The 127497-nt window shown below is 32.2% G+C and overlaps 2 protein-coding genes and 4 long non-coding RNA genes across 10 annotated transcripts; all 6 read right to left on the bottom strand.

The window, feature by feature from the left end:
- Window positions 1-914: 914 nt before the first annotated feature.
- Window positions 915-13915, bottom strand: LOC139491027 (olfactory receptor 2M4-like). Its single transcript, XM_071278286.1, has 2 exons — window positions 13840-13915; window positions 915-2084 (listed from the first exon to the last, which is right to left on the bottom strand). Exon 2 carries the CDS (start codon window positions 2004-2006, stop codon window positions 1002-1004), a length of 1005 nt encoding a protein of 334 aa, XP_071134387.1. The 5' UTR covers window positions 2007-2084; window positions 13840-13915; the 3' UTR covers window positions 915-1001.
- Window positions 13916-33577: 19662 nt separating this feature from the next.
- LOC139491021 (TPR and ankyrin repeat-containing protein 1-like) lies at window positions 33578-100599 on the bottom strand. Its single transcript, XM_071278273.1, has 30 exons — window positions 100500-100599; window positions 99232-99326; window positions 98151-98398; window positions 97716-97875; window positions 94757-95104; window positions 93347-93616; window positions 91691-91941; window positions 90708-90864; window positions 90233-90391; window positions 89522-89737; window positions 88548-88814; window positions 81843-82279; window positions 81063-81234; window positions 77425-77739; window positions 76890-77165; window positions 60452-60820; window positions 59911-60171; window positions 58222-58377; window positions 54868-55478; window positions 53588-53725; window positions 52279-53185; window positions 50451-51553; window positions 48638-49051; window positions 47840-47933; window positions 46648-46866; window positions 45771-46096; window positions 42413-42577; window positions 41224-41470; window positions 36688-39815; window positions 33578-34604 (listed from the first exon to the last, which is right to left on the bottom strand). Exons 2-30 carry the CDS (start codon window positions 99275-99277, stop codon window positions 34446-34448), a joined length of 11619 nt encoding a protein of 3872 aa, XP_071134374.1. The 5' UTR covers window positions 99278-99326; window positions 100500-100599; the 3' UTR covers window positions 33578-34445.
- Window positions 100600-107292: 6693 nt separating this feature from the next.
- Window positions 107293-115533, bottom strand: LOC139490760 (uncharacterized). The gene is made up of 10 exons (XR_011656398.1): window positions 115009-115533; window positions 114574-114652; window positions 113930-114010; window positions 112806-112884; window positions 112162-112242; window positions 111501-111579; window positions 110857-110937; window positions 109733-109811; window positions 109089-109169; window positions 107293-107401 (listed from the first exon to the last, which is right to left on the bottom strand). It is a non-coding gene; the product is annotated as an uncharacterized lncRNA (long non-coding RNA).
- A 136-nt stretch (window positions 115534-115669) lies between these two features.
- On the bottom strand, window positions 115670-119076 carry LOC139490766 (uncharacterized). 4 transcript variants are annotated; one of them, XR_011656402.1, is made up of 4 exons: window positions 118545-119076; window positions 118110-118188; window positions 117466-117546; window positions 115670-115778 (listed from the first exon to the last, which is right to left on the bottom strand). It is a non-coding gene; the product is annotated as an uncharacterized lncRNA (long non-coding RNA). The 4 variants fall into 4 exon arrangements; XR_011656400.1 differs by lacking the exon at window positions 118545-119076 and having other exon boundaries at window positions 118110-118516; XR_011656404.1 differs by lacking the exons at window positions 117466-117546; window positions 118110-118188; window positions 118545-119076 and adding exons at window positions 116342-116420; window positions 116777-117299.
- Window positions 119077-119205: 129 nt separating this feature from the next.
- Window positions 119206-120866, bottom strand: LOC139490775 (uncharacterized). Of its 2 annotated transcripts, XR_011656407.1 has the most exons (3): window positions 120313-120846; window positions 119878-119956; window positions 119206-119314 (listed from the first exon to the last, which is right to left on the bottom strand). It is a non-coding gene; the product is annotated as an uncharacterized lncRNA (long non-coding RNA). The 2 variants fall into 2 exon arrangements; XR_011656405.1 differs by having other exon boundaries at window positions 119878-120866.
- A 3650-nt stretch (window positions 120867-124516) lies between these two features.
- On the bottom strand, window positions 124517-125228 carry LOC139490792 (uncharacterized). The gene is made up of 2 exons (XR_011656415.1): window positions 125189-125228; window positions 124517-124625 (listed from the first exon to the last, which is right to left on the bottom strand). It is a non-coding gene; the product is annotated as an uncharacterized lncRNA (long non-coding RNA).
- Window positions 125229-127497: the final 2269 nt, after the last annotated feature.

Raw genomic sequence — 127497 nt, 5'->3', positions numbered from 1 at the left:
ATGAATACCTACTTTACATCCTGTCGATACATTCATTTATGTGTAGGGGAAATTCGTGTAAATACGGACGGCGCCTAATTGCGGACGGAATATGAAGTCCCCGTCTTGTATTTGATTTTATTAATTCATAATGAAATAAATAAAATTGTAGTGAATGTATTTTCTTTTTTTTTTTTAACTATATGGTTATTCTTACGTATTCTTAGAATGGTAGTTAATACCTTAAGTCCTTTTGTATTTTTTTTCTGGGAATTTGTCAATCTGATTGATCAAGCTTTTTCCATTTTTTTTATAATGGTTTATTATTGAGTGATGTTCTTCCATAAAACATTAGAAACATGTTTTATCCCGTCACAATATATATTTCTTTGTCCCTAGTGAGGAGCCTGTAATTCAGTGATAGCCCTATGGTAAAGTTGTCTCATTAGCAATGACACTACATGTTATTTATAATTAATTTCGAGTACAATTAGATGATACTTTTCACGAACACAGACAATTTAACAGAGAATTCGTCCATTGATGTGTTATCGTAGAAATGATACGGAATCACATATTTGTATTTTGTTCAATGTTTTCTATTTATTTTTTTAAATCTGAATATTTTTTGTTTTAAAAGTCATTAACTGTCAATTTATATTTACTGATTAGACCCAAACTCTCAAATTAGAATTATAAGACTATTATAACATATTAAAGCGTTTATCCAAAAAGAAAGACTTTAACTGTACCTCGGCAAATTTTGAACTCCAAAAGTATATAATAACCAATACGGCGACGAATCACCCACACACAAGGCATTAGCATATTTTTAAACTTGACCAGTTGAATAAAATGTTTATGCCATGTGTGTAAGTGATCCGTCACCGTATGGGATATTAGAAAGTTGACACAATAAATGATTAAACAGTTGGTTTGTTTCTTATTTTTTTATTGGCACTTGTAAATGGTATCCATTTTTAGACAGCAGTGTCAGCGACATTACAATCTACTTCGGATAGTTATACTTTATTTGATATAGCATAAACAGAATCAACGTCTATTGTCGATAAACTTCGTTGATTTTTTACATTTCTCCTTATCGTACTTTGCGGATTTCCATCCAAGAATGTCCCGTAAAGCAATGTCCTCTGTTTTATTTTTCGATCTCTGTACTCTTTCCTGCAACAACACAGATAAATCGCCATGTTTATTCTACACTCTTTGAATCGAAACACGTAAATAAGAGCATCTAAAAGAATTATAGAAGTGTAAATAAGAGATATGGTAGATATAGCGTTTTGGATCTTTAAAACTGGCTTCAAAAAGAATATAAAAACATAACACGTGTGTAGTATCAGATGCGGTGATACAATGATAAGAATTTTTGCAATGGATCGTAATTCTCTACGTTTGATTTCGGATGAGTAAACTTTTCCTAGTGATACTATTTTGGCATACATCCGACTGTATGTGAAAGTTATTATAAAAATACAAACTACCCTTAGCACCACTAACAACCATGGGAATACTTCTTTTTGTGACATTCGCAGTTCACAACCAATATCATCTGTATATGCAAACTCTGAATATAACGCTATTACAGCTATAATTGCACCGAGAGCCCAGAATACGCAACATACAGTTGCAAGAACTCGTTTGTTTACAATCTGAGTATATGTCATTGGACGAAAAACGCTTGTATATCTATCGATTGCGATTGCAGAAACCAGTAGTGCAGACACATTTAAAACACAAGTGGTGAACAGAACATCCAACATACACGTAATTTTTTTATCGATCATATGAAATCTGAATTGCGCTCGAACGAATCCCCATAGTCCAGCTATGATATCGATAATGCATAAATTCGACACTAGAATTTTCACTGATTTTTGAACATTTTTGCATTTTGAAATAAGAAACATAGCAAATGCATGTTCAAGAACTATAAACAGCGATCCGAACATTTCCACCAATGATCCAGTTATAGTCCTAATTTCTTCCACATCTGTATTATTAATCATTTCTGTGGAGTTCAACAACTTTTACTTGAACCGCAGAGTATAACCATTTCCTTTCATCTTAATAGTATGTCAATGAACCTAAAACAAATTGAAAAGAAAATAGCTTGTTAATGACCAGATAAAGGAATTCCCTGTAAAACAAAGACAAGCATATAATTATCCTCTGCGTGATATGATAATTTTTATTCATTGTTTATTAAATCCTTCATATACAGTACTACCACTACAGCTTGTTAAACTATAGCTGAATCAAACTTGACCTCGTATTTGTTCCATATGTCTCTATTGTCATTGTTCATGCAATGTTACCAGAAATAATTTGTTATTAATGGTTCAAATGCGGAGGAAGGAAGACAGATATTTTCCCATGGAAACTACCGTTATCTTTATAGTTTTCCGGTATTTTTTACCGTTTACGATATATTTTTAGTATACGCAATTTGTCGTGAATAAGCACACAAGTACCGACGTGAATATCTGTCTAAAAGAATGTAACTCAATATAACGCTATATGTCGAACTGGTTACAGAATTGCATGTCTTTAAAAGTATTTTAAACAATCGACTTTCTTTATAATCACGAATGTAAGTTGTTATGTTCATATCGTAAATAAAACACATTTTCAAAGAACTTCCTTCGTTTATTACCATAAAGGATTTATAAGACAGTGACTACTTCATCTTTAATTCAATAGATAAACAACCTTTGAGGTATTGCTCCCAGATTCCCTTGATGTATTGTTAAAAATTCAATAAAACATATCTAGTAACTGCATTATATGGGTTTCCTTCGTAAGTAAGAGTTATCAATGCAATTATCTTGATAATTTTTTAATCGTTTTGATGTTTAGAAATATATTAAGCAAATAATAACACAGCACACTTTCTTTGTAGGTAAAATATCAATGGCTCTATCTTCTGTACCAACAAGAAGATGGACAGTAACTTTGAAGTATTACTTTAATATTCCTGATTGTGACATTTTGGCTGAAAGTGGATTCTCATGGCGGGTAATTTATGCATAACTGAAACCGTTCAACCTGTCGAAGCAAATAGAAAATATTCTGAAGATCATTTTTTTTATAGTTGTTTTAACCCCCGAATAAGAAATTGTAAAACATTTGGTTTAAAGTTACTACTTACAAGAAAGCTTTTGAACCAACAGTTTTAAACGATAAAGTTAAAATCATCCTTTGAACACTATGGGATAACTGTTTCACAGATGACAACGGATATATTCAAATTATTGTAAACACCAATCACGCCCTCATATCCTCAAATGTGATCTACCGAATTAAATTAAAGTTAAAGTCTAAATTATAAATGTTATGAGTTTTGAATTGTTATTGTCTTAATTTTTTGTTTTTTTTTTACCATAGAGTGGTCAGTTGATTTTAGACATACGAGTTTGAATAATCGTGTGGTATCTTTTCGACTATCTTTTGCATGACAATTAAAAACGACTTTTATTGAAGAATACACAACAGTAATTAAAAAAAAAACATGTTTTATAGCTATATATCTACTTAACTAAACGCATCGGTCAACATGTTCAACTTCTGACATTAATTTGTTTTCAATAAAATTGAAAAACAATGAATCTACTTCAGCACCGTTTTCCGATGATTTTTTCATAATTTTAATTACGTTGTTTTGTTCAGATTTAAACCAAAACTGCATGGAACGACGAAAAATAATGGGTGAAAAGGTGCATTTATTTTTTACTTAGTTACTTAGTTTTTTTATTTTTATATTATGGCTTTTTTTTTAATGATTTGGCATTTACTTGTTACAAAGAGTGGCACTAAAAGATTGTCCTTTCTCACTCTATCAACAATTAAAATGAGATTAAATAAGTTTCATTTTGAATCGGGTTCAGTTACTACTTATTTATAACTTAAATTACACATCATATTTTGTTTTATTCATATTTCTTATCAATGCTCTATTATGTTTTTAATGTTTTTACATTTGCTATTGCGTTTGTTCGTTTGTTACAGCATCCCAGTGTCAGTGTTATCGAAGTACTAGATCAATTCTAACTTTGTCATAGCTCATGTTTCATCCCATAGCCCCCAGCTACTGGGTTTGATACGCACCAGGGGATTTTACTTTTGAACTATCTAAACGAGACCTTCGATAAACAAAAATAAGACAACAACTAAATGAAACATTAAAGCAGAAAAATAAATTATTCACAATAAGAGAGGCTTACCCTGTCGACGCACGTGGTTTCATTTTAGTTGTTCTCTAACGTGCTGGTCTATTTATATCTATGATGTTTCATATTAGGTCGTTGTACTATCTTTACATTTTACATGTAGAAGGTTGGATAAAATAAATGATTTTATCTATGAAAATTTGTATTTCAGGTTATAAGATAAGACTTTGTAGTACATGTAATTATCGCAATATTTTCAAATTGACCTTTTTTATTTCATTTATGTTAATGTCATACAATTTGTTTTTCAATAAGACTGTCATGTCTTTAATTCTAAGATATTGGATATTTCCAGTTTTAAGATTTAGACTATTTTGCGATATGAATAAAACCTTTAAAAAGCTAAATACGTCATTAAACAATAAGCTCAGTAGAGATACTAGGATTGAAATTATAAAAGCCAGATGCGCATTTTTCAAAAACAAATCTCATCAAAGAAGGGCAAAAGATACCAGAGGAACAGTCAAACCCATAAATCGAAAGATACCAGAGGAACAGTCAAACCCATAAATCGAAAATAAACTAACAACGCCATTCGATCATTTAATAGTGTAACAACGAAAACGTACATACTATGTGATTGCAATAAAGTGTACTCAGAGGTTCTCACTATTTATCATCGTTTTATAGTGAACAATCAAAGAGGTTGTCACTATGTTATAGTGTACCAGCCAAAAGATTATCACCATATTATTGTATAATAGCGTTCCAATCAATATATTTAACTATATCAACGTACTATGTAATTGTATGATAGTGACAAAAAAAGAGGTCACACTATGTGACAGTATTACTGTATATCAACATGAGATGTTCGTATTATAGCGTACCAACCAAGATGTTTTCAGTTGTGATTGTATATTAGTATGCCATCACGAGTTTCTCAATGTGATCGTATTTAGTATACTAAGCAAGTGTTTCTCATTATCTATCACAGTGTTTCAATTTGTGATCGTATTATAGTGTATCAACCAAGATTTTATCACTATGTTTTCGTATCATTCTGTACCAACGAAAATGATCGTATTATTGTGTACTAATCAAGATGTTATCATTTTGTATGACTACCGTATGATAGTATAGCAAGGGAGATATTTTCAATTTTTAGTCTTATTATAGTGAATCAACCAAAGCATTCTTATTATGTATCCGTACGATAGTTTACCCACGAAGAGGTTTTCAATTTGTGATCATATTAAGGTATACCATCCAAAAAATAATCACACAGTATCCATATGATAGTGTATCAACGTTTTCAATAATATGTACCCATCAAGAGTTTCTTAGCGTGAACATAATTTATTTTAATTATGTAATCGATTATAGTGTACCAAATAAGAGTTGATTCTATTTGATAATGAACAAATCAAGAAGTTCTCACTAGGTGTGTGTATGAAGTTATTCATTCCGAACAAGAGATACCCACTATATGATGTTGTTATGGTGTAGCAACCAAAACGCTCCACTGTGTGATCTTTTTATCTTGTACCAAACAAGATTTTCATTCTTTGAGAATAGACTACAGTGTACCAAACAATAGGTCCTCGCTATCCGATTGTTTTATAGTCTACCAAGAAATTCGAATTATCTCATAGTTGTAGTTTTATATTGTACCAATATGTGGACAGTTCTCATTGTTATTTGAATGTACAAATATATCAAAGATATTCAAGAACCACTAGAGATAAAAATAACATTTACATTTTTTTTTCTGTCCGATTATATTTAAATAATATATAAACAGACAAGTTAGGAAAGGTATGTTAATTAATCATGTAAATGCTGCTCCTACTTGGGTTTTTTTTCTAATGGTTTACCAAAATGTTTAATCAATCAACTGAATTGTATATAAGTAATAAACAAAAACCTAAAATTACAAATGTCTTGATTAAAGACCAAATAAAGGCAACAGTAGAATACTTCTGTTCGACAGTCATACATCGATTTAGAGAAAACAAATCAGGGATACAAACTAAAACCGAGGGAAACACATGAACTATAAGAGGAATACGACAAAAACAACAGAAACACTTAAGTGCAACAAAAAGTTAATACATTTATTATTTTATTCAAGTAAGAGTTAATGTCCTTGCTTGAAAAATTGAAATACATTGAAAAATCTTTTAAGTGCAGCCAATTTATATAAAATTTTCTAATATTACAACTATTGCAAACTTAAATTTGAGGTGAAAGGAATTTTTAAACTGACATAATATATACAGTAATGGAAAATTCCAAAAAAGAACATGCAAAAAACCTTTGAAACATACGCGTCACACAAAAGTTTTTTTTAATTTAGAAAGGAAACACATATGTCATGCATTGGTTTCTACGGAAGCGTATTTGCGACCCACATTTTTTTTCTTCCTATGTTTGCGTTATAACGCAAACCTTTGCGATATAACGGAAACCTTTACGTTATAACGCAAACCTTTTGCGTTATAACGCAAACATTTGCGAAATAACACACACCTTTGCGTTATAACGCAAAACTTTTGCGTTATAACGGAAACATTTGCGAAATAACACAAACCTTTGCGTTATAACGCAAATATCTTGATTTCAATTATTCATTAAGTTTTGTATGTCCGTTTGTCATTCATTTCTGATGTGATTTACTAGTAGATAAAAAAAGAAACATACATACAAGGCCAAATCATTATAATAAATATGCATAAGAATAATGGAATACTTGAAGTGCAATTATACATAAATTGAGACTGATTTGTGCATCAGAAAAGTATATAATTTAACAAGAAAATAGATATAGTTTAGTATATAGTCATATTTAAATTGAAAGATCAAAAATAATGTCATACAATTGTGAAACCTCCAAGTCAAATAGACAAAATGATCTTTCTGCTTTAAAATGAATTATTAAGGAAACATTTGTTTTAAATCTCAGAATATGATCAAGATTCTTTGATAGAAAGTCATTGAATTTTCATTTCAATATAATGAAGTATTTTTAAGATGCTTGGGTAGCAATTTGAATAGAGAGAACATAATTTTATTAATAAAACATCTTCATTCTATACATTTATTGCCAAAGGGTAGCTTGTTTGAATCTAACCTACTTTACACAGTTCTCAAACGAGAGCTTACTTTGGAAGTATATTTATATTCGGTTATAGCTATATTAGCAGGGTTGATTTTTTTTCTTAGGTATAACCTCAATTTACTCAATTTTCTTTGTAATATATATACTAGTAGTAACCATGGTAACATGGATATCGTTTTTGGGGGCCTTTATAGTTTGTTGTTCAGTGTGAGCCAATGCCCCGTGTTGAAGACCGTACTTTGGCCTATGATGGTTTACTTTTACGAATAGTGACTTATATGGAGAGTTTTCTTATTGGCACTCATACCACATCTTCTTATATTATTCTGCTCATTATTATTCAAGCATTTTACTTTGCAATGACTACAAAGGTGATAATTTTTAATATATACAACCTCCTCCATTAATAACTACTGTTTCCTTTAAAGGGGCACTAGCTGTCAAATTTATTGTAACCGATTTGACTCAAATTCTTATATTTGGTTTATAACAATGTAAAACATTTATCCAAACTATCAAAAGTCTAAAATAAACAGTTTACAGAGCATGGGGTAGATAATATATAGGTTCGTTTCGTGTGTATTTTAGTCCAGACGCCATCTAATTAACTATCGATTTGACCTCAGATGACCATATAAGCGATGTAAACAAAAATAAAGATACGAATAGATTAAACCAACACGTGCAATTGCATTTTTATAGGTCTGTTTGATTTTATTTTATAGATTAAAAATAGATGTTTCTCATTGTTTTTAACCATATAAGAATGATTTTATGTGCATCGAATTAGTAATCAAATGATTTACCGTAGTTTCGCTTTCATTGTTGACATTCTTTTTCTTTAAATAACCAGTACACGTACAATGCATGCGTTGTCAATCTCTAGCTAGGGGTTAACTTGAAGTTCACATGAATACCGGTTAGAATGATGATGACGTTTTCACTTGCAAGTGAATCAGTCAAAAATTATGTTTAATCGCTTATTTCAACGAAATTAAAGGAAATTGATTGCTAAAAGCAAATTATTATTTCATTATTCCAATTTGATTAATGATTGATCTAAAAAAAATCATACTTTATTTTTTTATATATATCGTAGCTAGTGCCCCTTTAAATCTTAAATAAGAAATAAGATAAAACAAATGTTTGCGTTATAGCGTTATAACGCAAACATAGGAAGAAAAATAAAAAAAATGTGTGGCGCTAATACGCTTCTGTATTTCATTAACATAGATCTTTTTCGTAAAGTTCAGATCTTAATCTTGAGAGTAAACATTGGTTTGAAATTTTTTAAAAACTACTCCAAAGGAAAACAACCATGCAAATTCTAAAAACTTAATAATTATCGATGTAAATCGACCTTCTTTTTTTTTTATTTTCCATTACAAGACGTGATCTTTAAGAATATTGATTCAAATAAATAGGTTAGCAATAGAATGTGAACTTAATGAGTCACGAGGTTTACCACAATTTACCAAACGGATGCATTCAACGTCTACACTATTACGATAGCCCATACTCCATAATTATTGTTTCAGATACTAGATGTATTAGTATCAAATAAGATAATCATAAGCAACCTAATCGACAATCTTAATTGTTTTAATCGAGATCGATAGAGATCGATCGATTTATATGCTAGGTTGGTTTGTTGTTTTAAGTTACATTCACTTGATTTATAGACAGAGTCATTCCTATGTTCAGGACAACCTATCGTGTAATTAGTTATAACAAATTTCATGATCATACATTTTACAAAAATTTATAACATGTAATTAAACACTTTGAAAATCATCAAACAATTTCGATTTTCAAATTAAATTTGTATATCAAAAACGGAATTGTATTTATGAATCTTTAGAGCACTATTGAGTTCAATAAAATTTTATTTGATGGACGAAGACAAATTATCCTATACTAATGGGTTTTTTTAATAGGAGAAATGAAATATACAAAATGAGAATAATGGATGACGCAGGACATGAATTAGAGTTTATAGTAGTTTAATTGTTTAGATTTTAAATTCTCATAAATCCATTAACTAGAATCACACCAAGGTTACAAACCTTTCAAAAGAAGACCAAAAGGCATACACTTTTATATATCATATGAAATTAATCAGACCTAAAATAATTTAATTGCACGAGTCTGGTTTCTATTTATATCTATATCTATGCTTATATGGCAATAAATCAAATATGAGAATTTGAGTCAAATCGGTGAACATGAATTTGATAGCTAACGTCCCTTTAAAAGGACTAACTTTTCCATAGTTTTAGACATGAGACAGTCAACATGAGATTGTCTGTTATAATCATACGTATAACCTGCACACTAGCCTTAGATAATCACTCATCTAAACAAGTTGTCTATGAATACAACTTAGAGTACAACATATTATTCAATGATAACATATTCCCCTCAGTGACAACTAAACAGATACGATACAATAGATCGCAACCACCTAAGGGGAGTTACCGACTTCAGGCATACACATCAATATGTTTTGGTTTTTGACTAGTGTTTTTTTGCGATAATTGCAATATCAAAGTATACTGAGAAAAATCGATAGCTTTCGGACAATCTACCCAAAAAGGAAGGAATTCACAGTACTTATTAAAGCAGATGAACTCAATGTCAATAAACGATTCCCTAATTAAAAAAATATCGGTATAACATTTCTTACTACCAGATTTCAAAACATCGGTATAACATTTCTTACTACCAGATTTGACATGCTTTGTCGTTGGACACGGTAAAATAGTTACTGTACGCGTTATAATCATACAAATGCTGATTATATTTTAGCTGATAGGCATATAATTATTCAGTCATATGCTTTCATTTGGCATGCAAACAAATTATGCCACATGGGAGCGAACCTATCCCTATGAATGCAATCCAATAGAATTATAAGTTACGTGTACTACAAAAGATAATGTTTTTACGAAGAGCGCAAATTTTATTCATTTTAAAACAAGTAATGAATACTATATCTTAGAACATAGCTAATTAATATAATATCATTAACGGTGTACTTTTTTATACGCATTTCTAAAATCACTGTTTTCACACTGATATCTAAAATATTTGAAAACAAATTAATGTAAAAACATTTACGTAAAGTAAAGCCGAAACAGATAACAATGAATAATCATTTTATTACATACATGAACAATGTGATGAAATGATTGAAATTTGATGAATATTTTACGAGCCATTGGCCTTAAAATCGAAATCGTCATATAATAATTTAAGCTATATAACGTATTCGTATAATCAATTTGAGGTGAAACAAAATTGGAATACAACTATTTCTTATTTCAAAACACATTTGTAGAATCAGAATGATCATTAGGTTTTGCAAGAAGCATGGTAATATCATACTAACATGTCTTCAAGCTCACACTCGTAGCAAACGGGATTCAGACAACCCCTGAAAACAAACAAAATACTGCGAAAGTCAATATAACCGTTTAATCCCTATTACAGACATCCTTGCTACGGACTTGATTCAGTATAAAACATTAAATCTGACTTCATGTTAACTCAATTTCGAACCAATCAACTGATAACGACAAATAAGGCTGGTTAAATGATTCAAATGTGTAATTAACTAACAACGAATAAATAATGCGAAAGTGTGTAAAGGATGTGGAAACTCGTATAGATCTTGTTGATTAAAGACTACCAACAAGTGTTCTGGATTGGCCACAACATACCTCTGTACAAAGCAGTTGTACCGTTATTACTGTTCTTTAAATGGATAATGTTGATGTCAACTTATACAAAATTTACTAGTTTCAATTGTGCTGCAAATACAAAACGTTCTACAATTCCACAGTCAGTTATGTGTACAAATCAATTTGGACATGCAAGACTCTCTTCAGTAACCGGAAAACAAAAATCGATCATCTTTCAAAAACTGTCAGAAGAATGCACAATTTTCTTGAAACAATTTTGAAAGGGTTATCTAATTGACATTTCAAGTGAAAACATCGAGACGTGCAAATTCTCAAGAAATCGGTTATAAAAAAAAGATCATTAAAACATAAATTTATTGCCGGATGCGTACTGATAAAAAAAAAGTACGATAAGAGTACCCGGGAAAATTCACCGAATGCCTGCAGAAAAAAAAACCTTACACTCCTAACCAATTAAGATCGGAGTCTAACGCAAAGTTGGAACTTATATCATAAATATTTAAACTAATTAAATCTAGTAAGACAACCCTACAATATTGCGTTATCATTATTGCAGGGGTTGTCCGGCCCACCCCTGTAATGACCAGCAAGGAGTTATGCACTTCTTATTCTCATTAATTTATCCAGATAGAAAATGCATAAAGTGTTGCGTTTAATTTTGAGTCAATTTTGTAGATTCTCATTACAATTTACGAAACAGGTTCTAAATCGATTTTCCATAATGTACAAATAGAATTTCAACTTTTTTCGAAGGAATAAAATTAAAACAAACCTTTTAGTTTATTTAAATTTTGATGATTTTAGCAGTATATTCAAATACAAACATGTTCATTATGCTCATGATAATGTTTTTTTTAACCAGGAGGCAGATTGTATTTTAATAAAGATTAAAATCTTATACAAGTATTCTAATATTATTTAAAACAAGTGGTCGATCATATATAACCTTATACTTGTATTCTTATATGATCTTATTCAAATATTCTAATATATACTTTTACTAATATTCTAACATAATTTTATTCTATTATTGTAATATTATTTTAAAATTCTATTTTTTTTTAAATTCCATTATTGATAGTTATTTAATTATTGATAGTTTATTTAATTAGTGATAGTTTATTCAATTATTGATAGTTCAAGTATTGAAATTAAATAAAACATCTAATTTTTTTATTCTTGTCTTTCATGTTTGCTAATGTGCATTGTTTTTATGTCCTTTGGTGATTCTTTAATACATTTGACGTGGCTCTGTACTTATATATCCGGTTATTGTGCTATTGTAAATTTTAGTTTTTTTGTCTTTCAATTTTGCTAATGTACTTTGTCTTTTTTCCTATTTGTGCTTATTTGTTACATATGTGTTTGTTTTTTAGTGATTAAGTTTATAACACAATGTTGATTGCTGTACCCCTGTTTTTGACATTTAAACCTTTTATGTCTGTTTGTTTATTTCACACATCGTTGTCAATATAATGGATTTTGATGCGACTGTCATACAAGTGTGATTTTTGGCAAGCTTTTAAACCAGGTTTAATCCACAATTTTGTACATAAGAAAAATGCCTGTATCAAGCCATGTATTTGACAATTGTTATCTATTCGATTGATGTGTTTGAGCTTTTACTTTTTGCCATTTGATAGGGGACTTTGCGTTTTGAATTTTCCTCGGAGTTCAGTATTTTTGTGATTTTACTTTTTCTATGTAAGGATATTTCATATCTGTATTAAGAATACAATCCCAAATTGAATGGGAGGAACAACACGATTAGTGAAGTTTAAAGTACATTTATTATTTGTTAATGTTTTTAGTGCGATTTTTAAGGATGCACTTCAAAAATACTTTTAATTTTCCGGACACGCGATTGTATTTTTTTTTATTGTCCTCATCACAGGCACTTGTCTCAGAATTTTTTTTCCCTATATACCTTAATATAACAAGGTATATAGGAATTTTTTTTTCTGAGACAAGTGCCTGTGGTCCTCATTTATTATTTGTTAATGTTTAAGTGTAATTTCTAAGAATGCACTTCAACAATACGTTCAACTCCCAGACACGTTTATAACACCATATATGTTTGTAACAAGTATTAAGTTCAGCATCAACAGAAATCAAGTGATAGCAATAAAATTCCCATTTTTCTCTGTATATCCTACCTGTTATCTATTTGTGTCCAATTTTTATAAATTGTTATAAGTTATGAGTGCCTATTTGAAACCACCGATCTGGAGTACATAGAGTAAACCCCAAAGCCGGAGTGTCTAGAGTAGACCATTAGATCGGAAAATCTGTTGTTAAGTCACGATCTAGAGTCTAGAGTAATCAATCAGAATGCAGTGTCTGATGGTAAACAACCGACATGAAGAGATTTAAGAAAACCACCGACCTCGAGTCATTGATGTTAACAACTCACCTGCATTGCTTCGGTAAAATAACCGAACTATAACAAACACGCTACTGACAAACTGTTATTTAACCATCAAATATCGAATAAAGATTATCTACCTAAATTACAAAAGGCTGTAAACTATTATTTAATAACCAGTAACATCAGCAACATAGTTCATATAATAGAAGTGACTGTTATTGAATCTGTATAAATTATTCTTCTAATCATTTTAATAGAATGAATATGTGTATTATTAATTGTTTACATAATTAAGTTTTAAAAGAATTGAGTTTGTTAAAAAAAAAAGTCAAGCTGAGTATTATTTACATTTACTGTGATGAATATCTTTAAAATATTTATTAAATATGTATTTTTTTTATAAAAGATAATTTTTATTTTGATGTAAAACCAACATATAACAATTATCTACAAATAAACATCATAGTTAAACGTACTTACGTATACATACTTATCTATTACGTCCACAAATCACAAAATGATTCAAATTGTCCTTTTCCATGTATAAATACAGTTAATAGGAAATGAATCGGCTAATGGCCTAACGATTAATAGAATGTAACCTCATCACACTCATATATTTACATGTACGCCTACTAATTACTAAATATTTTTCTGTTATTTTTTTCCCATATTTTGTATTAATTTTGTTTTTGTTGAATTTTTCTTTTTCAGGCTAAAGCTATAAACAGATTATGTATCATATAATTATACGAAATTCAGTCAGAGATATCGGTTAAATGAAAATGGAAATAAGTCTTTATCAATCTTAGGTGTACAAATTGCTATTCTCTATTTACCTCCAACTGAACGCTCAAAATGCTAAATATTTAAAAAGAAAAAAAACAAAAAACAAAAAAAAACCAGCCAATTGTGTATAAGTACCGAAACTTATGAGAGGCTAACATAAGTGACGAATACACATAAGGCCAACTTTTCACGAAGATGCTGGCACTCTAGTGTCTTAGGTTTGTAAATGTAAATGATATTCTTAGGTTTCAAATGGTTAGAGAAATATTTGGTTATTTGAAGAAAAAATAGAAATATAAAAAACCTGACATGCTGTTATTTGTCTCTTTGTACACGAAAACTCGTTGGTTCATATCAACGACATTTCACAGATATAAATTATAAGTAGATATTTATCTTTGAACTGTATGAACATAATGCGTAAGCATTTGTAATGGCCATGCCCTCTACTACGACGCATATTGTAAAAAGATTTACTTGAATGAACAAAACACATAACGTCACGGTACCCAAATTGCACCTATTTAGCTAAAATACCAGCGGAAATCTTTCCAGAGACTAAACAATTTGTATCTTTATGATTTTATACTATGCACGTCTTTCAACATAGGTAAAAATATTTAGATATACATAAAACGTTCACAGTATTCATCAACAGATGAAGTGTTAACTGAAAAAGTAAAATGTACGGCAACGTCACAATACGACGTCACAAAAAAGTCATCTTTTTAAAATTATCAAAAACAAAATGTTGAAGATGCGAATTTAAGCATGGATGCAATTTGGGTACTCCTCATTACAGAATTATTGATGATTAGGAGGTCAGTTCAGACCAATTTTTCTATGATTCCACATGAATCCAAAATTAAATTGGCGAGACCATACAGTAAATAATGATATATCTACAAAATAAACACATAATTAAAACTTCTGTCTGAATCATAAATAAACGTAGGTTACACAACTGTCAAAATAGGTCAGTGTAAACATATCTATTTATAGTGAATTGGAGAAACAAGTTTTGCAATATATATTAATTCCTGTCCACTTTGCGGGTGCGAGTTCTGCCTTGTAGCGGCATTAACTTATTCTTTTTTCGAAATCTACAAGGGTGTCTTTTACGTGCAAGAGATATGGCTCTCTCTTAAAACGGGTCGGCCATTTATCGTCCCTTTCCGACGGACTATCATCGTCTCCTCAAGACCATACTCGCAAAATGTGTCAAGGGAGAGCCGAAAATTCACTCAAAATAGGTGCAATTTAGGTACCCTCACGTTATATGTACATTTGATCCCTCTAAGAGGTGTCTCCAACTCCCTACGCAATCCAGAAGACATCTCCTCTATTGTCGGATGGAGTACTCAATTCGAGGTAATTTGAATGATGTTTATTCTTTATCAAATAAGCATTGTCGTACAAAACCTGATGGTAAGGGTGTTTTCACCTCAGAAGCTAAGAAAACCTTTAAATAGACTTATTAAGAAGGGATATAGTTGTAATACTGTTGTCAGGTCATTAAAGATTGCATATTTTGGCGTTAATATTGATTCACTTATAGGGTCTTTGCATCGGAACTAAACACATTTATTTAAAAACCAGTTATTAGCATGACACGGGTTATGTTCTTCTCATATATGTTATGATGGTATGATACTAAACCCCTCACGGGAAGGATTGTGCCTGATATTCATATGATGAAGACATAATCTTTCAATCAGTTTAATTGAAGTCTGGAGCTGGCATGTCAGTTAACTGCTAGTAGTCTGATGTTAATTATGTATTATTGTCATTTTGTTTATTTTCTTTGGTTACATCTTCTGACATCAGACTCGGACTTCTCTTGAACTGAATTGTAATGTGTGTATTGTTATGCGTTTACTTTTCTGCATTGGCTAGAGGTATAGGGGGAGGGTTGAGATCTCATAAACATGTTTAACCCATTTCTGCGCCTGTCCCAAGTCAGGAGCCTCTGGCCTTTGTTAGTCTTGTATTATTTTAACTTTTAGTTTCTTGTGTACAATTTGGAGTTTAGTATGGCGTTCATTATCACTGAACTAGTATATATATTTGTTAAGGGGCCAGCTGAAGGACGTCTCCGGGTGTGGGAATTTCTCGCTGCATTGAAGACCTGTTGATGACCTTCTGCTGTTGTCTGCTCTATGGTCGGGTTGTTGTCTCTTTGACACATTCCCCATTTCCATTCTCAATTTTATTTAAGTGATAAACGATGCATTAGGGCGACATTAATTTACTTATGTTCAAAACGTGCTATTCGAAATTTCAGGCATGGTCCCAGTCATACATTATAAAAGTCGGATGTCAAAAACTCATGTCATATCCTCAAAAATCTAACAATTATCAAAAGTCATCTCTTAGAACACTGAGAAAATTATCATAACAAACCACATATGTTTGCTATTTAGTATCGATTTTTCAATTTTAACATATAGAAATTATATCAAAATGACAGGTTTATTTGTTGTGGTTCGTGTGAAATATCCTTTTAACTTTATAATTAAAAAACAGGAAATTAGCCCTCTAAATTACAATGTTGTGACGGAATATCATATTTCTCAGGCAAATATTGTATTTTTAAGGTTCAAACCTTTTCACACATAGGAAATGTTTGACTTTTTGTAATGTATGCTCTCAAAAGCCGTCACATTATTATATTCATTCTATTAAATGTTTCGGTATAATGTATGAATCAGTGACGATATTTGTCCTCTTAATTGATAGAACAGGATGGATGCAAAGTCAGCTTTTAACTTGCATCCTCATCATATCTGATTAGCTTACAGGGTCATTGATTATATAGCTACAAAGATAAAGATATAACGTACATCTTTCAAAAACACCAAGAAAAATTGCAGAAAAGAGGAATCAATAATTCACCGATTTTAAAATGCTAAAGGAATTTAAATGAGTTTTGTGTTATCGTACACAATCAAAGGATTTGGTTTCGCTGAATCGATTTATGACTATTGGACTGTGGTATACTACTGTTACTTTTATTTATTACTGTTTTACATGTCTTAAATTAATGAGACAGAAAATACAAAAAAATGTTGTTGTTTTTTTAAATTAAGCAGTGTAATCAAATTGAACTTTACAAATCCGACAATGTTTTACAGGGTTAAGTTAAATTACTCAACCCAGAAAATACGAAAAAATTAAATTGATACCAGTATATATATCTAACCAAATTGAATCATTAAAAAACGGATGTTTGTCAATAAATATAATAATATAAATCTACAGTGCTTCTCGTAGAAGAATATAAAAACATGTGTCTATTTGACTGCTATTGCAAAGCAGAAACACATAGGTTCTCCCAAGTGACCATTGCAAAACCAGAAATAGATTATCGTTGCTGTGTTTTGGTCCATACAGAGCGAAAAATTATTCAAGGTGAGGAAAACGAGGTCGGTAAAATATGACTGAATGTTCTGAGGATATCATAATTTTTTAAATAATCACATGTACATGTATTAAAAGATAAGGGCGATATAATGTCTTTTTTCTTATTAAGCAAGAATCTTGCAATCTGATTCGCTAATTGTCCGTGTGTAAATAACAACCCATCCATTTAGCAAACTAGAACCTTTTCTCTATGCTGTTAATCTTAATGTATGTCATAATGACATCAGTAGTGTGCTTTGTCGTCCGAACGTGTTGATATTGTATTTGTCAGATGTATTTATATATTTTGCCATAACATTTTTACTTTTATTACCTTTTTTCTTAATTTCACGTAATTCTAGGACTACAATTGACTCTTGGTGAACCAACTCCATTACTTTAAATGCTTTCATAATTTCATGACAGTTCCAGTAGCATACTAACCTTAAAAGTGAGGCTTTATATGAGTAGCTTCGTACTTTATTTTGCCTTTTTAACTTTTTTGGATTCGAGCGTCACTGATGAGTCTTTTGTAGACGAAACGCGAGTCTGGCGTATATACTAAATTTAGTCCTGGTATCTATGATGAGTTTATATTCAAATAAATTTGCACATTTTTCAAAGGTCATTTGATTAAATAAGAAAACTTCTATCTGATAATATCGTGCTGTAGTGCAGTTTAGATTAAATGGTTTTTGCAGTAATGACAATTTTTCGATCCATTTATAAAACAAAATTACCGGTTTCAGTATGTAATGTTATTAATTAGATAAGATATATGAACGGGTTATTTTTAAGTGGCTATACCAGTTCTTTATAATTAGTTTTAAAGATAATTATTGTCTTTATATACAACATGTACAGCCAAGATTCAAACGATCATATTCTTTGATTTGCGTAATTATTACCAAATATGGTTAACTGCTAGTTCAGCAGGAAAAATTAAGATCAGTCAATGTCATTAAAAAATGCAAATGGTCTATAATGGTTTGTTAATTTGAACATTGAAATGGAACTTAAAATGACGAGTTCATTAGTTTTAACTTCAAATCGTCGATGTGTTTGTTTATATTTTCTAATACACTTTTTAATGCATAAAGCAGTGAAAGAAACCATTTTTTCGTATTCCTTTATTTAAACTGAATTAAGTAAATCTTATACATATATTTATTCTTTTTGATACTTTAAGAACGAAAGGTAATTATTTTCGTTTTATTTTTGTAAAGGCATTACATTAACAGCTGTATACTACTGTTGCTTTAATTACATTTCAGCTGATTTGAAAGCTGTCAGATATGATAAATAACGAAATACCATTGATGCAACTCTAAATCACTAGTTTTATCAGGAATCCTATGAATATTATTTCCTGTAACTTAGTTTTTTTCCGTTTTAAAGACATTTGGTTTTTGTCCATTTTTTGTTGACAACATATATTCTGTTGACATAAACAAACTCTGTATGCTGATTGCGACAATTTTAACAAGTTTTAAGATTGCTGATTAATTAAGGATAAAACCAAAAATTCAAAAGTTTTCCCTGTTGAGATGAGTCAACATTTTGATCCTCTTTAAAGTATCAGATATTTGTTCTTAAACTAAACGTGTATAGCTTTTGCGGACATACACGGTCATTGTAAGAAAAAATCTTAAAAGAGGTATTCACAATATATGATGATTTGTTATCTAGTTGCAATCTGATAAAAACGTTATCAACGATAGGTGATTAAAAAGAGGCATAGTAGTTTACCAATGTTCTAATAGTTGGAAAGTCAAATACAATACAAAGTTTGTCACCAATGATATAAATTTAACGGTACCAATTTGACTGCAGAAAAAATGCAATCGACAGTTAATGTCTTTTGATGTGTCGTTTGATGTGCTTGATTTTGCCATTTGATTAAAGACTTTCCGTTTTAAATTTTCCTCGGCGTTCGGTATTTTTGTGATTTTACTTTGTGTGTACATTCTGTCGGTGCATCTTCGGAATTTTCAAGGTTTGAGTTTGAATGTCCCTATGGTATTTGTTGGCTCTTTCAGAACAATTTGCAATTACACATGATAATTTACCCTAAAGAGCAGAATTTAATTGGATAATTTCTATTAAAAAATACTTCCATCAATTTTAGTCATCAGGATGTATTTTTCATTGTGTAATCTTATATGTTTATTTTTTATCTCACTGAAAGAGGAAAAAGAAAGGGAATAACGCAATCAAAATAAATGTATTTGCCATAGATATGAGAACATGTGGTATGATTGCCAATAAGACAACTCTCGATCCAAGTCACAATTTATAAAAGTAAACCGTTAAAGGTCAAAGTACGGTAATCAACACAGAACCGTGACTCACAACGAACAGCAAGCCATAAAGGGCCCAAACATAAGTACTGTAAAACTATTCAAACGTCAATAGTTTTCGAATTAACAATATATTCATAAGTAAACTCCCCAGAACATCAATTTTATTAAACATATCTTATACTTATTCTGAATATAATCATAGTGTTTTATTCCCCTATATTTATTTCAAGCAGCAGGTGCGTCTGTGTTAGCATAATGATTAGATAAAATTATTATATATATGGCATTTTGTAAACTACTAGCTCATATATTATGTAGGAGTGCTAATATCAAGGTTCAAAATCTAGCTATAGTGCTTTGTGTTTGAAACAAGAACCTACATAGTTACTCAACACGCCATAGAACGTGAATATTTACTCATTCATTCTTGTGAATAAGAAAAGATATAGTGTAAACCTTTAAGACAATGGTTGAACCAAAAGTTCCTATATACAGCTGCGAAGATTTTGAACATAAAAGTAACTATATTGTGTTCTTGAACTGCAGATTATGTCACTCTCTCATAACTCACAGCTTATATCTATCTTATATATTATATCTTATATATGAACTAACAATCATCGAAGCAAGTGACAATTCATTATACATATTTAAGACAAATACCAAGACGTCATCTGTAATGTAAAAACTTCCAACATTTTCTCGAATGAAATTCATCCAATTCAATTACTGTATTTTTTTATTTTCGTGTAGAATATATTTTTTAGACCAGACCTGATTGCGAGGTTTAATTTCCCCGTAGATTACATTTTTCTGACTGAACCTATTGCAAAGTTTTATTTTTGTGTTTGCTTGTATTTAAATTGATTCTAATTTTGCAGAAATATGAAATTTACGCGTGATGTTATTTTTGCGGTTTCATTTGAAATAGCGTAAATCACGCCTTGTCTTATATATATCTCTTTAGTACTCTGACTAACCCAAACGTCGCTGATAATCGTTGTTCTTGTTAAGACTTGGATATAAGGATGTCGCAAGTTATTCATACTAAAACTTTTAAAATTGCTAGTTTTATTTTTTTGACAGTGATTTTTCTTTGGACCCTTGTTATAAGATGTCGTTGTAAAGTGGCGTCTCAAACATTAAGTAAGGATTTCTCTCCATACTTAAAACATGGGTATCTATTATTTAAGATGCATTTTCAAGAGGCAATCGGTATTTCAATGGGTGCTAATTGTGCGACCCTTCTTGCCGACCTGTTGTTGTACTCGTCTAATGCAGAATTCATTTAGAACCTTCTAAGACAAAAAGAAAACGCTCATTGCGAATTCTTTAAATTTACTTTCAGTTAATATTGATGATGTCCTATCACTGAATAATAATTATTATTCATACTTCAGTCGTCAGTATATATCCTGGTGAAATTGAAATTAAGGATACTACAAATACTAGAAGAACGGTTTCATACCTTCATCTTTTCCTCTATATTGACACAGATGAACGACTTCACACTAAAATCTATGACAAACGAAATTATTTCAACTTCCAAATTATTTACTCTCATTTTTTCAGCAGTAACACACATCTGCTCCGTCGTGTGGTGTTAACAAATCTCAATTGATGCGTTATGCTCGTGCATGTCTACCTTATACAAACTCCATATACATGATTGTGTTCCTTACGCAGAAACTGCCCAAACAGAGTTATGAAGAGGAAAGATTACATATGACATTCCGTAAAGTTTATGGACATCAACAAGAATTGTATTTAACATGACCTATTCTTCAATATGACTGGTTTGCCGAGCGTGAATTCGAATTGCTATACGACATGTCTCGGTATTTATATATCCAACATTCGTGTATTTAGTTATGAATATATTGTGTGGGTTCGATTGGATATTGTGACCGTCTTATAGTTTGTGGTTTGAATTCTGTATTTTTGATACATTTTACAACTTGTCTTATGTGTCAGTATAGTTGAGTTAAATTTCATTTCACATTGATAAAATACTGTGTCAGTCCAAATAGTTATGACATCGTTACGTTACAGCATTCATTTAAAATAGCCTGTCGATCAGAATCATGATCATTATTTGGACTAGTATTGTTTAAATAATTGGGATTTTTGGGATCTGGTTCCATACAATGTATGAATTTCAAGATTATATATACGTCACAAAAATACGACACTGTTTGTTTTTCCCTGTGTTATCGTTAATAGAAGATGTTCGTTGTAATTTTTCGGTTAACATTTTGTAATGTACTATTTATTTTATTTATATATGCTTTCTATTTGCTAAGTGTTTTTGCGTTTATTTGCATTCCTGTATTCCTGTCACGTAGTGTTGCCATTTGAGCGATATTTTTTTTAACATTGCCATATAAGCGGGAGGTTTAGCTAGCCATAAAACAAGGTTCATTAGCACTGGCAGTTGTTATCAAATAGTCCGTTTCTATGTATATTAGCATTTGTTTTTGTTGCTTGCACTTCAGTGTTTCTGTTATTTAGTTGTTTTCCCCTTATAGTTGATGTGTTTCCCTCAGTTTTAGTTTGTAGTCCAGATTAGTTTGGGAATGTAGAGACTACCATATGGAGTTTTCTAAATGTTCTCTATCTTGTTTGAATAAGGTGACGTTGCATCTAGCCTACAAGTTTCATGTTCATATAAAAAAAACTCTTTGAAATGTTCTTTTAATCTTTCATGTGACTCAAAGACTTATTGACCAAGGTTCTTATGAATATACTCTTGTTGATTAATCATAGTGTCTGGTGAATTTCGGGTTACAATATAACTGCCAATAAATTAAATACAGATAGAACCAGTTTATGTCCGAATTACTTGCAAATGAAAAAAAAAGTACTAAAACTATTAACACAAAAATAAAATACCTAGAGTACTTGCACAAAAAAGGGTAAAGCTTTCAAACGTCAAACGAAGTGATGCAATTCGAATCAATGTGCTCTGCATAAATGATAAGTCGGCAAATGCATGAGTCACACCAGGGACTGAAATGTTTCTTTACGGGTGGAAATAGTGGAACATGAGTTAGTTCCTGTGTTGGTTTTTTTGGGGTTTTTTTGCCGAGTTTGTGTTAATCAATAAAGATAACAGTAGTATAACGCTATTCGAAAGTCATAAATCGATTGAGAATAAATAAATCCGGGTTACACACTAAAACTGAGGGAAACACATCAAATATAAGAGAAAAACAACGAAACAACAGAAACGCTTAAGTGCAACAAAAAAAAACGACAATGTAACACACACAGAAACGAACTATAAAGTAACAGTTGTCATTTTCCTGCCTTGATAAATGACATTTTAAGAAAAAAATGGTGGGTTGAATCTGGTTTTGTGGCCAGCCAAACCTCCCTCTTTTAAGGCAATGTTAAAAATAACACTAAAATGACATCATTACATGACAGGATTACAATACAAATAAATGGAAGAACATACAGGACAGAGACATACACAAATAAACAATACGATAGAACATTTCGACATGCTAATCGTTATCAAAGGTACCTCCACGTTTATAATTGAATACGCCAGACGCACCAGTTACGCCCAGGTCAAATGTCAATGTTTTTTATTTTGTGCAGTGTTTCTTGGACTCGTTTGTGCCGTTCGTCTTTTTGAACATAGCCTTGTATGTTATTATTCGACTTACACCTGTGGTTGTGCATTAGTTTCAAGGATTACAAACGGTCCAGGGTCTACTACTAAAAAACCTCCATAACATATGTATGTACACCATAAAAGGTCATACATGAATGGTATGGTATAGATAAAGAAAATGAAAACTACACGTTATCAGTTTCATGAGACCTAATCACTTTTATCGATTTACTTTCATCAGGAACACTTAATGCATAAAGTTTGAAAGCCAATGATGTATAAGAACCGACACATTTTTAAAAAGAGCTATATTTCCGAGAAAAAAAATGACCTAAAAAAATCCTAAATCATGTACATCAATAGTCACTTTGACTGAGGGAGTTGAAATCTTAGTTTATAATAATTCCTTGAATTGTTAACGGACATTGTTGGAAAGTTGTGTTATAATAAATCATGTCAGTTCCGAAGTACAATAACTGACTACTGAGATGGTGATAACTTCCGAAACTGATACTACACCTGCAGAGGTATTGACCCAGTGCTATAAAAAATTAAAAACCACACGTTCTAAATTTCATGCGTCCGAAACGCTTATCATCGGGAACCTGAGTTTTGTTAAGAGTACTTATTTAACATTTAAGTAATATTAGTGATAAAATGTTGTTATGTGAATATATTCCTTGTGTATATACTAATGTGTCTACTGAGGGAACACCTCAATGAAACATGTCAACTGTCTTTTTATGTTTGCAGTAAGATCAGAGGGGTTCAGGGGGAAATATGGTATGCAGCAAAGATTAACTCTTTTGAAATTAAAATAGTGAACAAAAACAAATTCAAACGGACCTTATGGTATTAATACTGATTTTGTTATCAGTAAATAAAATTCAAACTAAATATTATTGTTATTTATTTCATATCGGTTAAGAATAAGCTTCTCTTATTAGATAAAAAGGGACCACATGACATTCCTTATTCTTCAGTAATAAATTCCATCGGTCATTAACAGAACAAAACGGACCAGAAAACCGGTCGTTAACGGATTTTTACATGATAATGACCGGTGGGGCGTGGTTTCCGTTTGTTAATGACCATTGGGGCGTGGTTTCCGTCTGTTAATGACCGTTGGGGCGTGGAATCTCTGTTTAGAGAGATGTCTCTTTAGTACATATACACATTCATGAATCTACAATCTGTCGATACATGTATCTTGGCATTGCACAAGGTCATGATTTTCTCTGACTGTTTTTCATGTCTTTACACTAAACCTATTGGATGATGGTTGTGTACTGATTGATGATTTAGTCTTATTATAAGATGCATGATTTTTTTTTATAGGTTGTTAGTGTCTTTGAACTAGCTGTCTGTAACTGTGAGAACTCTCAGATTAGTACTTAGTGGTTTTTTGGTCGTTGGGATATACAAGTATCTGGTCAAGTCCACTCTGTGTTTTATGTTAGATTTATTTTTTCTATTTGTATCCATCTGATGAGTTAAGCCTTTTTCAACTGATTTTTATAGTTCGTTCTAATGTTGTACTGTTAAGCCACTGTCCCAGATTAGGAGAGGATTGGGATCCCGCTAACAGTTTAAACCCAGTCACATTATGTATGTATGTCAGAAGCCTGTAATTCAGTGTTTGTCGTTAAGAAGTTTTATATAATTTTTTTTTGTACAATCTTGTGCATAAATTTGGTCATTAGTTTTCTCGTTTGATTTTTTTTACATTTGTCATTTCGGGACCGTTTGTAGCTGACTATGCAGTATGGGCTTTGCTCATTGTTGAAGGCTGTACGGTTGCATATAGTTGTTAATTTATGTGTCATTTTGGTCTCTTGTGTAAATGTCTCATTGCCAATCATATATACCACATCTTCTTTTTTATACTTATTCCGATGTAAACTTTAAATGCGAATATACCGAGATGATTTCATATACATGCAACTACTCTGTAAATATATTTTTCTAATTCTTACTACAAATTGTGACTTGGATCGAAAGTTGTCTCATTGACACTCATACTACATCTTCTTATATCTAGATATATCACTTTCCTGACATGCTTATTATTTATGTTATTTCGCTAATTCTTACTAGAAATAAATTCAAAACCTCACAGGTATAAAACAAAAATGTCGCTAAAGGTTAAGCACAGGAAAACGTACAAATTCGCTTATAAAACAATATATTCAGTAGATTGCGGTAAAAAGCCTGCATACGTAACTTTTACATATCTGTAAGAAGCTTTAACTGTGTTTTTAATTATCTGTTTATTGTTGCTAATTCGACAGAAATATTGTCATTTCGATAATAAATGGATGGACTGTTAGGCTTAATTCTTGCATGATATTAGAATTTTATGTGAATATCCTCTTATACTAGATTGTCATGTGAATATCCTCTTATACTAGATTGTCATGTGAATATCCTCTTATATTAGATATACCTTAATACAGACTTCAAGATTAAGACGATGTGTCCTGTAAAAGAAATGCATTTTCTAATATGTGCATGGTATCAGTACCTGTTTAAACCATTCATTAAACATTACTATTTAATCGCTTAACAATAAAGAAGCGGCAGTTTTTCTTTTTTTTATTTATCAAAAAATGATGATTATAAATAACAAGAGGCTCTCGAGAGCCTGAATCACTCACCTTGATTTTTTGGCATTTGTCTTTCGTTTAAGAGTTTAAGTGTCCAATTTCATTGCAGTTTGTTTTTTGTTGTTTACAGTTTATCTTTATGATTAATAATATTCAAGATGATAACCAAAAACTGCAAAATTTCCTTAAAATTACCAATTCAGTGGCAGCAACCCAAAAAATGGGTTGTTAGATTCATCTGAAAATTTCAGGGCTGTTAGAACTTGACCTAATGAACACTTTTATCCAATGTCAGATTTGAATGCTTTGGTTTCTGAGATATACATGTAAGCCAAAACCTGCATTTTACCCCTATGTTCTATTTTCAGCCATCTTTTTTGGAAGAAACAGAAAATAAAACACAAACTTCATTCAAGATACCCTAAGGATCATTCAGCTTAAATTTGGTTGGAATCGGTTCAGTAGTTTTAGAGGAGAAGATTTTTTGAAGTTGGAAAACATGATAAACAAATTGTGTAAAATTGTCCTTAAAGGGCAATAACTCTTTAAGGGGTCAATTGACAATTTTGGTCATATATTTTATTTGTAGATTTTTACTTTGTTGAACATATTTGCTGTTTACAGTTTATCATTATCATTAATAATTTTCAAGATAATAACCAAAAACTGCAAAATGTCCTTAAAATTACCAATTTAGTAGCAGCAACCCAACAATGGGTTATTAGATTCATCTGAAAATTTCAAGGTTCATACAACTTTACATTATGAACACTTTCACCCCGTGTCAGATTAGCTCTAACTGCTTTGGTTTTTGAAATATAAGCCAAAAACTGCATTTTACCCCTAGGTTCTATTTTTAGCCATGGCTGCCATGTTTTTTTGACGAAACAGAAAATAAAACAAACTTTATTCTAGACACCCTAAGGATCACTCAGCTTAAGTTTGGTTGGAATTGGTTCAGTAGTTTCAGAGAAGAAGATGTTTGAAATAGTTTACACCAGACGGACGCCAAGTGATGGCTAAAGCTCACAGTTCCTTTGGAACGGTGAGCTACTAAAAATGAATAGTTTGAATTTTGAAATGATATTTATTTCATTGCAAACACATCTTTTTATTTGATGACGATTTAAATTAAATTGGTATCCGGTAATTGTATCTTTCACTTTATAAACTAACGAATGCTTTGCGATATATTTTGCAAATATTCATCCAAAAAAAATTTGTAGATAAAAAAAAAAAACACCAGATTATAGCTAATCTAAATATGCAGAGATGTACTATTTGACTTACCTGAAACAGTTATGAGTAAATCCAGCAATGTAGTGGTACTGTCTTTATTCTTCAAAAGCACATTAAATTTTAAACTTAACCTCGACAATTATGAGTGACTGTTTCAGGTACATCCTTTAAAATTTATTACTTAATTAGTGTAAGGAGCGTAAACAAAGCTCCTAGTAAATGTGTCGAGACGTGCCAAGATCACACCTCCTAAAAAATAAAAATACACATTACACCTGCCCCTTATATGAGATTAACTAATTGGAAAATTGATTTCAAATTGAAGGAAAATTGTTGTCCCTCTTTTAGCTTAAACATGGAAGCTAAACGTATAGTTTAAATGCTTCATAAACATTAGATATACGGTTTAAAAATTCCCTGTTTGAAAAATAAAAAAGGTCACTTTTGTGTGAGCAGATTTTGAAGGAAATAAATCTGGAAAAACCCCCACCTTAACTGCGTTTTTTGCAAAAAAACATGCTAAATCTCCTGATTTTTATAAATATATTGTATAATTTTGCAGTTTGTCATATTTGTGTGTGAAGTGAATCCAGTAGAATTATTTGGCTATTTGTTTATAACACTCTACAATTCATCATAGGTTGATGACGAAGCAAGCAGTTATAGTCTTTTACGACAGTTTTTAAAAATGCAATGATAATAGATTCGATACCATCACATTGTAGTACCATTCATTAGCTATTCATTAAAGCAAAGTCTATAATCCCTAAATATTAAGAACTAACGAGACAATAACGAGACAATATGTTAATAGTGATTGGGACTATTATGCTATTAATAGTTAGTATAATAGTCCCAGATAGTGGGTACCCCGAATATGTATTTTATAGATTTTTCTTCGATGTCTCGGACGGATTTTTTTCCGCCTTCAGAATGCTTAACCACAAAAAATGATATAATTCTAGTGTAATACTTTTTAGCTATTCATTAAAGCAGGGTATTTAATCCCTAGCCATTTAGAACAGTCGAGCCAACGTGTTGGAAAGTGGGTATTCCAATGCGTATTTTTTAGATTTTTTTTTTTCAGTGTCTCGCACGAATTTGTTAGGCCTTAATGAATGGTTACCATAGAAATTCGATACAGTACTATTGTAGTTCCATTCATTAGCTATTCGTTATTAAAGCAGAGTATATAACCCCTAGCCACAAAGAACTGCCGAGAATATATGTCGGAAAGTGGGTTACCCCCCCCCCCCCCCCCCCCCCATATTGCGAAACAGGAAAAGTTATCATTGGACAATGACCCATAATAATGAGATGAAGGTCAATCACAGGTATGATACCTGTCAGACAGACATATACACCTTGATACAAATTTAACACCACTGCCAACACCTCTGGATTACGATCCTGTCTCACATTTTGCTACAAAATTTGCAGGAGGGACAATAATAACAAATTATAAATAAACTCAAATACTAAAAACGATGAATTATTAAACCAACAAGTGTGCACACACTGAAATGTCTTGCACGCTTCACTGATTCATGTTGAAAGTCTGAAATACACAGCTTTTTATCTAAATTTCACATAAACTTAACATGATCAAATATCCATGTAAATGAAGTAAATGTCATATAAATCAAAACATACAAACATGTACATCTTACAATCATAGTATAAACCGAACATAGTTAGCATATTTCTTATAGTATTCGAGAAACAGACATGATTAATACAAGTGTACACGCTGAAATTATGTATCGCCTGCTTTACTGGTCATTGATTTTATGTTGATAGTCCTTAACATAAAGCTTACTGCAAGTTTCACATTAACTTAAATTGATTCGAGAAAATGAGGTCAAGGTAAGATAAACCAAGCAATAAGAACAATCATTCCATACACTGAATAAAGTTGACCCATTGCTTATAGTATACAAGAACAGACCAAACCATGAAAAATTTATATTGATCAATGAACAATGAAAATAAGGTCAAGGTCACATGAACCGACCTTCCAGACAGATATGTTGACCTTACACTCATTCAATGGATCAAACATAATGTTGACAACTTGACATAGCGCCATAAAGTATCTAAGAAACAGACTTAAACAAGAAGTTAACCATGAAAATGAGACCAATGTCATATGATACCTATCAGACAAATATACATTTTACAATCATTCCATACACCAAATATGGTTACCTATATTGATTATTATAGTTTAAGAAAAACAGACCAAAGCATAAAAACTTATCAGTGAGAAATGAACTGTGACAATTGGGTCAAGGTAAAAATAAACTGCTAGACAAATGTTTCCATACACCAAATATTTTTGACTAATTGCATATAGTATTTAAAACAAGAGTGCACACGCTGAAATGTCTCGCCTTCTTTACTTACCATTGCTTTTATGTTGATAGTTCTAAATAGAAAGCTTTACTACAACTTTCAAATACACTGCACATGATCCAAGAAATTAGGTCAAAAGTCTAGGTATTATACCTTCTGAAATATTAAGCTTTTAAGAAGTTAGTTCAGCCACCGTCACCGCTGGCAGATAACTTTCCTCGTGTTAAGCTTTCTTTGACAGAAATCACAGGTGTACTTACTTCTAAAATATAAAGCTTTAATTTTAAGTAGTATGTTATTGCCCCTAAAGCCAGATCACTTTACCCATCTCCAGCTTTCTGCGATAGAAGTCACAGGCTCGACACTAATTGAACAGTGCCAAATGAACCACAAAAATGAGGTCAAAGTCAGATGAACCCTGACAGACAACATGTAGTCTAATCATTTTGGGAGTCATTATTTATGTCTTAAAGCAGTTTTCACCATGAGATACAAAATTTACGCCAGGCTTATTCCAATTTAGGCTTAGTTTAACACTGGTTTTTTTTATGCCAGACACATCCATGAATTTATGTTGCCTTGATCTAGACTCAATATTGGTTATTCCACCCAAATTTTGATGCAATAAGGGATACTCCACGTACAACTTTTTGCACATGTGTGTTCCATTTTCTTCCATTTAGTAGTGGTGAATTAGACTGACAATATTCATCCCTGAACTCCTAGTTGTTTTCAAGTTTGAGAGCAAAATCAGTTTTAGTGCACATACAAAGGCATGGCTAAGTTGAACTGAGTTATTTTTATGCCACCCACAACTAAAAGTTGGGGAGCATATTGTTTTACACCTGTTCGTCTGTCCTTCCATCCCATTATGGGTATATAGTTATTCTGGATAACTCCTTCTACAGTTTGAATGCTAGGAAATTGCACTTTGTTGGCTGTTTGTACATATATTGAATGTATGCATGTGGTCAGGATTTTGATTTTTATTACTATTTGCTCTTAAATGGGAGATAGTTTAACTTTGTCATTTTTTGGAGTGTTTACTTGTATAAGAGGTTCTCCTACAGTGAACCATATACCTAGTATGTGCTCCCATGCTCAACTTTGTGTATTTTAAAATATAACTTTGCCTCTGTGGGGGCAGCATCATTTGTGTCTCCCAGACACAATAATATCTCAAAGAAAATCTCACATTGACTTTGTAATAATACAGTTACTTCAGAGTGGAGTGAGGGGCATCACTTTGTCTAGTTTTACCATACTTTCAATATACAGTTTTCTTTTATTCACTTTCCACACCTCCAAGTATTGATAAATAATAATAAACAGCTGCGCCATGAGCGCATGATACGCCCGACGTCTTGTGTGGAAGTTTTATGAAATAATCATAAATAGTTTCTGAGGAAGTTTTAAGCAATAACCATTTATTGTTTTTGAGACACGGCGGGACATGTGAAACCCCCCCTCCTGTTTTTTTTTTTATAAATATCACTAAAATAAAATTTTGAATCAAACCAAAAAGTATACAGATCTTAAAATTAGTATAACAAAGAAGTGTGTACAGTTTCAAGCAATAATCATAAATTGTTTTTGAGATACGGCGCGACATGTAAAAAAAACCCTCCTCTTTTTTACAAAATACTCAATAACTCAAAAATAAAATTTTGAGTCATCACCAAAAAGTATACAGATCTTTAGATTAATATAACAAAGAAGTGTGTAAAGTTTTAAGCAATAATCATAAATCGTTTTTGAGATACGGCACAACATGTAAAAAACCCCTCTCCCTTTTTTACAAAATACTCAATAACTCAAAAATGAAATTTTGAATCATCACCAAAAAGTATACAGATCTTTAGATTAATATAACAAAGAGGTGTGTAAAGTTTTAAGCAATAATCATAAATCGTTTTTGAGATACGGTGCGACATGTAAAAAAAACCCTCCCCCTTTTTTACAAAATACTCAAAAACTCAAAAATGAAATTTTGAATCATCATCAAAAAGTATACAGATATTAAGATTAATATAACTAAAAAGTGTGTAAAGTTTTAAGCAATAATCAAGAAAAGTTTTTGAGATACGGTGCGACATGTGAAAAAAAACACACCCCTGTTTTAGTTACAAAGTGCCGTAACTCAAAAAGTTTAAATCTTATTTTCACCAAAAAGTATACAGATCATTTGACCATCATAAGAAACAACTATATTAAGTTTCATGAAATTTGGATAAGTCGTTCTCAAGTTACGGTGTGACATGTTTACGCCGGACAGACGGACGGACGGACGGACAGACAGACAGACGGACGGACGGACGGACACCGGACATTTGTATACCATAATACGTCCCGTCAAAATTTTGACGGGCGTATAAAAATAAAACAATTTTCTAAGAAACAATTTATTTGAAAATTAAACAAAATTAACAAAAACAACCTTAGAAACATTTGTACAAAATGTTCTCAAAAACATATAAGAAAAAAATTATCAGCAAAACCATATATTTACATTAGTCATTTGTAGTGAGATATAATTCATATAATATTGTATTCTATACAGAGAGTGGAATATCAAAATTATAAAATTATTAACAAACTGAACTTATGAAATTATTTCAATATTTCACAAAGACGGGGTTTGAAAAGTCAATACAAACTAATAGGTAACCTGAAATCTGTAATTACCTGATTTTGCTTTACAAAAGTCTAAAAAAAAAAAAAGGTTACAGAATGGCTTAGATATGTTCAGGATTATTACCTTTTGAAAATGTGAGGACCATGAGTAAACAAATGTTGAATAGCTTATCATCACATGGCTTAGGGATGGAAATGTAATTATCTGATTTCAAATGGCTAAATTAAGCAAAAAATAGATTCCAAGCTATAATTTAGAAGTCAAGGATTGCCGTACACAAATTAAGTCCCATAATTATATGTTATTACAAAGCAATGCTTATCTTACTATATAAACGGTCAAAGTATAAATTTCTGATGATTTCTACCTTTTAAAATACACAAATGAGTTCATTTTAAACAAAAACAATTTTATTAACTAAAATATTTGTTTATGTTTATTTTCTCATTTTCTTTACATGTGACAACCTTATGAGACCATAATAGAAGATATTTAAATCACTGGGAATTTAATTTACAGTGGAATTATGTGTGTTAGGCTTTAATACTGTACTCGGCCGTGTATAGTATGCAGTTATGTATAGTCAGCACCCCTTTTTTATCACCTCAAAATAAAAAAAATAATTAGGATTCACTGGTATTCACAAAGCTTTCGATATAATAAGTATATTGTCATTATTCCATAATACAATGTTGGTACACAATAAATTAACATTGTCAGTAAAACTGAAATTTATTTGTATAAATGTACAAACATTTAGAAGGAGGACAAAAGTATGGCACTCAAAACTTTTCTCCTGTTATGTAGCAATCATCTTACAATATACATTTATTGTTTTTATCCTGCAATTAAACCATAATTGACAGGTATTTTTTTTTAAATCTGAAATTGTCTACTTAGGTTTTATATAGAAATCAACATAGTTCAACACAATCTGCAGAGGACCCCAAAAAGAACAATAAAGTTAAAATTACCGTTTGCTCACAACTTAAGTTAGACATTGAAACAAGTCTTCATTTGAAAATCTGTCATTTGCACAATAGTTGGCTGACTGCAGGATAAGTAAATTTACCAAGAATTTATTGACATCTGAATAGACCCAAGACCAAAATGTAATTTATATATTGAAAAAAACAGGGGTTACATAGTTCAAATACTAATTTTTCAAACAATTTTACAATTACAAGCTTGCTACATAATAACACTCATTTTATTCGCAAAGAGATACATATTTGAGCAAACTTTATATGACAATATATAATATTCCTTTTTCCCCAAACTTTTGAAATACCACACTAAGAAAATGGCATTCAATTTTATTTAAACTACAAAATGTAATTATTACATGTATTTCTTTAAATTTTCTAACCAATAAAACAAAATTCTAAACATTGTTATTTTTATAATACAAAAGGTTGCAAACAATCATATAATATATAAAGATATTGGTATTTTAAAGGCAGTTGCTTTGAATTATAAAATTTGGATGTATTTTCAGTGGTCAAACTAATGCTGCAAAAGGTATAATGATACTACATGAGACAGAGTGGTCCTAACATGTGATACAGTTCACATTTTGGTTGTGTAAGCATTACTTTCCTTGATTTTGCATTTTCTTCATTGAAAAAACCCCATCCCCATTAAAATATGTCAATCTGTTTCATTAAATCAAAAACGATAAGTAGGTGGTCAAGTAATCTTATTTTATTGTAAAGACTGTGAATATACCTATGAATTATTTTACCAAAAATGTAAGCAAGGTTTTTAAATAATCAAAATACAAGGCTAAACATGGATGTTTTCATATCCTTTTCATTTAGGGGAAATTGTGACTTCTCACCAATCCTTATTAACAATGATCAAACAAAATAGTTTGAATCCATCAAAAATGTGAAAATAATTAACTTATTTTTTTTATAGGAACTCAAATATATTCCATATCAAAATGAATAAATGTGAATATAAATCATTCCATATTTCAAGATTTCATTCACTAAATAACAATTTGAAAATTCCATCAAAGTTAACAGAATGTGTAACATCTTTATCAAATATAAATGAAATATCAAAATAAAAGGCAAGCTTGCTTTACAGGACGGTGTTTATAAATCTTTTGATCCGATTCGTAAGATGATTTATTTTCCACGTCTTTTTCCTGCCTGTTTGTACTTGCTATTGTAATACTCTTTGATCTTTGGTTCATCGACCACTGGCTCCAAATCTTCATAGTAGTCAGTATCATCGTAATTGTCTTCATGTCCATATTGCTGAACAGGGGTCTTCTTTGTAGAGATCTAGAAAAACAAAAGTCGAAACCTTAGAACAAGCTTGCATTGATTTGGGATGATGTTGTTCCTGTGATTTTTTTGGCTCATGTTTGATTTCTTACTTTCATTTTTGTGTTGTTTTATTACTAGCATATATTAATATTTTAAATAGCAAACAAATAAAACAAGAGTGCACACTCTGAAATGTCTTGCCATCTTTACTTATATAACCATTGATATTATGTTGATACATTTAGAATTTTATTTTGAATCGCTCACCTTAATTTTTTTGGTTAAATCTCTCATCAATGATTATTTTGGCTTTTCAATTTATTTAAATGTTCTTTGAATCGTCATATTTTCTTCAAAAAGCAAAAAAAAAAAATCATTTTCTCCTATATTCTATTTTAGCCATAGGAGCTATGTTTCTTGACATACAAGGAAATAAAATATAAAATTTATACTAGACACTCTGAAACTCATTTAGCCTAAGTTTGGCTGAAATTGATACAGCAGTTTCAAAGGAGAAGATTTTTTAAAGTAAGTCAACATGATGAACAAATTGTGAAAAAAAGTCTTTAAAGGGCAATAACTCCTTAACCCTTTCCTCCATAATGACGCCTTTTGACGCCACCCCCTTTACTCGATAATGACGCCTTTTGACGCCTGTGCAGTACTTCAGTTGAAATGCTCTGACTACGAAATGTCTGGATCAGACTTAGAAAAAATTGTATCCAATATGAAAAGGATATCCATGAGAATATCTGAATTGAATTTCGTTGATGAAATATTTGTTTTCACAATGCATCAATACTTTAAACCTGATGATTTTTTTTTTATTGAAAAAATCCTATGCGAATCTAGTATGTAAAAAATAAAAATCCATGGAGGAAAGGGTTAAGGGGTCAATTGACAATTTTGGTCAAATTGACTTATTTGTAGATCTTACTTTGCTAAACATTTTTGCTATTAACAGTTTATCTGTATCTATAATAATATTCAAGAAACCTGAAAAACCAGTTACCCAATTCAGCTGAAAATTTCAGGACAGGTAGACCTTAATAATACTTTAACTTCTTGTCTTATTTGCTCTAAATGCTGGAGTTTTTGAGATATAAGCCAAAAACTGCATTTTTCCCTGTGTTCTAATTTTTGCCATGAAGGCCATGTTTTTTTACGAAATAGAAAATAAAACACAAACTTTATTTTATGCACCCTACTGATCATTCAGTTGAAGTTTGGTTGAATTTGGTTGAGTAGTTTTAGAGGAGAAGATTTTTTAAAGTTAGCAAATATGATGAACAAATTGTGAAAAATTGTCATTAAAGGACAATAACCCCTCAAGGGGTCAATTGACAATTTTGGTCATATAAACTTATTTGTAGATCTTACTTTGCTGATCATTTTTGCTGTTTACAGTTTATCTTTATCTATAATAATATTCAAGATAATGACCAAAAACTGCAAAATTTCCTTAAAATTACCAATTAATTGGCAGCAATCCAACAATGGGTTTTTTGATTCATCTGAAAATTTCAGGGCTGATAGATCTTGACCTAATGAACATTTTTACCCCATGTCAGATTTTCTCTAAATGCTTTCGCTTTTGAGATATAAGCCAAAAACTGCATTTTACCCCCATGTTCTATTTTTAGCCATGGCGGCCATGTTTTTTTCACAAAATGGAAAATAAAACAATCTTTATTCTAGATACCCTAAGGATCATTCAGCTTAAGTTTGGTTGTAATTGGTTCAGTAGTTTCAGAGGAGAAGATCTTTGAAATAGTTTACGATGACGACGGACGCCAAGTGATGGCAAAAGCTCACGTTTCCTTTTAGGAAAGGTGAGCTAAAAATATGTCATTGTTTAAAAATCCAGAGCCACAACTCCATGACAAATCACACAAGTTAAAATCATCAAAATCAAATCTAACCTCCTTTTTGTCTTTAGAATCAACATCAAATGGCTCTCAACTTATCAAATAAAAATAATTTAATTTTTTTTTTTAATCAATTCCAAGACTTATGTCATGATGAGCAACATATTGAAATTACTTCTGGCCTATTTTAAATCATTTTCATATGTGATCATAAGCAATATTATAATTACCTTTGATTGTAGTACGTATTTCTCCAAAACATAATCATAAATCAGCCTTCCATGTCCAATCATCTCTTTTACCATTTGATGAAGATGTTGGTCTCGCCAGTCTCTATTTTCCAAAATGTACTTAATTTGTTTAACAACAGTGTCGTATGATCTTGTTGTATGAGCGATTTCCAATGTATTGTCTGGATAAAGGTTCTTTATTTTGGGAGATTTGAGTTCATACTTTTCTATGAAGACTTTCATTCTATCAACATCTTTCCTTAGGTAGTTATTGTAAGAGTTCTGAAAGAGTTTGAACTCTTGCTGTTTGCTTAAATGACTTTCTGATCTCTCATGTTTTTGTAATAGAGTCAATCCACAATGATTTTCTGCTCTTTCTACATTTTCTTGTGATGTAGTTGCTGCTTGTTTTTCAGGTTCCCCAACAAAGCTTTTAATTCCACTAAACAGTTTGTGAAGAATGTTACCAGATGAAGTAGGAGAAGTAGGCTGATTGACAGAGTGTGCTAGACTGGGATATTCATTTTCTTCTAAGTCTTGTTCAGGTTCGATGTTTCTTTCTTCTGATTTGAAATACACTCCGCAAATACCACAAATTTTATCATTTACAATGATATCTCTGAAAATGTCAGTTGATCTAGATTTTTCCTCTTTTACCTGTTCTTTTTCACAAAGTTCCCTTAGGATCTGACAATTGTCTAGGAATTTGACATGTTTAAGGAAGTTGTGAATAATTTGAGCTGATTTTTTCTTCTTTAGTTGCTCTTCATATTCCTTGTGTTCTGCTCTTATTCTTTCTTTTTCTTCAGCGGATGTGGCAGTTTCTTCGTCATCAAAATTAGTTTGGCTAGCGATGAAAGTGTTTGGATTGACAAGGACCTCTTCAGTTTTTGTAAGGAAGAAGGAGTTGTTGAAAATTGACACATCAATGTCTGTATCATCTAATTCAATACCATGTCTACGACTCTGCCTTGACTGCCACCAGCAATGTAACAGTTTTTCCTCTCTCTGAACAAGTAAGGCTTTGAGACAAACCACAACATCAGATATGCCTTTTGCTGACTGTACACCTCTTACTGCTTGTGCTAACCTTTCTGGGCAATGCTCTGGTAGCCTAATTCTGCATATTTCTCCTATAACATGTGTTTCTGAGTCTGTATATACCATTCCCCCCATGTTACAGATAAAGACCAAACTTGCCACAAGCACCCTTTCTGCAATTGTTATACTCTCAATTCTTTCCTTTGAATATTCAAATTGCCTAGTAACATCCTCTTCTTCAATGTCATCCAATGGTTGATGATCTTTCATGCTTTCTGTCAATCTACGAAATGCTAATCGAATGATGTTTATTTTCCTGTCTGTACCTGCCAAAATACCCACAAGTCTCTCTGTTCTGTTTCTAATCAGATCCTGTTCAATAACATGATTATATCTATTGATAGCTTCAAAGGTAGGAACTCCCTGTTCACCAAGGAAACTGGCATCCACAAAATTAACAATGGAAAGGTATGATGCTGGAATGACGAAGGACATATGTTCTCTGGTTGTAAATTTACATTCCAAACAAAAAGCTGTTACTGAAAAGAACTCAATCCACAACATCAGATTATTTAGATCTGGTAACATTGGTGTGTGATTCTTTCTTCTCTCTAACTGGATGAATTTGGAAAACTGTCTTAAGGCAAACTCAGGATTATTGTTTGTGCTTGAAAGGTATTCATAAGCCTCAAGAAATCTTCGCACCAAGCAGTGGACTAAATCCTTTTCTAAGAGAAATCCTAACTCTTCTAAGTATCTTGTGGATATGTGTTCATTTCTATACTCAGAAAGGAGGTCCTGCTCAAATTTCTTTAAGATGTTGTGAAGAGGTATTGTTGAAATGTTAAAGAATTTGATAATAAAGATCATATTCATGAAAAGCTCTACATTTTTCTCTCTCATTTTATTGTTTTTGTCTCTGACTCTGTCATAATTTGTTCCCAACATTCTCTCAAGCTGATCTCTTACATGATAGTACCTCTTTTGCCCTATCATTTTCTTCAAACGCAATGCTTCACTACTTGTTGATATGGTAATACCTTCTTTCTGACTGAATCTTGTGTATATACTGTTCAATAGAAGCTTACAGGACATGTAATCATTTTCTTTGGGATTAAGGAATGTTTCTTGTAGCCTCTTGAGCTCATCAGGCATTGCGGAAATTCTTTTTGCCCCAGATTGAACATAACTTTCCATTTCAACAAAAAGTATATCTAGCTCAATCAACTTTCTAAAGTTGGAATCTGACAGCTGGTTGTGTTGTCCTCTGGAACATGGTGTTTGACACTGGTCCTTAATACCAATACTAAACAGTGAACATTCTCCCAACATCTTGTGTTGTCTTTCAAACTCTAAGCACAATAGTTTGTACCAATGTTTTCCTTTGGTCAATAAATACTGTGCAATACTAAATCTGGCCTTCTGGTGTGAAATTTCAATTCTCACAAATTTTTCATTAATGTTTGTACCTTGGGATTTCAATACTCCAAGAATTCTTGGCTTCAATGTAGGGTTATATATCAATTCTGTGTTAGTTTTACTTTCCAAACCGTAAAATCTAAGTATCTGATCTAGCCTCTGCTTGTCCTCCAAGCCTGGTATAATCATGACTTTCAGGACACCATATAAATTTTCCATGCCTTTGACAACCTGGAACAAATTTTTCCGGTCAGTGAGGTTGGAGTTGTTTACCATCCAATTCATACATTCCAGCTGAGCAACTTCATTTCTGTATGGCTTGGCTTTATTGAAGGCTCCCCAGGAAAGATTTATACGAGTCGTGTCATGTGTCAGTTGACCAAATAAAAGACTAGCTTCTCCTGCTCCATTCTGGGGATCTCCAAACTTGTAACAATTTTTATCTTGCAAATTTTTGAACAGGTCGAAAGCTTCTTTCACTTTTTCAACAACTTCATCTTTCTTGTCAGAAATTGCACTTCCATCTAACTGAATGCTTGTCTGAATTTGTGCTTCTACAACCAAACAGTAACCAATCCAATCCTTTCTACCTAAATCTCTAGCCAATAGCAGTGCCTGATCTATCTGTCCTTGGTCTATATATAATTGGGCAGCCTCATTTTCTTGTCCTAAAATAGAAAATAATAGTAGACAAAAGGAAAAGGCAGTAAAAAAGTTTCATCATATAAGTTGAGAAAAACTCACTTGACCCTTTGCGTTGGGTGAGCTTAAAAGTGGGTTTATACCTATGACAGTGATTATAGATATAGGAAGATGTGGTGTGAGTTCCAATGAGACAACTCTCCATCCAAATAACAATTTATAATAGTAAAATTGAGAATGGAAATGGGGAATGTGTCAAAGAGACAACAACCCAACCAAATAAAAAACAACAGCAGAGGGTCACCAACAGGTCTTCAATGTAGCGAGAAATTCCCGCACCCGGAGGCGTCCCTCAGCTGGCCCCTAAACAAATATATAGTAGTCCAGTGATAATGAACGCCATACTAATTTCCAAATTGTACACAAGAAACTAAAATTAAAATAATACAAGACTAACAAAGGCCAGAGGCTCCTGACTTGGGACAGGCGCAAAAATGCGGCGGGGTTAAACATGTTTGTGAGATCTCAACCCCCCCCCTATACCTCTAACCAATGTAGAAAAGTAAACGCATAACAATAAGTACATTAAAATTCAGTTCAAGAGAAGTCCGAGTCTGATGTCAGAAGATGTAACGAAAGAAAATAAACAAAATGACAATAATACATAAATAACAACAGACTACTAGCAGTTAACTGACATGCCAGCTCCAGACTTCAATTAAACTGACTGAAAGATTATGATTTCATCATATGAACATCAAGTAAACCATTATAGGTCAATGTACAGCCTTTAACACAGAGCCTTGGCTACCACTGAACAACAAGCTATAAAGGGCCCCAAAATTACTAGTGTAAAACCATTCAAACAGAAAAACTAATGGTCTAATCTATATACATGATATAAAAAACGAGAAACGAGAAACATGTATAAATTAAATAAACAAACAACAACTACTGTACATCAGATTCCTGACTTAGGTCAGGTGCAAACATTTGCAGCGTATTGCTCTATGCACATCTTTTGGCAGTGTTTTACAACTGTTTCAAGTTTCATCATGAAACATCCAGCAATTAATCTTTTTTTTATAAATTTTGTTGTGTTAATGCCTTCAATAGCTTGCTATGTGGTATGGGTTTGGTAATTGTTGCTAAACTGTACAGCAACAATAGTTACTTACATATATGGCATTTGGCATCTGGTAGATAGTTGTCTCATTGGCAATGATATCAAATCTCCCTTTTAAATTAAGGTGGAATTGCCATTACAAGGCCTCTGGACATAACAACAAACAGACAGCTTATTCCTATAAACTCCCAAAGTTGTGTTGGTGGTTGGTATATAAAAATAAATATATGTTAGACTAAAAGCAGTATCGAACAGCATGACATTTGGAAATCTTTTGCACTGTAAAATTAAAAGCATCAAATGATTACCATTATCTCTGAGAATTTTCGCTGCATGTGACATGTATTCATTCTGATGGTTGTGATGCTTCCTCAAGAAGTCCACTCTGTCCTGGATACTGGACAATCTATTCAATGATGCTAACATCTTTCCAACATTTTTAGCAGTATGGTACATCCCAGCAGACATGTAAGCTAGTTGTTCCTCTGTGTGTTCTTTACGTGGAGCATGCTCCTTCAAATGTTGTGGTAGAACTTTGCCTTTCTCTTCAAATTCCTGTAGTAAAATAACAAAAAATCTTATTTAGTAATGCAACTTTATAGGAAAATTCACCAATCTATCACAAACAGTTCCTATCAAACTAACTAAAGCAGAAAACTTAATAATTGTGGAGGCTGGCACTGTCACCATTGTCACTGGAAAAGCAACACTTATTTCTTTCCTTCTATGTTAACATATTTTATGTTTCATAACATTGTGTTAAATTCAAAAAGATAAGTTAAGGAGGCTCGAGGGTATAAAAATTTCAGAAAAAATTAAACATTTGTTTTTCACTACAAATTTTATTTATTACCTTTTGTAGTTGTTACTTTATCATATGGTACAAAAATCAATCAAAACAATAAATTCGTGTTGGCCCCAGATGACATTTAAAATGTATACATCATTCAAAAAGTTCCAAATTATCTCCCTTTGGTGGGAAAATGCCCTTTTTTTGCTTTAAAATTGAAATATCTTTTTTAACTCATCGGTGACATATATTTTTTAATATAATTTCAATATAAGCTGTACTTAAACTAAATTATTGTAAAATTTGAGCGATTTCTGTAATAAATTTCTTTTTTTATTTCGATATTACCTATATTTCTCCTATTACTTCAACCACCTTTACAAAAATGTATGCTTCTTTCGAAGGGAGATTGTGAGAGCAAATGAACGGTGACCCCACTTTTTTATTTTATTTTTCTATTAACTATAAGATAAAGTTCATTTATAGAAAAATATAGAGAAATCCTTTATAAATGATTTAGACCCGCGAACCCCCTTAAATAGATCTGTCATTAACACCTGGGAACCGAATTTAAAATATAGTCTAAGGGGGATAACTTTTGAATGGTAAATGTCAATCAATCTAAAATCAAAGGACTGTGTTTTTTTCCATAACATTGTGTTAAGGTTGAAAATATACTTTTAATAAATTTTTTCCAATATGCATACCTTTTTCTGAATTCTGAATCTTTTGAGAGTATCAAATGCCATGTCATACATTTCCTGTTCGTACAAAGTATCTATAGCTTTGTCAAAGAATCCCAATCTCTCATAACATGCACTGCTTTCTATTGGACGTCTCAACTTTCTGTATGTTTCTGCTGCTTTTTCAAGCTAAAAAATAAAATTATATTTCACCAACTAGTAATATTGATGTAATTGTTGGTTCACTGTCTTAATCATGATATTTATTCAAATGCCTCCCCAAGTCTTCTACAACAACATACAATCTAATGATCTATGGAATTGTACATTTTAGCTGTATCAGGAACATATATAGCATGAATTTCTGCCACCCATGTTTTTTCTTTACCAATTTGTTTTCTTCCAAAATGACAGGGACTGCGCTGTGCGATTTTTTTTATTTCATCTGGTGACAAAATACGGCTGCTGGCGATATTTCTGGCGCCAACATTTTCTCAAGTTACAGGTAATCCATTTATCGGATTGGTCATTAATGATCATCCACATTAATTAATTCAAATGGAAATGGTCAATGGGCATTTTGTCTATTTCATTTGTTTAAATTGTTTTCATGATAATATTATAGCCTGACACAGCTTCTATATATCCTTCCATGAAAAATAAAAAGTAATCCTTTTGAAGTATAAATTTTACCATTTGAAATCGTATGTTTGACATCGTTAATTTATTGAAATATTTATATCAAACGCAGTTGATTAGTTGTAACAGAAAATCCACATCATTGGTTTGAAAAATGATGTAACTTTGACCTCTGTAGCAGAGTTGAAAAAATTAATGGGTCACAATATATTTCAGATTGTCTGTTGTTTTGATGACAAAGATTATTTTATTTTTTTAAATTGATCTTTAAAACTAGTTTTAATCCAGAAGAAAATAAAAACATTGCTTGACTGTACCTTAAATTGAATATCTATATCCAAATTTAATTAATTAAAGCTGTAATCGATGATCACAAATTGAATGCTTTGTTTACAATTGTTGAAAGCCATGTGCTTTTTGGCGGGAAAATTTCGGGAAACCCTCTCAACAGGAAACAGTTACATTTCATTGTTATTTATAGACAGTAAGAATTTCATTTTGATTGACTGCTAAGAATTATTCATGAAAAATCATAATTTCTTGGAGTGAAACTGATAATACTTTAATACTCTTCATCTAGGGGTGTGTAAAGTAGAAACTAGAGGCTCTTAAGAGCCTGTGTCGCTCACCTGATTCTATTTGGGATTTTGAAATAATATTAAAAAAATGTAAAACATTGTAACAGATACTTATAATGATGTTTTAGGCCAAATTTGGTTTAATATTGTTATGTTTGGTTTCATTTTATTCAGTAGTTTTCTTAAAGAAGACATTTGTATGTATTTCCTTTAGGGTACCATGTTAAACTAAGTCCCCTGTCTGGCAGCCATCTTGGATAATGGATCGGCTACAAAGTAACAAAACTTAGTCAGCACCTCATAAAGAACATTCATGCCATGTTTTGATTTCATTCCATTCAGTACTTTTCTAAAAGAAGACATTTGTATGTATTTCCCATAGGGTCCCATGTTAAACTAAGTCACCCGGCTGGAGGCCATCTTGGATGATGGATCGGCTACAAAGTTACAACCTTGGTCAACATATCATAAGAAACATTCATGCTATGTTTGGTTTCATTCCATTCAGTGGTTCTCTAAAAGAAGACATTTGTATGTATTTCCCATAGGGTCCTATGTTAAACTAAGTCCCCCGCTTGCGGCCATCTTGGATGATGAATAGGCTACAAAGTAACAACACTTGGTCAGCACCTCATAAGGAACATTCATGCCATGTTTGGTTTCATTCCATTCAGTGGTTCTCTAAAAGAAGACATTTGTATGTATTTCCCATAGGGTCCTATGTTAAACTAAGTCCCCTGCTGGCGGCCATCTTGGATGATGGATCGGCTACAAAGTAACAACACTTGGACAGCACCGCACAAGGAACATTCATGTAATGTTTGGTTTTATTCCATTCAGTGCTTCTCTAGAAGAAGTTCAAAATGTAAAAAGTTTACGACGACGATGGACGCCAAGTGTTGAAAAACGCTCACTTGGCCCTACGGGCCAGGTGAGCTAAAAAGGGGGAGGGGGGCTTAATTTTTTTTTTTTTCATATGGTTAAATAGATTTTAATTCTGAAACACTCAATGTGGTTAACAATTCCTTTATTATTTCCATCATAGTCAGAAACAAGCTACATGTATAAGGTATTTCAAAAATATAGTATTGCCTTTAAATAAAAACATTCTAGACTATTTATAAATTCTATTGGGCCTTGGAAAAAACTTTTGGGATATAAGCTGGCCTCTTATTTTGTTTTCTTCATTCAATTACCCATTTTTTCCTATTCTTTATATTTTAATTCAGACATTTTCTCTATTCTGTAGCATATACAGACCATAAGCTAATTTATATTCTTTTACATATGAAATACTGACAAAAGAAAATAAAGTACACATGTTGTTTTGTTGTATGTATATAAGATAAACGGACAGAAAGTCACAGGACAAAAAGTCACAGGACATAAAGTCACAAATTTGATAGGAAAAAAAATCACAAATAATTGTTTGACCGTTGTTGAATATATAAGAGAAAGATCTTAAAATATTTTCTTTTTATTAGATATATTTATATAAACCCTATGCAATAACTTACTTAGTATTACATGTTAAATGATGTAAAGTGCACTGGCTGAGTGCATACATTTTTTTAATTAAACATAGTTTAAATTTTTGTAGAAAAAATAAAGACTCTAGCTGGTTCTAAAGTTTGCTCCAAGTTTTCAAAACTGGCGACAAAATATAGAAGCTGGCAATTTTTCTGGCTCCAACTTTTTGGGAGCCAGAGCAGCTCCCGAATGAGTAAGATTATCATAAGAAACATTTATGTATTGAACTACATTGACCCATTCACTCATAGTTTTGGTCAATTATATTAGCATCAGCTTTATACCCAAAAGGATAATTAATTTCCACACATTTGAAAAATCTTTGTAAAATATTTTGTAGCCAACCATCTTTCTGTGTAAAACTATTGCTCACAGTGAAATATTTATGATAAGACCTCATAAGGAAAGTATTTTGACAATGTTTGTTGGCACCAGCTAACATGTTAAATCCCACTACATTCTGTGTTGTTAAGTCTCGTGTGGAGAGTTGTGTTTATTGGCAATCATACCACATCTTCTTATTTTCGAATGAACTACCTAGAGACATTTCAAATTCTCTCCCCACTTCCAGTTGTTCATACAGGACTTTTAAAAATAGCAGTTAGCAAAGTTTATAATAATGTTTATGCTCATACCTGACCCATTTTCTCATATAAATGAGCTAGAAGTTCCCTCTCTCTGGCATTCTGTAAGCACTTGGCAGCCAAAACCGGAAGGTTGACCTCTAAATACTGTTCTGCAGCTAACATAAACTCCTCTCTCATTTTTGCAGGGTTATCCTTTATTCTGGAGGCTTTCAGTGCCCTCTGATGAGACATTGCCACTTTCTCCATCAAAGGTTCACCTCCTTGTCGATAGCATTTAGCTGCTACTTCATACAAGTTATGTTTCATGAAGTCTTGTGCTCTTTTTAACCATTCTTCTGGGGTAGATTCTTCAGCAAACATTCCATTTGTGGATACTATAAGAATTATATCAAAAAGATTATCCCTTCAAACCTTGTAAAGCAATAACTGAGTTATGCCAATTTAATATGCATTTCATCTTTTAAAGATAAATTATGTTAACCATTATTAGGGATAAATAGGTATTTGCCATGTAACTATTTGTTCAGGTTGGTTAATCAGCAAGAAGGACCTAAAAATATAAAGTTCTGTCTAAAATAGTTTGCCTACAATGTGAAAATAATCATAAATTAATGTGGCAATCATTTTTATCATAGTGTAAAGTAATATTTTTCAACCTACCACAATTATAAATTAGCAGGCAATTAGCAGTTCTTAAAAGACCATTCTTTCCCTTATGGTGACAAGCAGTTACATAAAACTGAAGTCCAGTAAAGTTGCTTCTAGCATTTTCAAGCAAGTTGCTGACAGGTGAAAACTTCATTTGGCATATGTTTCTTAAACTTCAAGTCACACATACAATGCCATTTTGTTGTAAGTGAAGCATAAACTACAATCCTTGAATACTTACTTTTAATTTAAATGAAACAAAGATATTGAAACTTACAATTTTGTACATCATCACTACTGATGGCCTTGACAAGATGACGAGCTTTGAAATACTCAAACATCGGTGCTCTTTTATCCATATCTTCGTCAAAGATCCATACATTCACCCTAGCCCTTGTTACTGCTGTGTAAAGATGCTTAAGTTCAGAGTTCAACACTTTATGTTGGTTAGGGTCAAAAGTCAATGCTCTTGGTCTGTCCTTTTGTTGTAAAATTTCTACAAGAATATTTCTATATGAAAAATACATGCAACAGTTTTTGTGAATACTTAAAAGTATACCGATTCCATACACAACCTTTGGGGAATGAGTTTTAATGAGTGAACACTTTTTTGCAGGCAAGAGAAATAATTGACCTAAACCCCAAATTTAATATGAACACTATGCAAAAGTTCAAAAGTATATCGACTATGATTGAGGGGGCAGGTCAAATAATGATGAGATAAACAAATGCTTTACAAGTGCATACCTTATATCCATGTTTCTAGTATTTAAAAATGTCAGAAAACATTTTCTGAAATGTAAATCTCAGTTTTAAAACTGCTCTCACAAACATGTTTAACACTGCCACATTTTTTTGTCTGAAGTCAGGAGTTACAAAACCTTTCAGAGTTTTGGTCCATAAAGCTCATCTGTTTAATTTTCTTTTGCCTTTTTGATATTTTTGAAACATGTTTGCATCATTAATAAGTCTTTTGAAGAAGTAGAAGAAACATATGTCAGGCATACAAAATTTGAATCCTGGTTTCTTAGTGATAAGGTCTATTTAGAACGTTAGTTAGTGTTTGAATTGTTTAATATTTTTCATGACACAGCTTTTAAATTAACTATACAGTATAGGTTTTTCTCATTGTCTACGCCCATACAGTGACATATTGCTTTTAACTTCATCATTTAAACTTGGATGTAAAGTTGTCTCACTGGCAATATTACCACATCTCCTTATTTCTTTATTAAATTATAAATCTGATTTCAAAAACAAAGCAAACCGCACAACCGCAAAATTTGTACTTCACTGTTTGATTTCATGTATAATATTGTCCTGAAGACGTTGGCGAAACATGTCGACCACAATAAATTAATCACCATGCGGTAATTGATGGGTGTTGTTGTCTTTAATTACGTTTATTTAAAAACAAAAGTTTAAACCCGAGAGAGAGCTTCAATCTATAGTTAACATTTACTACTCACCAGTACTTACTGTGACCAAACTCTCTGTTCCTGTTTTCACACTGTTACAAAGTCTCTCCAAGAAATCAGTAACAACTCTCCATTCTTTTGAAGCCTGCAATAAACACATTACAACTGCTACTTGAGTTGGGTCTCTGGTGGAGGGTTATCTTATAAATTACTGTTAAAAACTTTTACAATTATTTAAGTTTTATAAAAAATCTGGCAGGAATGTGTACATGTGAGTGCATCAACAAGATCAGACAGAGGGATTTACAGATGCCCTGTATTCCTATGTTACCAGCAACGTTTCAGACAAACAAAAGGAAAAGACGGTTATTCCTTGTCTAGCCTGCCAAATTTGTTATTTAAGGAATGACTGTAATATTTTTTCTGTCTATGAAGAAATAACATAAAAAATTTGGTGCACACTGAATAATGTGCGTAGCGGGTTATTTAACAGTGTGCACCACATTTTTTATGTTATTTCGAATAGACAGAAATAATATTACAGTCATTTCTTAAAATTTAATTCTAAATTCCATTTTAAACCGTAGAAATCCATGAAAAAACGTTGATGACGTCACGGTCACATGACTAAATTATGTCTATGGGCTGATAACAAAATAACGTCAGCCAATCAGAAGACATGTAAGATCCAAAATTAAATTATATCTGAATAAGATGCTGAGTATCAAAAGTCAAATAACATGCAACAAACTCTGCATGTGAGAAACAATGGATGAATGGTGGCCAATCAACCTATTTGCTTTAAATCTTTTGTCCAGTATTATAATAATAAAGAAATAACTGCCATACCTGTGAATCCTTGAAAAAGTTGTAGAGCAAAATATCATCAAACTCCAGACCTTTGGCTTCATATATTGTCAATATCAGACCACACTGAAGTTCTTCTGGGACATTCTCTCTTGCTGCATCATTTACAACCAAGATGGCCTGATGAGCTCCAAACTCGATGTGAGAGGTCTTACGTTTGTTTCCTCTGAGTAACAGCGCCAAGTCACTAAAGCTACAAGACTCTAACAAGACTGGTTGTGGTCCATGAAAGAGTCCTTGATCTTTGTTCAATCTGTCAAAGGATTCTGGGAAAAATTCAACCATTACATCAAGAATACTAGAAGCAAGGGAGAGAATTCCTGCATGTGAACGATAATTGTGAGTCAGCTGGTATACTTGCTTAGGAATTGCTACTCCAGATGTTTTACCCATGGCCTGAAAAATAAACCCATAAATTTAAACAAATATCATAAATATATATCTTTTTAAAGATTTTTCTTTCATAGTAATACTGAAACTTATACAGTGACTGTTCTTAATTTAGGTTATTCATGTTGGTCAGTGGGTTTAATTTTCTTGAACTCTTTTTATTTTGCTGAAAACTAGGTACAGAAACCCTAAACACATTTGTGTTTCATTTTGGTTTAATCACTAACAAGTATTGCGTTTATCCCATTTATAATTGTATAAAACAGAGTAATAAATGCTTCACTGAGCATCTGAGCGCAGCCTGATACGACCCCAGAGGTTCAATCTTGAACACTTGTGGCAAATTTGGACACAATATTAAAGCTTGATTTTGTCTGAATTTGGATTGTGATCAAATTTTTGACATAACATAGGTTTCTGACACAAAATAAATGTCAAATAATACAAATCCATTGTAGAATACTGTGTAATTAAAGATTCTTCTTGAAAATTTTAGAAAAAATTGAAATTTGAAAAATTTTGAGAAAAAAAATTTGAAATTTGAAAATCTTTTTATTTCAAAATTTTGAAAAAAAAATTTGAACCCCTTAAAAAATTTGGAACCCCCAAACTTTTTGAATCCCCCTTGAAGCAATAACCCAACACTCAAACCCAGCCTTTCCTTTGTAGTATGGAACCATGTAGTACGATTTCAGAGAGATCCATATTCTTAAAATCAAGTTATTGTCCAGAAACTACAAAAATGCTTGTTTTTGGCCCCTAATTCCCACATGAATTGAGCAATTACCCCCAAACTCAATCCTAGCCTTCCTTTAGTGATATGGAACCTTGTGGTACAATGTAAAAAGTAAAATCACAAAAATACTGAACTTAGAGGTAAATCAATTCGGAAAGTCCATAATCACATGGCAAAATCAAATAACAAAACGCATCAAAAACGAATTGACAAGAACTGTCATATTCCTGACTTGGTACAGGAGAGAGAGATCCATACACTTACACACAAGTTATTATCCAGAAACTACAAAAATGCTAGTTTTTGGTCCCTTTTTGGCCCTTAATACCTAAACTGTTGGCACCATAACCCCCAAAATGAATTCAAACCTTCTACCTGTGGTATTAAACATTGTGGTACAATTTCAGAGCAATTGAAATACTTATACACAAGTTAAAATCCTGAAAGAAGAAAAATGCTTGTTTTGGTCCCTTTTGGGCCTGTAATTCCAAAACGGTTGGGACCATCATCCCCAAAATCAATCCCTACCTTCCTTTTGTGGTATTGAACCTTCTTATTAAATTTCATAGAGATCCATTCACTTAAACTAAAGTTATTGTCCGGATCGACATCAAACCATTATACAATCCAAAAATTTTGTTTGCGGTCGTATAAAAAACTGTTACATACCTGTAATGAATGACTGGCATAGAAGAAGAGAGATTTGAGATCACTGAATCTGAAGGAAATTCCTCTCATGATGCCCTGAGCTGTATCTCCAGTCAGAAACATATCATTGGGATTCTGACACAATCTCAAAAGTAAACAAAGCTCAGCCTGCGTGAAATCTTGAGTTTCGTCAACAAATATCTGATGGATAACCCAGTTCATATCATGCTGTTTACACACACGCTGATACACGTTGCGAACAAGATCTGTCTCGTCAAACAAGAATTTTTGTTTTCTAGCATGTTCATAGCGTTTGAACAAAGTGTAGATATGTTCTCTTTCTCCTGAAAAGTTTGGTGCTCTTTTTCTTCCAAGGTAAAAGTATTCTTCTTTCTCTAGGTATCCTGTTGGTTTGGATAAAGCTTCATATGAACCTTTTATAAATGACATTATTTCTGTCCACACAAGAGAAGGATGATATTTCTTTCCAATACCTTTATTCATGTGCGGCCATATCGATTCAGCAAACAATTCATATGTCATTTCTCTTCGAGGAGGTATTCTCTTCCTGTTAAGACGATCTTGGTTTAGATTATCTTGATCATCTTCCAATATTTCTTCTTCTTCATCATCATCACTATCACTTTCTTCATCAGAATCTTCTTGAAGAAGTGGAAGAATACTAAGGGGTCCATCTCCATCTGTCCATCCCTGAATATCAACCTTCAAACTACCATCCTCTGTACGATCAAAGAAGTAAGGTTCATCTATTGATGCATCTAGCATCAGCAATAACTGCCGAGAAGTAACGAATAAAGGAAACTGGTAATCATTCAAATCTTGAAACCGATTGGGCAAATTTTGATTTTCTGCTTCTAAATGATTTTTAGCTAGATCACACGCATGCATAAGTTCCCTGAAGTTTTTCTGGACTTCATTACATAATACAGCATTTTTGGTGATGAAGACTTGATGTAAATGGTCATACTTCTGTCCATTTGCATCATCGATTTCTTCAGCCTCATTTTCAATATCTGTTGCTGCAGTAGCTCCCTCTTGACTTCCTCCAGATATTTGTCTGTCCAGAGGTACATTTTCTTCCTCCATCAACACATCATCAACTTCTGAAATTCATAAATGATGTAAAATAATTATTTCAGTTTTGGGTAAAATACTTCTACATGAATGAAAGTCTTGAAAAGAAATTCCAGTAAATACTTTCCTTCTTTTTCAAAAATTTTCAGGCTAAAAACTCCAATCAACTTTTTCTGTATCAATGAACATTCTGTTTAAATTTCATAAATAAAGGTCAACTATTAGATGTTATGGCTTGGAACTTACAGTGAAAATGATATGGAGGAAATTAAATGGAAAAGATGAAAAGAGAAATCACACAAAGACAGAAACCATGTATATAAAATTTGAAAAGGGTTTCCTCAAACCATGTGTCTCACCTGCAATTGCATTGTAAAGTGATATATTGACTGCTAAAAACCAAAGTTCATTTATCAGTTAAACAAAAATAAAAAAACGTCATTAAAATGGAAACTTATGTATCAACATGTTTTTTTAAGAAAAATTTATGTACTTCTATTTACATGATTTAGAGATTTGATGATTTAAAGACAAATTCACAAATGTCTTTTTGATTAATTTATGTGTTTTCTATACAAATGTTAATATATTTAGGAAGAATTCAATCAGTAATATTTCAGACATCAAAGAGATAAAGTGTTTATTGTTTTCATTTACAAGTATCAAGTATAATTCATAGAGCAAAAGTTGTATGCAAAATTAAATCAAACTCTGTGACATAGCCCATTTTCTTGTCCTTGACCTTAATCTATACCTTCTGGGTCCTCTTCCTCCTCTTCTTGGATCCTTTGCTCTTTGTAGATATCACCTCTGGGTAACAGTGGAGCATCAGCCTCCTTAGCTTTTGTCCAGTACCATAAAAACCTACTCCATAATCTATACAGGCAGCAGGTTGTCTTTCCTGTACCACTACGACCTAACAAAAGGATAGGTGCATTTGACTGGAGATTAATGATGGCATGTTCTAAGTCTGTCACACGGAATGGAAAGTCAACTTTGATTTCAATGTTCTGTAAAATATGGGATATAAGATTGGAAGAGAAAGAATAAAACTTAAGAATGTGATATTCTGTCTCGTTTGCACTAGCTGGTGGAAAGTACTGCTTGACTTCCTCCAAGACACTCTTTTCAATGTCTGTCTCAGCATAAATTCTAGGAACTCTTTTCTTTTTATTAGAATACTGTTCATGTTTGACACCCTTCAGCTTTTTCTGTATGATACAAGACTCACCTCTCGTGTGAGATTTTACAATTCTTTGAACAGAACTGTATATTTTGTCATGGTCAAAGACTATGTCCCATACTCTAATAATTTCTGAGTAAATTTTTCCACCTTTAACTGGACGATCTGACAATTGTTCCTCGTTGCATTCTAGAATTCTTTCTGCTGACTCACTCAATCTTGGAGAAAATGCTATAGCTAGTTCCCATATAATTCTACCTCCTTTGGTGATCTTGGCTTCATATAGCCGTAGTGTTTCAGGAACGTGATGGAGCTTCTTGCACAAAATTTGAGTCCATTCTCCAGCTGCCAAATGCTGAATCTTACAAACAATCCTTTGTTTTAATTCTGGGAGAACATGTTTGTCCCTCAAGGCTTTCCATACATCAGCAGTACATTCCACTTCCCATTCTAAATTTTCAAACACTTGTGGATCAAACTGTAAAATAGATTTCATTTAATATGTTTGTTTGATTGATTGATTGATGAAGCTTTATTTTTATAGATGTATACATAAGACAAAGTGCAAATATAAGCTCTAGAGAGCTTTTAAAAATAGTTATCCTGTTCAATCTTAATAATGATTTACTTTAGTCAATTGGGTATAAGATTGTCCATTTCTATACATTTTTACTGCATTTCAGGTTTCAAGCAATTTCAGTAAATGGACTAGCCCATACATGTGCATTCATCAAAATATTACCTGTCTCTCTCTAAAGTAGGAGCAAACATGTGTCCATCAAAATATAACTTGTGTCTCGAAGTAAGAACATACATGTGTTCATCAAAATATTACCTGTGTCTTAAGTAGGAACAAACAATGAAAAATAATTGGTTTTACCTGGAACTGTTCTTCTATACTCTCCTCTTCATCATCATCTAAGTCCTGTTCTATTTCCTGTCGCAATGGTTCTGGTTCCTGGTTTACTTTTGGTTCTACAGTAACTTGTCCTTGATCTGTGCCCTGTAGTGTGAGTATCTTGGGGAAAAAAGGGATATAAAACTGAAGCTTGCAAATCTAATTTGTTCAAAAAATTATACAGGCAAACAACAGCAAAAGAAAAGTAGTAGATTATGTCTTAAAATTTTTCGGATGTTTTCGGATGTTTTAAGAATATGGTAACTAATATACTTTATTTATTGCCAACATGCATTATATCTAAATTGTACAGCAAAATATCTGTTGGTGATATCTGTAACCAAATAACAAACATGACAATAAGGGTCCTGCTGAATGGAACCTGTATAAATTAAACTAAATGTTATAAAGATCATGTATGGCTCATCTGGACCTTTGTCCTTTGTCCTGTGTCCCAGAAATTTTGTAGTACAAAAACTGGTACAAATACAGCTGATATTTAAAGACACTAAACAGTTATTGTCTTTATCCTGCAATTAGTTCTATATATTGTTTGTGTTTTAAAAGACACAAAAACTAACATATTTAGCATTTATTTTCTATTTGTAATCCCTTGAGGCCCGCTTAGTTATATCAAAATCACACATTACGCTGAAGACGGGTTCGTAAAAAAGAATCTCGAATGGTCAACCTTAATACATTGCTCAAGGTGAATATTTATCTATTTTAACATAACAACTAATTTCAACAGTAAAAACAAATTGCAAAACATTCTCAAATTTGAAACAGAAGTGTACGAGTTGTCCTACGCTTCAGACTTGACATTCACTAAACATGCATGCTGAAATTGACATGGTTGATTTTGTAACACAATCATACACGTTCAAGTTTAAAATCGACAATTGTCGTCGTCATTGGAATGCAACTGGAATACACATTCTGAGGTCACACAGGTTCAAACAATACTCAGTCTGGCAGTGGGCAGAGCTTTAAAGCAATATCTGTATAGTATATAGCGATATCTGTAGGGTTTATCTTTATAGTTGGACACCCAATTGCAGGATAAAAGAAAGTAAGGGTTCTACAGAGATCCCCTGTCCTTAAAATTTCATTTAACACGAATTTAATCTGAATATTTTTTTTTTGACAAAGCTATGTGTAGGATCTATTTTTGTTTAGAATATGTACGGTAATACTTTCTTGTATGCTCTTTGTGCCTCTGCCCAATAAAGGGTTATACCTCATACAACTGCTTGATTTACCTGAGATTCTGCTTTATCTTTTTTGGACTTTTTACTGGTTTTCTCTAAATTATCAGCTCTACTGGAGTATTTACTGTAAGCCACATCATCCAGTTCATAAATCAGCTGCTCGATTTTCCTTCTCAAAGCCTCTTTTCTTAACGGTGCTCTGATGACAGGTTTTTCTACAATAGTATGCACTTCCTCTGCTCTTTCAAATTGCAGAAGATCTTCTGCTTCAGCCTCTATAATTCCTCCATTTTGTTCTAATGGTTGGTTTTCTACCTTGGTTTTGGCAGACTTTTTTTGCTGTCCAGTTGCTTTCGGTTTTTTGGATGAAATTTTGGTTTGTCCACCAACAGATGCCAATCTAAAGAACTGAAGCCTACGGTCATTCTTAGCATTCAAATAATGAATTGGGAGTTTGCCTTCATTGTTCTTGACATTTGATGAGATTTTCTTGTCACAGAGAAGTTCTGTTGCCTTTTGTACAGTAGAATTGTACTTCATTTTAGCAACCAGATGGTACAGACTGTCTCCATTTTTATCCTGCTCATTGGGATCTAACATGTGGTATTTTTCTGGATCTTTTTCAAACATTTCCAAAAACAGGTTGAAAATTGAGAAATTCCCTGTAAATAAAACAAAATAAATGTATTATGTTGATGAATAGCAAGGCATATATAAATATACAAATTACTTCAGCCTTTCATGATTATGTTTGGCTTAGCACAAATTGTGACATAAAAGGTGTTTCTGAATGATGAGTGCATGCCACAAGTTTGTCAATTATTTGCCAGTCATCTGTGATTTTATCCACTCTATAAAGGTTCTCCTTATTTATTAACTAAAACAGTCATTATTTTAATTATATGTGTAAGACTCAGATCGACGTCCAGCCTCTAATCGACGTCCATTCCTCAAATCGACGTCCGTTCCTTAAATCGACGTCCAAATCTGACGTCACATTCTCAAATCGAAGTCCAATATTTTTATACTCTAATCAGACGTAATGTATTGCCAAAACGTCATCCGATTGATTGTAGTCGTCTTTAATTCATGTTCAATATCAATAAATAATAAATTACTGGACTTGATTTACACTTATACGTATACATGTTTTGTAGGGTTCTTATGACAACTAAGTTTTCAAACATTTATACATACTTTCCATATACATTTCTTCAAACTGTTACCTGAGGACATACATGCTCCCTTGATGAAGGCGTAACCTTGAACCATAATGGTTTACTTTTATAAATTGTTATTTGGATGGGGAGTTGTCTCATTGTCACTGATACCTCATCTTCCTATATCTACATTAATGTTTATCTTGATAAAAAGATAATACAATTGATCCACATTATAGTGTGTGATTCCTATTCATAATAATAAATTACATGCATGTGAATGTATGGCAATTAGTAAGCAACCCAACGACAAAGAAAACCAAACTTCTAGAATCTTCATTCAGTCTTCAACAATAGACAAGAAATTGTTAAGATGCACAGCCAATTGTTTTGAGAATATTATAATTCGGACTCTGTAAGGTTTTTTTTCAAACAGATTTCTTGAAATTTACACGGGGAATGAAACGTAAACGCAAGGAATTGGCATTATGTTTTGCTGTTACACCACTGTGTTAGATTAAATGCGGTGCTCACTCACATGTTTAACCCCGACATATTCTGTATGGGCCTGCAGTGCATTGGTTTTTCGATGGTTTATGTCTGTCATATTTGTTTTTCAGATTTTTTTTATATATAGAAGACCATTAATTTTCTAATTTGAATTGTTTAACATTATTTATGTTATGGCCTTTAATAGCCTTTGTTGTATGGGTTTTTATCATTGTTAAAAGCCATATGGTTAATAATTGCTCACTTTCATTTTATTTGAAATCTTGAGTATAGTTTCAAAATTCTCTCTACAAATCATACCAATCTCTAAAATTTATATAAAAATTGATATCACAACCTTTTTACATCATTAGTCTAGTATGTATTAATTTGGAAGAAAAAAAACAACACACATTTCTTTTTAAATAGATTTTATTTGTCTCACATAATTAATATGTTTAAAGGTTTAAATGTTTCAGCTGCCGTCGGTTCACTTCTGTTTTAAAGTTTGTGTCCAAAACGGACATTGATTAGAGAAGCTTAAGATCGGACGTCGATTAGAGAATGCCAAAAAAAAAAGGACATCGATTAGATAAACATAAAATTGGCCGTCGATTTGGAATGTTATTTCATTGTGACGTCAGATTTGGACATCGATTTGAGGAATGGATGTCGATTAGAGACCGGACGTTGATCTGAGTCTTACATATGTATGAAAAGAAATGAATTTGAACCCAACCCACCAACATAAAAATAAACATAAACAAAATAATAATGCTAACTTATGACACCCCCACCATAAGTTTCAGGTAAACAGGAAGTTAAAGCCACATCCCATAAGATATAGCATGCTCACATGAAGCTTGATACCACATTTTAGAAAGCTTTGATTTGTACTTCTTAGAAATTGTCTTAGGAGTACAAAGATATAGCAGTTTCTCTAATTCTTCGTCAATTTATCCCTTTCTGCACCCATTGTATAAAAAAAATTTAATCAACGCGTGGTTCCTTTGATCTCAGCACTTCATTGGTTAAAATCCGATTATGACGTCGAATTTTCTTGCTCTCCTCTGAAATTCCTATTGTGACGGCATGAAAAAAGGCGACAATGCCTGATGACATCACATAGAAAGAATACATCTTTTTGCAGATCATTCGAAAAGAAAGAATAAGTTTGCCTGCATAATGTTAGAAAATCATTAGAGAAATGGATTCCACCACCAAATCTCGTGTAATACGATATTCATCCACTCTCGACAGTTAAATTTTACATATCTAAAACGCTTGGGCAAGCCTCGCGTTTTAAATTTGAAAATTTAACTGTCTCAAGTGGATAAATATTGTATTACACTCGATGCAGTGGTAGAATCAATATATAACCCTTCCTTGCAACAGGAGTATAATTAAGTTATACAACAGTTCTAGATCTTCACCTGTAGCCATATACATGTAAATCTATAAGTTCGTTGCTTTGGATGAAGCTGTATAAATTGGAGTGTCTCCCTACCTTTCTCCCTTTTTATTACTATAGATAATGCTGCATGGATGGGAGTGTCTTCCTGATTGACAGACATCTATCCTCTTACTTAACTCTATCCCTTTCTATTGCAATAGATAATGCAGCATGGATGGGTGTGTCTCCCTGGTTGACAGACATCTCATCACCATCCCTACCCTTATTCCTTTATATTGCTGTAAATAAGCAACATGTATGGGTGTGTCACCCTGTTTTGCAGACGTCTATCACCTTACTTACCTCTATCCCTTTCTATTGCTATAGATAATGCAGCATGAATGGGTGTGTCTCCCTGATTGACAGACAAATGTGATGGACAGGCTCCATGGCTAAATAAAGTCTCAAGTACTTTAAATTGTTCCTCTTGTACAGCTGCTTGTATACATCTCTTGCCCTCTAAATAATGAAATTTAGAAAAATTATAACCATTTAACATATCTTTTTTCGTGTATTTTGCATATTAATTATAACATGCCATTCCAAATAAATATCATATAAGTTTTTTTTAAATAATGCAAGATAAAATTTATTGAAAATGTTTTATATTTGACATCTTGTAGTATTATATATTGTTTTATGTACAACTGGATCATATCTATGAAAATATCTATGAAAAAATCTTAAAACAGTTTGGCATTTAAATGCAAAGAGTTTCACAGAACCTTTGAAAAATAAACAAATAGACAAAATTCAAGCAAAGCGATTGTGAATACTGAGTGGATAAAGAATTGTACATTTTTTAAAAGTTGAAGGTGTGGTAAGGGCCTTATTTTGTCTCCATGATTAGAGTCAATATTTCAAGACAGAAAGTTTTCAAATCGACGAATAAACTTGCAAGAATGTAATATATATGACAACCATCACACATTAAGATATTAAAATAATTAGAGAGCATTTTTGGTTTTTCTTTTCACTGGAAAAAGTGTTTTGGGCAACACTTGCTTTCTGTAAGTTAGAGGAACCAAAAAGTTTTTACAATAATACTAGTTTGGCTAAAATTCTGACACATCTTGCTTATGATGCTCTTTAAAGAGGGTCACATTCAAATTTGGACATCAAGTCTTTGCTGAAAGTCTCATTGTATGACATCTTTTTTTCTGATTCTTACGAAGTTTTATTAGGAATGATATCACACAATGTTTTGTTTTAGGTGAATTTACTGGGCCAAATTAACCCCTAAATGTACCTAGTCCTTCAATCTATTTTCATTGTTCAATAGATTCACATGACTAGTACATGGATATTTCAATATATGAAAGAACAATGTCCTTTGAACATCTAAGGACTGCCATTTGATGGATATTTTCCTTTTGATTTTTTTATTAAAAGGGATAAGACACAGATGATGCCACTGCTTACATATCATATAAAGATATAAAGAAACATAACTGAAGAACAATGAAAGTGATGCTACCCAAATTTATACTTGATCTGAGTTTTGTGGTGACAAGCATTGTGTATATGTTTTTAGAACATTTGATTGAGGTAAACTTGAGTTTGAGAATGGAAAAGAATTTTTCAATTTAAATGGACATAATTCTAGATCTAGAACCGTAAAAGTGATGCCAACAAAATTCAAACTTGATCTGTTTTTTTGTGTGTGGAAATAAGCATTGTTTATAAAATTCATAACATTTGGTTGAGGAAAACAAAAGTTACAGGATGGAAACAAACTTTGGGGCGTACAGACATACGGAGGGACAGACTAGTGTAAAACTTAATGCCCCCTCCTCTGCAACAGGGGCATACAAATAAGATTATGTCTACAAATGGTTAAAATTAGTGTGACTGTCTACATAATTCTACATTTATCACACAATCACTTACAATGACACATAACAATATTTTTGCAGGGCAATAAAATGTATTAGGGTGTACCATCAAATCACTGAAACAGTACATATTGCTTTTCCTCATACAATTACCTACCATTTTCAATTACAGCACCACTTTTAAGCATAGATTCAATAATCTTTGTCAGGAGCTGGTGAGATCCTTTGAGTGAGGAATGAATGATAACTCTTGGTAGTTTGATTCCCTTTGCATAATCCAGGAGGTCAGTTTGACCATGATGTTTCCTATGTTCATCAACTATAACATCCAATTGTCTCCAGTTCTCTCCCTTGACTAGTTCTGTCACAATTCTCTGGTAGTACTTGTAAGGTATCCTAGCTAATTTTTCTGGTATCTCTGTAAATAGCAAAAGAACAGTGTCAATGTCCCATATGCTGCACATGAAAGAAATAATGCCTACATTCCTATGAAGTAAAGTGTCGTTTTTATCATTCTAATTTGATAAGGACATCCTGCATATCCACCTCCATGCAACCTACCTTAATTAAGCTAGTGTTGGTTCATAAGTTTTTTATAAATATAATTACAGTACTAACACTATTGTACAATTTTCTAAATAAATACCGTAGAGAAATATTGAATTGTGGATCAACCAATCAACCAATTAACAAATTACCTGGATTAAGAGTTTGAGCAATAGAATCTGTAATCATGGATAGCATCTCATCAACAATCTTCTGATGTCTCTCTTTATTATGATTGTTCTCTTTGATCACGCCCGCCATTTTTATGTAAGCATACCAAGTCTTGCTTTTGATTTTTATTCCCCATTCTTCAAAAATCTGGTCACATTTAAGACATTTGTCATAGGACGGCCTTGAGGGTTGTTTAGGCATATAAGACTGTTTCCATGAATCATCTTCCTGTCGTCTGTTGGGCTGTGGTTGTCTCCCTTGAGGCATAGCTGAAGTAGGTTTGCTCTGACTTTGTTTTCTAGCTTCTTGTTGCTGCTGCAGTTTTGTCTGCTTAATAATCCTTTCTACATCTGCGGAGGAATATAGAATAAAACTTATGAGTAAAATCACAATATATCTACCAAATAAAAAGATTAGGACTAGACCTCTTCATATAGCTTCAAGAGAGGAAGTTTAATACATAAATCTCAAAACAATTTGTTTTCCCCGTAAGTACTGCCCTATTTTATATTAAATTATCGTTTTATTTTAAACACCCAAGCTGCTTATGCTCTGTTTGATTTATATGTTTTTATCCTGTAATCAACCTTTCTACTGTAGTATTACAAGTGTACAGATAACACGAAGCAATATGTACCGATTATCAGGTTATCTGCATGTTGATATCGTAAAATATCAGCTGCGAGACATAATATGAAGCTTTTTGTCGAGTGAGCGTAGCGAACGAGATCAAAAAGCCTTCATATAATGTCAAGCAGCTGATATTTTACAATATCAACATGCAGATAATCTGATAATCGATTTGTCGGGCTATATTTGCGTGTTTCAGAAGTGTTTTCTTTGTTTCACCAGCACACAAAAGATGACTTGATAAGTTCGGGTCAAAGTTATTAACGTCGGTTCAAACATTATGACGTCGCTGATATGTCCGGGTCAAAGTTATTAAGGCCAGGTCAACGTATTTGACGTCACAAAGACATGATACAGAATAATATTAAGAGCTGAACAGAGTGATATAGACAGTGGGACGACCGATAAATATAAATACTATAAACCAACTTATTTTTGTGGATATTTTATTTCGTGTTTTACCCTTTCTGGTCTTTAATTTCGCGATTTTCTAATTAACTTGATTAAGTTTTATAAGAAAAGATACAAATTTAAAATATTTTTATTTAGGCCACACCAATTTAATTTCTTGTTCTACAGATTTTTGGACTCCAAAATTTGAGGCGAGCGAGCGATTTGAAAATTTTAATAAAAAAAAAATATTTAATTTGCAAATTTTTGAGGCTAAGCTTGAAAAGTAAAGGCGAGCGATTATAATTTTTTTTTGTAAACATAAAATAGTAGGTTTTGACAATATTAAAACTTGATTTGTCACTTGTACTTTGACATTTCTTTAATTTCTGAAGTATTTTTTCCCTGTTCACCAAGAAATAATTAAATCTGGTCTATGTATGTGTGACTGACAATGAGACAATTCTCCATCCAAGTCATAATCAGTTTGGGGGCAACCCCTTAATGTTATAAATATCACTTTTACATGTTTTATGAGGGATCAATATAAGTTATAATATATTTGTTTGTACAAAAAGGCTCATATTTTCTCAAAGAACTATATATCTATCTGGTATTTTAAAAATGGTCAAAACATGTCCAAGAATTTTGTAATATTCCTAGACTTTAACCATGTTAACACATTTACTTTAACAGTTTAATATTATTCAAAATAGGTGGACCCCTCTTTTAGAAAAAGTTGTTTAAAATATGATGTAACTCTCCTCTTTTTGAGTACAGAATTCTAAGTTTTCAAAGGTTTTGTATAGAAGAACTATACAAATACTTGGTATTTCTATTTTCTTTTCTACATCAGTAAAATGACCCCTTGTCTGAGGGAGGGTTGTTCTCAACCTGATAATAACAAACACAGGTCAAAGTACGGCCTTTTACACAGGGTTTTGATACAGACCAAACAGCAAGCTATAAAGGACCCCAAAATGATTAACGTACGCAATTCGAACAGGAAAATCAACGATCGGATTTATGTATCCAAACGGGAAAATACAAATGAACAACATCAACAAATGATTACTGCTGAACGACAGGCCCCTGAATCAATCAGGACAGGTGCATAAACATGCAGCGGCTATGGATAGTTTTGTTTCGCCAGCATACAATATAATTGCAGTTGAAGGCAAATCCTTCAGAAGTCCTTTGTACTTTTTTCTAACAACAAACATTTTTTGATAGGGAATACAAGTAAGGGGGAAAGAAACCAATTTTTTGTTCTTCACAGGTATTTCCGCTGTTACAAATTTATATCGGATCATTCCCACTTTAGATAAATAGGTTTCATGCTGAAACAAAAATTCTCACAGATATTTACACAGTGTGGTGGGGTGCTTTTATGTTTAAAATCGTTATATACAGGTTAGACTGTGATTTTAAAAACAAATGTTGATATCTTTTTATAATATTTACACAAAAAAAAACGGTGCGGGAAATAGACATGATTACAATTCCGGATGCGGGAAGCAGGAATATAAAAACTAGAGGCTCTAAAGAGCCTGTGTCGCTCACCTTGGTCTATGTGAATATTAAACAATGGACACAGATGGATTCATGACAAAATTGTGTTTTGGTGATGGTGATGTGTTTGTAGATCTTACTTTACTAAACATTCTTGCTGCTTACAACTATCTCTATCTATAACAGTACTTTCTGTGGAAAATGTTATTGAATTATCTTCAAATTTTAAGAAAATTGTTAAAAATTGACAATGAAGGGCAATAACTCCTTAGGGGGTCAATTGACTATTTTGGTCATACTGACTAATTTTTAGTTCTTACTTTGCTGTACATTATTGCTGTTTACAGTTTATCTCTATCTATAATAATATTCAAGATAATAACAAAAAAACAGCAAAATTTCCTCAAAATTACCAATTCAGGGGCAGCAACCTAACAACCGATTATCCGATTCATCTGAAAATTCCAGGCCAGATAGATCTTGACCTGATCAACAATTTTACTACCTATCAGATTTGCTCTTAATGCTTTGGTTTTTGAGTTATAAACCAAAAACTGCATTTTACCCCCATGTTCTATTTTTAGCCATGGCGGCCATCTTGGTTTGTTGGACGAGTTACCGGACACATTTTTTTAACTAGATACCCCAATGATGATTATGGCTACATTTGGTTACATTTTGCCCAGTAGTTTCAGAGAAGATTTTTCTAAAAGATTACTAAGATTTACGAAAAATGGTTAAAAATTGATTATAAAGGGCAATAACACCTAAAGTGGTCAACTGACCATTTTGGTCATGTTGACTTATTTGTAGATCTTACTTTGCTGAACATTATTGCTGTGTACAGTTTATCTCTATCTATAATAATATTCAAGATTATAACCAACTAGAGGCTCTCAAGAGCCTGTGTCGCTCACCTTGGTCTATGTGCATATTAAACAAATTATGGACACAGATAAATTCATGACATAATTGTGTTTTGGTGATGGTGATGTGTTTGTAGATCTCACTTTACTGAACATTCTTGTTGCTACAATTATCTCTATCTATAATGAACTTGGCCCAGTAATTACAGTGGAAAATATTTTCTAAAAATTTACAAAAATTTATGAAAAATGCTAAAAATTAACTATAAAGGGCAATAACTCCTTAAGGGGTCAATTGACTATTTTGGTCATGAAAAACTTATTTGTAGATCTTGTTTTGCTGAACATTATTGCTGTTTACAGTTTATCTCGATCTATAACCAAAGCACTGTAAGCGCTGTAAGCAGTTAACCAAAAACCAAGCCAAACATAATTATAATAACTGTTGCAATGTTGCTTCAATTTTTTTTTAAAGATTTTTAAAAAGAACAAACATCAAACATTCATATATTGTACATTTATGTTCATTTAATGAATTAATCATTAAGGCAAATAATTCATATTTTGTCAAAGTTTTTAAAAGCAGCGCATATATCAAGTATATTTTTTTCATGGTCATGAGTCTGCAGTGATACAAGTTTGCAATGATTGCAGTTCTTCTAGTTGATAGTTAACGTTGGTATTAGTTGACTGTTAGTAGTTCAAGTTGACTTTAGTACGAGCTTGTAAAAGTATGAATGGACTTGCTTCCCTGGAAAGAAAACTGAGTTTGTGTTCAACAGTACAAAAGTTATGAGACACAAATCAGACAAATGTTTACTACAACAGGGATCAAAGGTGAGGTCTGTCTAACCTGTCCATAGTAAATGTAAATGTCCCCCACCTTCACCCCAAGTCTATGATTTCTGAGTTTGGAATAAAATGACAGGTAATTATAAAAACAGTTGGTCAAACATTCTTGGGCTTGAAAGATATGTTTTCTTTAAAATGAGCCATATGAAAATGAAAATTTTTATAGGACCAGAAATAATTCAAATTATAATTAAGGTAAATTCTTTAAACCTACTAATTATTTTCCATCAATAAAAATTTTTAATTATAAAAAAAAAGATTGTAACATAATGCTGTTACGAAGTCTTCCAAACAAAGCTCCCATAATTATTCATTCCCATGGTCGCCTGAAATTGGACAAGGTCTAGTACACATTGGTTAGGTCTAGCAAAGTGACATGCATATGTGACGCCCATGAGATTGACATTGTATGTCATTCAATCTTTTTGAAATGACAAACAAGAATGAATATGGTTTAGTTTAGGAGTTGGTATTTCAATCTTATACAAGTTCTCAAAACACACACAAGAGGGGGTGGGGTGACCCTAGGGACTACCTTTATATTTCATTTAATGTGTTATCTTGTCCCATACATGAATATATATGGTTTGGGGTGGGGATCTCAACCGTTATCAAGTTTTCAAACAGGTGGGGGTGGGGTGATCCTAGTGACTTCCCCTATATTTCATTTGATTTGTTATATTGTCCAATACATGAATATATATGGTTGAGGGGTGGGGATCTCATCTGTTTCTAAGTTATCAAACATGACTGGGTAGGGTGACCCTAAGGACTCTCCCTATATTTCATTTGATTAGTTCTCATACATGAATATATATGGTTTAATTTAAAGGTGGGGATCTCGACTGTTTCCAATTTCTCAATCAGGAGGGGTGGGCTGACTGCAGGGACTCCCCCTATATTTCGTTGAATTTAGAGGTGGGGATCCCAAATGTTTCAAAGTTCTTAAACATGAGGGGTAGGGTGACCACAGGGGGGACTTCCCTATATTTCATTTGATTTGTTATATAGTCCCATACATGAGTATATATGGTTAAGGGGTGAGGATGTCAAATTTTTCCAAGTTCTCAAACAGGAGGGTGTACAGTGACCATAGGGACCCCCTAATAATTCATTTGATTTGTAATATTGTCCCATACATAAAAATATATTGTTTGAGATTGTGGATCTCAACCGTTATAAATTCACAAACAGAAAGGGGTAGAGTGGCCCAACGAACTCCTACTATATTTCATATGATTTGTTATATTGTCCCATACATGAATATATATGGTTTAGGGGTGGAGATCTTGACCGTTACCAAGTTCTCAAACAGGAGGGGTGGGATGAACCCCAGGGAATCCCCCTATATTTCATTTGATTAGTTATATTGTTCCATACATGAATAAATATGGTTTAGGGTTGAGGATTTGAATGTTTCCAAGTTCTCAAACAGAAGGGTTTACAGTGACCCTAGGGACCACCTTATTATTCCTTTGATTTGCTATATTGTCCTATACATGTATATGTATGGTTTAAGATTGGGGATCTCAACCGTTTTCAAATTCTCAAACTGGACGGGGAAGAGTGGCCCCATGAACTCCACCTATATTTCATATGATTTGTTATATTGTCCCATACATGAATATATATGGTTTAGGGGTGGGGATCTCGACCGTTTCCAAGTTCTCAAATTGGAGGGGTGGGGTGACCCGCAGGGAATCCCCCTATATTTCATTTTATTATAAATATATTGTCCCATACATGAATAAATATGGTTTAGGGGTGGGGATCTCGACTGTTTCCAAGTTCTAAAACAAGGAGGAGGTAGAGTGGCCCAATAGACTCCACCTATATATCATATGATTTGCTTACATTCAGGTATCATATAATATAGTTGCACTATTTGTGCCTGTCCCAAGTCAGGAGCCTGTAATTCAGTGGTTGTCGTTTGTTTATGTGTTACATATTTTTTTTTTTTTTTTTTTTTTTTTATAAATAGAGCCGTTAGTTTTCTCATTTGAATTGTTTTACATTGTCTTATCGAGGCCTTTCATAGCTGACTATAGTGTATGGGCTTTGCTCCTTGTTGAAGGCTGTACGATGACCTATAGTTGTTAATGTCTGTGTCATTTTGGTCTCTTGTGGATATTGTCTCATTGGCAATCATACCACATCTTTTTTTTATATAAGAAAGTTCCAGCTATTTTAAATGACCTATCAAAATTGAGAAGAAAAAAATACCCCTTGAAATTGCAGTAATATATGTTTAACTTTAAAAGCATCTAACATGCATTACCAACATTTATCACTGATAAAGAAAATTTATACTGTTACCAGGAACATATATATTGTCAGATAAACTGTTCCCAGTTGTCACATTGTATTGGATTTTGACTATAAAATTGGTGTACAAAATATTTTCTGCTTTTTCTTTCTTTTACATATATGTTTTGGTTTTCAATTCTAGTGTTTATATTTCTTTACCATGCAAAGATGTATTTTGTCACCTGTCTGGATTTTTTTAGTTAATAGCCAAAACCCGGGATTACCCTTATCTGCTTCCGGAATCGGATCCGATATTGTAATTGTCTTCTCGCGGCAGCCATTTTGTTTTCAATGTTGTTTTTGAAAGATAGTGAGATACGATTTTACTCGGATTTACACATTATATGTCGGCGATTTTCTGTATAAAGCTAGCGGTTGAACAAATTGAACATCGCTGTCATAAATAGTAATGATGAAAATAAGTTTGAGATCGTTTATTAGATCGAAACTTTGGTAAAAACGTTTGCAAAGTTATTTTTCATTTTCTTTCAAGGTCCGTCGGGCATGTGGGGCGTAGCTAGTAACCAAGTAGAAAGTCCGACTGCAAAAGTGGAATGCCGCAGACCTCGGACAATCGCTAATTTGAACCCCTGCGTCCAAATTGAAAAGATACGAAAATTTCGTCTTCTAATTCAAAATTGCCGCCACAGCTTGATCAGTTGAACTTATATTAATAGACTACTGACGTAGTTGACTACCTATTGGCGACAAACAATATTCCTACGACTTTTGCAATTTGGGAAATCTTATCTACTTATCTTTAGAGATTTACGGCGATTAAATATTTCATACATTTGTTCTTTGACATCTTAGCCAAAAGCTCAGGGGATAATAAACTACATAAGGATTCCTAATGTGCTCTACTTCCAATGTGCAACTTCAAAACTTTTGGGAAAATCGACAATCATTTAAGGTTTTTCTGGTCATATTTTTTGTAATCCAGAATGAAAAGTATGAAAAAACTGTCCAATAAGTTATAAATAACATAGTAGCCAGCTAGATGATAACAATGGCACGTATTTCAGCATTTATTGGGTAGAACACAAATCCAGGGTGCTCGCATCAGGCAGATTAACTGTCTAATAATATTCAAGATAATAACAAAAAACGGCAAAATTTCCTTAAAATTACAAATTCAGGGCAGTAAACTAACAACTGGTTGTCATATCGATGTGAACATATCAGGGCAGATAGATCTTGACCTGATAGACAATTTAACCCTATCAGATTTTCTCTAAATGCTTCGGTTTTTGAGTTATAAGCCAAAAACTGCATTTTACCCCTATATTCTATTTTTAGCCGTGGCAGCCATTTTGGTTGGATGGCCGGGTCACCGACACATTTTTTTTAAATTAGATACCCCAAAGATGATTGTGGCCAAGCTTGGATTAATTTGGCCTTGTAGTTTTAGAGAAGAAGATTTTTGTAAAAGATTACTAAAATTTACGAAAAATTGTTAAAAATTGACTATAAAGGGCAATAAGTCCTAAAGGGGTCAACTGACCATTTCGATCGTGCTGACTTATTTGTAAATCTTACTATGCTGAACATTATTGCTGTTTACAGTTTATGTTTATAATAATATTCAAGATAATAACCAAAAACAGCAAAATTTCCTTAAAATTACAAATTCAGGGGCAGCAACCCAACAACGGGTTGTCTGATTCCATCTGAAAATTTCAGGGCAGATAGATCTTCACCTGATAAACAATTAAACAATTGTCAAATTTGCTCTAAATGCTTTGGTTTTTGAGTTATAAGCCAAAAACTGCATTTTACCCCTATGTTCTATTTTTAGCCATGGCGGCCATCTTGGTTGATTGGCAGGGTCACCGGACACATTTTTTGAACTAAATACCCCAATGATGATTGTGGCCAAGTTTGGTTTAATTTGGCCCAGTAGTTTCAGAGGAGAAGATTTTTGTAAAAGATTACTAAGATTTACGAAAAAATTGTTGAAATTTGACTATAAAGGGCAATAACTCCTAAAGGGGTCAACTGACCATTTCGTTCATGTTGACGTATTTGTAAATCTTACTTTGCTGAACATTATTGCTGTTTACAGTTTATCTCTATCTATAATAATATTCAAGATAATAACCAAAAACAGCAAAATTTCCCTAAAAATACAAATTCAGGGGCAGCAACCCAACAACAGGTTGTTGGATTCATCTGAAAATTTGAGGGCAGAAAGATCTTGAACTGATAAACAATTATACCCCATGTCAGATTTGCTCTAAATGCTTTGGTTTTTGAGTTATAAGCCAAAAACTGCATTTTACCCCTATGTTCTATTTTTAGCCATGGCGGCCATCTTGGTTGGTTGGCCGGGTCACGCCACACATTTTTCAAACTAGATACCCTAATGATGATTGTGGCCAAGTTTGGTTTAATTTGGCCCAGTAGTTTCAGAGGAGAAGATTTTTGTAAAAGTTAACGACAACGGACGACAACGACAACGACGGACGACGACGACGGACGCCAAGTGATGGGAAAAGCTCACTTGGCCCTTCGGGCCAGGTGAGCTAAAAATAGCAAAATTTCCTTAAAATTACAATTTCAGGGGCAGCAACCCAACAACGAAATGTCAGATTCATCTGAAAATTTCAGGGCAGATAGATCTTGACCTGATGAACAATATTACCCCATTTCAAATTTGCTCTAAATGCTTTGGTTTTTGAGTTATAAGCCAAAAACTGCATTTTACCCCCTATGTTCTATTTTTAGCCATGGCGGCCATCTTGGTTGGTTGGCCGGGTCACCGGACACATTTTTTAAACTAGATACCCAAATGATGATTGTGGCCAAGTTTGTTAAGTTTGGCCCATTATTCAGAGGAGAAGATTTTTGTAAAAGTTAACGCAGGACCACGACGACGGACTTCAAGTGATGAGAAAAGCTCACTTGGCCTTTCGGCCAGGTGAGCTAAAAACAGCAAAATTTCCTCAAAACTACCATTTCAGGGGCAGCAACCCAACAACGAAATGTCCGATTCATCTGAAAATTTCAGGGCAGATAGATCTTGACCTGATGAACAATATTACCCCATTTCAAATTTGCTCTAAATGCTTTGGTTTTTGAGTTATAAGCCAAAAACTGCATTTTACCCCTATGTTCTATTTTTAGCCATGGCGGCCATCTTGGTTGGTTGGCTGGGTCACCGGACACATTTTTTAAACTAGATACCCCAATGATGATTGTGGCCAAGTTTGCTTAAGTTTGGCCCAGTAGTTTCAGAGGAGAAGATTTTTGTAACAGTTAACGCAGGACGACGAAGACAGACGCCGGATGTCAAGTGATGAGAAAAGCTCACTTGGCCTTTCGGCCAGGTGAGCTAAAAACAGCAAAATTTCCTCAAAATTACCAATTCAGGGGCAGCAACCTATCAACCGACTATCCGATTCATCTGAAAATTCCAGGGCAGATAGATCGTGACCTGACCAACAATTTTACTTCCTGTAAAATTTGCTCTTAATGCTTCAGTTTTTGAGTTATAAGCCAAAAACTGCATTTTACCCCCATGTTCTATTTTAAGCCATGGCGGCCATCTTGGTTTGTTGGCCGAGTTACCAGACACATTGTTTTAACTAGATACCCTAATGATGATTATGGCTAAGTTTGGTTAAATTTGGCCCAGTAGTTTCAGAGAAGATTTTTCTAAAAGATTACTAAGATTTACGAAAAATGGTTAAAAATTCATTATAAAGGGCAATAACTCCTAAAGTGGTCAACTGACCATTTTGGTCATGTTGACTTATTTGTAGATCTTACTTTGCTGAACATTATTGCTGTTTACAGTTTATCTCTATCTATAATAATATTCAAGATAATAACCAAAAACAGCAAAACTTCCTTAAAATTACCATTTCAGGGGCAGCAACCCAACAACCGATTATCCGATTCATCTGAAAATTCCAGGGCAGATAGATCGTGAACTGATAAACAATTTTACTTCCTGTCAGATTTGCTCTAAATGCTTTGGTTTTTGAATTATAAGCCAAAAACTGCATTTTACCCCTATGTTCTATTTTTAGCCATGGCGGCCATCTTGGTTGGTTGGCCGGGTCATGCCACACATTTTTCAAACTAGATACCCCAATGATGATTGTGGCCAAGTTTGGTTTAATTTGGCCCAGTAGTTTCAGAGGAGAAGATTTTTGTAAAAGTTAACGACAACAGACGACGACGACAACGACGGACGACGGTCAATGACGACGGACGCCAAGTGATGGGAAAAGCTCACTTGGCCCTTCGGCCCAGGTGAGCTAAAAACAGCAAAATTTCCTTAAAATTACCATTTCAGGGGCAGCAACCCAACAACGAAATGTCAGATTCATCTGAAAATTTCAGGGCAGATAGATCTTGACCTGATGAACAATATTACCCCATTTCAAATTTGCTCTAAATGCTTTGGTTTTTGAGTTATAAGCCAAAAACTGCATTTTACCCCTATGTTCTATTTTTAGCCATGGCGGCCTCTTGGTTGGTTGGCCGGGTCAGGGGACACATCTTTAAAACTAGATACCCCAATGATGATTATGGCCAAGTTTGGTTAAATTTGGCCCAGTAGTTTCAGAGAAGAAGATTTTTCTAAAAGATTACTAAGATTTACGAAAAATGGTTAAAAATTGACTATAAAGGGCAATAACTCCTAAAGTGGTCAACTGACCATTTTGGTCATGTTGACTTATTTGTAGATCTTACTTTGCTGAACATTATTGCAATTTACAGTTTATCTCTATCTATAATAATATTCAAGATAATAACCAAAAACAGCAAAATTTCCTTAAAATTACCATTTCAGGGGCAGCAACCCAACAATGGAATGTCCGATTCATCTGAAAATTTCAGGGCAGATAGATTTTGACCTGATGACTAATTTTGACGCTGTCAGATTTGCTCTAAATGCTTTGGTTTTTGAGTTATAAGCCAAAAACTGCATTTTACCCCTATGTTCTATTTTTAGCCATGGCGGCCATCTTGGTTGGTTGGACAGGGCACAGGACACATTTTTTAAACTACATACCCCAATTATAATTATGGCCAAGTTTGGTTAAAATTGGCCCAGTAGTTTCAGAGGAGAAGATTTTTCTAAAAGATTACTAAGATTTACGAAAAATGGTTAAAAATTGACTATAAAGGGCAATAAGTCCTAAAGTGGTCAACTGACCATTTTGGTCATGTTGACTTATTTGTAGATCTTACTTTGCTGAACATTATTGCTGTTTACAGTTTATCTCTATCTATAATAATATTCAAGATAATAACCAAAAACAGCAAAATTTCCTTAAAATTACCATTTCAGGGGCAGCAACCCAACAACGAAATGTCCGATTCATCTGAAAATTTGAGGGCAGATAGATCTTGACCTGATGAACAATATTACTTCCTGTCAGATTTGCTCTAAATGCTTTGATTTTTGAGTTATAAGCCAAAAACTGCATTTTACCCCTATGTTCTATTTTTAGCCATGGCGGCCATCTTGGTTGGTTGGGCGGGGCACCGGACACATTTTTTTAACTGGATACCCCAATGATGATTGTGGCCAAGTTTGGTTAAATTTGGCCCAGTAGTTTCAGAGGAGCAGATTTTTGTAAAAGTTAACGCAGGACGACGATGACAGACGACGCCGGACGCCGGACGCCGGACGCCAAGTGATGAGAAAAGCTCACTTGGCCTTTCGGCCAGGTGAGCTAAAAATAGGTGCGGGCGGGTCTGTCAAACAAGGAATCAAATTGGTGTGGCCTTATACTCGCATTATTTTCTACTTGCGAAAGTCACAAAAATAAGTTGGTTTACAGTATAAATAATGGATGTATACTAGATGTATATAGTCTCCTATTATCCTGCTTCTGTTGTGAGTAAACAGTTATGTCTAATTCTGGGTCCTCATTGGGGATTGTATTCAAGTCATGTTGATTTCTTTCAAACGATTGGAATGGAAAACTAGAGGCTCTAAAGAGCCTGTGTCGCTCACCTTGGTCTATGTGAATATTAAAGGAAGCAGATGGGTTCATGACAAAATTGTGTTTTGGTGATGGTGATGTGTTTGTACATCTTACTTTACTGAACATTCTTGCTGCTTAAAATTATCTCTATCTATAATGAACTTGGCCCATTAGTTTCAGTGGAAAATGTTAGTAAAAATTTACAAATTTTATGAAAATTGTTAAAAATTGACTATAAAGAACAATAACTCCTAAAAGGGTCAATTGACCATTTCGGTCATGTTGACTTATTTGTAAATCTTACTTTTCTGAACATTATTGTTGTTTACAGTTTATCTCTATCAATAATAATATTCAAGATAATGACCAAAAACAGCAAAATTTCCTTAAAACTAACAATTCAGGGTCAGCAACCCAACAACGGGTTGTCCGATTCATCTAAAAATTTCAGAGCAGATAAATGTTGACCTGATAAACAATTTTACTCCATGTCAGATTTGCTCTAAATGCTTTGGGTTTTGAGTTATAAGCCAAAAACTGCATTTTACCCCATGTTCTATTTTTAGCCATGGCGGCCATTTTGGTTGGATGGCCGGGTCACCGGACACATTTTTCAAACTAATAACCCAAAAGATGATTGTGGCTAAGTTTGGATTAATTTGGCCAAGTAGTTTCAGAGGAGAAGATTTTTGTAAAAGATTACTAAGATTTACGAAAAATGGTTAAAAATTGACTATAAAGGGCAATAACTCCTAAAGGGGTCAACTGACCATTTCAGTCATGTTGACTTATTTGTAAATCTTACTTTGGTGAACATTATTGCTGTTTATAGTTTATCTCTATCTATAATAATATTCAAGATAATAACCAAAAAGAGCAAAATTTCCTTAAAATTACTAATTCAGGGCCAGCAACCCAACAACGGGTTGTCCGATTCATCTGAAAATTTCAGGGCAGATAGATCTTGAACTGATAAACAATTTTACCCCATGTCAGATTTGCTCTAAATGCTTTGGGTTTTGAGTTATAAGCCAAAAACTGCATTTTACCCCATGTTCTATTTTTAGCCATGGCGGCCATCTTGGCTTGATGGCCGGGTCACCGGACACATTTTTCAAACTATTAACCCAAAAGATGATTGTGGCCAAGTTTGGTTAAATTTTGCCCAGTAGTTTTAGAGGAGAAGATTTTTGTAAAATATTACTAAGATTTACGAAAAATGGTTAAAAATTGACTATAAAGGGCAATAACACCTAAAGGGGTCAACTGACCATTTCAGTCATGTTGACTTATTTGTAAATCTTACTTTGCTGAACATTATTGCTGTTTACTGTTTATCTCTATCTATAATAATATTCAAGATAATAACCAAAAACAGCAAAATTTCCTTAAAATTACTAATTCAGGGGCAGCAACCCAACAACAAGTTATCCGATTCATCTGAAAATTTCAGGGCAGATAGATCTTCACCTGTTTAAAAATTCTACCCCATGTCAGATTTGCTCTAAATGCTTTGGTTTTTGAGTTATAAGCCAAAAACTGCATTTTACCTCTATGTTCTATTTTTAGCCATGGCGGCCATCTTTAAACTAGATACCCCAATGATGATTGTGGCCAAGTTTGGTTAAATTTGGCCCAGTAGTTTCAGAGGAGAAGATTTTTGTAAAAGTTAACGACGACGACGGACGCCGGACGACGACGAACGCCGGACGCCAAGTGATGAGAAAAGCTCACTTGGCCTTTTAGGCCAGGTGAGCTAAAAAATGTAGGATAAAGACAATAACTGTTTAGTGTATTTAAAATCAGCTATACTTGTACAAAGCTAAGAAACAGGTGTAAATTGAGAAACATCAAATACTGTGATTTGAATACATGTAATAATTAAGAAATAATAATTTTCTTGAGATGATCATTAGCTGTAAATTATTTTTAGAAATTACAATTAATAAATATTAATTTTAACCATGACTGTATGATCCTGTATGTCATTTTATATTTTAATATTTTATGATGAATTTAAATGAGTAGGTACAATTTTTCTCATTTCAGATTTCAGAAATTAAAAAGAAAATTTCTTCAAATATTTGTTTTGAGGCGATTAATATTCAACAGCATAGTGTTTTGCTCAAAATCAAAAAAAAAAATTGTTAAGTTTATTAGACATTCATTCTGTGTCAGAAACCTATGCTGTGTCAACTATTTAATCAAAATCAAAATTCAGAGCTATATCAAGCTTGAATGTAGTGTTCATACTTGCCCTAACTGTTCAGGGTTCAACCTCTGGGGTTGTATAAAGAAAGCTGTGCCCGGCAGTGCATCTGGTTATTAGGAAACAGTCAAAAAAATTCATACTAGAACTAGCAAAAATTAGCAAAGAGTACCAACATGAAGAAACAAAGCTAAAGTAATTGTCCATTAACCAGGAAACCCTTGTTTTCCCCCTTTTTTGGCCCTAATTCATAACTAATCCTAACCATCCTTTTGTGGTGTGGAAACTTGTGATACAATTGCAGGCAATTCTAAACACTGTACCACAAGTTATTGTCTGGACACTAGATAAATGCTTATTTGGGCCCCTTTTATACCCCTTATTCCTAAACCAAAGGGACCATAACCCCCAAAATCAATCCAAAACTTCCTTTTTGTGGTTTCAAACTTTGTGTTTAAATTTCAAAGATTTATATTTTCTTTATACGCAAGATATTGGCAAATTTCCAATTATGCTAAAATTATTGGCAAATTTCCAATTATACTTAAGTTATTGACAAATTTCCAATGAAGTTTATTATACTGAAGTTATTGGCAAATTTCCAATGGAGTTTATAAATACTGAAGTTATATATATTGGCAAATTTCAAATACACATATTTAAAAGCAGTGTTCAAATAGTTCAAATATTACTTTTGGATTACCTCCCTTAAACTGCTTTCAAATTGTCTTAATTGCCCTTTAACCAGAAAAAAAAACCCTTGTTTTCCCCTAATTCATAAATGGTTTGAGCCATAAACCCTAACCATAAATCCCTTAGTAGTATGGGATCTTGTGGTATAATTTCAGAAAGATTCATACACTTTTACACAAGTTATTGTCTTGAAACTACAAAAATGCTTGTTGTTGGCCCCTTTTTGGTCCTTTATGCCTTGACTGTTTGCCCCATAACCCTTAAAATAAATCCCAACCTTCTATTTATAATATCAAACATTGTGGTACAATTTCAGAGCAATTGAAATACTTATACACAACTTATTGTCCTGATACTAGATAAATGCTTGTTTAGTGCCCCTTTGGACTCCTAATTCCTAAACCTTAGGGACCATAACCCCCAAAATGGATCCCAAGCTTCCTTTTGTGGTTTTAAACATTGTGTTTAAATTTTATTAATTTCTATTTATCTATACTAAAGTTAATATCCGGAAACCATCCGTCTTCGGAACACTGACGATGCCTGTTCAATAGCTATGTCCATTCCCACTGACAAATTACTTATTGAAATTCTACAGAACTTTCATTTCCAGATGAATTTATGCATAAATTATTTTACTTATAAAAATAAAAGCAGAAATGGCTAAACAAACCTTTTACTATGTATAATGAAAAAATTGGGAACTTAAATGTAATTTTCAAATGCCTTGGGCATGTTGCCTACAAATCAAAATTAATTTTGATGAAACATACATGTCATGTCGTAGTAAAATAATAAACATTTCATCAACACTACTACCAAAATTATTTCCCCTATAAATGAATTTATACTTGTGTCTCTGACATAAGTTCTACTTTGCTCCAGATGACTTTTCTTTACTCAGAGATAATTATATGCATAATATTTTATCAACTATTTTGGTTATCACAATGCTTGCCATCCTTATAATAAAAGACTCAAAATCTAATACATTTTAAGTTTGAACTTGTACCTTCTTGTTGCCTCATTACAGAGGCAAGAATTTCTATGGCTCTTTCTTCATTTCTTGGAAGATACACTACTGCATATTTCCCTTCATTATTTTTGGTAAGTGGATTGACCTCAGCTTCAATCAACATGATAATGAATCTAAGCCTAATCCTCCAATCAACTGCTTGGTCTCTTGTGATAGTGTGAAGAGCTGTGTTTCCTTTGTCATCTTGCAAATTTTGGTCTCCTTTTGGTACCACAATATTTGGAAGTACATATTCTATCAGACCAAAGGATTCTACAAATAATATTAAAAAAGTAATGATGAAAACTTTCAATAAGCAGGAACCTAGAACCTTTCCAGATTTTTTGCCATTTTTATTTCACCTGCAGCAGTGAAAAAAGTTTGTTATTCACCGTGTTTTGTGAAATTGATAAAATGACATTTATAATTGTTCATTCATCGTGAAATGGCAATTTTATTTTGCAATCTTCCGTGCAGATACCTCCCCCCCCCCCACTTTTACAATACAACAAATCTGATAAGGACAAATTACCTGAAGCTATACACAGTCTGATTGTAGCATGGAAATATCTGTCACCAGTGTAGGTTGTCATGGTATTGTAGTCTGATCCACAACTCAGGAAGTACCTCAGCAAGTCAATACACCACGCATAAATCTTTACATATTGTAATTCACATATAGGTCGAAGGTTAACTCTTTCAACTTTGATACATGGTGCTTCATCATCTCTAAATAGTATGAAAGAGAATGAGGCTAAGTTCCAGTTACCATTGGTAATGAAGTCATAAGTGACCAGAGCCCATGTGTTAGTTGCTATTTTTAGATTTTTCACTTTATCAAGTGGATCTGAAATAAAAGTTAAACTTCAATGATACTTAGACTGTGAAAACAATTTTTTTCCTATTCCATGTTTAACTTTTTTAGGATGTTCGCTACTCTGATTAAAAAATACCATTAATAGACCTCTCTAGATGTTTGGTATGCAGTAACACGCTGAATTCTGAGCTTTTGTTCACTAACGATACTGCAATTATGAATTAGTCAAAACAAAAAGATGATGAGCAATTGATATGAAAATGCTTCACATGGTATCTTGTGCTAACTTGAAACTGATAATAATTTTTAAATTTAAGTGTACTCTAGCTGATCAATATGTGAAAGAATATGAGAATTTGGTTAACAAGAAGTTGATAAGGAATGAATTTGAAAATGCACTTAGCCTCCTAGAAAATGTAATTTTTATTCTGAGACTGCCTGATTAAATGTTCCATATATTTATATTTTTTACCTAAAATAATGTGTTCACCAAACTGTTATTTAAAAACAAGAATGTGTCCATAGTACACGGATGTCCCACTTGCACTTTCATTTTCTATGTTCATTGGACCGTGAAATTGGGGTGAAAACTTTAATTTGGAATTATAATTAGAAAGATCATATCATAGGGAACATGTGTACTAAGTTTCAAGTTGATGTAACTTTAACTTCATCAAAAACTACCTTGACCAAAAACTTTAACCTGAACTTCGCACTATCATTTTCTATGTTCAGTGGACCATGAAATTAGGGTCAAAACTATAATTTGGCATTAAAATTAGAAAGATCATATCATTGGTAACATGTGTACTAAGTTTCAAGTTGATTGGACTTCAACTTCTTCAAAAACTACCTTGACCAAAAACTTTAACCTGAAGCGAAGGGAGGCACAGACCAGAAAACATAATGCCCCTCTACTATCTTAGGTGGGGCATAAAAACATATACCACATTACACAATTTCAAAACTAGAAGAAACAGAAAACAAGTGACATGAAATAGGCTGGCCTGGTGAATGATTTTGCAGTCTGTGAGAACCAACAGTTTATATATGTTACAGTAAATAGGTGAAATTAGGAATTACATGTAATTACTAAAATTTAGGAATTACAGGTAATTCCCAATGCACTTAGTTAATACAAGTAATTCCTTAAACGGCCCAGTTATTACCAGTAATTACTAATTTTAAAATGAATTATTACACCTATTTACTGACTGCTAAAACAACGTTGTATTATGGTCAGTCGATGATCAAAAGTTATATGGTAATACTAACTAGAAGATCAGTTAGTACGTTTAAAATATTGAATAGTTGATTTGTATTAAAAATATCTTGAATAAATATGGACTTTCAAATATTTGGTTAAATCAGAGTAACTTTAGTTTTAATCCAAAATGGTTAAAGATGAGCATTTAACAGAGAATTTTTGACCAATTTCAGCAGACATGAAAATCATAAATGGAAAATTCTCCCAAAGCATTATGTTTTAACTTTAAAAAAAAACAACTTTGAGTTTGAAGAATATTTAGACTTATTAACTTATAAAGATAAGATAACGTTATGTAGGTTAAGAACTGGAATGAACTGTTATATGCATTAGCTTCCAGATATAAAAAAAATATATATATTTTTTTGTTTCATTAAAAAAAATGATATAGTGAAATTATAATTCACTGTTAGCAGCCAATCTGGTTCTATTTTGTTAAATTAGCTGTGAAACAAGGTTGATGAGTTGTGCACTTGCTAGTGAATATTTGGACCTCATTGAATACGTATTCATGTGACCTTCAATTCATTCCCTAGCTGGAGATGGGTTATCGATGTATTAAGCTATTACAATTGTAAGAGTTTTGCAGAACAAATAGTCTCGCCTACTTTTGCTGTTAATCGCAGGCGCAACAAAAATGAGGAAAAAATATTAAAATTTTCCTCTAGATACTATCTTTTGACTTAAGTACTATAAGAAGCTTCTGTCAAAATTGGGTAAAAATCCAGGATGGTTTATAAAATCTAATGTTTTAAAATCTTTAACTGCAGAGTGTATGTAATGTTAACTGGGATGGGAAAAAACTAGGCCATTTATGATGTTTATAAGTAATATAGGGGAAAAAAGGATTTGTTTTACAAACTTTACTTTCGGATATTATCTTATAATCATAAACATTTAGCTTCTGTCCAAGTTTGGTAAAAATCCAGGATATTTGGAGAAAGTTATTTTAAAGTTTTAAACTACAGTGCATGATTGAGATTTTAGTTTAACAAAATTATGAAAATCAATTTTGGATTGATATCATTGTCTTGCATATATAAATGCATATAGTGACGGAGTTACAAGACCTATAAAACAACCATTTTCCAGATTCAATTCACAAACACTAAAGAGTATGCACTTTTGATGTGCTTTATATTCCTACATCCTTAAGTAAGCTCCCTTAAAATCCCTACCCTTTACTTTCTTATTTGGTATCTTGAATTATGTTTTTCATTTTAAAACAAAAACATCAAGTTAGTAAATAGCTGTAAAAATGACAAAAAAAATCAGTAATTACCAGTAATCACTGAAACAACTAGTAAATACATGTAGTTCTAAATTGGCTAGTAATTACAGGTATTTACTGAAATGTTTAGTAATTACGTGTAATTCCTAATTTCACCTATTTACTGTAACATATATATGCTATAACATTATTATGTTTCCTTTGTCTTAAAGTCCTATGAAACTTCAAATTAAAAAAAAAATGATGCATATGTTTTTTGTAATTAACTGACTTATTATAAAACTTTTGTACATAAACTTTTTTTCTCAAAAAAATTCTATAATTTGTCCAAATTTAGAAGAAGTTTACTTTTTTTGAATTGTTTGCTTCCAGTAAACAATTCACTGATATGTTTTCTGTATGCAGTGAATTCAGCTTAACCTTTCTAGTCAAAACATGATCATTGCAATATGCACAGATCTGTCATTCAAGTAAACTATTATCTTATTGTTCATGTTATATATATGCTCAATATTCATGCTTCTTTGTTGATTGTTTGCCATAAAGGTGACAATCGATAAACTACAGCTTCAAAACACCACAATTAATTAGCTGCCATATTTTGAAATCATAACAGACCGAGAGAAATATTTTTTGACGATTATACGATATGGATGCTAAAAATTTAAAGAATTGTGCACAGAAGACTAAGTTTACGATATACACATTCATAGGTTCAAGATTTGGATACATTATTTTTCATCAGTCACTTGTTCCATATGACTTTAAGAGTCCAATGCAAGTAACACTAAAGAGAAAACATTTGATGCGAACTGAGATATTGATTTTTCTAGCAGAAATCTTCTATAAACTTACATTTGCGATTATCCAGGTTCATGTAATGGAAACAATAGGAAGCAAGTATCTCTCGCTGTGATTTCTCTGGTGATTTTTCTGAGGCCAGTTCATTGAGAGCATTTGTGTAGGCCTGTAAAGCACCTTCATGATTCTGTTTGGCACCTAAAACTTTACCAACCTTCATATGTGCCTAAAATAAAATCATTCAAAGAATTAGTGTACATGGTATAAGCTTATAATCAGGGAAATTCCTTTGCAATTCTTGGGCATTTCTAAAAGTGAACCTCAAATATACAGTATAATTATTATACATGCATAGTTTTTCATTGGTATTTGAAATATACAAATGCACCTATACTTCTTATATTTGAACTAATCTCATTTCTAAATTGGACATTTCTTATATACATGGTGCTAGGACGTGGCGCTAGAATAGGTAATTTTTTCCAGCTTGAAAATATGTGAAAAGGTGGGGAAAACTATCAGAAATATAGGAAAAGGTTGATAAAGTTCTTGTTACTTATATATCATACGAAACTCCCTGTCATATTTTCACAGCCGTAAGTCTCTCCTTAAGTGATCATTACATACAGTATCTTAGCATTAAATATTCCATTTTTCCAACATACCACATGAAACCCAACCAATATGGGAAAAGGTTACATTTTTGCCTATGCAATAGGTGAAAAGGAGAAGGATGGGGTAAATGTACACCAGTGACATCCCTTATCAGATAAAAATTGAAGTGCTCCCATTATTGATGACTTATACTAAAATAAGACTTGACAAGAAACTTACTTTGAACCAATGACCATCATAAGACACACTCTCCATAGCATCATTCATAGCTTTATCTAATACAAACGTCTTAAGAAAACATTCTGATCTATTAGCATATAATATAGCCAGATCCCTACTATGATGAACATGTTCTTTCATCTTGGCTTTCTGTATACCAATAGCTTCAGTGTATATTTCAACTGCAGCTAAATAGTTTCCATTTCTGAATTCTTCATTCCCTCTTTCTTTAAGAACTTGTGGATCAACTTGTCTTGTCTGTGAAGCCTGTTGGTCTTTAAAGACTTGTGAATCATTAGGTCTTGTCTGTGTCCCTTGGTCACCACCATTTCTAGGTTTTGGAACATTTGACTGATCATTTGGTTGTTTCCCATCTTTGGTTGGCAGAGATGGCTTTTTTGCTGCTGTATTATCTTGGCTACGGTTTTGCATTTCCTCTGAAAAGTCAATAAAAACCCTTCTTATTATTATTTTCTTTAACACAAATGCCTAATAAAATGCTTCGATGAGCGCAGCCTGGTACGACCGCAATGTCGAACCCTGAGCAGTTGAGGCAAATTTGGATACAATATTCAAGCTTAATACTGTCTGAATTTTCATTGTGATACATTTTTTTACAAAATAAAGGTTTCTGACACAAAATAAATGTGGGCAATTATCCCCAAACTCAATCCCAGGCTTCCCTTTGTAATATGGAACCTTGGGGCACAATGTCAGAGAGATCCATACACTTACACACAAGTTATTGTCCGGAAACTACAAAAATTGTTGTTTTTGGCCCCTTTTTGGCCCTTCCTTAACTGTTGGCCCCATAACCCCTTAAATAAATCCCAACTTTCTACTTGTGGTATTAAATATTGTGGTACAATTTCAGAGCAATCAAAATACTGATTATCCTGAAAGTAGAAAAAATGCTTGTTTTGGGCCCCATTTGGGCCCCTAATTCCTAAACGGTTGGGACCATCATTCCAAAATCAATCCCAATGTTCTTTTTGTGGTAATGAACCTTCTTAGTGATACCATTCACCTAAACTAAAGTTATTGTCTGGAAACCAATGTGTCTTTGGATGACGACATCATACCATTATACGATCCCAAATATTTTTTTTGCGGTCGTATAAAAATCACATGATTCCCTACTTAAACTGAAAAATGCTTTTTATTGAAATGTAAATGTTACACTTCATATTTTGACTTTTGTTACCAACTCTAAGGTAAATTTATGACATGCTGTTGTAAATATATTTGTTTAAATGATTACAATGAAATTGTATACTGTGTCATCAAAACATTTCTTAGAAATCTACTTTCATTTTCTGTCACTTATCATTCACGGACTTAATTATCTTTCAAACCATAATCCTTCAAAAAAATTATAGATTTCTAAAATGTATGATGTATAGCAACAAAAAGAGAGAGAAATGCCTAATAGTTGTTTCATCACCTTATCTTCATATCTTGTATTGTAATTGAAGTATGTAAAACAAGGAAAAGAAGGTTCTGCCACTAATCAGCACACATTTAATCATTGGATATACTTTGGTGACAATTCAATTCAATTGTAAGAGTGAATGGCTTTGAGAATTCTTAAATCATCATTGCCCATCTATAAAAGACCCAATTATTTTTATAAAAATAAAATCTTTTACAAAAATTTCATTGAAATTTGTCCAAAACTGTATATGCAAGTGAATTGGGTTTTTTTAAAGAAATTTTGCACTAAAAATATATCTCCAATATAGGCCATTACCAGTTCAAATGTTCAATAAGTACTAATTTTTTAAATAGACTTAGATACTGCAGGTTACAAACCTTCATATTTTTTTTTAAATACTGCAAAACTATATCCGAATGGAAATCTCTTTATTTAACAAGAAATTATTTGAATCTGGAATAATTTTGAATTCTGGAAAATTGATTAGAAATGTATGATGAAAACTAACCCAACTAAAAAGGGTAAGCCATGCACACATGGCTAAGGTTAATTTTACTTTCACTATCATTTCAGTATGAACTATCTAACCCCCCTTAGCCATGCGTGATGCACGCCCTATTTAGTTGGGTTAGTTTACATCTTAATTTTCTCATCAATTTTCCAGAATTCAAAATTATTCCAGATTCAAATAATTGCTTGTAATTTACTATATCATAAGAAATTGCAGACAAATAATAGCCTTACCATCAATCTTATTGTAAAGTGATTGCTACCAGGAAAAAGTGACAAGTATTTTTATTTTTTACCAAATCAAATATCCTTAAACACATCAAGACAAAAATAAATTTTTCCTACCTATACTGTTACAAAATTAATTATTCCTGGCCATTTATTGGAAAACCACTATTACACAGGTTTTCATAATTACATATTTTTTTTAAAGATTGCAAAACTGAATAAACAAATTATCTTTTTAACTACTGTCACAAAAACATTTTTCAGAAATCTACTTTCACTTTCTATATATAGGCAAATAATTGTTTATCATATTTAATTATAAACCTTCCTTATTGACAAGTTCAATATATGCTACCTGTGCATAATGTATTGTACATTTAATCTATATTGTAAATAAACATGAGATATAATTTTAGTGTTGTTGCAATCAATACATACAACTTTTGTAAATATTAGTGACCTTTTCAAATACAGCTGGTTATTTATTTATCAACTGTATTTTGTATTTATTAAACTACATGTATTATCAACCAACTTTAAATTTCCACAAAGGGAGCTGATAATTAAGTCTGCACCTACCAATACTTCATGAAATACAAGAGGCTGTCACAATGACAGCAAACCGGATTTATTAACATTTATTTGTGTCCTGGCAATATCACAAGAACCATTACTGATGAATGGTGAAAGTGAAAATCGTCAATATCAAATTTGACCTCCATTTTGTCATCAGGCCACACCAATTTAATTTCTTGTTCTACGGATTTTTGGACTCTAAAATTTGGGGCGAGCGAGCGATTTGAAAATTTTAATAAAAAAATATTTAATTTGCAAATTTTTAAGGCGAAACTTGAAAAGTAAAGGCGAGCGATTATAGTTTTTTTTTTGTGAACATAAAATAATTAAGTTTTGACAATATTAAAACTTGATTTATCACTTGTACTTTGACATTTCTTTAATTTCTGAAGTATTTTCTCCCTGTTCACCAAGAAATAATTAAATCTGGTCTATGTATGTGTGACTGACAATGAGACAATTCTCCATCCAAATCATAATCAGTTTGGGGGCAACCCCTTAATGTTATAAATATCCCTTTTACATGATTTATGAGGGATCAATATACATGATACAAGTTATAATATATTTGTTCATACAAAAGGGTTCATATTTTGGGAGAGATCCGTTTGCGCCAAAAATGCGTCCTTTTGCGCCACAACTTTTTTTCTCTAATGCTACGTTTGCGCCACCTGTTTTAAAATTACATGGTATCATTTGCGCCAAAAATAAAACATACGCTGTGTGGGTACTTCCAAATTTAATGTATGTAGTAGCTTGTAACTTCACTTTATTGTCAAAAAGACAAAGATTGAAGGATGAAATACAGAAAACAGATCATAATAATTCCCGTGGAATGCTTCTGCTCCATTACTGGTACGTCTTGCGGTAGATAGAGTTTCAGCCAATAACAAAGCACTGTGTCATCAACATACATGTATGTGGCTAAAACATAATCAGCAAAAGCTAATATTTTCTTCTTTTGATATTTCTTAATTAAAAATTCAGCAAAGTAATAAGTGTTCTTCTCTCTCTGTACATGAACTGTATAATGCATGTCAAGTCATTTCTCTCCAGATGCCCATCTTCAATGCTGAATTATCTCCGAACATATGATATTTTTTAAGCCAAAATAAGAATACATATTTATCATTAATATTTATGATAGAAATGTGTACAGGTAAACTGGCGCAAATGAGTTCCGAATATTGGCGCAATTGATACATTTGGAAAAAAACTTTTGGCGCAAAGGATACCCCTGAGAAACAGTAATTGGCGCAAACGGACTGCTGCCCATATTTTCTCATAGAACTATATATCTATCTGGTATTAAATGGTCAAAACATGTCCAAGAATTTAGTAATATTCCTGGACTTTAACCATGTTAACACATTTACTTTTACAGTTTAATATTATTCAAAATAAGTGGACCCCTCTTTTAGAAAAAATTGTTTAAAATATGATGTAACTCTCCTCTTTTTGAGTACAAAATTCTAAGTGTTCAAAGGTTTTGTATAGAAGAACTATACAAATCCTTGGTTTTTCTATTTTCTTTTCTACATCAGTAAAATGACCCCTTGTCTGAGGGAGGGTTATTCTCAACCTGATAATAACAAACACAGGTCAAAGTACGGCCTTTTACACAGGGCTTTGATACAAACCAAACAGCAAGCTATAAAGGACCCCAAAATTATTAGCGTACTCAATTCGAACAGGAAAACCAATGATCTAATTTATATATCCAAATGGGAAAATACCAATGAACAACATCAACAAACGATAACTGCTGAACGACATGCTAGCTCCTGAATCTATCAGGACAGGTGCATAAACATGCAGCGGCTATGGATAGTTTTGTTTCGCCAGCATACAATATAATTGCAGTTGAAGGCAAATCCTTCAGAAGTTCTTTGTACTTTATTCTAACAACGAACATTTTTTGATAGGGAATATAAGTAAGGGGAAAATAAACCAATTTTTTGTTCTTCACGGAAATACCCGCTGTTATAACTTTTTATCGAAGCACTCCAGGTTTCATGCTGAAACAAATATTCTCACAGATATTTAGTGTGGTGGGGTACTTTTATGTTTAAAAATGTCAGGTTAGACTGTGATTTAACAAATGTTGATATCTTTTTATATTTACCAAAAAAAAACGGTGCGGGAAATGGACATGATTACAATTCCGGATGGGGGAAGCGGGAATATAAAAAAAATAAAAAAATTCTGTTTTGAAAAAAATAGGTGCGGGCGGGTCCGTCGAACAAGGAATCAAATTGGTGTGGCCTCAGTATCAACATATTAAAATTTGAAAAGCTTAGATTGAATGGTTCATGAGTAAATGCAACAACGTGAATGGAAACGCCATTTTAGGATCTTTCAAGAACCATAACTCCTGAACGGTAAAAGTCAAAATCGTCATTATTGAACTTGACCTCTATTTTGTCATCAGTAACAACATAAAATTTCAAAAGCTTTGGTTGAATGGTTCATGAGAAAATGCACGGACACGACGGGAAACACCATTTTTCAATCTTTCAAGAACCATAACTCCTGAACGGTAAAAGTCAAAATCGTCATTATTGAGCTTGACCTCCATTTTGTCATCAGTAACAGCATATTAAAATTTCGGAAGCTTTGGTAGAACAGTTCATGCATAAATGCACGGACACGACTGGAAACTCCATTTTTCAATCTTTCAAGAACCATAACTCCTGAACGGTAAAAGTCAAAATCGTCATTATTGAACTTGACCTCCATTATGTCATCAGTAATAACATATCAAAATTTTAAAAGCTTTGGTTGAACAGTTCATGAGTTAATGCACGGGCAACATTTGATTGCTGCCCGCCCGATCGCCTGCCGTACATCCCCAAATCAATAACCGACATTTTTGTCACAAAAATCCGGTTGAAAATTCAATTTCAATAAAGTTTAATGCATCTTTAAAGGGGAATTAACTCTAAAAGAGTTAACTAAAATTTAAGTCATGTTGACAAAAGAATTGGTAGATTTTTCCTGCTGATAATTATTTCTTTTTAAGGTTTCTACTAATCTTTTATAGATAAAAAATAACGAGCAAAAAAAGGACAATAACTTGAAAAAGGACTAATAATTTAACTTATTTGTAGATCATGCCTTGCTGATAATTTTTGCTATTCAAAGTTTCTAAATCTCACCTGTTCAAAGACTCATAACTCCTTTAAAAGTCAACTTTTAATAATTTCATGTGGATAAGCACATCTACATATTATGTTATTATTATCTAGATTTATGAAATTCTGTTATGTGGTTCTTAAGTTGTGATGACTAACTGTTGCAGGTGTGTAATTTAGGCCAAAACCTAGAATCACAATTTCCTGTCAGTATGCATATCTACACAGTCTGTCTGTATTATCTACAAAGTTTCTTGATATTCTGATGTGTGGTTTTAGAGGAGTTGAGATGACAAGAACAGGACTGACGGGTCAATTACATTATTCCCTAATGAGTTTTTTATAATTGAACAGGGTAAAATTAAAGAGTGGATCTTAAAAGGTCATTTTAAACTAAAACTATTTTAAAAGACTGAACAAAATACAACAAACTAATAAATCAAGTTTATTCTTCTTGTTAATAATCAGATGTTTGCTCAGCACTTACTTCAGTTAAGATCTCTTCTCAATTTCAGAATATATCTAGAAGCTTTAATAACCTGCACAAAACATAAAATATTGAACAGTCTAAAAAGTAACTTAATAATACTGGATATTGGCTGCAAGCAAGATGCTTGTGTAAGTGAAAGAGTATTGAATATATCACCAGAAAAATATTCGCTAAATAAATTAAACAACATGTCATCATTATCATATTCAGACATATAATGATCTCAGACAATATAAAGATAAAATGGCTATAAGATTACATAGTTCTTAATCCTAGGATTTTAATAATGGTTCTGATTCTCTTTGGGTATTTTAAAATTGATAAGAACTTACTCCAAGAAACCTTCACAAGGACATCATACAAGGGCTTTTGCCGATCTTCTGACACATAATCTATAGCTAAACGCTTGTCCATGTCCATCATACTTGCTGTAAATTGTTTCCCAATAAGTACTCTGGCAACCTTAACCATTAGACTAACATCCTCTGTGTGTTTATACTTTGTTATGATGTGGAATGGCGTCTCTCGTCGACCATCTAAATATTCATCACGGAAAGGTGAACTTTTGATTGGCATCTCATTCAACAGATCAATATGACCTAAAATGAATTGTATAGATAAGTTTGTAAATCTGGCATAATTTTTAACTTTTCTTCAAAATAACTGACCATTACGTAAACAAATGAAATCAAGTTAAAAGGTTCATACCATTAGACTGAACATGTAACAATATAATTGAAATAAATATCTTATGTCCTTGATTTGCTTATATAATAACAAGACTCCTTACTTTCGGTGTCAAGGACTTTTCAGGATCCTTCCCCTTTATTCTATGACAATGGATGGTATAATATATATGCAGGTGGTAATATGTGGTCTAAACTTTTTTTCTCTGTATTATCTAATTAATGCAAAATAAAATTTTAAAGTTTCATAAGTGTATCTAAAGATGAGTGAAGCAAACAAACAGTGCTTAAAAAAAACCAAAACACTAAATTTATGTTTTTTTAAATGACTGATTAACTGGGTATTTGAATAAAGCTAAACAGAAATACAAAATTCATCCTATCATTAGACAACAAATGTTTTTTATCAATAACCTATAACTGTTCACCCTACTTTCCTTGGACTGATTTTCAAAGACACACAGTTGAAAGTAAAAATATAAAAAGTAAAAATATAAGATTTTCACTTACTGATGCATTAGTTTATTACACTATTTCACAAATTTTTCACAAATTTTTAATCATCCATAAAATTTGGAAGTATAAAGTCTGGAAACATGAAATATTTCATCTTTCTGTACCTGTAATAAGTGCATATCTGACAACAGCATGTACACATGTATCTCTTTCATCAGCTAGGAAGTTAAGATAGTTCCCTTTATGTCTGTATAGTAGCACTACTAATGTAGGGGTCAACCAACTAGCTGTTATTGTCATATATCTTACAGTCTTCAGATATTCAAATACAGTGCCAAATGACATACTGTTAGTGGTTGCCTGAGCTGCTACACCTTCTCCTGTAAAAATATATGATACATTAGTGTGACTTCCATTTTCAATGAACTAGTACAAGGGGCAAACTGAATTCCGCCTCTGGGTGCAAGATTTTCTCTGTGTTGAAGACCCATTATTGGCCTTCGTCTGTATTCTGCTCTTTGGTTGGGTTGTTGTCTTTTTGATATATTCCCCATTCCCATTCTCAATTTCATGTTAATAGTAGAAATATGCATTAATTTGGAACACTTTTTGATCATAGCTGTTTGGGTTAGTTCTCCCTTTTCATGTAAAAATATAAATGATGGTAGAAAGGAATGTTGATCTAAAACACTTGGCTGTCTTGGTGGCTACATCTGCTTATGTAAAATGTGTGAATCTTCGTGGAAAGATATGTTAACTACTGTTTCCAAATAATATAAGAAATTCCACAGCTAAGGAATGGAATACATTAAATCACTCATTTCAAAAATCAGCATGAAAAAATCATTTTGACCAATCATAACAACACATATTACCTCTGCTACTAGGAGCTTTAGGAACCTCTGTCGACATCCCCATCAATAGATATCTAATGGTCAGCCAGTCGCCTGTCTTTGATAACTTAATTAAGATATTGGCCCACATATCTCTGTCTCCTAGTGATAACATCTTGTACTTGTCTCTTTTCTGTAAATCTGTGAATAACATATGTGAATCAATGATTTTATGCTGAAATGAAAGTTATCAGCATATTTTTTTTTATTGAAATCAAAGATTGCCATAGGCAGTCATTTCTTTCATCCAATCAGAACTAAATTTAAATCTAGATTTTAAAAAAAATACTGTCCATACATCATTCCCTCAAAGTTTGGTTCAAATTGCCAAAGTGGGTTCCATCAAAAATTTCAAATGCAAATTTTCAGAGGACAGAAAACATCTGTATAGGCTGAAACTGTCACAATGTGTCTCTTAACTTGAATACCTTGTCATATAGTTGTGTTTACTTCATACCTGGAATATCTTTGAACAAAACAGCAGCTTCTGTCATGAAGTTCAGTTTGTCTCCTGGGTAGACATCGTAACATGAGGTAAACATGCTAAGGAATGTTGTATAGGCATCTGTAAATCTCTTCATCTGTTTCAACTCCTGGCCTTTTCTCCAGTAACCCTAGTGGTTTATATAATATACTTAAAATCTGTATCGCATACAAAAAGAGGAAACTAATCCCCTTACTTATAAATTCTAAATATAGGGAAATGGAGACTAATTATTTTATTATGTGACTTTGTTGATAATAGACCATTTTCAACACTCAACAATTTGTATACATTCCTGTATATGCAGGGTATCCAAGATTATTATGACATCATACTGTGGATCGATCTATTTTCGTGAATACCAATTTTCGTGGATAAAGGAAAACTTACATGTTTGTGGATATTTAATTTCATGGTTTTGCTGAAATCTGCATACAAACTTTTGAAAATTTTTGTATTTGTTGAACATTTAATTTCCTGGTTTCCGGGTTCCCTTCGAAAAATTGGTATCCAACGAAAAATAATGAATCCACAGTAGTCTTCATTTGATAAAAAATTGTGTCAAAGTTAAATATGTAAGTTGTTTTGTAAGTCTTGCAGACAGCATCCTAAAATTAAAAGTTACCGTTAAATGCAAGCAAAAACAACTATTAGCCAACAATGCCAGAACTTCAGGGCTGATAGTTCCTTTCAAATCATATTTCAAAATCATAAGCTCTTTTTTAAATATAAAATCATTCATACCAACCAAGAAAACTTTAATAAAAAATTTAAAAAACAATAACTCCTAATTGGTAATATCATTATTGCATAAATAAATGCTCACAATATTTTCTGAATTGACAGTGGTATTAAGCTGATATCTTGTAAGACTAGCTAAAAAGTGATACCCAGGCATTCTATTATCAAATTATCAACTTTTTTTATTCTCAACATGGCTGAATCCTATATTTTACCTTGTACCAAGAATTATCACTTTTGATAGATTCATCTGCATCCTTCAAAGCTTCTTTATGCATTCCCATCATGCTGTACACATTTGATCTGTTGCTGAGCAACACAGCTGCTTCTCTTTTCAATACGGAGTTATCTCCACATAGTTGTAATCCCTTGGTATACATCTGTATGGCCTGTCCATTGTTGGTGTTTTTTAGTGCATCGTTACCCTTGTTTTTAAACATTATGATCTGCTTCCTGATTTCTTCATCTATAAAAGGAATGAAACATGCACTGCATTACAAATGTATACATCTTAAAACTATTTGTCTGCCAGTACTGGACAACACAAAAATTCCAGTAAAATTTTCACATCATAATAGGAAATTGCTGACGCCACAATGGTAAAGTGATTGCTGTATGAAGTTAAAAGTTGAAGCAGGACAGATTTCCAAATAGTGATAAGATGTATTCAACACTGCAATAGGTTAATAACCCTGCTCAGGTTTGCACATAGCACCCTAGAAAAACATGAAAAGTCATAGGAATAACACTTAACCAAAAACTCATCAAAATATTGATTAAACCTCATCAAAATATTGAGGTAAAACCTAAGTTCCTTTTTTTTTTTTTTTTACTTTCAGTGGAAATCCAACGCATCTATCATTTACAAGATTTAATATATAAAATGAAGGGTGGTTCACTTAAACATATGACATGAACAGAAAGTTTTCATTTCAATGTTTTTTTGAGGTATTGTCTCTCAACATTTTTGGAAAAGGTTGATTTTAGGATGCTTTTACCATTCAAGATTTTATTTTTCTGTATACTGGGAAATTTTTGCTCAGTCTTTTTTTCACGAGTTACCAACTCTAGATTCCGGTCATTGTAAAATTGTGATTTCCCAATCAGTTTCCTATATAAGTTTTTTCATATAAAAGGATTTGGAAACTGTAAATAATAAATGTATTTAACTTAAGTGATAAAACCATTCAAAATTCCTTTTTGTTGGTTCACATTTATAACTTTAAGTCATGTTTGCTTGTAAAAACACAATCACAATTAACAAGGGAATGACCTAATTAAAAGTGAATTGAATGCTGACAGAATTACTGCTTATTTGTTAAAATTTGTTTGATTTGTGCAGCAGATACAATGGGTTATGTTTTTAAAACTGAATAACAGGTGTCATTTACATATAACTGTATCCATAGTTGTTTATTTAGCAATATCCATAATGTCCAAGTAGATTAATAAGGACTATCATGAGATAAGTGTTGATACTAGTATTCAAATTCTTCATGTAAGGTCTTCATATTGGTGTTTGGTTTTCTATGAAATACTTGTGGTCGTTAAATCTCGGCATTTCAACTAGTACTGCGAAAATAGCGAAAATAAAATTGCCGCAAAAATTTCCCTGTTTACAGTAAATGAATGACCTTCAGACATCAATACTATATAGCTGTTGAAGGCCTTTAGAATGTTTCGTTAGCATTAAAAGAGGGGGACAAAAGGAGACTGGTATAGAACGGTAGAAACTTGAGAAGAAAGACCTTGGGAAGACCATGAAGGAGATTGAGGAGAAGGCAAAAGAAAGGCATTTTTTCATGGTACTACTTTTATCTGATTGAAGTACCATGAGTATCATCATATTTAATCTTCTAAACAATATTTACCTGCATTACTTTTTGCTGCCTGTAATAATGAAAAGCCCTGGTCAGTTGGTTTAAGGTAATCAATTGGTAGCTGTCCAGACATATTCTTCAAATAAGCTGTACATCCACTGTTCATCAACAATCTTAAAATAGATTCTCCAAGTGTGGTATTAATTTTCCCTGACTTCACCACTAAATGGACAGCTGAATCGCCATTTTTGTCAATCATATCTTTTTTGGCTTGACTATCAATGAAAGTTGCCAACAAAAACTTCAAAAATTCTAAATCTCCTACAATTATAACAGAAATGTATATTATTCCCAAAAATGTGTAAAATGTTTGTATACAATTTTCATATGTATAAAAATAATAAAAGTGGACATGTTAAATGATTGCAATATATACCAAAGAAATTTTAATTGTAAAGTATCACCCGTAATAACTAAAAAAAAAATGGGCTACAGAACATCATGACCAAAAGTTGTAATCCCAATGGGTTTGTTTACAAATATTTTTTTCTATACCTGGACTCCTATACACATGAAAACTCAATGTAACATGATAAAACTATGGTGTAAACTTTGTGAAATTCCTGAATATAGGCTGTGTCGCAAAACTTTTGTGTGGGATTTCAACATTTCCAACAGATATAAAAGAACATGGAATAATGATGTAAAAACAATAATGACTAAATGTGGTCTACAAGATGTGTATTTCAATCAAAACTCAGAACGACAACCAACGGCTCATATCGTATCTTGTATTAAGAACAAACTCGTTGAACTGCATCAACAGGAATGACTAAAAGCACTGGAAGATATGCCTAAATTACGAACATATAAAAACATTAAAGCTGACTACAATGTAGAGCCATACTTGAAAAAGTGTTTATCAAGACAACAACGATCAGTGATAACCTGGATGCGAAGTGGAACTTTACATTTAGAAATCGAAAAGGGCAGATTTCGTAATGTGCCACTTGACCAACGCCTTTGTAAAATGTGCAAGTCTCAATCAATAGGGGACGAATCCCATCACTTGCTGTTTTGTGAACGCTATGAACAATTACGAACAACATTATTTAATGATATCCGAGATAAGTACAACATAGACTTAACTACGCTACCAGCAAACATCAAATTAAAACATTTATTTTGTAATTACAGCAAGCTTGTTTCTAACTTTATTTTGAACTGTTTTACCATTAGAAAATCTAGAATCAACTGTTAACGTGCCTTGCTATATAAATTTGCGTGTAAATTTGAACTATATTTATTTATTTATTTCATTTTTAATAATGATACACAATGTACAGTGCATCATAAGCCTATTTGGCTGGCTGAAAATTACTTGTATATATGAATGTAATTTTTCTTATAATTCAGGTTGCACTTTAATATTAAAATATTCTATTCTAGTCTATTCTATACCTGTTTCTAAAGCAGATTGGACTCCAATGTGAATAGTAGCCTGTCCTAATGCAAGTTCCATCTGTTCAAAAGAAGAACCATTTCCAAGGAGAGTAATTGCTAAATGTATTCCCCAGCTTTTCCTCTGGGATACTGATGTTTCTCTCAGGAGGTCTCCGACAGGAACAAATGATAAGTCAAGGTCACAAAATGATTCTGCTAACTCATCATTATCCCCAGAGGATAATCCTGTCACTAAGTAACTGATGGCTTCCCAAGCCTTGTTAAATATCAACCTTTGTATGACCTTGACTTTAAGTGACGTCTGGCTTGAATCAGGGCTTCGAAGAAATGGATTAACTGAGCAACCTGCAAAAATATTATGTCTGTATTACAAATTTGTAACTATGTAAAATAAAATAAAATGTATTGTGTAACCACCATATGTTTGATGTCTCAAAATGCATACCCTAATGTTGCTCTTGGGTGAGAACATCATTTCTTTTACACAACAACTTTTTTTAGCAAAAAATTCCATCTTATTAGAAAGTTAAGGTGGTACCTAACACTACAGGGAGATAACTCTGTAAAATCAGCTTAACATTTAATCACGTTGTATGGTTAAGAAAATATTAAGACTCTCATTGACCAGAATTAGTGTTTGTCAAACTGATTTATATCCAACCAATTTTTTTCTGAGAATGAGATTGGTTCAAGCAAGTTCTTTGAAATTTTTATATTTTATTTAAAGGGTCAAAGTTAATACTTTGTCAAAATTTTATTAAAATTAAACGAGCCAAGTGCTACATTGGATATTTAGAAATCAATGTTCCATACAAAAATTTAATTGATTGGTAGTGAAGAAATAGTTACAAAACAGGATTAACAGGATCTAAAGTTAGTACTAAAATTGTCTCATTTCAAACAATGAGGACTGATGTATAAAATACTGAAAGAGCTACTGAGCATATAACGTATATATCGGTTTTTTTTGCGCAGAATTTTTTTGGCGATTTGATGACAAAATTGGCAGGTTTATTTTTCACTGTGCATTATTTTTGCTGAATGGGAAAATACATGCAAAAAAATAACCATCGTATTGTAAAAGTTGTAAACAACAGAAACTTTATTAAGTAACAGTTAATCTATATCAAATAAATATGAGTACTACAAGCGAAACTACACTTTCATTGAACGTAAAATATGTACATTGGGTATGCTAAAAGTTGAAGGTTTTGATCATTACAGGTATACAAATATCCATGTAAATGTGATTTATTTAATTTTTTACACTATATGCAAATTTTTCAGGTTATGATGTAACAGTAAATTTGGTCCGGTAGTAAAATCTGTCCGCCAGACTTTTTTTCCTAGGAAATCAAGTCCATGATCATAATTTTACTAGGAATGTAAGTCCCAGGACAAATTTCCCTAGGAAAATAAGTCCATAGGTAGCAAAATATGTCTGGCACTTATTTTCCTCGGAAAAATTGTCCTAAGACATTATACTAATAATTTTTATCATATTATAACAATTATTGAAAATGAAAACAGAATCATATTTTTAGTTTAGATTTGAAAGTTTCATTATTTTTTTCCCTTTTGAAAATGTTTGAAATAAAGGAAAGTGACGTTATAACCTAGGAATGTTAATGACATGGACATGATGTCCTAGGAAAATAAGTCTGGGGACACAGATTTTAATAAAATATTAATACAAAACTGTTTAACCGAAAATTGAAACATAAAATTCATATTGATCTTTTAAAATAAAGGTCATGGACGATTTTACCTAGGAAAATTATTGACATGGACACGATTTTCCTAGGAAAATTAGTCTGAGGACATCAACTGTATTAAACTCTATCTTTCAAAATAAGGGTCTGGCATTTTACCTAGCAATATTATTAACATGGACATGATTTCCTAGGAAAATTAGTCTGGGGACTTTTAATGCCCGAGCTCTTGAACAGAACAATATTTTAAAACATAAAAATTGCATTTCCATGTGAATAATTTGTTTCATTAAAACGTTTCTTTTAAAATACAGGACATGGATAAATTTACCTAGGAATATTAATGACATGGACAAAATTTCCTAGGAAAATTAGTCTGGGAACATAAACTTTATTAAAAGAATTGATACACAGCTCTTTATAACAATATCAAAATATAACATTTTTATTTACCTTTCAAAATAAAGAGCATGGACATTTTTACCTAGGAATATTAATGACATGGACATGATTTCCTAGGAAAATTAGTGTGGGACATACATTTTATTAAAAATATAATTTATACAAAACTCATAAGTTTCCATTCTTTAAAGGTAAATGATTTGATTCATTAATATATATTTTTCCTATAAAGAGAGTATGGACATTTTTACCTAGGAATATTAATGACATGGACTAGAATTCCTAGGAAAATTAGTCTGAGGACATAAATTACTAACATCAGACAAAAAATACTAGTAAATTTTGTAACCATGGACTTTTTCTACTAGTTATATGTGTCCGCCCAGACATATTTTACCAGGACAAATTTATCTCTTACAATGACACCAATCAATAGATTCTCTAAATTAACATTTTTTAACATGTCACTGATTGCTTGTTGTCAAAAGGTGTGACATGTTGGATTAGCCAATTTGATTAAATTATCGTGAAAACAAGAGATCTTAATTAAGTATGCAAATTCTTGTAATCTGTCGAACATCGAAAAAGATTAGATAAATAATAGCATAATGCATAAAACTTTCAAACAACGTTAAAATTTTGGAATATGCTAGTAATTTATGCAGGGTAAAATTTTACAGGTTTCTTTGGCTGCAGCGAACAAATAAAGAATATACGGTATTTCAGCTGAGCACTCTTAAAACATACAAACTACTTAAATTCACAGATAAATAATATTGTTATCAATTTATCTTGCTAGGATTTGAGACCAGATGAGATAAAACATTTAACAACCTGTTTACCTTTGGCATAGCTAAGAATTGTTGCCATCTCCGTAAAGAAAGTCAGCTGATCATCCTTATAAGAATATTTCCTACAAGCATCTAATCCTTCATTTAATATATCTACAGCTTTGTACAATTGTCCTTGTTCTTTGAAAACTTGGCTTGCTCTCCAGAAACCCTAAAATGGACAAAATGAAATTTTCATATTTTACACAGATTTAAAAAAATAATGCCTACTTATATGGAAGCAGGTCTTAAAATTGTATTTTCCCCCTCACTTTAATGCTAAATTTATATGCAAAATCTTATCTTTAACATCACCCCTCATTGCACAAAAATTTATCGACCATCACATTTTCTAAGGAACAATTCACTAGTAGTAGACTTTTAGCCATTAAAAACATTTTCTTCTGTAAAGTCTAGGGACGCTCTTTGACATGTTTAGTTAATTACTTTAATCCAATATGGAAATGCATTGATGCTGGCCATGGCATCAGCCAATGCTTCTGCATATCTCCTCATTTTCAGGAGAACCATGGATCTGTTACACAGTAGTTTTGGCATCTCCTCTCCAACAAAAGGTATAGCTTGTGCTATCCTTATGGCATAACTATAGTCATCATAGGCTCCAACATAGTCCTGTTGCTGTAATTTACTCTCTGCTTCCTGCTTACAATGCTGAATCATAATAGTCGCACCAACTTGAAATATAAAACAGAGAAAGTTAGCATAATAAGCATTATAAAAATTGCAGCCAGGTGTGGCAAACATCAGATGATTTTATTTCAGAAGTCCTGTGTTAGCAATTTCTGTTATTAACTTTGTCATTTTTTCAAGTTACTCCTAACACTTACTCGATACGAGATGAGCATTATGTCATTGACTCTTATGATTGGATGAAGTAAGCATAGCTAAAACAAAAATATTGGTCAATTTATGGTTACCAGATCCACTCTGCTTTTGAGTGCTGATCATAAGTCATTTTATTTTTGTCATAAATTTAACAATTAATTGAATTTGTGTCAAGTTGCCAAAATAAGAAATAAATTGCCTTATACATTCCAATGTTCCCCATCAGGAATATGACAGATGTTTTGAGGAAATTCATGACTTGGGTGATGAAAAAAAAAACATTTTGTCACTATTCTTTCAATCGAACAACAACTTATAGGCAAATAATTCAATCAGCAAAAATCTGGATAAACAATATTATCGTTTAAAAGAACAGATTTGTCTACTTCACTAAATCGTGTAAGTACAACTGTATTTGTACTTTTGTCATGTTGTTTTTATAGTACATTTCCTTTGTACAATAAGTTTATTGTCATCTATAATAATTTATATTTTGAAATCCTTTTGTGAGCTTAAACTTCAGAGATGAATAAATATCAGTGTACTAGGAAGATTGTACTACATGTATGTTTGAACTTTGATCTAGATGAGAGGTCATCTATCTAGAGATGTCACTTTTAGTATTTCTTGAGTGTGATGTTTATGTGTTAATAGAGATTTGATTGTGTAAACTTTTCATTACCATTTTCTTCAATCTGGCCACGGTCTTGAGGGTTATAATAGGCCATGACTTCTCTTTTTATTTTTCATATCAGACATCTGATAGTATTATAATTCCTGAAAAGAAATTGAACAGGTAATTCAGGGATTCATGATGCAATTTTTTCTGCCATCATTCCACAGTTCAAGGCATAGCCACTCGTCTCAGAATTTTTTTTTTCTGTACAACTTAATATAACACAAGATACTCAACTCGCGATTTAGAAATATACCGATTTCACGGCTGTCAACCCAACTAAAACTTGTTATGTTGCAAATCTAAATTGATTTATCTTCACAACGGTGTATAACACGCCTTCAAAATTTATTCCGAGTACAGACAAACCTGTGCATCTGGAAAAGTTTTAAGGCATAGCACGCCCTAGATAAATAGAATTCAAATGTATTGTATGATTTAGAAAATTTATAACTTAACTGGATTTTGCCGTGCACTTTTTTTTGTCCTTGCAGAAGATGATGTAATTAACAAACAGTTGAGTTTCCCTTGATATGGTCCACTCAGGTACACAGTTAAATCACCAATTATTGTCAGGTATCTATTATCCATCTATTGTCCATGTCAAGTAATACAGATCACTTCAATTATTACCTGTGGGGAAGTTCTCAAACCGGTTTCCCAAGTTAGTTTATTTTGGCACCTTCTGGAGGAATGAAAAAAAGCATACCGCAAAATCCTGGTAAGTTTTTATTTTTCTAAAACATAGAACATATTTGAAATTTATTTATCTAGGGCATGCTGTGCCTTAAAATTTTTACAGATGCGCAGGTTTGCCTGTACTCAAGAGTAAATTTTGAGGTGAAAATAAGGCCATTTTAGCCAAAGGGTCCACATGAACCTTAATATCCTTGGATATATCAGTGTATACCTATCAAGATCAAGACATTTAACATGTGTAACAAATGTTTAAGCCTTGTAAATGCCCTTAAATACGTTTATGTCCTACTGATTACAAATTTTGAGGATCTATCCCTACCTGTATACACTCATGTACTAAAATTAGTTTCGAAAATTCTACAAAGGGGCAATGCAATTATTGCAATTACGTGCAGAAAGATCATAAGTTTATCACGTTTATTACGAGGCAGAAAGTTTCTTAAAAATCATTCTACTTTCATTTTCCTGCATGACGAGTTACTCAGTTAGTAAATTTAGCTGATAAAAATTTATTTGGAGTGAATGATTTTAAATTTTATCTATTGTATCCTATCAAAAATTTGCAAATTCTATACCTGACACACATTGCATGTCTCAGTATCACATAGAACATATTCTTTTTTCTTCATTTGTTTCCCGCCATTGTGCCACACGTAAAATCGATTACTTCCCCTCGGTCTCACTAATTAGCGACAAGAAGAATTTTAGCGACAAAAAGCGTCGAGAAGCGACAAGAAACTATTTAGCGACAAGAAAACATTTGTCTATTATCAAAGTTACTTACTCCGAATAAATATTAAACGAATATGCAAAAGAAAACAAGAGGAAAACCAAATTGAAATGTGAATATTTATCATCTTTATTTTGTGTATTGCCTCATTTAACGATATTTATCATAATTTTATGCATATTGATTGAAGATTCAAGGAAATAAATAACAATCTTGAGCTTTCAATAGGTGTTCATTATTTACAATGATTGTATATTTTGGCGTGTGTAAATCGTATAGTCAGACGCGTGTACAAAGTTGAAGGTGTTAATTGGATGTTATTGTAGCAATAAAACAATGGACAGTGACACGCGCCTCGTTAATCTCATTTGATGTTCCACGTTGTGTATACTGTTATTACCTTAGGGTGAAGCCACATCTAATGTTGTTCCTATCAAGAACAATAAATTGTACTGTTAGAAAGGAAATAATTATTATTTCATTTTTTTGTTTCAATAAATCCTTATATTTAATAAAAACTACACAATCCCTCTCTTCCTTACAAATGTTTAATTTTTTCATCTATCAATATAATGATAAAAACTACACAATGCCTTTCTTCCTCACAAATGTTTTATTTTTTCATCTATCAATTATATAATAAAAAAACATCAATTTTATTTCTGCCCGTATATTATAAAAAGATCAAATGCATATTTCTTTGTATTTAATAATTAAAAAAAATGTTTTCTTGTTGCTAAATAATCTTCTTGCCGCCAAAATTTTTCTTTTTGTCGCTTCTTGACGCTTCTTGTTGATAATTAGTGAGACCCCTTCCCCTGGACCGTTATGAATTTTCTTTTCTGGAAGTACACCACTAATTCATGGTCCCATTGCTTCCTATGTTAAATTCCTCCATTTTAAGCAGGCGCACCTCTTTTATTTTAAGTTCAAATAAAGTGGCAATCATTTCATGTCAAAGCAACACTTTATGGTGTCTTCTACTGAAAAAATCAACATACCTTTAATTGCATATAAGAAAGAACTGGTTCCCAGAACTTGGGATGTACCAAAACAGGTACTTCAGATCTGACAAACAGACAAAATGTACCCTCTTTTTAAAATTTGGTGCAGTGTTTTTAATATTTAAAATTAAAAGTCCAAAAGTGTTTTACAATGATCACCAGTCCTTCAGCTTTCATTTGATGCCAAAAATACCTAAATATCCTACATATTTTGAAAGTTACACTCATGCGTAGGAACTATTTTGTGTTAAATATGTACTACTTTCTGGTATGTGCTTTCTGGCCGGGCCCGAATTAGTGGTGTTACACCTTCTGTTTTCTTTCATTTCTTATTTTCCCAGTCTTTAGAATATTTTGCCCATCTTTATCAAATGAATGCTTTTCAATTCTCGTAAAATAATGAGGGCTCAGGCATACATAAATTATAGGACTAATATAGAGACAATAATAATACATAATATACAGTCACGTACTGTTCGAAGATCTTCGAATGAATGCTGATGATTATTGAAGCACGACTGAGGACAGACTTTATCAATAACCAGGGCCGTAACTAGCCACTTCTAATTGTGAGGCAAAGTATATTCGCCAAGCGGAACGAAGCGAAAAAAAATTTGCAAGAGGTTTGGGGACCGCTCGAGACCCCCAGAAGCTCTGAGAAAAATAATGCAAAATCATGCATTCTGAGCGTTTCCTGGACTCTTTCTGACATAGAAACGCAATTAATTTTTAGCTATTTTTGCGACAATATTCTGGTCTGATAGATTTATTGTAATTCAAGACTTTTAGGTTTTATGGACAACATGTGACCGATGTGTAAGATAAAGCAAAAATTGTAATTCTCATAATCATTAATACCGGATCTGTCTGTCTGTCTGTCTGTTCTTGTCAAGTATTGTGCTTAGACTTCGGTGATTTTTTTTATGACTAGATTTCAAATTTAGTGTCGACATTAGGGACCATCTTGACCCTGTTTTACGGTATTAATGATTTTTTTTTTATTGTTGAAGACCCTCCAGTAACCATTGATCAATAGTATTTGTTCTATGCATTGACTTTGTGTGCAATTAGGTTTCGTGCACATTTACTCCATATTCCTTAATTTTCTGTTAAACTGTCTGAACATGATTTAATGCAAGTTTAACCCTTCAATGTAAAAGGTCATATGGCAATACTTTGTTGTTTTTTTTTCAAATAATTTGATACCAAGAAATTGGTGACCTTACTTTAATTCAAACCATGTCAGCTATTTAGTTTTATCTACCGAAAAAAAGACAGTTTTGTATTCTTTGATATCAAGTTCAATTCTCCATGCAGAAACGACCATTTTTTTCTGTGTCTTGTAGCATCGTATACTCTTAAAATATTTCCTCGCACAATATCTGGACATCGGTGGGCATGCAACATTGCAAAACCACACGTTTACAAATGAAAATCAACACTCAGAATTTAGTCACAAAGTAGGACAATAACTGAACAAAAGACAAAACCCGGAACACAGAAGAACAAACAATAGACCATCAACTCTGAAAACTATAAAAGAAAAATAGAAACATGGATCACGAAAAAACATGCTGAGGGGCGACACCAGAGAGTGAAGAGAACTTGCTTCTTGTTAGACACTTTCTGTGAAAACAATTTGATATTAAAACAATCTTTTGTTTCATCACAGTTTTTGTTGTTGAAATTTCTAACATGAGGCATTTGCCTCATTTGTCTCAATGTAGTTACGGCCCTGATAACAGCTTTAGTATACCCTTTATCGACGCTGACATTTTTTGAAACTGTAAATTACTTTAAGTTTACCTTATTTTAAGTTGTCATAAGTTGTTTTTCCCAACAAAGTAACTTAGTTTCAATCAATAATTTTTTCTGAAGTTTTTTAAAAAGATTTACCGAAGACGGATTTCAGGCTCCAGTGGCGGATCCAGAAGGGGGGAGGTTCCGGGGGTTGGAACCCCCTTTTTTGGCCGATCAATGCATTTGAATGGGACATATAATCGGAACCCCCTTTATCCTGGGTTGGGACCCCCCTTTTTTTAAATGGCTGGATCCGCCCTTGTCAGCCGAGCCACTGAGACGACAAAAACTATCATATAATTCTTTACTTATTCAAAGAGAATTGCCAACAGCCAACTGAGGTTATAAATGTGGGTCTCCGCAATTAATTCTTGACAAAGCCCGCCCGGGTAATCCGAAATGGACAGGTGAACAATGACTTATACCAGTGCACAATTAACTTTTAAAAATTATATACAATATTTTTAATGGTAAACTAGACTATTTAGTTTAGTTTATTTCAAACCAAAAGCAATACAGCTTATAGGTATATCATAAATATGTACATGTATATCATAACAGAACATTTTAAATACAATAGAAACGGGACTATATAACTATACTGAATCGCCCACAGAATCTGATTTAAGGGGTCCGGGTCTCCTAATGGAGCTATGTGATTTACCGTAAGTACAGACTTTTTGACTGTTCCCGTGACTATTCAAATGTGCCTCGGCTTTATAATGTGTTTTAGATATTCTATACTGTAGTGACATAAACCTTTAGAGGTAGAATAAATATTTTAATCACGGTCACGCCATTCCTTTATCAATTGGTCTTTCTATATTTGCATTAAACATTTAAAAATCCACAAAGCAGAGCACATAAGTTTTACAGAGCGCTTTAAACATACACGTATATAAATGAAGATGAAGACATAAACTTTTAAGCCAGTGTAATGACTAATGAGGTCTAGAGCTGGAGTATCAGTAGCTTACTGCTGGCATAGTTCTTTGTCATCTTGCTTAGTTTATCTCGTGTTACCGGTCAGTCTAACATCGAACTTATTTTATACTGAGTTCTACTGTGTGTATTTCTGTGTGTTTGTTTATTCTACATTGACTAGAGATATAGAGGGTGTGTTGACATCTCATATTTAAACCCCGCCTAATGTTTATGCCTGTTCCAAATCAGGAACATCTATCTTACCATTGAAATTTTTGCATGTTTTTTTTTTAAATTTCGGATCATTTATCTGTTTCGGAATTAAGTGTGACGCCAATTTTCTATGACTCGACTAGTACCATTGTTGTTTACGGACCATGAAACTGAAGACCGTCTCCGGGTGCTGGATTTTCTCGCTCTGTTGAAGAACCATTGTTTGCCTTCACGCTTGGGTAGTGTTCTGCGCTTTTGTCGAGTTTTTGTCTCTTTGAAGCATTCCCCATTTCCATTCTCAATTTTATAGGCACTACAATAAACACAACTTACATACACCCCTTATATGTATACTTACAAAACATTGCTGTCGTATTATATGAACTGTCTTGCCAAAGTGTCTTATTCAGGGATTGGCATAGAGATATACGCCTATTGGTCGAATTGTTAGCATAAAACTGTCCGAAAACTTTTCACTTTCAGTTCACTTACACAGATCTTGGATTCCCCCAGTTTTTTCCCGTTCATACTTTACTTGCTATAAAAATAAAATTGAGAATGGAAATGGGAATGTGTCAAAGAGACAACAATCCGACCATAGAACAGACAACAGCCGAAGGCCACCAATGGGTCTTCAACCGATTTAGCGAGAAACTCCCGCACCCGGAGGCGTCTTAAATTTCAGCTGGTCCCTAAACAAATATTTATACTATACTAGTTCGATGATAATGGACGTCATACTAAACTCCGAATTATCCACAAGAAACTAAATTTAAAAATCATACAAGACTAACCAACTATGTATGGTTTTAAAATATTTCGATAAAAAATTATCTTTCACGCAAAACATATACATAAACTTCACTTTCAGGTAATATATACGGTTATTTTCTGAAACAAGTGCTTGTGACCATCCACAAGAAATTGCGGTTATCCGGTTACCCATCGAAACAACATCTGATAAACAAATTTAATAATACTTTTAGATATTTGGATGATATTTTGGCTCTCAATAATGACGACTTCAGTATGTATATTAAAGAAATTTATCCTGTTGAACTTACTTTAAATAAAGCTAATACTAACAATGACCACTGCCCTTTCCTCGATCTTGATATCTATATCACTAACGGAAAGCTGAATACTAAAATTTATGATAAAAGAGATGATTTTTCATTTCCTATCGTTAATTATCCATTTTTAGATGGTGACGTTCCCTTGTCACCATCTTACGGTGTTTATATATCTCAACTTGTACGATTCGCTCGTGTATGTAACAATGTTTTAGATTTTAACGAGAGAAATTTATGTATTACTGAAAAATTATTACACCAGGGTTTTCGATATCACAAACTAGTCAAAACATTTACTAAATTTTATCATCGGTATAAGGACATCATTCGTAAATATAGCTCAACATGCAGACTTCTTATACGTTCAGGTATTTCACATCCATTTTTTTATGGAAATATTCTTTATAAAGCACAAAGGTGTCAGTATTCACCTCAAAAACTAACAAAACCTTTGAATAGACTAAGAAGTGATATAGTTACGATACTGTTGTCAGGTCATTAAAGATTGCATATTTTGGCGTTAATATTGATTCACTTATAGGGTCTTTGCATCGGAACTAAACACATTAATTAAAAAACCAGTTGTTGGCATGACACGGGATATGTTCTTCTCATATATGTTATGATGGTATGATACTAAACCCCTAACGGGAAGGATTGTGCCTGATGTTCATATGATGAAATCATAATCTTTCAGTCAGTTTAATTGAAGTCTGGAGCTGGCATGTCAGTTAACTGCTAGTAGTCTGTTGCTATTTATGTATTATTGTCATTTTGTTTATTTTCATTGGTTACATCTTCTGACATCAGACTCGGACTTCTCTTGAACTGAATTTTAATGTGCGTATTGTTATGCGTTTAATTTTCTACATTGGCTAGAGGTATAGGTGTAATACCACCATTGATTTTTCCCTATTAGTCTTTGTTAAATTGGCACTTTTAAAAAAATCGTACAGTATTTACCTTTATTTCAACCAAAGAAATACTTTGCATGTGTAAAGTTCAATCCTTTCCAGTGATACAGTGAAAATTTCACACTACATTTCATTGCATATAAGAAAGTAACCACCGCCGAGGGTAGACAACCCAATTTTTACACTGTTATTTACTGGTTACCTGCTTTGGTAACTATGTAACCTTAACGTTCCAAAATATTTTATAAGACCATCAAATAAAAAAAGAATGATGCTTTCAGACACCCAACATACATATTTACGACTCAGAAAAATTTAAGTGCATTGAAATGCAGGGTTAATTTTCTACAACTGTCAAATTCAAGGGAATATTTTTTTAGGCCTACTTTCGTATGCAACCGGATGTGACGTACCATGATTTGGTGGTATTACACCTAAAGAACACCTAAATGTCAAATAAACTTAATGCAATTTTTTCCCCTCCAATTGCAAGTTATTTCAAGCATAACTGTCAAGTTTTGTCTCAGTCAGAACTATAGTTTTAGAGAAAATCACTATAATGTAAGGCCATATCCTACGGCAATTTCAGTCCAATTTCTTCGAAAAATCCTAATTTCAGTGTATCATTATAAAATGCAGTGTTGACTAATATCTGATCATAAACTCATGATATATGCATTCAAACAATTAAATAGAATACAAAAGACAACTTTAAGATGATAAACAATTTTATTGCACCTTTTAGAGTTCATTTGAAGGTCTGTTTTGGTCCATTTTTCCTCCTTCCTTCCTTTTTCATCAAAACTTGATATCTTTTGTCTAAAAAATAAAACAAATGTGATTATTTTCCCACAAAAATGAAATAAATGTAATGTTAAATCAATAATTAAAGTGTTTTAGCTGAAAGAACTGTCTCTATAAATGTTAACAGTCTACACGGAAGTTTCTATAAGCCCTTATGTGTAACTTGAGTTTTTGGTCTGTTCCCCTAGTGTGAGAAATAACGGTTCCCTTTTAGTCAATCATTTATTGCTACTGGTATCAAAGTCTTTTTATTTACTCATAACAGTATATTTCTAATAGATTTACACAAAAAGTCCACTTTCTTGTATTTAACATTAGAAAATGGGGAGAAAGAGTAATAAAAAAATAACTCAAAATGTTTTTAAAAAGGGTTATGTCCCTTGGAATGCTGGTACAAAAAAATAATTGGTAAGAATTATAAAGTTTAAGTATGTGAGACTGGATTCTGATGTGTATAAATCCAGGACAAATAAGTGTTTAGATGAGTTATTGTCTAAGCAAAATGTAGACGGCACAATGGCAAATTGTAAACTTTTGCGGCCAAAACAAAAAAAAACATGATGATAGTTGATACATACTTTAATGCTGAAGTGTCATCTGCAGACCAATTCACATATAAGATTTTTCAACAGAATGCTCTTCAGAACATGGTTAACACTGAAATAAAAAATTCACATGTTGTATAAACAAAACAAAAACTGTAAGGGTAATTTAAAATTTAACACAGTAATCTAAATACAGCTTCGTCTGTCCACCCATTTGACTAAGAAAACACCCGTAAACCCCCATTTCAATGCAATTTTACCTCAAACGTACTTTCTGTGTCAAAATCCATTCCGAATAGTCCATGTTTACAATGTATGAACTGGTTTATTAATAACTTTTAAAAATGAAAGTACAATAGGGTCACGAGTGCACATTTAGTTTCCCTAAATAGGTGTAATACCACCATTGATTTTTCCCTATTAGTCTTTGTTAAATTGGCACTTTTAAAAAAATCGTACAGTATTTACCTTTATTTCAACCAAAGAAATACTTTGCATGTGTAAAGTTCAATCCTTTCCAGTGATACAGTGAAAATTTCACACTACATTTCATTGCATATAAGAAAGTAACCACCGCCGAGGGTAGACAACCCAATTTTTACACTGTTATTTACTGGTTACCTGCTTTGGTAACTATGTAACCTTAACGTTCCAAAATATTTTATAAGACCATCAAATAAAAAAAGAATGATGCTTTCAGACACCCAACATACATATTTACGACTCAGAAAAATTTAAGTGCATTGAAATGCAGGGTTAATTTTCTACAACTGTCAAATTCAAGGGAATATTTTTTTAGGCCTACTTTCGTATGCAACCGGATGTGACGTACCATGATTTGGTGGTATTACACCTAAAGAACACCTAAATGTCAAATAAACTTAATGCAATTTTTTCCCCTCCAATTGCAAGTTATTTCAAGCATAACTGTCAAGTTTTGTCTCAGTCAGAACTATAGTTTTAGAGAAAATCACTATAATGTAAGGCCATATCCTACGGCAATTTCAGTCCAATTTCTTCGAAAAATCCTAATTTCAGTGTATCATTATAAAATGCAGTGTTGACTAATATCTGATCATAAACTCATGATATATGCATTCAAACAATTAAATAGAATACAAAAGACAACTTTAAGATGATAAACAATTTTATTGCACCTTTTAGAGTTCATTTGAAGGTCTGTTTTGGTCCATTTTTCCTCCTTCCTTCCTTTTTCATCAAAACTTGATATCTTTTGTCTAAAAAATAAAACAAATGTGATTATTTTCCCACAAAAATGAAATAAATGTAATGTTAAATCAATAATTAAAGTGTTTTAGCTGAAAGAACTGTCTCTATAAATGTTAACAGTCTACACGGAAGTTTCTATAAGCCCTTATGTGTAACTTGAGTTTTTGGTCTGTTCCCCTAGTGTGAGAAATAACGGTTCCCTTTTAGTCAATCATTTATTGCTACTGGTATCAAAGTCTTTTTATTTACTCATAACAGTATATTTCTAATAGATTTACACAAAAAGTCCACTTTCTTGTATTTAACATTAGAAAATGGGGAGAAAGAGTAATAAAAAAATAACTCAAAATGTTTTTAAAAAGGGTTATGTCCCTTGGAATGCTGGTACAAAAAAATAATTGGTAAGAATTATAAAGTTTAAGTATGTGAGACTGGATTCTGATGTGTATAAATCCAGGACAAATAAGTGTTTAGATGAGTTATTGTCTAAGCAAAATGTAGACGGCACAATGGCAAATTGTAAACTTTTGCGGCCAAAACAAAAAAAAACATGATGATAGTTGATACATACTTTAATGCTGAAGTGTCATCTGCAGACCAATTCACATATAAGATTTTTCAACAGAATGCTCTTCAGAACATGGTTAACACTGAAATAAAAAATTCACATGTTGTATAAACAAAACAAAAACTGTAAGGGTAATTTAAAATTTAACACAGTAATCTAAATACAGCTTCGTCTGTCCACCCATTTGACTAAGAAAACACCCGTAAACCCCCATTTCAATGCAATTTTACCTCAAACGTACTTTCTGTGTCAAAATCCATTCCGAATAGTCCATGTTTACAATGTATGAACTGGTTTATTAATAACTTTTAAAAATGAAAGTACAATAGGGTCACGAGTGCACATTTAGTTTCCCTAAATAGGTGTAATACCACCATTGATTTTTCCCTATTAGTCTTTGTTAAATTGGCACTTTTAAAAAAATCGTACAGTATTTACCTTTATTTCAACCAAAGAAATACTTTGCATGTGTAAAGTTCAATCCTTTCCAGTGATACAGTGAAAATTTCACACTACATTTCATTGCATATAAGAAAGTAACCACCGCCGAGGGTAGACAACCCAATTTTTACACTGTTATTTACTGGTTACCTGCTTTGGTAACTATGTAACCTTAACGTTCCAAAATATTTTATAAGACCATCAAATAAAAAAAGAATGATGCTTTCAGACACCCAACATACATATTTACGACTCAGAAAAATTTAAGTGCATTGAAATGCAGGGTTAATTTTCTACAACTGTCAAATTCAAGGGAAGATTTTTTTAGGCCTACTTTCGTATGCAACCGGATGTGACGTACCATGATTTGGTGGTATTACACCTAAAGAACACCTAAATGTCAAATAAACTTAATGCAATTTTTTCCCCTCCAATTGCAAGTTATTTCAAGCATAACTGTCAAGTTTTGTCTCAGTCAGAACTATAGTTTTAGAGAAAATCACTATAATGTAAGGCCATATCCTACGGCAATTTCAGTCCAATTTCTTCGAAAAATCCTAATTTCAGTGTATCATTATAAAATGCAGTGTTGACTAATATCTGATCATAAACTCATGATATATGCATTCAAACAATTAAATAGAATACAAAAGACAACTTTAAGATGATAAACAATTTTATTGCACCTTTTAGAGTTCATTTGAAGGTCTGTTTTGGTCCATTTTTCCTCCTTCCTTCCTTTTTCATCAAAACTTGATATCTTTTGTCTAAAAAATAAAACAAATGTGATTATTTTCCCACAAAAATGAAATAAATGTAATGTTAAATCAATAATTAAAGTGTTTTAGCTGAAAGAACTGTCTCTATAAATGTTAACAGTCTACACGGAAGTTTCTATAAGCCCTTATGTGTAACTTGAGTTTTTGGTCTGTTCCCCTAGTGTGAGAAATAACGGTTCCCTTTTAGTCAATCATTTATTGCTACTGGTATCAAAGTCTTTTTATTTACTCATAACAGTATATTTCTAATAGATTTACACAAAAAGTCCACTTTCTTGTATTTAACATTAGAAAATGGGGAGAAAGAGTAATAAAAAAATAACTCAAAATGTTTTTAAAAAGGGTTATGTCCCTTGGAATGCTGGTACAAAAAAATAATTGGTAAGAATTATAAAGTTTAAGTATGTGAGACTGGATTCTGATGTGTATAAATCCAGGACAAATAAGTGTTTAGATGAGTTATTGTCTAAGCAAAATGTAGACGGCACAATGGCAAATTGTAAACTTTTGCGGCCAAAACAAAAAAAAACATGATGATAGTTGATACATACTTTAATGCTGAAGTGTCATCTGCAGACCAATTCACATATAAGATTTTTCAACAGAATGCTCTTCAGAACATGGTTAACACTGAAATAAAAAATTCACATGTTGTATAAACAAAACAAAAACTGTAAGGGTAATTTAAAATTTAACACAGTAATCTAAATACAGCTTCGTCTGTCCACCCATTTGACTAAGAAAACACCCGTAAACCCCCATTTCAATGCAATTTTACCTCAAACGTACTTTCTGTGTCAAAATCCATTCCGAATAGTCCATGTTTACAATGTATGAACTGGTTTATTAATAACTTTTAAAAATGAAAGTACAATAGGGTCACGAGTGCACATTTAGTTTCCCTAAATATAAAGAACACCTAAATGTCAAATAAACTTAATGCAATTTTTTCCCCTCCAATTGCAAGTTATTTCAAGCATAACTGTCAAGTTTTGTCTCAGTCAGAACTATAGTTTTAGAGAAAATCACTATAATGTAAGGCCATATCCTACGGCAATTTCAGTCCAATTTCTTCGAAAAATCCTAATTTCAGTGTATCATTATAAAATGCAGTGTTGACTAATATCTGATCATAAACTCATGATATATGCATTCAAACAATTAAATAGAATACAAAAGACAACTTTAAGATGATAAACAATTTTATTGCACCTTTTAGAGTTCATTTGAAGGTCTGTTTTGGTCCATTTTTCCTCCTTCCTTCCTTTTTCATCAAAACTTGATATCTTTTGTCTAAAAAATAAAACAAATGTGATTATTTTCCCACAAAAATGAAATAAATGTAATGTTAAATCAATAATTAAAGTGTTTTAGCTGAAAGAACTGTCTCTATAAATGTTAACAGTCTACACGGAAGTTTCTATAAGCCCTTATGTGTAACTTGAGTTTTTGGTCTGTTCCCCTAGTGTGAGAAATAACGGTTCCCTTTTAGTCAATCATTTATTGCTACTGGTATCAAAGTCTTTTTATTTACTCATAACAGTATATTTCTAATAGATTTACACAAAAAGTCCACTTTCTTGTATTTAACATTAGAAAATGGGGAGAAAGAGTAATAAAAAAATAACTCAAAATGTTTTTAAAAAGGGTTATGTCCCTTGGAATGCTGGTACAAAAAAATAATTGGTAAGAATTATAAAGTTTAAGTATGTGAGACTGGATTCTGATGTGTATAAATCCAGGACAAATAAGTGTTTAGATGAGTTATTGTCTAAGCAAAATGTAGACGGCACAATGGCAAATTGTAAACTTTTGCGGCCAAAACAAAAAAAAACATGATGATAGTTGATACATACTTTAATGCTGAAGTGTCATCTGCAGACCAATTCACATATAAGATTTTTCAACAGAATGCTCTTCAGAACATGGTTAACACTGAAATAAAAAATTCACATGTTGTATAAACAAAACAAAAACTGTAAGGGTAATTTAAAATTTAACACAGTAATCTAAATACAGCTTCGTCTGTCCACCCATTTGACTAAGAAAACACCCGTAAACCCCCATTTCAATGCAATTTTACCTCAAACGTACTTTCTGTGTCAAAATCCATTCCGAATAGTCCATGTTTACAATGTATGAACTGGTTTATTAATAACTTTTAAAAATGAAAGTACAATAGGGTCACGAGTGCACATTTAGTTTCCCTAAATAGGTGTAATACCACCATTGATTTTTCCCTATTAGTCTTTGTTAAATTGGCACTTTTAAAAAAATCGTACAGTATTTACCTTTATTTCAACCAAAGAAATACTTTGCATGTGTAAAGTTCAATCCTTTCCAGTGATACAGTGAAAATTTCACACTACATTTCATTGCATATAAGAAAGTAACCACCGCCGAGGGTAGACAACCCAATTTTTACACTGTTATTTACTGGTTACCTGCTTTGGTAACTATGTAACCTTAACGTTCCAAAATATTTTATAAGACCATCAAATAAAAAAAGAATGATGCTTTCAGACACCCAACATACATATTTACGACTCAGAAAAATTTAAGTGCATTGAAATGCAGGGTTAATTTTCTACAACTGTCAAATTCAAGGGAAGATTTTTTTAGGCCTACTTTCGTATGCAACCGGATGTGACGTACCATGATTTGGTGGTATTACACCTAAAGAACACCTAAATGTCAAATAAACTTAATGCAATTTTTTCCCCTCCAATTGCAAGTTATTTCAAGCATAACTGTCAAGTTTTGTCTCAGTCAGAACTATAGTTTTAGAGAAAATCACTATAATGTAAGGCCATATCCTACGGCAATTTCAGTCCAATTTCTTCGAAAAATCCTAATTTCAGTGTATCATTATAAAATGCAGTGTTGACTAATATCTGATCATAAACTCATGATATATGCATTCAAACAATTAAATAGAATACAAAAGACAACTTTAAGATGATAAACAATTTTATTGCACCTTTTAGAGTTCATTTGAAGGTCTGTTTTGGTCCATTTTTCCTCCTTCCTTCCTTTTTCATCAAAACTTGATATCTTTTGTCTAAAAAATAAAACAAATGTGATTATTTTCCCACAAAAATGAAATAAATGTAATGTTAAATCAATAATTAAAGTGTTTTAGCTGAAAGAACTGTCTCTATAAATGTTAACAGTCTACACGGAAGTTTCTATAAGCCCTTATGTGTAACTTGAGTTTTTGGTCTGTTCCCCTAGTGTGAGAAATAACGGTTCCCTTTTAGTCAATCATTTATTGCTACTGGTATCAAAGTCTTTTTATTTACTCATAACAGTATATTTCTAATAGATTTACACAAAAAGTCCACTTTCTTGTATTTAACATTAGAAAATGGGGAGAAAGAGTAATAAAAAAATAACTCAAAATGTTTTTAAAAAGGGTTATGTCCCTTGGAATGCTGGTACAAAAAAATAATTGGTAAGAATTATAAAGTTTAAGTATGTGAGACTGGATTCTGATGTGTATAAATCCAGGACAAATAAGTGTTTAGATGAGTTATTGTCTAAGCAAAATGTAGACGGCACAATGGCAAATTGTAAACTTTTGCGGCCAAAACAAAAAAAAACATGATGATAGTTGATACATACTTTAATGCTGAAGTGTCATCTGCAGACCAATTCACATATAAGATTTTTCAACAGAATGCTCTTCAGAACATGGTTAACACTGAAATAAAAAATTCACATGTTGTATAAACAAAACAAAAACTGTAAGGGTAATTTAAAATTTAACACAGTAATCTAAATACAGCTTCGTCTGTCCACCCATTTGACTAAGAAAACACCCGTAAACCCCCATTTCAATGCAATTTTACCTCAAACGTACTTTCTGTGTCAAAATCCATTCCGAATAGTCCATGTTTACAATGTATGAACTGGTTTATTAATAACTTTTAAAAATGAAAGTACAATAGGGTCACGAGTGCACATTTAGTTTCCCTAAATAGGTGTAATACCACCATTGATTTTTCCCTATTAGTCTTTGTTAAATTGGCACTTTTAAAAAAATCGTACAGTATTTACCTTTATTTCAACCAAAGAAATACTTTGCATGTGTAAAGTTCAATCCTTTCCAGTGATACAGTGAAAATTTCACACTACATTTCATTGCATATAAGAAAGTAACCACCGCCGAGGGTAGACAACCCAATTTTTACACTGTTATTTACTAGTTACCTGCTTTGGTAACTATGTAACCTTAACGTTCCAAAATATTTTATAAGACCATCAAATAAAAAAAGAATGATGCTTTCAGACACCCAACATACATATTTACGACTCAGAAAAATTTAAGTGCATTGAAATGCAGGGTTAATTTTCTACAACTGTCAAATTCAAGGGAATATTTTTTTAGGCCTACTTTCGTATGCAACCGGATGTGACGTACCATGATTTGGTGGTATTACACCTAAAGAACACCTAAATGTCAAATAAACTTAATGCAATTTTTTCCCCTCCAATTGCAAGTTATTTCAAGCATAACTGTCAAGTTTTGTCTCAGTCAGAACTATAGTTTTAGAGAAAATCACTATAATGTAAGGCCATATCCTACGGCAATTTCAGTCCAATTTCTTCGAAAAATCCTAATTTCAGTGTATCATTATAAAATGCAGTGTTGACTAATATCTGATCATAAACTCATGATATATGCATTCAAACAATTAAATAGAATACAAAAGACAACTTTAAGATGATAAACAATTTTATTGCACCTTTTAGAGTTCATTTGAAGGTCTGTTTTGGTCCATTTTTCCTCCTTCCTTCCTTTTTCATCAAAACTTGATATCTTTTGTCTAAAAAATAAAACAAATGTGATTATTTTCCCACAAAAATGAAATAAATGTAATGTTAAATCAATAATTAAAGTGTTTTAGCTGAAAGAACTGTCTCTATAAATGTTAACAGTCTACACGGAAGTTTCTATAAGCCCTTATGTGTAACTTGAGTTTTTGGTCTGTTCCCCTAGTGTGAGAAATAACGGTTCCCTTTTAGTCAATCATTTATTGCTACTGGTATCAAAGTCTTTTTATTTACTCATAACAGTATATTTCTAATAGATTTACACAAAAAGTCCACTTTCTTGTATTTAACATTAGAAAATGGGGAGAAAGAGTAATAAAAAAATAACTCAAAATGTTTTTAAAAAGGGTTATGTCCCTTGGAATGCTGGTACAAAAAAATAATTGGTAAGAATTATAAAGTTTAAGTATGTGAGACTGGATTCTGATGTGTATAAATCCAGGACAAATAAGTGTTTAGATGAGTTATTGTCTAAGCAAAATGTAGACGGCACAATGGCAAATTGTAAACTTTTGCGGCCAAAACAAAAAAAAACATGATGATAGTTGATACATACTTTAATGCTGAAGTGTCATCTGCAGACCAATTCACATATAAGATTTTTCAACAGAATGCTCTTCAGAACATGGTTAACACTGAAATAAAAAATTCACATGTTGTATAAACAAAACAAAAACTGTAAGGGTAATTTAAAATTTAACACAGTAATCTAAATACAGCTTCGTCTGTCCACCCATTTGACTAAGAAAACACCCGTAAACCCCCATTTCAATGCAATTTTACCTCAAACGTACTTTCTGTGTCAAAATCCATTCCGAATAGTCCATGTTTACAATGTATGAACTGGTTTATTAATAACTTTTAAAAATGAAAGTACAATAGGGTCACGAGTGCACATTTAGTTTCCCTAAATAGGTGTAATACCACCATTGATTTTTCCCTATTAGTCTTTGTTAAATTGGCACTTTTAAAAAAATCGTACAGTATTTACCTTTATTTCAACCAAAGAAATACTTTGCATGTGTAAAGTTCAATCCTTTCCAGTGATACAGTGAAAATTTCACACTACATTTCATTGCATATAAGAAAGTAACCACCGCCGAGGGTAGACAACCCAATTTTTACACTGTTATTTACTAGTTACCTGCTTTGGTAACTATGTAACCTTAACGTTCCAAAATATTTTATAAGACCATCAAATAAAAAAAGAATGATGCTTTCAGACACCCAACATACATATTTACGACTCAGAAAAATTTAAGTGCATTGAAATGCAGGGTTAATTTTCTACAACTGTCAAATTCAAGGGAATATTTTTTTAGGCCTACTTTCGTATGCAACCGGATGTGACGTACCATGATTTGGTGGTATTACACCTAAAGAACACCTAAATGTCAAATAAACTTAATGCAATTTTTTCCCCTCCAATTGCAAGTTATTTCAAGCATAACTGTCAAGTTTTGTCTCAGTCAGAACTATAGTTTTAGAGAAAATCACTATAATGTAAGGCCATATCCTACGGCAATTTCAGTCCAATTTCTTCGAAAAATCCTAATTTCAGTGTATCATTATAAAATGCAGTGTTGACTAATATTTGATCATAAACTCATGATATATGCATTCAAACAATTAAATAGAATACAAAAGACAACTTTAAGATGATAAACAATTTTATTGCACCTTTTAGAGTTCATTTGAAGGTCTGTTTTGGTCCATTTTTCCTCCTTCCTTCCTTTTTCATCAAAACTTGATATCTTTTGTCTAAAAAATAAAACAAATGTGATTATTTTCCCACAAAAATGAAATAAATGTAATGTTAAATCAATAATTAAAGTGTTTTAGCTGAAAGAACTGTCTCTATAAATGTTAACAGTCTACACGGAAGTTTCTATAAGCCCTTATGTGTAACTTGAGTTTTTGGTCTGTTCCCCTAGTGTGAGAAATAACGGTTCCCTTTTAGTCAATCATTTATTGCTACTGGTATCAAAGTCTTTTTATTTACTCATAACAGTATATTTCTAATAGATTTACACAAAAAGTCCACTTTCTTGTATTTAACATTAGAAAATGGGGAGAAAGAGTAATAAAAAAATAACTCAAAATGTTTTTAAAAAGGGTTATGTCCCTTGGAATGCTGGTACAAAAAAATAATTGGTAAGAATTATAAAGTTTAAGTATGTGAGACTGGATTCTGATGTGTATAAATCCAGGACAAATAAGTGTTTAGATGAGTTATTGTCTAAGCAAAATGTAGACGGCACAATGGCAAATTGTAAACTTTTGCGGCCAAAACAAAAAAAAACATGATGATAGTTGATACATACTTTAATGCTGAAGTGTCATCTGCAGACCAATTCACATATAAGATTTTTCAACAGAATGCTCTTCAGAACATGGTTAACACTGAAATAAAAAATTCACATGTTGTATAAACAAAACAAAAACTGTAAGGGTAATTTAAAATTTAACACAGTAATCTAAATACAGCTTCGTCTGTCCACCCATTTGACTAAGAAAACACCCGTAAACCCCCATTTCAATGCAATTTTACCTCAAACGTACTTTCTGTGTCAAAATCCATTCCGAATAGTCCATGTTTACAATGTATGAACTGGTTTATTAATAACTTTTAAAAATGAAAGTACAATAGGGTCACGAGTGCACATTTAGTTTCCCTAAATAGGTGTAATACCACCATTGATTTTTCCCTATTAGTCTTTGTTAAATTGGCACTTTTAAAAAAATCGTACAGTATTTACCTTTATTTCAACCAAAGAAATACTTTGCATGTGTAAAGTTCAATCCTTTCCAGTGATACAGTGAAAATTTCACACTACATTTCATTGCATATAAGAAAGTAACCACCGCCGAGGGTAGACAACCCAATTTTTACACTGTTATTTACTAGTTACCTGCTTTGGTAACTATGTAACCTTAACGTTCCAAAATATTTTATAAGACCATCAAATAAAAAAAGAATGATGCTTTCAGACACCCAACATACATATTTACGACTCAGAAAAATTTAAGTGCATTGAAATGCAGGGTTAATTTTCTACAACTGTCAAATTCAAGGGAATATTTTTTTAGGCCTACTTTCGTATGCAACCGGATGTGACGTACCATGATTTGGTGGTATTACACCTAAAGAACACCTAAATGTCAAATAAACTTAATGCAATTTTTTCCCCTCCAATTGCAAGTTATTTCAAGCATAACTGTCAAGTTTTGTCTCAGTCAGAACTATAGTTTTAGAGAAAATCACTATAATGTAAGGCCATATCCTACGGCAATTTCAGTCCAATTTCTTCGAAAAATCCTAATTTCAGTGTATCATTATAAAATGCAGTGTTGACTAATATCTGATCATAAACTCATGATATATGCATTCAAACAATTAAATAGAATACAAAAGACAACTTTAAGATGATAAACAATTTTATTGCACCTTTTAGAGTTCATTTGAAGGTCTGTTTTGGTCCATTTTTCCTCCTTCCTTCCTTTTTCATCAAAACTTGATATCTTTTGTCTAAAAAATAAAACAAATGTGATTATTTTCCCACAAAAATGAAATAAATGTAATGTTAAATCAATAATTAAAGTGTTTTAGCTGAAAGAACTGTCTCTATAAATGTTAACAGTCTACACGGAAGTTTCTATAAGCCCTTATGTGTAACTTGAGTTTTTGGTCTGTTCCCCTAGTGTGAGAAATAACGGTTCCCTTTTAGTCAATCATTTATTGCTACTGGTATCAAAGTCTTTTTATTTACTCATAACAGTATATTTCTAATAGATTTACACAAAAAGTCCACTTTCTTGTATTTAACATTAGAAAATGGGGAGAAAGAGTAATAAAAAAATAACTCAAAATGTTTTTAAAAAGGGTTATGTCCCTTGGAATGCTGGTACAAAAAAATAATTGGTAAGAATTATAAAGTTTAAGTATGTGAGACTGGATTCTGATGTGTATAAATCCAGGACAAATAAGTGTTTAGATGAGTTATTGTCTAAGCAAAATGTAGACGGCACAATGGCAAATTGTAAACTTTTGCGGCCAAAACAAAAAAAAACATGATGATAGTTGATACATACTTTAATGCTGAAGTGTCATCTGCAGACCAATTCACATATAAGATTTTTCAACAGAATGCTCTTCAGAACATGGTTAACACTGAAATAAAAAATTCACATGTTGTATAAACAAAACAAAAACTGTAAGGGTAATTTAAAATTTAACACAGTAATCTAAATACAGCTTCGTCTGTCCACCCATTTGACTAAGAAAACACCCGTAAACCCCCATTTCAATGCAATTTTACCTCAAACGTACTTTCTGTGTCAAAATCCATTCCGAATAGTCCATGTTTACAATGTATGAACTGGTTTATTAATAACTTTTAAAAATGAAAGTACAATAGGGTCACGAGTGCACATTTAGTTTCCCTAAATAGGTGTAATACCACCATTGATTTTTCCCTATTAGTCTTTGTTAAATTGGCACTTTTAAAAAAATCGTACAGTATTTACCTTTATTTCAACCAAAGAAATACTTTGCATGTGTAAAGTTCAATCCTTTCCAGTGATACAGTGAAAATTTCACACTACATTTCATTGCATATAAGAAAGTAACCACCGCCGAGGGTAGACAACCCAATTTTTACACTGTTATTTACTGGTTACCTGCTTTGGTAACTATGTAACCTTAACGTTCCAAAATATTTTATAAGACCATCAAATAAAAAAAGAATGATGCTTTCAGACACCCAACATACATATTTACGACTCAGAAAAATTTAAGTGCATTGAAATGCAGGGTTAATTTTCTACAACTGTCAAATTCAAGGGAAGATTTTTTTAGGCCTACTTTCGTATGCAACCGGATGTGACGTACCATGATTTGGTGGTATTACACCTAAAGAACACCTAAATGTCAAATAAACTTAATGCAATTTTTTCCCCTCCAATTGCAAGTTATTTCAAGCATAACTGTCAAGTTTTGTCTCAGTCAGAACTATAGTTTTAGAGAAAATCACTATAATGTAAGGCCATATCCTACGGCAATTTCAGTCCAATTTCTTCGAAAAATCCTAATTTCAGTGTATCATTATAAAATGCAGTGTTGACTAATATCTGATCATAAACTCATGATATATGCATTCAAACAATTAAATAGAATACAAAAGACAACTTTAAGATGATAAACAATTTTATTGCACCTTTTAGAGTTCATTTGAAGGTCTGTTTTGGTCCATTTTTCCTCCTTCCTTCCTTTTTCATCAAAACTTGATATCTTTTGTCTAAAAAATAAAACAAATGTGATTATTTTCCCACAAAAATGAAATAAATGTAATGTTAAATCAATAATTAAAGTGTTTTAGCTGAAAGAACTGTCTCTATAAATGTTAACAGTCTACACGGAAGTTTCTATAAGCCCTTATGTGTAACTTGAGTTTTTGGTCTGTTCCCCTAGTGTGAGAAATAACGGTTCCCTTTTAGTCAATCATTTATTGCTACTGGTATCAAAGTCTTTTTATTTACTCATAACAGTATATTTCTAATAGATTTACACAAAAAGTCCACTTTCTTGTATTTAACATTAGAAAATGGGGAGAAAGAGTAATAAAAAAATAACTCAAAATGTTTTTAAAAAGGGTTATGTCCCTTGGAATGCTGGTACAAAAAAATAATTGGTAAGAATTATAAAGTTTAAGTATGTGAGACTGGATTCTGATGTGTATAAATCCAGGACAAATAAGTGTTTAGATGAGTTATTGTCTAAGCAAAATGTAGACGGCACAATGGCAAATTGTAAACTTTTGCGGCCAAAACAAAAAAAAACATGATGATAGTTGATACATACTTTAATGCTGAAGTGTCATCTGCAGACCAATTCACATATGGCTAAGTATTCAGTAAAGTGCTGTTTCAATGGGTGTCCCAGAAAAATGCATTTTTTTCATATTTTAAATTATTTTGAGTTTTAATGCAGGTAGCTAATCAATTCACTGCATGATGAAGAGATAATATAAACAGTCTCATATGAAAAGTTTATTGTTGAATAAAGTATTTTATAAATGAAGTGTTGAATTCCCTATTTTTTGCATGCTTATTTTGTGACATGGTCGAATGACCCAAAATCAAAATTGTTTTATTAACCTTTTTGTATGAATGGCAACTAGGTAAAAAGGATTTTCAGGTAAAACAATAGGGTTGGCAAGGTTAAGGACACTAAAACATGAAAAATCATCGAAAAATAAGGATTAAAAACAATTTTAAATGGTCATGTTGTTGGACTAACATTTTCTGTCTTCTTCCTATGTGAAAATGAAATATAAGTTATGTAACAATAGAGGGCAATTAAATGCACAAAATATCTTGAGGCTTGAGCTTATTAACTAAAATGTGATAATTCATCATGAAGTTACAGCAGAAAGTTTTATTTTTTTCAGGAATTGTCATTAAAGTTTACTCTTGAAAAATCTGTCCAACCGTTACGGACGAACATTTCAATTTTCATTTGCAAGTTGCCAACTCAGTTTAAGTTTTTTTTAATGTTTATGACAACAAATTTTACTACAATTGCGATGTGCATACGGTATTGCTGTCAACTGTTCCTTTTTACTTGAGGTCAACGACATTGAAGGGGTGAACACTCTTTCTGTCCAACCAAGAGATGGAAGTTACATCCAACATTTGTCCAAAAAAATGTTACGTCCAACATCCAAGATATTCTCTAAAATGGCTACCACAAGTCACAGAATAAATTTCGCTTCTACTTTGACAATTACTTAACCTTAAATACTACCCATATAAATGAAAAATAAAGAGGTTTTAAACTGTTGACAGTCTAAATTTGACATAATTTTGAAAATTAGGACGTAACAAGAGTCCATTAATTTTCTGTTGGACGAACTGTAGGACAAAATCTTCTAATGTCGGACGTAACAGCTTTTTAAAAGTAAAAAGAACCTTGTTAACAACTAACAAGTCCACATAAACTAAAAAATAGTTCTCAGACCCTTCCTAGTCTCTTCTTAAGAGGTGCCCATTTTTAAATTCCCATTAGGATCAGTAAATTAATGAATTCTGTCCTATGTTTGTCCGACAGGGAATATAATCTGTCCTATGTTTGTCCTACAGTTTTTTATGGTTTTGTTTTATCCATTTATTTAATAATGAACCATTTTACCTCTTGCTGAGGAACACCAACTGTAGATATTAGTATAAACAGCATAGTTTTGATTTTGTTTTTGACTTTCAATGATGTAAATGGAACAAATTCTCATCCAAAAATGTCCCCGTTTGTCCGACATATTTTAAGATTTTTCCAACTTATAAGTTAGTTTTTGAAAAATTTAACAAAATGATATACTTTAATTGAAGATCTTATGAACTGTCAGAGAAAAATTGATATATTTATTAACTAGGCCTTCATATAAAAGGAAAATATTCAATTTTTCAATGTCCTGTTACGTCCAACATAACCTCTGTCCAACATGCTATTTAGGTCTAATTTTATGTTTTCTGACTAAATAACTATCTTTTTACATGTAAAACCCTAAACTAGAATCATTCTCCTTTCAGAAAATTATGTTATTAAGATTGAAACAGCTACTTTTAAAATCATACATGTTGTCACACACTAACAACACTATACTGAATACTTAGCCATATAAGATTTTTCAACAGAATGCTCTTCAGAACATGGTTAACACTGAAATAAAAAATTCACATGTTGTATAAACAAAACAAAAACTGTAAGGGTAATTTAAAATTTAACACAGTAATCTAAATACAGCTTCGTCTGTCCACCCATTTGACTAAGAAAACACCCGTAAACCCCCATTTCAATGCAATTTTACCTCAAACGTACTTTCTGTGTCAAAATCCATTCCGAATAGTCCATGTTTACAATGTATGAACTGGTTTATTAATAACTTTTAAAAATGAAAGTACAATAGGGTCACGAGTGCACATTTAGTTTCCCTAAATAGGTGTAATACCACCATTGATTTTTCCCTATTAGTCTTTGTTAAATTGGCACTTTTAAAAAAATCGTACAGTATTTACCTTTATTTCAACCAAAGAAATACTTTGCATGTGTAAAGTTCAATCCTTTCCAGTGATACAGTGAAAATTTCACACTACATTTCATTGCATATAAGAAAGTAACCACCGCCGAGGGTAGACAACCCAATTTTTACACTGTTATTTACTGGTTACCTGCTTTGGTAACTATGTAACCTTAACGTTCCAAAATATTTTATAAGACCATCAAATAAAAAAAGAATGATGCTTTCAGACACCCAACATACATATTTACGACTCAGAAAAATTTAAGTGCATTGAAATGCAGGGTTAATTTTCTACAACTGTCAAATTCAAGGGAAGATTTTTTTAGGCCTACTTTCGTATGCAACCGGATGTGACGTACCATGATTTGGTGGTATTACACCTAAAGAACACCTAAATGTCAAATAAACTTAATGCAATTTTTTCCCCTCCAATTGCAAGTTATTTCAAGCATAACTGTCAAGTTTTGTCTCAGTCAGAACTATAGTTTTAGAGAAAATCACTATAATGTAAGGCCATATCCTACGGCAATTTCAGTCCAATTTCTTCGAAAAATCCTAATTTCAGTGTATCATTATAAAATGCAGTGTTGACTAATATCTGATCATAAACTCATGATATATGCATTCAAACAATTAAATAGAATACAAAAGACAACTTTAAGATGATAAACAATTTTATTGCACCTTTTAGAGTTCATTTGAAGGTCTGTTTTGGTCCATTTTTCCTCCTTCCTTCCTTTTTCATCAAAACTTGATATCTTTTGTCTAAAAAATAAAACAAATGTGATTATTTTCCCACAAAAATGAAATAAATGTAATGTTAAATCAATAATTAAAGTGTTTTAGCTGAAAGAACTGTCTCTATAAATGTTAACAGTCTACACGGAAGTTTCTATAAGCCCTTATGTGTAACTTGAGTTTTTGGTCTGTTCCCCTAGTGTGAGAAATAACGGTTCCCTTTTAGTCAATCATTTATTGCTACTGGTATCAAAGTCTTTTTATTTACTCATAACAGTATATTTCTAATAGATTTACACAAAAAGTCCACTTTCTTGTATTTAACATTAGAAAATGGGGAGAAAGAGTAATAAAAAAATAACTCAAAATGTTTTTAAAAAGGGTTATGTCCCTTGGAATGCTGGTACAAAAAAATAATTGGTAAGAATTATAAAGTTTAAGTATGTGAGACTGGATTCTGATGTGTATAAATCCAGGACAAATAAGTGTTTAGATGAGTTATTGTCTAAGCAAAATGTAGACGGCACAATGGCAAATTGTAAACTTTTGCGGCCAAAACAAAAAAAAACATGATGATAGTTGATACATACTTTAATGCTGAAGTGTCATCTGCAGACCAATTCACATATGGCTAAGTATTCAGTAAAGTGCTGTTTCAATGGGTGTCCCAGAAAAATGCATTTTTTTCATATTTTAAATTATTTTGAGTTTTAATGCAGGTAGCTAATCAATTCACTGCATGATGAAGAGATAATATAAACAGTCTCATATGAAAAGTTTATTGTTGAATAAAGTATTTTATAAATGAAGTGTTGAATTCCCTATTTTTTGCATGCTTATTTTGTGACATGGTCGAATGACCCAAAATCAAAATTGTTTTATTAACCTTTTTGTATGAATGGCAACTAGGTAAAAAGGATTTTCAGGTAAAACAATAGGGTTGGCAAGGTTAAGGACACTAAAACATGAAAAATCATCGAAAAATAAGGATTAAAAACAATTTTAAATGGTCATGTTGTTGGACTAACATTTTCTGTCTTCTTCCTATGTGAAAATGAAATATAAGTTATGTAACAATAGAGGGCAATTAAATGCACAAAATATCTTGAGGCTTGAGCTTATTAACTAAAATGTGATAATTCATCATGAAGTTACAGCAGAAAGTTTTATTTTTTTCAGGAATTGTCATTAAAGTTTACTCTTGAAAAATCTGTCCAACCGTTACGGACGAACATTTCAATTTTCATTTGCAAGTTGCCAACTCAGTTTAAGTTTTTTTTAATGTTTATGACAACAAATTTTACTACAATTGCGATGTGCATACGGTATTGCTGTCAACTGTTCCTTTTTACTTGAGGTCAACGACATTGAAGGGGTGAACACTCTTTCTGTCCAACCAAGAGATGGAAGTTACATCCAACATTTGTCCAAAAAAATGTTACGTCCAACATCCAAGATATTCTCTAAAATGGCTACCACAAGTCACAGAATAAATTTCGCTTCTACTTTGACAATTACTTAACCTTAAATACTACCCATATAAATGAAAAATAAAGAGGTTTTAAACTGTTGACAGTCTAAATTTGACATAATTTTGAAAATTAGGACGTAACAAGAGTCCATTAATTTTCTGTTGGACGAACTGTAGGACAAAATCTTCTAATGTCGGACGTAACAGCTTTTTAAAAGTAAAAAGAACCTTGTTAACAACTAACAAGTCCACATAAACTAAAAAATAGTTCTCAGACCCTTCCTAGTCTCTTCTTAAGAGGTGCCCATTTTTAAATTCCCATTAGGATCAGTAAATTAATGAATTCTGTCCTATGTTTGTCCGACAGGGAATATAATCTGTCCTATGTTTGTCCTACAGTTTTTTATGGTTTTGTTTTATCCATTTATTTAATAATGAACCATTTTACCTCTTGCTGAGGAACACCAACTGTAGATATTAGTATAAACAGCATAGTTTTGATTTTGTTTTTGACTTTCAATGATGTAAATGGAACAAATTCTCATCCAAAAATGTCCCCGTTTGTCCGACATATTTTAAGATTTTTCCAACTTATAAGTTAGTTTTTGAAAAATTTAACAAAATGATATACTTTAATTGAAGATCTTATGAACTGTCAGAGAAAAATTGATATATTTATTAACTAGGCCTTCATATAAAAGGAAAATATTCAATTTTTCAATGTCCTGTTACGTCCAACATAACCTCTGTCCAACATGCTATTTAGGTCTAATTTTATGTTTTCTGACTAAATAACTATCTTTTTACATGTAAAACCCTAAACTAGAATCATTCTCCTTTCAGAAAATTATGTTATTAAGATTGAAACAGCTACTTTTAAAATCATACATGTTGTCACACACTAACAACACTATACTGAATACTTAGCCATATAAGATTTTTCAACAGAATGCTCTTCAGAACATGGTTAACACTGAAATAAAAAATTCACATGTTGTATAAACAAAACAAAAACTGTAAGGGTAATTTAAAATTTAACACAGTAATCTAAATACAGCTTCGTCTGTCCACCCATTTGACTAAGAAAACACCCGTAAACCCCCATTTCAATGCAATTTTACCTCAAACGTACTTTCTGTGTCAAAATCCATTCCGAATAGTCCATGTTTACAATGTATGAACTGGTTTATTAATAACTTTTAAAAATGAAAGTACAATAGGGTCACGAGTGCACATTTAGTTTCCCTAAATAGGTGTAATACCACCATTGATTTTTCCCTATTAGTCTTTGTTAAATTGGCACTTTTAAAAAAATCGTACAGTATTTACCTTTATTTCAACCAAAGAAATACTTTGCATGTGTAAAGTTCAATCCTTTCCAGTGATACAGTGAAAATTTCACACTACATTTCATTGCATATAAGAAAG

Source organism: Mytilus edulis, chromosome 1 (assembly GCF_963676685.1).
Source record: "Mytilus edulis chromosome 1, xbMytEdul2.2, whole genome shotgun sequence".
NCBI classification, from domain to species: Eukaryota; Metazoa; Mollusca; class Bivalvia; order Mytilida; family Mytilidae; genus Mytilus; species Mytilus edulis.
The sequence above is the reverse complement of the archived record's forward strand: the minus strand, read 5'-3'. Positions and strand labels throughout refer to the sequence as shown.

What these genes read in the sequence shown, in the direction of transcription:
- LOC139491027 (XM_071278286.1), bottom strand. Translation starts at nt 2,006, where the DNA reads ATGATTAATAATACAGATGTGGAAGAAATTAGGACTATAACTGGATCA.
- LOC139491021 (XM_071278273.1), bottom strand. Translation starts at nt 99,277, where the DNA reads ATGGCCTATTATAACCCTCAAGACCGTGGCCAGATTGAAGAAAATG. An exon ending in CAGATATGCACTTATTACAG is followed by an intron (nt 88,815 to 89,521) that starts GTACAGAAAGAT and finishes AATTCATTTTAG; the next exon opens with GTCATATTGATCTGTTGAAT. An exon ending in CAGACTGTGTATAGCTTCAG is followed by an intron (nt 77,166 to 77,424) that starts GTAATTTGTCCT and finishes TATTATTTGTAG; the next exon opens with AATCCTTTGGTCTGATAGAA.